Source organism: Phascolarctos cinereus, unplaced genomic scaffold (assembly GCF_003287225.1).
Source record: "Phascolarctos cinereus isolate Bilbo 61053 unplaced genomic scaffold, phaCin_HiC Scaffold_2;HRSCAF=192, whole genome shotgun sequence".
Taxonomy (NCBI): Eukaryota; Metazoa; Chordata; class Mammalia; order Diprotodontia; family Phascolarctidae; genus Phascolarctos; species Phascolarctos cinereus.
The window spans coordinates 137,659,812-137,803,990 of record NW_027555625.1 but is presented as its reverse complement, the minus strand read 5'-3'; positions in this window follow the sequence as shown (position 1 = coordinate 137,803,990).

The following is a 144,179-nucleotide window of genomic DNA, read 5'->3' as shown; positions in this document are numbered from 1 at the left end:
TTTGCTTTTTTCCTTAGCTAGACTTTCAATGGCCAGAAGTCATGCTCATTGAAATTGCTTCCTCTCTTGAATTATTGTCTCTCTGTGTCCGTGACTTACCAGAGTCTTACTTACTATGTCTCTGCCCCAGCTGGATACAGTGTCTACTTGTTGTCCAAAAGTTCCACTTTAAAGCGACACGGCTGATGTGGGTGGGAAAAGAGAGAGAAATCATTCTCCTTCCAAAGGCTCTTAAACTCTACTGGACAATCTCTCTGGGCAAGTCACCGCTAGACTCTAAATCCAATTAGGCGGGAGGAAGGAGAAGAAAGACATGCCCTGCTTTCCACAATAGGCAGCTCACTCTACCACTGCTCACAGCTTCGCCTGCTCACAATCCTTTGGGCTTAGCTACTTAAAACCCCTAGAGGTGGAGTTAATTTGTTTTCTCTGCTGATCATGGTTCTTTTCATTTTCTTTCTTGGCTCAGTCATAGATGTAGCCAAACCTCATAAAAAAAAAATCAGGGTATAATCTTGTTTACACATTAAAACTTCATCAGATATGACTACATCAACTGAGGGGGAGGGTGGGGAATAGGAATCACATTCCACTTTTCTCACATGAGCTGACAGTCAATAATCCAAAGATAATAAATCATAAAATTTGAAAACTGGCAGGATTCCTAAGATCATCCAGCTCAGCCCTCTCACTTACACTTATGGAAAATGAGGCCAAGAGAACTATAATGGTTTTCCCAAACTTACACAATGGTAGTAATGGACTTAGAACCTAGTTCTCCTGAGTCCTAGTAAAACAACAGAAGGTATTAAAATAATTAAGATGATGATAACAATGAAATTAATGTGAGGACAAAGCTAGTGAATGGAAGCTGTGGTGAGGGTTATAATCTTTTTATGGTCTTCCTTATTCAGGGCACATTAAACAAATGTAATAAATTTTCAACCTACAAGGGGCCACATTTGCATTTCCTGTACTTTGGGGGGGGGGGAGATGTACCATTTAAGGAAGGAGAGGAGAATATAATTTGAAGCTAGAAAAAAATGGGTCTGGATTCAGAAATAGCATTCTCATAGAAACTAAACAATGGGGGGAAACTTAATAATTTTACTCAAAAAAACTTCACTTTAAGTCTTGGGAAATTTTCCATAGATCTTAATGAGTTTCCATGAGACCCTTGGAAATGACATAGGAACAGCTTGAATATCCTTGCCTGTGTGCTGTGAAAATAAATCTTTCACTGCTACCTCTGATATGCAGGGCATTCCATTTTTCTGTAAAATTGAGTTCTGTCTATAACAATTTTCTCTCTGAAAAAGTAAGTAGTATAAGTAAGTGGCATCATGTCCTGCTACATTTCATAGCTCACTAACTATCAAGGCTGCTATCAAGTTCCCAGACAAACCCAGGCTTCCGAAGCCTTGCTGTGGCCATAGTGAAGACTTTATGGGTAGAGAAAGAAGCTTTTGACAAAGTGAATCACAGTGACCTATAGGAATCAGCTTTCATGGGAGTTTTGATAGTTTATGTCTCTTTCCTGTTTGACTCCTACTACAGTCGGGGTTTTGGAGCAATGTGACTCAGCCAAGAGACTGAGAGTAGTTGTAGTTGAGGTTCAATTCTCATTCCAAGCCAGCAATTCACCAGTGGTTCACCTAGCCCGACATAAGTCCCTGAAGATCCGATCCACAAAACCAACTATACATTATTAGATCCCAACAAGGAACCCTATTCTTCCAGATATGGAAAACAAGATGCACTTACCTTGGACCCTCCTCATCAGGAAACTCATCACCCTGTGAGATGGCATCAACTTTGACACTGACACCTCACCACTACCCTCAGTGCCTTTGCCCATCCCTCTGATTTGAGGGCTGGAGGATGGAAAAAAGAACCTCTCCAAAGACCTTCATTTAAAGAAGGCTTCAAGACCAGCCATCTTTTCACTTCCTACTAGCTTTTACAACTTAGATTGGACTATACTCCAGGACTAGCTTTCTTTTTCATATTTGTATCCCTAGGGCTTAGCACAATGTCTGATGCATTGTTGGCACTTAATAGATGTTTATTGACTGACTTGACCAATGACCAAAGCCCTGACCAGGAGCAGACTCAACGCCAAGAATAGAGTACCGGCCCAGTGCAGGGCCCAAGCTCCTCAACTGGCCATTTTCTATAAGAAAATAAAAATTAAAAAATCTCTATTACAAACACAGTTCAAGTTCAATGTAAAGAAACCCTCAGTCATGTTGAAGAAGTCTTATGCACAGTAACAACTAACAAATGATGGGGCTTCCTGACTCCCTTGTGTGCCATGAGCAGTATCTGCCTACATTACTTCCAGGGTAGATGGAAACTTTACCCCAGTTGCAGTATGGGTTGGAAGTGGCAAAAATGTATGGTGCTTGAGAGGTCTTGCTAAAGCACCTAGGAACTCATGTATGTCAGCACCATGGTCAGCAATACTATATACTCCTAGGCCACAGCCCTGAAAAACTAAATGATATCTCCATGTCTATATGGGGCATCATAGAACTTTAGTAAAGGATTCCATTAGTACTGTTCAATAATCATATTGTAATTTAGTCTTATCTCTCCTAACTAGACTGAAGGCCAGGACCATGAAGTATTAATTAATCTTTTTATCAATGGAACATTTCAATCAATCAATCAATAAACTTTTATTAAGCACCCACTAAGTGCCAGGTACTGTTTTAAGTGCTGGGGATACAAAAGGAGGCAAAACACAGTTTTTGTCCTCAAACAACTTACAATCTAATGGGACAGACAACATGCAAATAAATATATACAGAGCAAGCCATATACAGGGTAAACAGGAGATAATTAACAGTGGAGAGGCATTAGAATTAAGAAGCATTGGGGAAAGGCTTCCTATAGAAGATGGGATTTTAGTTAGGACTTAAAGGAAACCAGGGAGGTCAGTGGTCAGAGCAGAGTAGGGAGAGTATTTCAGGCATGGAGGACAGACAGAGAAAATGTCTGGATCTGAGAGATGGAGTGTCTTGTTTGTGAAACAACCAAGTCACTTAACGTTTCAGTGCTCTAGTTCAGTGATGTCAAACTGGAAAAGAAATGGAAGCCACTAAACTATATATATGGATTCCTGTGAGCTGCATACTGCCTTAGTTTTAAAATATAATATTGTCTATGTCTTATTGTATTTTTATTCTGTTAAATATTCCCAGTTACATTTTAATCTGATTGAGGCTGCGCTTGAGAATGTTGTGGGCTGTGTTTGACCCCTCAACACTGGCAACTAAGACTACATGTTGCAGAGAAAATCTCGATCTTCATTGGTACAGGGAGTTTCCTCACCTCAAGATTCCCTGTACCAATGAAATCACAGTTCCTGTTCTTATCACTATGTTAGCCTTGCCTCTCCCAACTGGATTGTAAGCTTTCTGAAGGCAAGGACCATATCTTATAAATATTTTTATTAACTTAAAATGCCTAGTGTAGTGGCTTGACCATAGTAGGCACTTGGTGAATAAATTATTATGATTTACTGTGGATTCAACACTGTCTTTCCCACATCTTGATCAGGGCACATAGTCAATCTCAAATACTTGGTGGAAAATACTCAATAATCTGTTTCAAGCTGTCCAAAACCACTGTGAATAAGAGAGTGCTATGCTATGAACTGGTCTCATTTTCAGTGTGAGGGTTAAGTCCAAATATCCCCATAGCTTTTGTGCAATGGGCATCTCACCCTTGCTTGTGGCAATTCTCATGCTGCCTTGAACACGTCCCCTCCCCTCCCCTCCTCTCCCCCCTCCCACAGTAGACTATAAAGATCTTTGAAAATAGTGGTTTTCTGGAAGCAACCATGTTAGACACACACAGGATCCACGAGAGAATGATATCTTTTCCATTAGCTGTGTGCTGCTTATGAACATGTTGCTTCAATTCTATACTCAGGATGTTCACAGTTGGCCTATGATTGAAATTTTAAAATTCAGCAAAAGACAGGAGTCAACAGAAGACAAGAGGCCACTTTGCTGAGAGGCTCATACATTTCCATATCTATGTCCCTCTCAAGGGAAAGACAAGAATTTTCACAAGATGAATAAAAATACATTTTGCATAGTATGAAAGCTAGTGGCAATTGTGACTCACCTCCAGCCAGAATATGTGAAGACTTGTCAATCACTAATTTCCAGAGGATACAAATCTGGAGGGGTGAGAAGCACCAGTACAAAGCCTAGAAGAATGACAGAATTGAAATATACTGGCTGCAGAAAGCAATCCCATAAAGTCTATAGCAAAGTCAGTTCCCAAGGAAAATTTTGTAGTGGGTGAAATTTATTTTAAGCCCCTATCTTACTACCCCCAGTGCCTTCATGTGCTCTCTGGATGTCCAGAGCTTTCTGCTAAAGTGTCCACCTGGGCAATACTGAATACCTTAGCTTTTGCCTCCTATTCTAGCAATCTCTTTCTCCAACTAAAACTGAACTAGGACTTGTCCTATTCCCTCATTGTTGTTGTTCATTTGTTGTCAGTTGTATCCAACTTTTTGTGACCCCATTTGGGGTTTTCTTGGCAAAGATACTGGAGTGATTTGCAATTTCCTTCAGCTCATTTTACAGATAGGGACTAAAGTAAAGAGGGTTAAGTGACTTGCCCAGGATCACTTAGCTAGTAAATTTCTGAGGCCAGATTTCAACTCAAGAAAATGAGTTTTTCTGACATCAGGCTTGGTGTTTAATCTACTGTTCCACCTATCTGCCTGCTAAAACACTTGACTGACTTATCAAGTAAACTAGTTCATTGTAAAATGTTAGTGGCTGACTATGGCTGGATTTTTTTAAATTTCCTTTAAGCAGGAACCTTCAATGCTTTTGACTTTTGGTGGGAATTTTAAGCCCCACAGTGGGACATCTCAGGTCCATAATACTAATATGATACTAACATAATAATAATAATCCAGATAATACTATACAGATTATTTTCATGTAGCTTTGTAGTCATAAAGAACTTTATGTGTATTATTTAATTTGAGATTTATAATGGTCCTGTGAAGTACAAGGATTATTATCTACATTTTACAGTAGCAAAAAGCAATTCAGAAAGGATAGATGACCTGCCCCTAATGACACAGTTATGGTTGGCCAACAGAAATTCAAATACAAAACTTCTAACCTGATAGCCAATGCTTATTCCAATATCCCCCATTAGAACATATGTTCCTTGTGAATAGGGATCATTTCATTCTCTGTACTTATACCCCCAGCACCTAATACAACATCTAGAACATAGTTGGTGCCCCATAAATGCTTGTTGATTAATTGATATTCTCAATATAAATGAAGTACATGGAAGCTCAGCTTAACAATACTTACGGACTAATCTGAATACTTTCATTATTAGAAATAGTTTTGAGTATTTTATAGGACTGTGGTGAGAGAAAAAAGACTTCAGTTGAAGAAATAATTAAATGGAAGTCTTTAAGCAGATGTAATGTAGATAGCATAAGGTCCTCCCGACTATAGGCAAGAATAGCAATGGTGGCCTGTCTCAGCTCTACCCAAGCATAAGTCACTAGAAATATCAGTACTAAAGTTAAAACCTAATGTTGGCAACTGCCCTTCCACTGTCAAACATACATATTACAGGCTATAAACTGGTTAGATTCAATAATACCTTCTGTCTGTGTAAGGATGGAGGTAGACTGAATCACTCATCACTCAAGCCCACTTAGCCCTGATCCATTTATCAGGTGAGAGCACCTCCATTGAGTAAATCAATAAAGCAGAGCCATGAACAAGACCTGGGTGCCTCTATTTAATCAATCAATCAAATGCTATATACTAGCTGTAGAAAGTCAGTTTAGAAGTCTTTGAAATCCACTGAATGAATTGGAGTGCTGCTGAACAGGTAGAATATTTAGATTGCTTGAAGGCACTTGGGCATGCCCTATGGGTTTTGCACAAAATTTCAGTCCAACTTAGAACCCAATTATTTAAGCATCTCCCAGCAAAAAATAAAAATAGAAATAGAAATAAAAAGCCATTCTACCCAGGCCCCTGAGAAGTAATTGCTTGAAGGGGAGGAGAAGACCCTCAGTCTCATCTTGGGTTTCTATCTCCTCTCACCTCTGCCTTGACCAGAGAAGAAAGCAGGGTGAACTTTGGAAAGTCAGAGGATTGTGGATTTCCCATTGGCATCTTAGTCTTAGTTGCATTCTCAGAACATCTGGCACAGTACCTGTATAAGGAAGTAGGAACAAACTAGACACACCTAGAAAAAGGCAGCTTCAGGATTCAACAGAATCCAGAGCTCTGCAGAAAAATGATACCATTCCTAAGAGGAACTTCATGTGCATCCCACGGAGGGGGGAAAAGGGACTTCCAGCAACCAGACCTTAAGAGGTAAAATATTTTACTCAATATCACAGAGAGCCAAGATTTCCATCTGGGTCTTCTGACTCTAAATTCAGAATTCCTTCCACTAAGCTGAGCTACCTTAAAAACCGTTTGTCCAACCTCCATCAGGTTGGTATAGTAGACATAGGGCTAGACATGGAATCAGAAAGCCCTGGATTCAAATCCTGCTTCTGACACCTACTAGCACTTAACCTTTCTAAGCCTCAGATACCTCATCTATTAATATGGATATAATTAATAACAATAGCCAGCACTTAAAGCATGCTTTAAGGTTCATAAAGCACTTTGTATATCTTAACGCATTTGATCTTTACAACAACCCCATGAGACGTGCTATAATCCCCATTATTAGATTATCATTATCCCTCTTAAAATTCCTATTATTATCTCCATTATAATTCTCATTTTTAGAGGTAAGGAAACAGACACAGGGTGAAGTGTGTGAGGTATCAGTTCTTCCTGATACCATGTCCTATGTTTCTATCCATTGAATAACCTTTTATTGCTCAGTCCTTTCAATCACGTCTGATTCTTCATGGCTCCATTTGGAGTTTTCTTGGCAAAGATACTGAAGCGGTTTATCATTTCTTTCTCCAGCTCATTATACAGATGAGGAAACTGAGGCAAATAGGGTTAAATGACTTACCCAGGGTCACACAGCTAGTAGGTAAGTGTCTGAGGCTGGAATTGAACTCAGGTCTTCCTTGACTCCAGGCCTAGAATCCTACCCACTGTGCCACCTAGATGCCTCTAATAACTGTAATATCAGCTTTATAGGTGTGATGCTGAAATGAGATTATGTGTGCAAAGTGCTTTGAAAAACTTTAAAGTGCTATATCAAGATCAGTTATTGTGGTGGTGATGGTGGTGGTGGTGACGATGATGATGATGATGATGGTGGTGGTGGTGGTGGTGGTGGTGGTGGTAGTGGTGGTGATGGTGGTGGTGGTGGTGGTGGAAATAGAGGCCAGAGATGGGGGAAGCAAGAAGACTAAGGTCAGGAATCTAGTTGAGTCAGGCAAACACTAACACAACAATCCAGAAAATAATTTCAAATTGGAAAAGAATGTAGTTGTTTCCCCACTGACCACCACGACCGAATTGCACCATTTTTATATGTTTGAAAATGTTTAATGCTGAAGAACGATTATGTTTTCTTGTTGCAGGGTTTGCAGAAATCCATCAGGCAAATAAAAGCCACCCCCAGCCCTCCTACAGGCACACAAAGAGTAGCAGAAGGGTGGGGGGGTCAGCTGATTGTTCCATGCCCTAGGGAGGCTCAGTCCAGAACAGCCAGGCAGCCTAAGGGAACCTTGCCATATAGCCTTAAGAAAAAAAAAAAGCCAGCCTGCTGGTGAGTGCCCCACTTGAGTTCTTAATCAAAAGCAAGAAAAACAGAAATGGAAAATCCCCAGGTCACCCTGCCTACTTACAAGAGACTGGCCAGAATTACTTCCTGTTTCATCAACAGGCTGCCAGGTTATGTTCTGGGACTTGGCTGTTTTTGCCTTTTTTTCTTCCTTAAGTAGCCACCCCCACTGTTCTTAGTCACATTTCCTCATGCAAGATTCAAAGTAATTCCTCTACTTTACTCCAATCAAACCATTCTATTCACCATCCCTAGAACATGCTGTTCCCTCGACAGCCTGTTTTCATTGTTGCCCTGCCTGGAATGTCCCGTCTGCTTCTTTCCACTTCTTAAAATTTGGTCCAGCCTTCAAAGATCAATTCAAATTTCACCACTTCCCTAAAGATTTTCCAACATTCCCAATGCCCAATCCCAACTCCCATATGTAGAAGTGAGTCCTCTCTTCCTCTCTCCTTTGGCTTCCTAATGATAAAAGAATAGCTTTTCTTACAGAGTTGTAATCTCTAAAGCATGACAATAATAGCTAGCATTTATATAGAGCTTTCAAGTTAGGAAAGCCTGTTATGAATATTATCTAATTTGAACCTCACAGCAGGTAGGTGCAGCTACTATCTACATTTTACAGAGGAAAGTAAGAAAGATAGAGGGTAAGTGACTTACCTAGGGTCATAGAACTGGCAAGTGTCTGATGTCACATTTGAACTCAGGTCTTCCTGACTTCAGGTTCAGCTCTCTGTCCATGGTACCCTCTAACTCCCTTTAGAAATACCAGTTATTACTATTGTGTAGCAAAGAGTTCCCTTTCATATTCTGGCTCTCCGAGATCTTTTGCTACTTTTTTCTAAAATCAGTATACAGAATTTGAGGTGGACAATTATGCAAATAACCTAAATCTTGGGCAGTGCAACCCTCTTTTCTCACCAAACATGCAAACCACTAGGTCAAAAGCAAAGTATTTCATTAATGCATTAAAAGCCATATAAATAACTAGAGAGAAAAATTGTGCAATAAAACCATTCTCCCCCAACTCCAAACATGCACAAATAGGTACAACCCCTTACAGGCTCCAGAGGGATTCTAATCTAATTTTTCCTTAATTCTCACTACTCCAGACCTAGTATATTGGAAGAGGGGCCTAGTCTCCTCCAAACTCAGCCTAGTGCTTAAAAAAAAAGCCTAGAGTTAGTGCACTGTCTAACAACAATCTACAAAAGTCTCTTAAGGCATAATAGAGATCTGTGAACCTTCTGGGGTTAGGCTGTAAATCTACAGAAGCCTCTAACTTCAACTCTGAGTTTGGTAGGATTCTTCTGGGTTTGGGGACTCCATAGCTAGAATGACTCCATCATTCCATTCATTCTTCTTCTCTGCTAATTACCACCTCTGCCTCACTTGCTTTTTAATCATCCCAGCTCCCAAAAGCTTCACAATCACTCTTGAATGCCAAAGACCCTCATGGTGGCAGCCTCACAACTTATATGTCCTTGGAAAAGTGGGTGTTCCTAAGGCTGGCAATCAACTCTAATTGGTTAATAAATAATGAGAAAATGAATATTATAATAAGAAGTGGGCTCATTTTAATGAGGGTCTTGGGGTAATGACTTGAAACACCCAAGTTTTGGTCAAAGACGCTTATCAATATACATATCAAAGAAGGAATCTACTTCTACCCCAGTCCTGTCTGACCAAACACAATGAACAGCAAGATTTCCCCACTGGTTGATTTCTGGATGAGGAAGTAGAAAAGGGGAAAAACTTTGGTCCTAATTCAATAATAAGTTATTAAATACAAGAGAGAAGCAATCATTTCTCTCACTAGGATGCGAAGCTAATCAATGGACAACTTTCCAGCAAGGCAAAGAGAGAATTTAGGTTCTAAGGTTGAGTCATGGTGACCTTGTTTACAATGATGTTGGGTTATTACAGGGGAGCTGTACCAACAGCAAGAAATGTTCCTTAATTACCATTTCTCTAGTTTTCCATGCTCTCTGGATCCTTTTAGACAAAAAGCTTTGCCATAATCTGCCTTGGACCCCTGGTCTCTGTGGCATGAATTGTTCTTTCTTTTTTTTTTTTTAGGCAATTGGGGTTAAGTGACTTGCCCAGGGTCACACAGCTAGTAAGTGTCAAGTATTTGGTCTGAGGCCAGATTTGAACTCAGGTACCCCTGACTTCAGGGCCTGTGCTCTATCCACTGTGCCACCTAGCTGCCCCAGTATGACTTGTTCTTGATGAAGTCTGCCTGCTCTTTGGGATCACCATTGCCTTTTTTAGATATTTGCTCACCATCTCTTTAATTATCCATTCTATACTTTTCTCAGAAATTAAATTCATGTTTGTTGGCCTACAACTTCCAGACTTTTCCTTTTTTTGAAAATCAAGAATCTTTCCTTCTCCAATCTTATGATTCCTCTCATGTTTTCTATGATCTTTGAAATATCAATGACACTTTCAGTTCTTTCAGGATCCAAGGCAAGGTAAAGCAAGAAGCATTTATTAAGCACTTACTAGTACTTCACTATACTATAGTACACTATACTGGTATACTAAAGCGTACTTTACTGGTATAATTTAGTTTATTAGCACCTACCTCCTAGAGTTACTGTGAGGATCAAATGAGATAATATCTGTAATGGGCTTGGCATAGTGCCTGGCACATAGTAGGCACTTGTTTTCTCTCTCTCTCTCTCTCTCTCTTTTTCTCTCTCTCTCTCTCTCTCTCTCTCTCTCTCTCTCTCTCTCTCACACACACACACACACACACACATACACACACACACACACACGCACACACACACATTTCACTAAGCACTGTGGATACAAATACAAGAAAAAAGAAACAGTCTCTACTACTAATTCTAATGGAGTCAGATAACACACAAAAAGGAGCCAAAAATAAAAGAGGATTCCTGGGGGAGGGGGAAGTGCCCTTGAGGGGGCAAGGTGTTGAAGAAAGTCAAGAAGTACAGCTAAAAGAACGAAGGTTGGACAACCTGGGCCTTCCCTGACCCAGAAGGAACTCAACATCTGGCATGATGGAGGGATATTCCACTGTAAGAAGGCTAGAGGAGGTGGTAGGGATGGATTTTCCAGGGTGAGGAGGCCTCAGGTGCTAAAGGAGGCTCCAGATGAACATGGAGGATGTAGTTCATCTGTCCCAGATGACTTGAATTCATCAAGGGTAGTTCAATGCTTTTCCTGCTATATCTTTACTAATCTTGGATATCAACATCCTGTTCATTTTGTTCTGTCATTTCTAATATAAATATTATTCTCTTATTCAGAGAAGACAGAAACCATATAAGAATTGAGTAGGTCTATCTTCTCTCTGTTGTTATCATTTTCCCACATACCCCAAACAAAGTCCTTATCGCTTCTTTGATTCTGTTTTTCCTTCCAAAACATCTTTTTAAAAATCTTCTTTTTTCTTAGTTTCCCTCACTAGCCTCCACTTATTCTGAGTTTTAGCATCTCTGACAACACTATTTTTACAGCAATTGGTACAGAAATGTGCCATGCTCTTAGTTAGATTCATCTTCTGGCACTTGACCTTGCTTCCATCCTCTGTTCATTTTTTTCAGGTACAGACAGACTTTATTTCACCCCACTAAAAATGCAAACAACATTAAAAAACACACAGTATGTCACTTCTTCTCACTAGTTGAATTCCATTTCACCACATCAATAGTTTTAGCCTTAGTGTCCTAGAATAATTCAGTCTTGAAGTTACTTTTATTCATTTGTAAAGGAAAAACTCATCTACATGGAATTGTTTCACCTACCACAAAGTTCCTTCCACTCATGATAGCCAATGTCAACTAAATCATCCCCAATTGCTGAGACTAAATATTTCATCTTTAAAGAGTTGGAAATGGGTTTAAAGGTTCCCAGGTCTAAAAGATATTCTTTTTTTTATCATTTATTTTATTTTGAATTTTATTTTATTATACATTTATTTTTAAAATATGCTTAAACCTAATCTTGAAATATCACTGCTGCCTAGATATCTCCTCTCTCTAAAATTAAAAAAAAAAGCCTTCAATGGATCCCTACAGTGCTAAGGCAGGTAGCTTTACCTCAACCCAATATTCAATTAATAGTCCTAACCAATCTATAGGATCTTTACATGAGCCTCCACAAATATAGCACGGAGCCTTGCTCATACTCTATCTCTGAAACCATCTACTATTTTTCTCTGATTTAGTGTGGGATTTCTTTGGTAATTAATTATGTAAATCATGTCCCAAGCCCCATCCCAAGTCATACTCACTACAGTGACAACCACAACTTCAATAATAAGGCACTTAATTAAGAAATAAAAGCAATGTTAATAGCAAACAAGAAATAATCATGTAACAAAGCTATTCCTAGCAACCTATACAGAAATGGGTGCAACCTCTTATCATCTTCAAAAGGATTATAATCTAAATCTTTCTTGATCCAGTCTAATCTCCTTACCCCCTTCCCCTTCATATTGATAAAGAGACATAGGCACCTTCAAATTCAAAACCCAGTGGTAAAAAGAAGCTTAAGATTCAGTTTCATCTGTCTCATGACAGAGATTTGAGGAAGTCTCTTGTGTATGGTCTAAGGTCATCATGGATCTTTCAGGAGTCTTTGGTTTGGGGACTTTATGATGGTATTCCTCCATGTTCTCCTCTTCCATCTCTCATTTCAGCTATGGCCCAGAGCTTGCCTCCCCTTTTCTGCCCACCACTGATTCTATCAGACAGGCTTTTTAAACTTGATCCCTCCCAAAAGACTCTCCATCATAGTCCCTACCTGCTGAGGTCACCACTATGTGGCCAGATATGAAGACTCTTAGGAAATGAAGTCTAGGAAATATGTATACCTATATATGCCTATAAACAGGGCCAACCATTATGGGATTTGAAGTCTGTGGACTTTTTTCTCCAATGTGTCCACAATGCTTATAGCATTTTCATCATTACTATGAGAAGAAATGTGGTATCTTGGAAAGAGCACTGTGCTAAAGTCAGATGACCCAAGTCTGAATCCTGGTTCTGACTCTCCTGGCTATGGCACTGTAGTCAAAACATTTCATCTCTCTGGGCCTCAGGTAATTATACATTAAACGAAAATAATAACATTATTTGCACTATATAGTACAAAGGATGTTTTGAAGAAAGGACTTAAAACGCTACAGAAATAGATGCTATTACTAATGTTGCCATTGGGTCTCAGCTGGTATATACAAGGTGGGGCCAGGAGTACACATATCCCCATTAGAACAAGGGTCAAAGCATCAGAGTGATTTAAAAGGCAAAGGCTGATACCAGACAGGAAAACACGTCAGGCTAGTCAGTGAGTCTGATCAGTGGCCAAAGCAGCTCTTTCTGCAGGATAACAACTGCTTTATGCAGATAGGGCTTAATGCTTTTTGGGATGTATTTGCTGCCTTTGAATAAGTTGTAGTGGGGGTGTGTGTGTGTGTGTGTGTGTGTGTGTGTGTGTGTGTGTGTGTGTGAGATATCCCTCATTATTTGTTTGTTATGTGAGAGAAGCCATCCTGGAGTCTCTTCTCCAGCTCCCTCCTCACCCCCAGGAACTTTGCACCCAGTGTGTCTACTCAGGAAATGTTGCTGACTGGGAGTTTAAAATAATTAAATTTTATTTAGAACTAGTATGAAAATACAGAATAACAGCTTTAAATAAAATTATAAGCATAACTAGGACAGCACTACTGGACTTTGTCCCTGGGTCTGAAATGTAGAAGGTGCTGACTGTACTTACAATCTTTTAGCAGCATAGAAGGAGCTGAGTTTAGCATCTTGTTATCAAGTATACTTAATTATAATACGAAACTACCTTTGGTCCTATCCAAGATGAGCTCCCCAGAAGTGTTTGAGAGTGTGTCACTTATTGCTTGTGCCATATACATTTCATGCCACTTGTTCCAAAACATATTTTGATATTTTTAGATAGATAGATAGATAGATAATAGATAGATAGATAGATAGATAGATAGATAGATAGATAGATAGATAGATAGATAGATGGATGAATGGATGGATAGATAGATAAGGTGAATAGACAGATGAATTATATGCAAGCAGATAGATGATAAATGGATAGAGAAATTGTTACAGTTATATAAGTAGATTATAAAGATAGATGATAGATGAAAGATATACAAGTATATAGATGTATAGATAGATAAAAGATATATAAGTAGATAGATGAAAGACATACAGGTAGATAGATAAAAGGGATAGATACATGGGTAGATAGATGATAGATTGATGGGTGGCTAGATGGATGGAAGAATGGATGGATGGATGGATGGATGGCTAGATAGAGAGGTGAAAGATATAAGTAGATAAATGAAAGAGAAAGATCATTTATTAAGTACTTACTATGTATTAAACACTGTGCTAAGCCTTGGAGATACAAATAGAAGCAAGAAAGGGAATCTCCACCCTTAAAAAGCTTACAACATATGAAAGGAAGCTGGAAAGGGGAGGAAGGAGCAAGGTACTCAACTTGGGAACCATGATGAAGAAAAGAAATATTGAGAGTGGAGAGAAAAAGAAGATTCTAATGAAATGCATAGATACTGTTTCCCTGAGGGAAAGGAGAGGAGAATTAATTTTTTGATCTCTTTAACATTCAGAATAATTTTAAGTCTCTTGAAAGGTGTAAGTAAACCTTAGGTCTCTGGCCTGTCTTCTCTCTCTCTACCCTTTCTAGGTGATTATCCCATGGTCCTAACCATCATTTCTATATAAATTACTCTCAAACCTACATATCACATTGAACTCTCATTGCTTTCCTGAGCTCCAGTTTTGCATTTCTGCCTTTATGTCCCACAGACATTTCAAAATAGAACTCTTTGTCTTTCACACATTCATCCTTTCTATTAATTTGCCTATTTTTTGTCTAGGCTACCACTATTCTTTCAGTCACCCAGGTTCAAAACTAGGAGCCATCTTTGCAATTTTACTTCTGCCCCTTTGCAATTTGACTCCCACCCTTCACTCCCATTATATCCAATCAGCTGTTTTTTGTCGTTCAGTCATTTTAAGTCGTGTTCGACTCTTCATGACTCCTTTTGGGGTTTTCTTGGCAAAAATACTGGAGTGGTTTTTCATTTCCTCCTCCAGTTCACTTTACAGATGAGAAAACTGAGGCAAACAGGGGTAAGTGATTTGTCCAGGATTACACAGCTAGTCAGTGTATGAGGCTAGACTCAGGTCTTATGGACTCTAAGTCCAGCACTTTTCCTACTATGCCACCTAGCTGCCCATGATCCTCAATTTTACCTCTTCTAAGTCTCTCGTATCTGTATCATTCTCTCTACTCACACCATAATCACCTTCATCCTGACCCTTATCATCTCTTTCTGAGGGAATTTCCATAACCTCCTGGTTGGTGTTCCTACCTCATCTTTTCCCCTCCAATCCATTCTCCCTGTAGCTAGCAGATTGATATTCCTTAAGTGCAGGTCTAACCAGGTCACTCTTCCACTCAAAAAGTTTCTGTAGCTCCCCATTACCTCTGATATCAAAGGCAAACTCCCTGTTTGACATTGAAAGACCTTCACAATCTGTCTGCACCTATATTTCCGTGTTGAATACAAAATATTCACTCTTGCGCAACCAATGCTTCAGCCAAACTGGCCTGCTTGTGTTAATCTTCGCCGTAACATCCCATCTCCTGCCACCATGGCTTCCTTTACACAGGCTATCTCCCCATTTATGAAATGCTCTCCATCTCCATTTCTCTTAACAAATGCTTTTGACTTGACTTGACAGCTGATTCCTGGGACCTATTGCTCCCTTTAAAGCTCAAGGCCACCTCATTAAAAAGGCCTTTCCTGATCTCTTCACTTGGTAGGGCCACCTCTATCCAAATCAAAGACTACCTTGTATTTATTTCACGCGTAAACATGTATGCTTGAATCACCTAAAGATATAAATGTGGCTTTCAGTGTCACGACCATATAGGATCTGAGAACTGGCCCATCTTGGCAGAGAGTCAGAGAAGGGCCCTGTCAACACTGCAGCAGCCTAGCTGGAGGTGTAGGGGGCAGACAGGATCTAAGACCGCAATCTCTCCTCCATTCTCCAATAGGGGTATTGACTTAGAGTGCTCTCTGTCTGCCACCCCTCACATATGTCTAGCCTAGGGTTATAATTGTTGTTGTTGTTTGGTCTTTGTTCTCTAAAAGGACATCGGGAAGGTGATGTCATGACTTGCAAGTGAATTAGATTTAGATGGAGCAGGACAACAGGTTTAGAATGAAACACCTCTTCCCTGATCACTCTTCAGGGGAAAGGTGTACCTTACCTTGTGCTCACCAGCTTAGCTCCTTCTCACTAACCGGTGCTTACACAAAAGACCCGTCACCATAGCTAGTAAACCTCTTTATCAAAGAAAGCAGCAAACAGAAATCAAAGAAATTATACAGTTTGAATATGCCCCCCCAAAAGACATAAGAGTAAGTGAACTCCTTAACTGGGAGTGAAATAAGATAGTATCCATCTCACCTCCCTTGATTATTCTCCTGGTCTTTCTAGATTATCTGACAAACCAGTTCCCTTACATAGGTACTGAGCAATGTGCTGAGTCACATCCTGTATTTACTTATCTATAAAGTGTGGTATTCCCCACCCAGCCCAAGTAGAATGGAAGCTTCTTGAGAGCAAGAACTGTTTCATTTTTATATAGGTATGCACAATGTCTGGCATATTTATTGTTGTTGTTATTGTTATTGTAGTCATTTCAGTAGTGCCCAACTCTTGGTGACCCCCATTTGGGATTTTCTTGGCAAAGATACTAGAGTGGTTTACCATTTCCTTCTCCAGCTCATTTTACAGATGAGAAACTGAGGCAAACAGGGTTAAATGACTTGCCCAGGGTCACACAGCTAGTAAATGTCTGAGGTTCGATTTGAATTCATGCAGATGAGTCTTCCTGATTCCAAGCCCAGTGCTTTATCCACTGTGCCACCTAGCTGCCCCTGTCTGGCACACAGAAAACACAATGAATGCTTGCTAACTGATTGATTCCTTAATTGAACTCATGATTCAGTGAGAATAAAAATGTGAAAAGACTGAGTAAAATAACATTTTCAGCTTGATGCCCACAACAGAACAGAGCTCTCACATCTGTGAGAGGCAGCTTCCAACAACGGGAAAAAAATACCAGACTTGGATTGAGGAGAAATGTGTCAAAACCTGCCTCTGGCATTTACTTGTCATGTGGCCATAAGTATGTCATTTAAGGTGTCTAAGCCTCAATTTTCTAAGCTGTAAAATGGGAATAATAATACCTAGCTTGCGTCACCCACTTGAGGTGAGGATTAAATGAGATGGCATCTGTTGCTATTTGGAGCTGCTATGGCCTCCTGGATGACAAAGCAGCATAGAGGACATCAAACACTTTTAACTGCAGCAATTCAAGATGAGCAGAGTCAGCGATTTTCCATTCGCTGAATTGGGCTCTGTTACATAAACATCTAGAGAATTAAATACAGTTGGGTTTTTTTTTTTAAATCCCAGGTCAGAGATTTAACTACGGTCTGAACAGTAGTTTAATCCTGGGATGATCCACAGTCTCTGGTGATATTTCAAGGGTTCCTCTAATTACTTTCTGTGGGTGGTGCACAATAAGCCAATTAATTGTTCCTAAGCAATCTTGCCTTAGAACTATTTGTGGTCAGACATGTCAGGCTAGAAAAAAGTAACATCCCAGCATGCAGGGCATTATGAGTCCTGGGCTTTTTATATCACCATGGCTTGATTCACCATGGAGTATTAGATGTTCAGGGGTGGAAGAGGCTTCATGAATAATCTCATTCAGCTCCTTCTTTTTATAGATACGGAAAGTGAGACCCAGAGAGAGGTTTTGCCCAAGGTCACACAGCTATTTAGTGGCAGAAGCTGGAAAGAGAATTCAACTCAGCTCCTGGTCTAATTGTTCATTTTACTACAATGCCTCTCTGAGATCCTTATTTGAACACGCAAACCTCTCCATCACAGTCTGACCCTAACCTATCTCTCTAAACTTATTTCCCTCTACTCCACTGGGGGTGTGCTAGAGCAGGGTCAGCTGATTGTTAAATTTTCAGTGTGAGCAATTATACCTTAGCTACAAATGAGGGCTGCCTTCATTGTTTTGTTAATTGTTTACACTTGAGAAAGTGATGGAGAAAATGTGAATAAAGCAAATTCAACTTAAAAGTGGGTCACGGGTATATTTTTTTTTCTAGAGAGGTAGTTGTTAAATATCAGCACAACCCTCATTCTACTATACAAATCCTGTATACCAACTAAATGCCATTACCTTTGCCTAGACACCAAAATATTTACTCATTCTTCAAAGCCCAGTTCAATTTAACAAACATTTAATAAGTATCTATTACAGCAAAGATATTGCATGAGATAATATGTTGTTGTTTAGTTGAGTCCAAGTCTTCATGACCCCATTTGGAGTTTTCTTGGCAAAGATACTGGAGTGATTTGCTATATCCTTCCCCAGCTCATTTTACAGATGAGGAAACTGAGGTAAATAGGGTTAAGTGACTTAACCAGAATCACACAAGTAGTAAGTGTCTGAGACTAGATTTGAACTCAGGTCTTCCTGACTCAAGGCCCAGAGCTTTATCCCACTGCACTACCTGGCTGCCTCAGTGAGGAGTGAAAAGAACACTGAATTTAGAGTCAGAGGACTCAGGGTTAGTGCCCATTTTACAGATGAGGACCCAGAGGTTCTGAGAAGTTAAGGTCGCCTACTTATTGGGTTAGAAGATCTGGCTCCAATTCTAGGATCCTTTCCATTGTACCACACGGCCTCCCATGGGCGATGGGGAGTCACTTGAAGGTTACAGGAGCTCTTCTCACAGCATGGCCACATACTCAATAAACTATAGAAGGGATCTGGGTTGAGAAACACAGTGGGTTTAATGAGCTCTGAAGCCTCTTCTACCTGAGATTCTGCCATTCTCTTACCAGAGCAGCAGCTAAAGCATTCAGCAATTGTATTCTCCCTTAGCACACACCACCTTGTATTGCTAATCATCTTTTCATAGGTACAGGACTTATTCATACCACTTAGCATGCCCTAAAGATGAGACTATTCAGTGTTTGAGCTCAGAACCAGCATGAAGACATGATGCCTAGAAAGAGAAAGTATGAATAGGCCATTGGAGAAAGTCAAATAGATGTATGTGTTGTCGTTGTTATTGAGTCATGTTCAACTCTTCATGACCCCATTGGGGGTTTTCCTGGCAAAGACACTGGAATGGTATGCCATTTCCTTCTCGAGCTCATTTTACAGATAAGGAAACTAAGGTAAACCGAGTTAAGTGACTTGCCCAGGGTCACATGGCTAGGAAGTGTCTGGAGCCATATTTGAACCCAGGAAGATGAGTCGCCCTGACTCCAGGCCGAGCACTATCCACTGTATCACCTAACTGCCCAAAAAACAATATATACAAAAGATAAGCAATGTCAATTGAGACTACACTAAAACAAAACCAGACACTGAAAATCTATTGACCAATATTGGCCATTCTCCCTTCCCAGGAGAAAATAAAGGGAAAAAATACATTTCTCTTTTTTCTTGAGAAGATAAGGGATTGTGGGTTTGGAATGACATAGAATACCGTCAAACATGGTCGCTGACAGTTGGTTTTGTTTCCCTATTTTTCTGTGTTCCGAGGGACAATTCATTGTATGTGTGTTAGGAGGGAAGAAGAGATATAAACGGAAATGGTGGCGATGTAAAACCATAGAGAATTAATGGAGGGGCAGCTAGGTGGCACAGTGGATAGAGCACAGGCCCTGAAGTCAGGAGGACCTAAGTTCAAATCCGGACTCAGACCAAACACTTGACACTAGCTGTGTGACTGTGGGCAAGTCACTCAACCCCAAGTGCCTAAAAATTAAAAAAAAAATGAAGAAAAAAAAGAATTAATGGAAGTTATTATTCAGAACAATCCAGCTGTACTTCTCTAACTTCAAGTCAAAGGATCTGCTTTATCCCTTGACTAATGCAAATGGATTCCTTTCTCAGATGCTACTCCTTTTCTCCAAACAGCCCACCAAGTCCCGGATCCTCCTGATTCTCTTTTCAAAATGCCTAGATCTCATTCCCATTCATCCTTGAAATCAGCCCCCAATCTCCCCTTCTCTCAGTTATGACCAAGGAAAGGCTCCTCTACTCCTCTTTATTCTCCCTAACCCCATGTCAAGGAGTAAAAAGGACCTTTGCCAGGCTCAACCTTATACCAGTAATCTGCTAGCCTTTCCTCTCTCTCACAAGGCCTGCCCCTCGAAGTGGTAGGGCAAGGGTGGGAGTTGGTGTAAAATTTGGGGATCCAAGTTCCACGGGGAGATTTTTGAACTCAAGTGCCAATACCATCCAATGATGGTAGCCTGAGTTTTAATGGAGCAATGGGAGCTCCAAACTCTAACAAACTAATTGAAGGCTCTGAGTCCTGACAGACCAATAAAGAGCAGAGAAGTAACTGACAAAAGCTACCTACTCTTTTGTACCATGCCCTCCCACCCCTAGTAGTCTGGTGAAACCCATGGACCCCTTCTCACAAGAATATTTTTAAGTAATTGAAAGAAACAACAAATTTCATTTAGAAATTAATGGAAATAACGGAGTAGCAAATAAGCAGCAAGTGTTATTTTGCAGGTTTGGCCAAAGGAGTCTGGAATCCTAACATGCAGAAGGCTGCACTTTTCCTGGTATATTTAAGCTCAGTGATGCACCTTTTCTTTTTGAATTTGCTTGTGATGCTTAGAGGCATTTAGTTCAGAAAAAGGACAGGGAAAGAAGGTACTACTGAATTTTTCAAGTATCAAGGAAGAGGAAAGGAAAAAGGCAGATGGTCTTTGATTAGCATCTCCAGCTTAACAATGGATAGGTGATCACTCTATGAGGCTTGGGATATTTTAAAGATATCTTTTTATAAGACCTTTGGAAATCTGGGTTTGAAATCCTGGCTCTGATACTTCCTAGCTGTGTGAATACAGACAAGTCATTTAACTCTCTGAGACTCAGTTTTTTCATCTGTAATATGTGTATGTCAATACACCCTCTTCCTTTATATGGCTGTTGGGAGTAAAGCAGTTTGTACATATCAAACATCCACACAGGCATATTGTTGAGCTGCATAGTTTTAACAATGTAGGGAATTCCCAATGAAGAAAATATGTCCACTAATATAGATCACAAACTTCCTTTCCTCAGAGTCCTAAAATAGCAGAGGCACTGAGTCTAGTTATTTGCTCAGAGCCATACAACTATTTGTCTCAAAAATGTGCTTGGATTAATATCTTCCTGACTCCAGGGCCAGTTCCCTACCTACTAATACCTACTGCTTCATAAATGAAATCCATCTTTATCCCCTTTTGAAACAGTCTCTCCTGCCTTCTGAAAGAATAGGCTCTACATGGAGACCCCCTCCTTAACCTGAAAAACTCTTTGTTCTCAGGAATCTTTGGAAGAAGTTGCCATTTGGGAGCAAACCTGTAGCATCAGTTTTAAAAAAGGAATGGCTGATATATAGTCAGACAAAAACAAGCATTTATTAAGTACTTACTATGTGCCAGGTACTCTGCTAAGTGATGAGTCACAAATAAAAGTAAAAAGAAAGATAGTCCTTGCCTTCAAAGAACTTACATTCTAATGATGGAAGACAACACGTAAAAGGGAACTGAAAAAGAGGATGAGGGAACAGAAAAAAGATATCCACGTAGGACATAGGAAAGAAAGTCTGGCAGGGGTTGGGAACCTGTGGCCTTGAAGCCACATCCCCTCCATTAAAGGATTTGTTCTGTAAAACTTGGACTCAGCCAAAAGGCCACACTTAAGGACCTAGAGGGCCACATGTGGCCTCCCCAGTCTAGAGAGTCAGGAGAATCGCCCAGAAAAGATGATAACATGGCTGGCCTGGGAATTTTCCATTAAAATGGAGGTTCTGGGAGGAACAAGCCAATAAGAGGAAAGGTCCTGATGGGAAGAGAGTCAGGATCTACCTATTCAGCCTTAATTTACTTTCTTTCTCAACACACATTTTATATTAGGACCAAAATGGAAACTAGCTGGACTGTACTCCTTTTCTGTCTCTAGCTATTGAAATCCTCTTCAATATTCTAGCCCTAGCCCAGATGCTACTTCCTTCATGAGACCTTCCCTGATCTCCCTAATTTAAAGGGATCTCTTCCTCTTCAAATTTTCTTAGAATGCTTTGTCCATATCTCTCATTTGTCCTTATAACATTCTAACTTGTACCATACGTATATTTGTGTGCATGTCCTTCAACTAGCTTACAAACTCCTGAAGAGAAGGAAATGACATTTTTTCCCACTTTTATCTCCTGTTTATATCACAGTGTCTTACCTGTGGTTGATATTTAATAAACTTTTTTTGTTTTGGAATTGAATTAATTGGCTACTGTTAAATCCAATTGCATTTCTATGATTTCTCCTCAACTTCTCTCTGTAACTTTCTCACTGTGGACTCCTTCCTGATGATGGAGGGGGACGGAATTGTGTAGTATATGGGAGCCCAGGGTCTATCAAGAAGCTCAACGTCTGGTAGAGGAACAGATACCCAAGAAAATGGCACAGAAATGGTAGAACAGAAGGAACAAACTTCACCAGTTTTACAGATTTGCCTTGGACAAGCCAGAGGGACAGTTTCCTAAGCTGTAAAATATGGGCTTCTACTACGTGGTCCCTTTTGGTTCTATATCTATGATCCCATGAAGATCCTCTATCTGTTCCAATGAAATCTAAAATGTGAATAAAATTCACTGGGTATATAATTATCTGCTGCACTGTCCATTCCCCTTTTGTTTTTCTTAATATGTCTTATTTTTACCTCCATTTCCGAATATATGCCTTTCACTTCCCTCCCCAGGTAGTCATCCCCATTTATCAAAGAATTTTTAAAAATAGAAAGAAAAAGGCAGTTCAACAAAACTAACACATAAAACAAGATAAACAGTATGCATATATATAAACATATGTATGTGTACATATACATATATTCATGTATAAGCATGTGTGTGTGCGCATGTGCTAGAGAAGGAAATGGGAAACCAATCCATATCTCTGTCAAGAAAACCCCAAATGAGGTCACAAAGAGTTGGACATAACTAAAACTACAGAACTCTCTAGATAGAGAGATAGATATACACATATATATGTTTGTATGTATACATATACACATACACATGTGTATATATGCCTATACATATGTGAATATATACATATACACATGTATATATACCATACCTATAATCTCCCAACTCTGCAACCAAGGAAGAGAGATACATTTCCCCTCACTTCATATAGACCAATTTCAATCATTATAATTATACAACACTGGGTTTAATTTATATTGGTTTTTCCATTTATATCATACTCATTATGTATGTTGTTTTCCTGCTTCTGCTTTCTTCATATATATCTTTCTATATTTCTCTGAAGTTCTCATAGCCATCATTTCTTACTGGTCAGTATTATTCCATTACATTCATGAACCATGATTTATTTAACCATTCCCCATTTGATGAGCATCTGCTTTGTTTCTAGTTATGTTATTCTACAATAAGTAGTACTATGATGATTTTATTACATATAGGCCTTTCTGTTAATGACCTTCATGGGGTATAGGTATGAGGTCAGTGAGTGTGGTACCCTGTTCATTTCCAACAGCTGGATCACTAGGAAGATTATAAGGGTACCAGCAAAACCCAGGACTCCCAGAAAATCAGTCACCTCTATATGAACATCTTCCTGTAAATAGCAGTCTCATCAATTGTCTTTTCCCTGCATCATTCCCTGCAAAACAGCCCACAGTGAAAAGAGAACAAAACCTTCCAAAGTCAAAATATGTGTCTTTTTCTCCCCCCCATGTCTCTGACTTTGGAGGAAGGGAGTGGGCAGCTCTGTTCCTAAAGAACAAACAAAAATGGAAAACTCAACTTCCCTTCCTTCTTGGAGCTACTAATCTTCCCAAATGGGTACAGTCAGAGCACCACCCTCTGCCACACATCCCTACTTACTACAGTCTCATGACTATGTATTCATGTGGCAATGAAATCTAACAATTACATTCTATTCTACTAGACAGAAACTCTGTACTTTGAGGTTGGATTTTAGGACATTTTTGTCAAGGAAATAAGGCACTACTTGAGCATTCATTTCATAAAATTCTGAGGTCCCCTTGGCCATGTATTCTAATAATTCGGTGTCCTCCATTGTTGCTTTTACTAGTCTACATTCTAGTAATGTAGAATTCTAGTAAATAATCCTAACCCACAATCTTTGAATTGTGTGTGCATCTCTTTTTTTTATCCATTTGCTCATTTACAATTAAAAATGACTCATATTTGTGTGATTTTTCATATTTTACATAGTCCTTTGCTTGCAATTTCATGCAATAACTCTACAATTCAGCAGCTCTCAGAAAATACTTGGAAACGAAGGCTGTCCTAATGAAGAATTTTGATGGAGGAGTTTGGAAGATGGGTGCCTAATACAGTGCTTGGAACTTAGGAGGAGCCTGTTGAACTGAGTTAAATATTCACATAACTTTTTGCTCCAATGTTCTCTGCTTTGGCTAAGCTGATCTTGTTTCTCTACTAGGCCAACAATTCTCCAGTACAGATACGTAGTCATCTAACTTTATTAATTAAGTGTGCATGGGCATAAGGTTAGGTAAAAAGACATGGGAAGGAGGGGTCTGTTAGCCAGTAGGGTTCATTTATGATGTATTAATGATTTTTATTTTGCAAAATTACAGTTATTGGGGAAACATGATATAAGGTATACTTACATGGTAAGTATATGGTATGGTATGTATACTTACATGGTAAGAGACATGGTACCTATATGTCTTGGTTATCCTGGGAAGAATTATCTGGAAGCACTGCAATCTAATTGTCCCCATAAAGCATTGGACCACAGATTCAGAGTTGGAACAGACTTAAGAGTCATTTAGTCCAACCATATCATTTTATTTATTTATTTATTTGTTTTGGGGTAATTGGGGTTAAGCGACTTGCCCAGGGTCACACAGCTAGTAAGTGTCAAGTGTTTGGTCTGAGGCCAGATTTGAACTCAGATTCTCCTAACTTCAGAGTCAGTGCTCTATCCACTGCACCACCTAGCTGCCCCTAACCATTTCATTTTAGAGAAGCAAAATGAGGTCTAGAGGGGGCAAGGTGAGCTGTCCAAGGTGACAAAGGTAGTAAGTGACAGGCAAAATTTTAACAGAGGCCCCTGACTCCAAATCCAGAGTTCCTTCAACTGTACTACACTGCCTCGAATTAGCTTAAGAAATTGCAACATTTTAGTAAATAAAATCACTGAATGAATCAGAAGAAAGAATTACAATAAAATATATATGCCTCAAAAGGGAATTACAGAAGATGGACTATCACAGGCTGAAAGTATTGTGATTGCTCACAAAATAAACATATGCTAGTCCATATTGCATATATTTGAAGCTATGTCCATAGCAGATAGGTATGTATATATGTGTATATAAAAATATATATATGTATGTATATATGTATTGCACATGGCATGATGTAGACTGCTTGGCTGTGTATGATGACTGACCTCATGTTTATATTCATAAAGCATATGGACACTAATATAAAAATCTGCACAATCGTGGTGGCTACATAGAGATGACTATGATAAGAAGAATATTATTTATGAGACAGTAGTGCATAGCAGATAGAAAACCAACTTCAGAGCCAAGAAGATGTGGATTCAATTCTCATTTTTGATGCCTATTGGCTATGAGACCCTGGACAAATCATTGAAATCACTGCTCTAGGCAACTCTTTAAGACTCTAAGAGGCAGAGAAGATGCCAACCTTCACCAGTAGGAGTTTCCTTACCAGAGAGTTCCCTACAGCAATGATATCACAGGTCTAGCCCTCACCCTTGACTTTTCTTTAGCAGGATGAGCTCTTTAAACTATTACAAATGTATAGAGGAGTCAGTCCTAGACTTGGATCCAAGTATCTTGTGATCAAATCCTGACTTTGAAACTTACTAGTTATGTGACCTTGGAGAGTCACTTCAGTTCTCTAAGACTCAGTTTCTCCATCATTAAAACAGGGGAAATAATACTTATACTACCTACCTCACAGGATTAGTGAGAGGAAAGTGCTTCGTGAACTTTGCAGAGCTATGGAAATAGGAGCTTCTATTGTTAAGAAATATGCCATGAATCATGTAATAGATATATGATTATCCAAATAGTGTCTCTTCAAAGAATTTCATTATTTTTAATAAAGGAGACATTAAAACATAATTATGATTTAATAGGCATATGTTCCAAATAAGTAAATTTATAAATTCCCCTGGACAATACGTAGAAGAGGGATTCAGAAAATATAGCTACCATAATTACAGATATGCCACACCCCAGCATAAGATCAGTTTTCTCAAAAGGTATTATAAAATTCCTCCTAAGCTGTTCAAAACACTTTTAAATGATTATCATTGAAAAAAAGGTGCCATTTGGGGCTTTTAGGAAGGGGGAGAATGGAGTTGTGAAATCCAACAAACAGAGAGTGACGAAGTCACTGCTTTAGACATTTTAGCAACTATGCCCAGCACAAACATAACCCACAAACAAACCACTCTTGGCATTTATGCTTTGTGACTTGTTTTGTGTATTGTTACTGAATGATTTTCAGAATGTCAGAATGCCCATGAGTTGAAAAGGTTATTGCATTCCTAAGTGTGATTTTATTTCATCTAGGGGTGAAATTATTTTCCTGGGAAATCAGAAGCTCAATTATACAATGAAAATCAGTAAAAAAAAAGATAGCATTTGATGGATAAAAACAAATTATTTGTGGATATGAGACTAAAATTGCTCATAAGAGAAAATATTTTCCATTGGTAACTGTTGGGTTAGGAGACTGAAATGGATTACCACAAATCAAGGCTGCTGCTTGCTTGTATAGGTAAAACTCCATAAACAGACACTTATACATGAAAAGTTAGATTTGAGAAAAATATATAAAAATTCAACAAATCCTTATTAAGTGCCTACTCTGTGTAAATGTTCTGATTGTGCTAAGGTACTGGGGTTATAAAGATGGAAAATAACATTCCCTTTACCTTCAAGGACCTTAGAATAAGTTGATTGAAATCAGAATCACAGAGTTCAAAGGGACTTCATAGGCCATCTAGTGGATCTCAATACTGACCAAGTAGCTCTTCTACAATATTTCCAATGAGTGGAAATCCACTATACAGACTTCATTTGGAGAAGAGAGGGAGGTGAGACAGAACTCACTGTCTCTAAAGGAATCTCATTTTACTTTTGTATACTTTTCATTGCTTTTCCTTACATAAAATCAACATCCGTTTCTTTAAAAAAATTGCCCATTCTTTCTCGTTCTGCCAACTGGGGCCCAACAGAAATAGTTCAAATGCCTGAAGACAACAATCATGCTCCCTTCCTACCCTCGAAAACCTTCCCGGTTCCTTCATCCAATGGTTTTAGTATGGGGGTTTTAGACCATTCAACATTTTGGTCACTTTTGTTTGGACACTCTTGAGCTTGTCAATTTCTTTCTTATAATGTGTCCTCCATAACCAAACACAGTATTTTAGATATGTTCTGATCCAGGGCAAAGTAGAGTGGGCCAATCACCTTCTTAGTCTGGAATACTATTCCTCTTGAAATACAGCCTGAGATCACATTAACTTTTTCGTCTGCTATGTAAATATCAACTCATATTGAGCTAGAAGTTTACTGAAAACAGGAGTGTGCTAGAGTCAGCTTATATCAGCGTCCAAGAGCCAATAGTTAAAATTTCAGTATGAGCATTTGAACCTGGGAAATTAGCAAACTCTACAAAACATGGCTTAAGTTATTGTTTTGCTGATTGTCTGGACTTAACTCAGATTAAACTCAATAGTGTATCATTCATTTTTGGAGACTCTTTTGTTAAACATTTGCCAGCATACCCCTAATTAAAACCCATGTATCTTTTTAAAGTGAAGTACTATCTAGCTATATCTTCCACTTCTTGAACTTCTAAAGATGATTTTTTTAAAATATTTTGTTTTTCCCTAATTACATGTAAAAATAATTTTTAATATTTGTTGCTTTTTTTAGTTTTGAGTTCTAAATTCTGTCCCTCCTTCCTTCCCTTCCCCCCTCCCTGAGACAGCAAGCAATCTGATATAGGTTCTACATGTGCAATTATGTAAAACATTTCCATATTAGTCATTTTGTGCAAGAAGACTTAGAAAGAACAAAAGGAAGGAAGGAAGGAGAAAATAGTATGCTTCAGTGAGTTCTCTCTCACTTCTGTAATCAGACATCAGTTAAAAATGAATTTTTTGAACACAAGCAAGCCCTTTTCATATATCTCTAATAGATTTCATCTATTAAGTTTAGTTCAGTGTTCTAATCTGTTGAGATCTTTTTGAATCCTGACTCTGTAACCCATTGTGTCAACCAATCCTCTGAGCTTTGTGTCATCTGCCAATTTGGTAGACACGTGATCTATGCTTTCATCTAAATCATTGCTAAAAATTTTTATAAACCATAGGGCCAAGAACAGACACTGAGGACACCTCCCTCCAAGTTGACATTAACCCATTAATAACTACTTTTGGGGTTTGAAACACAAATTCAACTAACTGGCCTCCTTTCTAGCCCAATTTCTATTTGGGTCAAAGAAAAATTATGAGTGGCTTTTCCCGGTGCGTTGCTGAAATCTAGGTAAACAATGACTTCTGCGTTCTTCTGAATGCAGTCTAGTAATACTATAAAAAATTAGGTCAGTCTGGTGTGACCTGTTCTCAATGAAGTCATACTGGTGTTTAGGGATAACCACTTCTGTTACTAGATATATACAAACCATCCCTCCAATAATATCTTCCAGAATTTTTCCAGGGATAGGAGTCAAAGTCACTGCCTTATAGTTGCCATTATTCATTTTCCTTTTTTTTTGAAAATTTGCCCTTCTGCAGCCTTACATTGCTTGTCTTAATCTCCATGATCTTTTAAAGATCACTGACAGTGATTTAGCAATCTCATTTGCTGGTTCTTTCAAGACATTGGCATGTAATTTATCTAGGTCTAGTCAAATGAATTCATCAAGGACAGCCAGATGCCCTTTCACTCTGGTTTTACTTGGGTTTCAATTGCCTATCCATCATTTTGGTTCTAACCTTTCTAAAAATCATTCTTCTTGGGGAGAGAAAACAGAAATAAAAATTGAGTTGTTCTTCCATCTCTCTGTCATTCCATCTGCCCTCAGCCAGTGGTCATATCACTTCTTTGATCTTCCTCTTTCCCCCAGTATGCCAAAACCAAAAGAAATATTTTTTGCTGTTGCCTTCAGTATTCCTCAATAGCCTCCAGTCGTTTTTGGCTTTAGTGTTCCTGAAGTTATTCCACTATGCCATATTTTTGTATTCACACAACTTTTAAAAGTCTGATGATGAGTTTATTGGATGAGTTTATCCAAGTCAGGCATCAAATTTAGCCATCATCCCTTTTGCCTTTATTGGAATTGTTTTTGCTAACATCTTCAGAATTTCCTCCCTTGTAGAATTCTAGGCATAGGTCAGCATTCTCTCAATGCTTTCTCTGAGAGAGCAGGAAGGATCTTTTCAGAAAAAGATAAACCATGTATGCAAATAGCTATCATATGACATATTAAAATAAGGGCATTAAAGAGATAAGATTGAAAGTATAGTAGAGACTCAAGGGAAAAGGGATCATTACTATCTCTGAGATCACGGAAGACTTCTTAAGAGATTTTGCACCTGAATTGTGTACTGAAGGAAAGGGGGAGACAGCAAACAGACAGAAATTTGAGGGGAATCATTCCAGATATGGGGGAAAGAATATGCAAATAAATGGCAAGAGCATGGAGTAGGACAAGATCAGAGAATAACGTATATCTGGGATGGGAGTGGTTGTAGAGTGGATGCAAGGAAGTAATATGAAATAAAGTTGAAATAACATAGAACGTAGTATTTGATCCTAGACAGTGGGGAACAGCAGGAGGTTTTTGAGGAGTTCTGTCATAAAATTGGTGCTTCAAGGTTACTTGACAGCCAGGTGTAACAAATCCAGCCTCAGACATTTACTGGATGTGTGACCCTGAACACAGTCACTTAACCTGTGTCTACCTCAATTTCCTCATCCATGAAACAGGCATGATAATAGCACCTACCTCTCAAGTTTGTTGTGAGGATCAACTGAGATAATATTTATAAAGGACTTTGAAAAACTAAAGCACTATATAAATGCTAGTTATCATTATTATAATTATCATTAATAATAATAATAACAGCAAGGAAAGACTAGAAGAAAGAAGGAGCAGTGATAAGTTATTAAAATAGTCCAGGCCAGAGATAATTAGGGCCTGAACTAGGGTGATGGCAATGAATATTTATTGCTAAATGAATTTTCATTTTACAAAAGATTTTTACCACAGGATTCTTAAAGTGAGCCCTATTAATGAATCTAGGATGGTATTTGACTGAGAAAAAAAATTACATACTGTACATCTTATTGGAATATGTTTACTATACAAAGCAGTTTACTGACATTAGCCTGGCACGCTAGTGCTTTGCTCTGGTGACCTGAATATGCATTGCTCTCTATGGATTTCCTTTCTTTTAAGAATGGAGATCCTGCAGAAAGAACAGACGCTGCTGCTTGTCATCTGCTAATTCTTTGCTGCAGGTTCCTACAATCAGAGCCATAACAGTTCTGATACTCAGGGGAAAACTTCACAAAATACACTTCCACATTAACTTCTTTTTTTTGAGAAATTCAGCAGCAAGACTTGGGGAGGGGAGAGACCCTGAGACATAGCAAGGCTTCTGCTGAAAATGATGCGCAGCTTGATGGAGGAGGGAAGAGAACAGAGCAGGGAAGAATCAGGATGGAGAGAAGATCCCAAAACACTTCACCACTAGGGGGAGAAAATGCCAGGCTATCTGGCAGCTCCTGGTTTAATTAATAATTCTTGCTAACAAGATGCCAATCATCATTTTTATATTGCTAAAGGATTATGAACAATGTCAGCACCATCTAAATTATAGTGCCCTAGTACAAAGCCCCATTCATTCCACCACAGTCATAGCTCTTCTTACACTTAATTCCCTACCACTTACTTCCTTGAGATTCTTCGCACAGAATACTACATCTCCTCACTCTGAGCATTTTCACTGGCTTTCCCCCACACCTGAGAACTCTGTCTTTCTCCTCATTTCTGCCTCTTGGCTTCTATGGCTTCCTTCAGTCTTTTCAAAGTCCTCGTTTCAAAGTCTATACCTTGCCACTGGACCCAGATGGTTCTGGAGGAGAAAGTGAGACTGGTGACTTTGTATAGCCTTCCCTCACTCAAATCCAATTCACTTGCAAGTCATGGCATCCTCTCCCTGATGCCATGGTCCTCTTCGAGAATGAAGAACAAACCATAACCTTCTACAAGAAGCCTATCCCAGTCCTCCTTAATCTTAGTGCCTTCCCTTTGAGGTTATCTAAAATGTGTCCCATGTTTGTCTTATTTGTACATAGTTGTTTAAGTATTGCCTCTTCTATTAAAACTGTGAACTCCTTGAGAGTAGGGATTGGGTTTTGTTTTCCTGTCCTTTGCATCCCCAGAGCCTAGAATAGTGCCTGACATATAGTTGTTTTTCAGTCATTTTCAGCCATGTACTACTCTTCATGACCCCATTTGGGGTTTTCTTGGCAAAGATACTGGAGATAAATATGGTGGAGTGACTTGCCCAGGGTCACAGAGCTAGTAGTAAGTGTCTGAGGCCAGATTTGTACTCAGGAGGATGAGTCCTAATTCCAAGCCCCTAGCTGCCCCTTGACATAGAGTGAACACTTTTTGTTCATCCTTCATTTTTGAAGAGGATAATCATCATGAGACTGAGGTCTTGACTTGCCCATGAATTGGATTTAAGTGAGGTAAGTCATCAGCCTCACTCCCTCCTCCAGAGTCATTGAAGTCCAATGGCAAGACAAAAGACAAGACAACTGTTGATGGCTTGGAATGCAGTAGATGTCCTCAGTCTTTCTAAATTAAGGTCTTTCCCAGGCTTCAATTTTGATTTAGGAGGGAAGGGACTAGCAGGAAGGGTTACAGTGGATACAGGTCTCTTGCAGAAGGTGAGATTTGGCTTGAATCTTGAAGGTAGCATGGGATTCCAAAAGGCAGAGGTGAGGAGGGAGAGTGTTCCAGACAAGTAGGAAAGCCAGTGAAAAGGCACAAACTCAGGAGATGATGCGCTGTATTTGAGGAATGTCTAGAAGGCCAGTGTCACTAGACCATAAAGCATATGGAAGACAATAAAGTGTAAGTAGACTAGAAAGGCAAGGAAGGACAAGGTTATGTGAGCTTTAAAAGCCAAATAAATAATTTCATTTCTACCTCAGCAGCTAGCTCCTCCTAGTTAGTAAGAATCATATTCCAGAATACTATTTGCCCTTGTTGGTTACTCTACTTTTTGAAAGATCAAGTTATCATTACTAGACCATAAAGCATATGGAAGACAATAAAGTGTAAGTAGACTAGAAAGGCAAGGAGGGACAAGGTTATGTGAGCTTTAAAAGCCAAATAAATAATTTCATTTCTACCTCAGCAGCTAGCTCCTCCTAGTTAGTAAGAATCATATTCCAGAATACTATTTGCCCTTGTTGGTTACTCTACTTTTTGAAAGATCAAGTTATCATTAAGGAAAATCAAAAAGTCAATAGCTGCTCTGCTTTTTTTAGGAGGGGAACAACAAATATCTGGATATTTGGAGTGCTCCATCATTACTCTAAGCTTGTTATCTGTCTCCCAAACTTTTCATTTCTTTCTTCTTTCTATTCAAGTGGTCTGTAGTACACTCTGATTACAATGTTGCTTTTATTTCTTCCCATCCTATTGCTTTTGAATATGGTATCCCTTGAGGCAGTTAGGGTGTATAATGGATAGAGTATTGGGCCTGGAGTTCGGAAGACCTGAGTTCAAATCAAACCACTGAGCAAATCATTTAACCTCTGTTTGCCTCAATTTCCTCAACTATAAAATAGGGGTAATAACACCACTTACCTTTCAAGGTTATTGTGAGGATCAAATGAGATATTTGGAAAGCACTTAGCGCAATGCCTGGCATGTATATAATGGCTTACTCACTTCCCTTTCCCCTTTCAGCACCACTTAAAAAATGTCTATTGACTGACTGAGTGACTACTATGGTTTGTCCAGTGGATGCCAAGCATCTGTCAAATGAATAACTGGTTGTTTCAACTATGATCGCTTGCTCATATAGCCAACAGCTGCCTGCTTTGACAACTCCAAGTAAGATGATAAGCTGAGAGCACAGGGCCCTTTGGGAACAGGATATAAAGGCATGTGTCTAGGTAGATGGTTGTTGTGGTTGTTGGTGGTGGTTGTCCTTCATTCTCGAAGAGGACCAATAACATCAGGAAGATGATGTCCTGACTTTCAAGTGAATTGGATTTAAGTGAGGTAGGACTGTGCAAAGTCATCAACCCCACTGTCTCCTCCAGAGTCATTGGAGTCCAGTGGCAAGGCACAGGTCAAGATGACTGGCAATGGCCGCGGGTACAGGTAGATGGTACTGAAATGGGGGAAGCAGAAGTGCCAAAGACAGGCTTTGACTTCTTCATAGTTTTTCTAAGAGCTAGCCCTGACTGTATTAATATGAAAACACAAATCCTGAGCCTTCCAAGAGAAGGGAGTCTCTGCAGATCCTATCTCAGCACTCAAACTTGGAATCATGGAATGTTTTTCCTGGAAAAGACCTTTGGGCTCTAGTTCAACAACCCCTTCATTTTATATATGAGGGAACTAAGTCTCAGACAAGTTACCTGACCTTTTCTGGTATGTGTTTTCTTTTGCAACATGGCTAGTATGGAAATTTGTTTTATATGACTTCACATGTGTAATCAATATTCAATTGTTTGCCTTCTCAAGGAGGGAGAAGGGGTGGAAAGGAGGAACAGAATTTGGAATTTGGGGAACAAAAATGTAAGGTTGAAGCACAACTTTAAAAAATTATGTTAAAAATTTACATGTAATTGGAAAATATTTGATGAAATAAATAAAAATGTATTGAAAATTTGCTATAAAAAAAGTTGCCTGGCTTGTCAAAGATCACTTAGCTACTGAGTGACAGAGCCAGGATTTGACCCAGGATCTTCTGATTTCAAGTCTACTGCTCTTTACATTAGACTATGCTGCCTCATGTTATACTTCATAGTTTGAGAGTTTCATCTTAGAGCTATTTTTGGATGCAGTTTTAGTCTTTCAAGTTTGGTTATGTTGCCAAGAACTAGACAGGTTCTTGACTTTCTTCAATCCCTCCACAAAATCTTTTTCCAATCATCTTTCCCTTTAAGTTCTGCACTTTGAACTCATCAGCTATAAGAAAAGGAACTAGTTTTGAAGCTTTATTTACAGCAATAGTTTGTACTCTCCCTATGTACCTCGTCCCCTATACTTCTCTATTGACATATTGTGTACACATACTTTCCCTTCAACAATCCTCTTCTGGTTCTGGTGTCACAGTTGTAAGAAAATTTGTTAAAAAGCCATCATGGAATTGCATACTTTTAGCAACTAAATGACTGTTCCGAATAACTAAAACTAAGAGAAATGCAAATTTAAAACAAACTCTGAGGTTCAACTTACACCCAACAAATTGGCAAAGCTAGCAAAAGGTAGAATAGTCAGTGTCAGAGGGGTTATAGTAAAAGACACACTGGTACATTGTTGGTGGAGCTGTGAATTAATTTAGCCATCCATTCTAGAAAGCAATTTGGAATTGTTTATTGGCATTTTTATGAAAAAAGTGACTTAAATGTCCATACTTTTTTACCCAGAGTTTGCACTGGTAGGCACATACTCCAAGGAGGTTAATGATGAAAAGGAAAAGCCCATATAAACCAAAATATTCCTAGCAACATTTTCTGTAGTGACAAAGGTCTGGAAAGAAAATAGATGTCCAATGATCAGGTAATGACTAAACATGTTGTGGTACATGAATGTAATGAAAATATTACTGTGCTCTAAGAAATGATAAACATGGTGAATACAGAGAAGCATGGAAATATTTAAATGAGGGAAATAATCAAAGCCGGGCAATAAGATATACATTCACATCAATGTAAATGGGGTATAATTATAATGACCAAGCTTAACCCTAAAGGAAGACTATGAAAAGGTATCTCTCCTCATTTTTTTTTCTTTTGGTAGCAATTCAATATTATGGATGTAGAACACAGCACATAATGTCAGGCTTTTTTGATATGGTGGTTAGTTTTGCTAAACAGGGTTTTTATTCCTATTTTTTATTCTTTGTTATAAGGGAAAGTAACCTCTGGGAGAGGGATAGGAAGATACATTGGGAAAGGTAGGTGACATAAAAATGAAAGATTTCATTAAAAATTTATTTTTTTAAAAAAAGCTATCACTCTAGATTCTATACGTAATATATCTCTACTCTTAGATATCTCAATAACTTGGAGAAAATGTTTCATGGAATCACAAAATCATTGAATCTCAGTTTTAGAAGTGACCTAAGAGGTCATTTATTCACCCTCTATCATCCCAAAGTCTTGAGCAAATAGACTTCCACCCTTCACTTGGAGATTTCCCGTGGTCAAGACCTGCAGCCCTGCTAGATTATGGGATAGCTCCAATTGGTAGAAAGTATTTCTCTACATGGAGTCAAAATCCTCCTCTCCAAGTTCTAACCATTCATTATTCCTAGTTCTGCCCTCTGGGTCCATGTAGGAAAATATCACTACAAAGGAAGGGACAAATTAGACCTTTTCTGGGTAAAGAAGAGTCAAGAGTGGGATAGTCTAGGAACAGGTGTTGGGATCAATCTTCAGAGGGAGTTGTATACAGTAACGGTAATAACATTTTCAGAAAAACTTTGAGCAAATAAGTCATTTTGACTAATACCCAAATTAACCACAAAGGACATAGGAAGGAAGATACTATCTGCATCCAGAGAAAGAACTGATAAATAGAAGTACATATAGAATGATTTTGTATATTATAGATACATATTTGTGTCTAATGATAGCCATCTCTATGGTGGGAGGAGAGAAAAAAAGAAATTTACATGATAACTTTATTATCTATTTAAAAGAAATAGCAAGTTGTACATAAGAGATTTGCTGCTTCATGTACAATCACCTTTTTATTATACTATATTATGGAAATACTTGTTTTATTCCATAAATTAAAAGTTAAATAAATAAAAACTAAAAAGAAATAAGAGATAATCACATTGTACTCTAAAAAAAGACGAGTATATAGTTATATGTCTAACTTTGCCAATATCATTGCTTTTATAAAATCTTAATAGTTCTGGACTGTTCTTTCTTCTTGACCTTAGCCCAGTTGCCTATATCTGCACTTGTTCTGGCCTCTCTCCAGTTCCCACTGAAGTCCCCATTACTTACTTCTCCTTCATCTGGAGCTCCAATTCTTCTGTGTTCTGGTCCAATGCCAATCTCACATCCATCCCCTGACTCTACTCCATTGTTCATGTTCTTTCTCACCCTCCCAAAATAAAAATAATCATGAGATAAATTAGGGAGGACTTGTGTGCAGCTGAGGAATCCCACAACAAGCTTGTGATGAAAGTCAATGACTTGGAAGTCAGTACAGCAACAGAAGCTGGTAAAAGCTGCATTAATATAGCAGAGGGCAGAATGATGGAATCATTAAAATGGAACAGCTAACCCAAAAAATAATTCAACTGGAAAAAGATTGAGAAGCAATGTGTTGAAACAGATGGATTTGTAAAGCAGATCAAGGGGAGAAGACCTCAGAATTATACAAAGATTTAAATTGAAAGGACAGACTAAAATTTAACGTGACGTAGCTAGCTTAAGGAAACCTACAGAGTAGGACTGATGCCTGGCAAAGATGAATTCAAATCAAAAACACTGAGAGGTTCTCTGGGGCTTAATGCTTCCAAAAGACTGTAACTTTATCTGGAGCATATTGGCCCCTCCTTACACATGAAGCCCCAGATAGCTCCCTCAGGCTCAAGGCATTTTTGTGGGTTAATGACCATTCAACAGCACAGTTTATAAACCCTCCCCATTATTTACTTTTACTAAGGAACCAGAAAGTATGAAGTTCAAAACAAAAAAACACTGAATAAAATAGAGGAGTAACAAGAAAAGAGCATCTCTAGAGGAGTTCACAAACACAGTAAAGAAAGATGAACGGGATCACGTGTGAAGGACAAGCATGTAGGGATCATACTTAAGGACACATGTGGCTAGGCATACATGCATGACCAGAACTTACTCCTCTGACCCTCACAGCTATTGATACCCTCTGGTGTATCATTCTTCCCTTCTCTATTGCCCTTTGCCGAGCATCTCATCTCCACTCTCCATTGACTACATTGTCTCTGCTAGGCATTGTGAGTATCTTGTCATTTCTTCTGAGCATTGCCTCTTTATGGGTTTCTGAGAGCTTTGGTATTCATTTAAGTTCTCCTTGCTGTCATCTGTGGTCATCCATTATTTAGGAATCTTTGAGTCTCCTGATTGTCTCTGCTAACATCTCCTGGGAGTGCAGCTGCTGGTCAACCTCTCCCTTTCAAGAGAAGGACAAGCTTATAGTCTGTATGGCTTCAGGGCACTCTCCAGATGCCATCACAGTGGCACTGAGTGAAATAGACAGCAAGTTAGCAGTAGCCCTCAAGAACAAATCTATTTCCCTCCCCAACTCTTCTCACTTGAAGTTTATGATCCCTGCCAATTATTTGACTTGGAGTAATCTTTGGAAAATTCCTTCTAACTCTTTTCATGTCTCTGATTGTCACTGTGCATCCTCTGAAATTATTTCAGAGATTTCAGCCAACAAAACCAGAGGATCAATGTGGGAGAATCTCTTTAGCCCCCTAGTTGCTAAGACAAGAAGTCACATAAAGTCAGCAAGTATTTGTTAAGAGCCTACTATGTGCCAGGCACTGCACTGAGTGCTGGGGATACAAAGAAAAGCAAAAAACAGTCCCCACTCTTAAAGAGTTCACAGTCCAGTGGGGGAACAACATGTAAATAACTATGTACAAACAAGCTATATACAGGATAAATTGGAGATAATCACAGAGGGAAGGTACTAAGATAAAATAGGACTTAATTTGCCATGCAAGTCTTGAGACAGGAACAAAGAGGAAGGTAAAGCCATATATAGTAAGGGCTTATTGATATTGACATTGAATGCTATGGACTAAATAAAGCAGCAGCTGCATTTATGAAAAGGATAAATATTTCAAAATAGAAAATTAATAATAATAATCATAGGAGATTTTAATACCTAACTAATGGAATATAAGTGAAATAAAAATACATACTTGGATAGGTCTGTGATCTCATCAATAGGGTTATTTCTTCCAATAATGCTAATCTTTACCTGTCCATGCCTTCTGATCTTGTACAACTTGTCCACATTATCCTATAATATTCCATAGTGTCCACCTAATAGTCTGAGAGCCTAACAGTGAGGACCTTCTAAATAGTTTTGACATTGTATGGATATCAGTGGAGCATACAAATTATTCATTATAATTCCATACCCTTGCTATATGATCATCTTAGCTCCCTTTCTGATCATGCTTCTCTCTGATTATGTCTTTTATACCATTTTTTCCTGAATAATTCTTTAATTGAAATATGTCTTCTTGTTGGCTGAAAGAACCAGAAACACTTCTATGCCTATGCATAACATAGCAAGTCAGTTTGGAATCAGACATTCTAGGACTAGGATAATCAAGTGATTGTCTAATTCAGTAGGAGTGAAGAACTCTAAGAAAGAATTGCTCTTGGGGGAGAAGGAATAAAGTTGAGTCCCCTTGAGCAAATAATGACTTTGTGAAAGGTTGGGAGACCTGGAGTTCCCATTGGTGTTGGTAGTACAATTCAAAGGAGCCGGCAGCAATGTTCCCAGGGCAGCACTGACTGATAGAAGCATCTGTACTAGGAATATTTAGACACAGTGAAGATGAACTAGACACACCAAAGTGAGGCAGCTTCAGGACTCTACAAAAGGCACCAACTCTCAGAAGCCAACAGAGAGCTACACATAAGGGAAACCATATAAGAACTCTACAAAAGGATAAAAGGACTTCTGGTAACCAGGAACTATATGTTGACCCTTTGGATTCATGTGCTTTCTGAGTTTTTGCCAACTAGACCCAAGGACCATGTATGTGCAATGGCAGAATTTTCCTCTAATTGGGAGAAAGAGGTGGTGGCGATTTTCCATAACAACTCTACTTGCTATCTATGCTTTTATGGAAAGCTGATTAACTTTGGTTGATAATGAATGTGGAGTACACTGTTTGGGGCTTGTGTATGGTAGTACTAAATACTCCTTTCCCTTAGAATTGTCCTTAGGACCCTCAAGCGTGAAGTAGCCAACTACCATCTGGAGATCCAGCCTGCCTATGCAGGCAGCAGTTAGGGGAGCGGTTCTAAAGGAGGGCATTATGTTTGGCTAGGCTGGTCGGCAGAGAGCAGACAAAATCAATTGCTAGAAGTGTATACAAGGCTTTTCCACTTCGGTATAACCTTCCAGTTTTCACTCTGCTGATATAGCCTTGGAAAAATTCAATTTATCTCTAAGCTCTGATAAGGCTCAGGAGTAGGACTTTGTGACAAAGAGGGAAAACCCAACCAAAGAAATGCAGAAATAAGATAAATGATATATACTAGAAACAAGTTTTGAAGAAAGCAAATTAGATGGATGTGTGGAAAGAATTTAAAGGTAACTTCAGGGAATACTCAATGTTTTTAGAAATATAAGTGGGACATTCATAGAAACTAATCAAATTTTAGACAGAAAGAAGGTCAATTTTGGAAAGCAAAAATTGTAAATGCTGTATTTACAGATCATTAGGTAGTAAAGCCAGAAGTAAAAAATGATCATACGGTCAAGAAGCACAGGCCTACATGCAAATAAGAGAAGTGATTTACTGAATAATACCCTAGTCAAATAAATTATTGAAACAAAATAAATTACCTCAAAGAAAATGACAAGCAATACAACAGATCAAAATTTATGGGATATAGGAAAATCAATGCTAAAAGGGAAATTTGTAGCCCTAAATGCTTATATTAACAAGAAGAAAAATAGAAATTTAAGAGTCTGTATTTTTTTAAAAAATTATAAAATTAATAATATAATTCAATAAAAGAAAGCACAAGAAAGTTAGAGTTAATCTAGAGTAATAGAGAGATTGTTGGACATTGAGCTAATAAAAGGTTTTGTTTAAATCTTGCCTCTAATACTTAGCAGCTTTGTGACCCTGTGTGAGTTATTGTTTATCTTTATTTACCTCATTTTACTTTATCTGAAAAATGGGGATCATAGAACTGTAATACATACTTCATGACATTAAATGTCAAATGACTTATAACTGTAGAGCACTGTCAGCTATTATTGTTCTTGAAGACCTAAGTTAATAAAGCATATTAAATTTGCAAAATTATTCATATTGTCAAGTAGGATTTATGTCAGATATTGAGACTGGGGGGGTGCAGAGTTCAAATTTATGAACCTAATGGGCTTGATGGGATATAAGGCTTCAGACTACAATATGGATCTGGATGACTATGCTTTGTTTGAAATAAACCAGATACAGTAGCTCACTGGCATGGTAGATAAAACATTGGACCTGGAATAAGAAAGCCCGAAATTCAAATCTGACCTCAGATATTTCCTGTATGACCCTGGGTAAATAATTTCATTTCTGTCTGTCTCCATTTCCTATTCTGTAAAATAACGATAGTAATAGCACCTACCTCCTAGAGTTGTTATGAGGATCAAATACGATAATGCTTGTAAAGTGCTTTGTAATACTTAAAGGGCTACAAAAATGTTGTTGGTTGGTTATTGTTACCTCTCAGTCATTTCAATTGTGTCTGACTCTTCTGGACCCCTTTCAGGGTTCTCTTAGTAAAGATACTGAGTTGGTTTGCCGTTTCCTTCTCCAGCTCATTTTACAGAAAAGGAAACTGAGGCAAACCGGGTTAAGTCACTTGTCCAGGGTCACATAACTACTAAGTGTCTAAAGCCAGATTTGAACTCATGAAGATGAGTCTTCCTGACTCCAGGGCAGACACTGTATCCACTGAACTATATGGCTGCCCCCAGCTAAATGTTAAGTATGATTATTAAAGGAAGAATGGAGTAGTGCCATATTAAATTGGGGAGGGAGTAATGTGGAGGGTGTTTGGATGGAAATCAATAGAGGAAAAAACAGAAGTATTTTGTCAACAGAGTTAATCTGGAAGATGTTATTAAGTTCTCAGTAGAATTTATACTCTGCAACAGATATTGATCCATAAGCTTCACTTATCTTCGTTTTTTCTCTTAAGTTAATCATGGGCACTGCAAAGCATAATGACAAAGTGTCATTACTGTCTTTGGGCACACTATGAAAACAACACTGCTAACTCTTTCATTTGCTTCTACAAGGAGAACACATGAATCATTCCTCCATTTAGCTGTGAATTCCTTAGTACTTGGGTTTTATTTATAGCGAGAACGTCAATAATGATGAGATTCAGTTTCTCTATCAATGAATCAACTCATTGATCATTGGTCAAAGTTCTCACATTTAAAGTACCAACAGTTAAATTCATATTCATCGATGGTCAAGAAACTGTGATTCTCAACTCTCTTATATCCTCTTATCTTCCATTCTACCATCATCATTGTGAAAATGGAAGGGGCTTATGGAGGACTAAATGCCATTTCTCAGTCAGCTATCCAATGCAGCCAGACCCTCAGCTAACAAAGAGTAGAGGTAACCAAGCAATCATGATCTGTGCTCACTTGGACAGAGTTAAATCTTAGTAAGATTCTCCTCAAATCATATTTTTTTGCCTCATTTTGCCCCTATCCAGAACCGTCTCTGGACAATACCAAACATGTCTTGGATAACGCTTATGTCTAGATTTCCACACATATACCTTGATCTTAAATAAACATTCAGTGTAACAAAGCACTTTAGCCATCATAGCATTTATTTCACCCCCCAGGAAACTCAGAAAACATAAGAAATTCTCAAAGTAACCCAAAGGACACATTTGGACACAACAAATGGATACAATCTTCTTTGATAAATTGCCTCCCACCCGCATCCCCACCCGGAGCCCTTTATAGTCACCACAGGCTCATAATAACACTTTGTGACTAGGATTTTTCACAGAAGAGAAACAAATATAGGGTTGCTAGGGAGGCAGTGAGCCCCTTCTCAACCCAGGAATCCATACATGCTCCTAGCCATATTGTACTAGTTTAAGGAACTGAATGCCTCCAAAAAGGAAATACTTGGTGGTTTCTACATAGGCAATTCCCCAACATTCAGATGAATTCTACCTTCATCTCATAGATACATAAAAATATATGATGGTATGTGCTTCCCAGAGGGCTTGAATTCCTTTTGGAAAGGAAATGCACTTGGGATTGTTTGACTCCAGTTAGTCCATAGCATCCCAAATCAATCATACTGTCACCAACAGATAATACAATCAGAATTCTAAAGTTTCATTGCCATGTAAGTTCTTCAAGTTGGTCAGGGAACTCCTTGGATAAGCTTCCTACACTAACACCAAATTAAAATAAACAATAAAGATGAGAACAAGATATTATACATAATTAACAATAGCTCCAATCCAAGTTATTTAAACAACTGTTGACTATGAAAGGTAAGAACTGGATAAATAGAAATGGAAAGATGGGAAATTTGGATGGCAACAATGAAATGTTGGTTTAGTCCCATACCTTACAGTACAATAATAAATTGCAATTTGATCAATTATATAAACATAAATGGAAATTGAAAATAGATTATTCTATCTCTGACAAGTTTAACCACGGTAAATCAATTGCTACAATCAGGAGGCCAAAAGATAACAGAAACTGCCTTAGACAAGTAACACTTAATTTCCTTATCAAGTAGGAAGATATGGCAGCAGAGGGTGACACCAATTTAAAGCATAAGTTTATTTGTAAAATGCTATGGAGACAAATGACAGAATATAAGTAGTATTGTCTCACCAAAAAAAAAAAAGTGAAACTGAGGGAAGGGAAAATGATTCCATAGAAAGTTTAGCATAAGTCCTAAGTAAGCCAGATGATGCCAAGATCATTTGTAAAGGAAACTGTAAGGAGGTCAAGAAATAAATGCAAAATGGAAAAGATTTGCTAGCATTTCCATAGTGATCTATTTTCATCACTGACAACTTTGGAACAGCTAAATTTAGACTCTAACACCTCCTTTGCTGATCCACAATGTAAGGAAGTAGAAATGGCAGTTGAGACAATGAAATCAGGAAGAGTGACTGTGCCTGGCAGTGAACACAGAAGAAATCAATGCTGGAGGCAGCATAATTTTTAAAATATTGATAGATCGCTGTATATAAGACATCTCCAAAAGAGAAAGATAGAGTACATAAAGAATGGGGAAAAAATCAAGGACAGTATTATTACACCCCCCCCAAAGTGACTAAATAGACAATAACAGGTACCATATTATTGTAGTACCCCCTCTGGGCTCATTCTCCCAATTTGTAATGGACTGGTAAGTTAGATTCCCAGAGGTGAGAACATTACTTCCTCCCTCAGGTTTCTAGGGGGTAACTCTGAAGGGTACTGTCACTCATGAGCCACCATCCAGTATACTCTTCAATATCCATCAACCAGTTGAAATAAATCAGATTTAACAAAAGGATACTTATTGTGAAGGTATAGTAACAACAATTATTTCAAAATAATCCTCCCAAATTGTAGACACACACAAGATCCTTAGGAACAATAGGTTCAAAATTAAAGTACAAAAATAGTTACTTGTGTAGAGGATAGGTGAGGCTGAGGGGCTGCCTCAAGACTCCAGGCCCTGTGAGTCCTTTTCTTACTTCAAGGAAGCCCTACCAAGATCACTTCAGGGAGTTGCATTGGTATGGGCAAGTCACTGTTTTGTTCAGTGAGGCTGGCTCCTTGCAGGGTACAGGGTTCAGCTCTTGGATGAATCTACTGCTGGGTCAGATCAAGCAGGTTCCTTGTTGGTCTGCTGGTTCCTTTCCAGACTTGGGGGCTGCCACTAATAGCTGTGGTAGACTCTGTTAACACATTCTCTCCACATCTACATTCTTTCCCAGGCCGTCAGCCCTGATTTGGTTACATTTTTCTTCTTTTCCTATCGTGACCTTTTGATAAAACAAATTCAATTCTACACTAAGCTCTACTCTCAAATTCCTCATCCCATTAGAAAGACAAGCCAGGTCTTTCCAAACCTCGACACTGGATTAGTTCCACCATCTGCCTCTTCTTTGTTTCTATTCATATGTTACTGAACAAAGCTGGAGAAAATCACCAAAATACTGTTTAAATCCACAATAAAGATATTTGATCTAATCTTAACTGGGCCCCCGTTGGAGTAGGTCAAGACTTTTACACAGGTGCCAGCAAACTATAGCACAAGAACCAAATTCAGCTTATTGCTGTTTTTGGATGGCCTGCAAGATAAGAATGAATTTTACATTTTTGGCCCATTGCAGGCAGCAAGCTAAAACTGACCAGTGGGCCACAATTTGTCAGTCCTTGCTTTTACACCTTCTAATTGATTTGGGAATCACACCTCTCTCACTCTCTACAGCTGTTGTTCCAACCTTCTCATCTCTCCCCCAGGCTCCTATGGCAACCCCTACCACCACTTTTTCTGTTGAAGATCTCACCACATACTTCAGTGAAAAAGAATCAGACATTTACCTAGAGCTCCTTCTCCCCATTTCACATTGCTCATATATCCTGTCCTACTCTGTTTTCCTTCATTCTGTTCTTTGATGAAGAAGTAGCCCTTCTCCATGTTAATGTAAACCTCTCTACAAGCATCCTTAATCTCATTTTATCCTGTCTTTTCTAGCATATTGTCTCTATTATCACTGTTCCTCTCTAATCTTCCATTTCTACCTATCTAGTGGCTCCATCCCTTGTTCAGTCATTTTTCAGTCATGTCCAACTCAATATGGGGCCTTCTTGGCAAAGATAATGGAGTGGTTTACCATTTCCTCCTCCAATCATTTTATAGATGAGGAAACTCAGGCAAAGAGGGTTAAGTGATTCTCCCAGGACCACACAGCTAGTAAATGTCTACGGCCACATTTGAACTCATAAAGACAAGTCCTAGGAATCCTAAAGTCCTCACTCCAAGCCCAGCACTTCCATCCACTGCACTACCTAGCTGCCCAACTCTATCCCTACTGCCTAGAAATATACTCAAACTTCTCTGTCATTAAAAAACATTCTTACTATCCCTCTGGTTTTGGTCCCATAACTCTCCTTTTCTCATCTAAACTCTCTGAGAAAGCTGTTCATACTAGACACCTTCACTTCTAAACTTTCTGCAATCTGGCTTCTTATCTCATCGTTTGACTGAAGTGCCTCTCTCCAAAGTTAACATTGATCTCTTAATTGCTGAATCTAATGTCCTATACTCAAATCTCATCTTTCTTGACTTATACTTAGATTTTGACCCTATTGATCACTCTCTCCTCCTGCATATTCTCTCCTCTCTAGATTTTCCCTCCCAAGCTATTGTCATCCTCTATAACTATCTTTTAGATATCTCCAACAGGATTTCGTACAGGCCTCTCAGATTCAACATAGCCCAAATAGAATTCATCTTTTCCCCTGAAAATCCTTCCTTCTTCTAAACTTTCCATTACTGACCATCATATTCCAGTCATCCATGCTCACATGTTCAGTGTCATCCTTGACTTCTCACTCTCACTGGCCCCACATATCTAATCCATTGCCAAATCTTATCATTGCCACTGTAAGATGGGACTTGCCACGTACCCAGAATACCTCTAATTCTATTTCCCAAGCAGAAGAGGCTGAGAAACATACTTCTGGGAGAGTAGTGACGATGTGTAATTTACTTAGGCATCCTGTAACTGGCTCGGATCTGCTGACCATATAGTGGATGGCAATTTCCTTCATCAGCTGCAGTCGCAGTACCAGAACTGGGAGTAACTTCAAAAACCCTTTACCTTTCCCCATCCCTCACTCTTAGTAACTCTTGGTTTGACTCTGCTAATCATGTGTAGTGAGAGCAATGATGTAAGGAGAGAAGCCTTGGTGCTTTTTCCCTCTGAGACTGACCTGTGGCCCTGTGAACACAGACCTCAATCCTTTGCCCCTCTGTTCTTTCATTTTATGTGAAGGGATTAATCTGGAGGTTCTAAGCTAAGGAGTACTGAAAGATTAGAAGAGGAAGTTCTAGAGTCAGTTTTGTGGTAGAGGGTGATAGTTAAAAGAAAGCAAACAGGAGAAAGGTTGGAGAGAACTGATTTCATTGACCAAGAGATCCAGGAGCATGTATTGCCCTTCAGCTCTACTTGAAGCCGAAGAAAGGTAAAGCTTTTCTTAAGGGCTCCCTGCTCCTAACTCTGACTCGAGAAGATAAAGCAAAGGTGCCTTTGTAGCACTGTGCCATCTTGGTAAGGGGAGATGGGTTGATATGTGAGCTCTGCTTGGGAACAGAAGATAAGGAAGAGAGGAGAGGAGAGGAGAGGAGAGGAGAGGAGAGGAGAGGAGAGGAGAGGAGAGGAGAGAGAGGAGAGGAGAGGAGAGGAGAGGAGAGGGAGGGAGGAGGAGAGAGGGAGGGGAGGGGGAGGGAGGGGAGGGGAGGGAGAGGGAGGGAGGGGAGGGGAGGGGAGGGGAGGGGAGGGGAGGGGAGGAGGAGGGGAGGGGGGGAGGGGAGGAGAGGGGAGGGAGGAGAGGGGAGGGGAGGGGAGGGAGGGAGGGGGGAGGGGAGGGGAGGGGAGGGAGGGGAGGGAGGGGGGGAGGGGAGGAGGGGAGAATTCCCCTAGTAGAAGAGTAGCGAGCATCAACAGTCAAGCTGTGAGCAGAGTATCGCTTTCGTATGGTACAAATGTTCTTGAATGGACCAATAGCATTGAAGCCTGTAATACAAAGTTGTATACCTGAGTTTTCCTCCCAAATGTGTTTCCATGCAAGGTGTCTATTAATCTATGCCCACTCTTCATACTGAGTCCATTGGTGAAAAAGTGTGACCGGTATTTGTATGTGTATCGTGATATATTTTACCATTTAATGTATTTGCTTTCTATCCAATATATGGATCCAACTAATATATGATATAATATCTAATATATAAGATAATAATAAAATATCCAACTAATTTATGATAAAGTCATATTACAATATACAAAATATTATTTCTTTCACCTTATCATTAAGTAAATAATTGAGGTACATGGGATGTAGGGGGAACTAGCACCTCTGGTGCGAGGACTTGAGCCCTTTCAAGGCTGCTCCTCCACCTTAGGAGTCCATCTGATTCACTCAGCTCTCACCTGTGGCTCCAAGAAGCTGTATCATGAGCAGTGGCCACACCCCAGTAAACTGTCTTGGCAGACAGACAAAACCAGGTTGAGGGTAACTGACAGGCCTCAAATTCATTAGTGAGTTAGGGGGATGTCTAACCCAACCACATGAAGACTTCCCCTGGCGGAATGGACAGATGAGAACAACTTGTTCCAATGGCCATGAAGATGGCTGAAGCAGGTGTTATGGAACACCCAGAGCTTGGTCACACGTCAAAGACACCAAGGTCATCCCCTGAATCCAGGGTCATCACCGGTTGTCCTGACTTTTGCCTTGCCACCCAACTTCAATGACTCTAGAAGAGAGAGGCTGATGACTTCATGCAACTCTGCCTCACTTAAATCCAATTCACTCATGAGGCAAGACATCATCTGGTGATGTCATTGGTTCTCTTTGAAAATGAAGGACAAACAAGTACAAGTAGATAGTTATATATAAGATTCAAAAGTGTCATTATTGCAGGTGGGTGATTGTGGAGATGGAAATCATATCAGATAGGGGTTCAAGACCTGGAGTAGGAAGTCGGTAAAGTGTATTTCCCTTCAAGAAAATTATAAGGGTCCTGAGAAAGTTTGAATGAAACCATGTGGTAATGGTTCCTCTTTGGGAATTTGGACTTGCTAGTGAGAGAGTCAGTTTGAGGACCAAGACAAATCCAGAAAGAAAGGGAGAAGGAAGAGGAAACAAGTATTCAATATCAGGCATGTGATAAGTGCTTAATACCTAGCTCTTTGGGGGAGGGAGCAGGAAGAGGAACCCCTGCATGCATGGTACACTTTGAAGTTTAATCTGCATTATTGACATTTTATCCATTACTTTTTTGAAGTCTAAACAATCAATAAACCAATAAATCAAGACCTGATTGATCTGCCTCTGCTGATTTCCAAGGTGTAAATTCGCGCATCTAAAATTTAACAATTAATTCTCAGAAACAGGTTCATTTGGCTCCAGCACCCCCCTGAAATACTCACAAAAGAGAATAAGGAGAAAAGAGAAGAAAAAGTGAAATGCATTTTTTTTAAGTCACTGGGCTTGGAGTTTGTGTTCTAATCCAGGCTTTGACACATAAAAGATTTGTGACTCATATCAAGTCATCTGGCATTTTTCTGTCTCAGTTTTCTCATCTGTAAAAAGGGAGTCAGAATACTTGTACTAAGATGTGATAGTTTTATGAATTTTATGAGAAAGATGCCCAGTAAGCCTCATAATCTTATTCAAATATGAGTTATTTTTCATTTTTCCCTAAAATTTCTTCTTACCACACATGCCTGTCTTTAATAGTTTCCCTTACTGTGACAATTGCATCATCTGCAATGTTTGTAAGCTTCCCCCCTTGCGTAATTCCCAAATCTACAAAATGACGATCAAATAAGCTTCCCCAGTGGATTTGACAGATGCCGTCAGAAGACTTAATGGTAACTATGTTTTCAGGAGATGTGTGATTTCCTTTGCACAGAAACACAAAAGAATCATATTGGTATAATATGTTACATACTTTGACATCAATAAATATTGGGTTCTGAAGTTCTCACACAAAGATTAGGAATATGTGTTTGGCTTTGCTTTACTGAGTGTGTCATTTAAGAATGTGCACAGATATTTCAAATGGACAGTGGTCAATGTTCAGAATTGAACATGGGGAGGAAGAGGGTGTGATAAATTGCCTTTGAAAAGTTGTTTTTAATGACCCCAAAGTTTTTCCTGAAACAAAGGCCCATTTTTTAAACATTATTATTCTTCTGGTGACACTGTATAGCTGAAAAACATAGAATAATGGCAATTTTGGAAGAATTTAGGCTTGGGTTACCCAAAAGGCAATGGGGAGGTTCATGATGGGTGTGAGCAGGATACAACACATAACAAATGAGGAACTGCTTGGGTGAAATGATCATTGAATCATAGGACCTTAGATCTAGAACAAGAAAGGACCAAAAAGGCTAACTCATCAATGGCCCCCATTTTACTGAGACCCAGGGAGTTTAAGTGGCTTGCCCAAAGTCATGGAGTCAGTAAACATCAGAGACAGGATTTGAACCAAGATCCTCTGACTCCAGAACGAGTTTTCCTTACACTGCATCATGGGGCATAAAAGACATCATTAGAGGGCTATATGACTACATAACAGATGGGCCAGTCACACAGCAAAAGTGAGGGATAACTAAAGGACAGGCTAAACATCCGAGACTAAGTAATGTCAAGATACATGGAGGAACGCCCCCAGCATTCTCCTCTCTGATACAGTTATAAAAGCTGATAAGAGTCGAGCAGCATACGCAGGCATGGATGAGTTATCATCCAAACCATGGAGGAAGTACCCCACTGATAAAATTGGAGATTCATTGATGATCACAGATGTTACAGGCATAACCCAACTCTCACTCTTTCCCATTGCTCAAGGATCTACTTATTTACCCCAACTCAACTCCTCCTTGAATTGCAGTTTGTTTGGACTTCTCTTTCCTTCATGCTTATCATATTCTGCCTTCCATTATAGATATGGATATATATGTCTTACCCATACTACCCCCTTTAGATGAAAGGGGAATATTTCTCGATTCCCAGAGCCTAGTACTTTATATTGTTTTTTGTTTTGTTTTGTTTTGCTTTTGTCCAGATCTGGCATTTCAGTGGTTATAGAATGAAGAAACTCCTTCTACCAAAAAAAAAAAAAGACTGGTAATCATTATGCAATTTATAGTCTTACAGGTTGGTCAGAGTCACTACAGAGGATAGAGTGCTGACTAAGCAGTCATGAGATTAAATCCTTCCCCTGATCAATATTGGTTGTATGACCACATACATAGGGGCTTAATATGATTCTACTGAATGAAGTTAACTTGATCAAGCCTCACACAAATGGAACATTTATGACTGGCAGCATTGTTTTTACTTGTAAGCGTACATGCATGAAGGATAACCCACTAATAGTAACAATGACTAATGATTTATGGGTTTAAACCAGAGGTTCTTAACCTAGGGTCTATGTACTTTTTTAAAAAAAAATTTGATAATGATCTCAATATAATTAATTTCCTTTAATAATCCTATGTATTTTATTTGATGCATTTTAAAACAGGCTGACTGCCAAAGAGGGCCATGAAACACACAAAAACCCAAATTTTTAAATTGATTTTTATACAATTTTCCTTTCTTCACTATCTTAAAGAAGGAAAAAAAACAGGAAACCATTAGAAGAACTAGTAATTGCTCATTTAAGTGATAGTAAATGACAATCAATGAAGCCATTCATCATTGCTCTTAGAAAGGAGTGGTTTTCTATGCGTCCAGTGGGATTTTTTTTTTGAGACTGGGTCTTCTTATCTTACCCAAGTTGGAAGTGAAGCTGGAAGCTCACTCATGAGCCCCAGTCCCACTGCTGATAAGAATGAGATCTTTGACCTAATCAGCTACTGACCTAGGTCAATTTGCCTTTTTGTAGGCAGCCTAGTGGTTCTTGCAGCCAGGGTCTCACCACGTTGATTCCAGACTTGGCATTGACACCCAATCAGCTTTAGCTATACTGCAGCTCAGAACTCCTGAGCTCAAGTGATCCATTAGACCCAGCCTCTCCTAGTTGCAAGGATTATAGGCCACCATGCTCAGCTACTCGGCCTTTTTAAAAGCCCTTAACAAGCTTCTTTTCTACTGTATCTCTACTCTAATTCTACCCTTTAGCATCAAGGTGAGCCTGGCTCTTCCCAGCTATGCTGGTGGAACACAAACTATGGCAGATACTATCAAACTGGAAAGATTTAGTGAATAGGTCCAAAGATGGGATATCTTCACTGAGGCTAGAAAACTTGTCACCAGAAGTCTGGACATCAGGTGATTTCTTTTTCTAGACATAGAAACTCATTAAACTGCCTACTAAGGCAAGAAGGGGATTCCTATTTGTACTTCTGAAATAAGTACCTGTACTGATGAAAACCCGTATCCTTGAACTACTGATGAGATTGCACACCATAAATGGCCCTCGTTATAGAACTGATTACACTTTCATCAGAGATGACAAACATTTGTTGAATGGCTACAACTTAAAGACAGAAACCCATAAATGCTTCTCTGCACTTCTTTGCATAAGTAGGTAAACACAACACTGGAGCTTTCCAGGAAGTGGTCCTAGGACTAATAGATTCAACAATTCTACAATTCTTTTTCCTTTTATTGAGGAATTTAGCACCTACTAGGAAGCTATGACACATACACAAATAACTATAATAGAAAACAGAACATGATACACGCACAAGAAAATGACAAAAGTGTCTGGAAAATGCAGTGCCCAGTAAAATCTTTGGTTTTACAAATGACACTAAGTTCTACCCAATAGAATGCAAGTTCCTTGAAGGCAGGGGTTATTCATTTCATTTTTGTCTATTATTGAAATTAATTAAATTAAATGCCTAAACAATGGAGGGAAACTGCAGAGAAATCTGAAAATGTAGCACATATACTTGAATGTGAATACATATGATATGCATTTAGTGAAAAATTATTCAAACAGCATTTGAGGACCATGAACTTTCAGTTATTGTTTCCGCTTGGCAAAAGGCATCTACATGTTACTGTAAATCAGAGGTTAACTTTTTTGTGTCATAGACCCTTTTGACAGTCTGGTGAAGCCTAAGGACCCCTCCTCAGAGTAATGTTTTTAAATGCATAAAATAAGATACATAGAATCACAAAAGAAACCAATTATAGTTATCAAAATACTTTTCTTAAAATTCACAGATCCCAAGGTAAGAACTTTTGTTGTGGGTGGTTTCAAAAAGAGATCAGCCCAAAATATTTCCATAATCAAAATGATAGCCATTGTTAGGAAGGGGTTGGAAATGAAATAAAAAACATCTTGGTCAAGGTCATGCTGCATCCACTTCTATGAGATTCTGCACAGGTTTGTACCTCTCGAGGTGGAAGAGGTGTTTAGAGGGGCAACGAAAATAATCATGGGGACAGAAAGGCTGCTACCTAAAGGGCAGGCATGGTTTCAGTCTCTCTGCTGGTTCTGACACAAAGAACAAGGATGTCATTAGTAATTTCCAAGGCATGATGATTTGGAGACATTGTTCAGGTCCCTGTGCTTTGGGAGTTGCCAGTGGAAAGAAGTGGAGATGACTGCCAGCGGATTTAAAGAAAGAAAAAGGACCCATGCTCACATTCACATAATTAGTCCCCAAACACTCCTTTCCCTGCCCTGCCCCTCAAAGCAAAGAGGCAGGGCTGCCCTGCCAACTTATATATCCAGCCCACAGGGTGCCCTTTCCAGAGTTATTTTCCCCTTAAAGGCATATCATGGACCTTCCCACGTTGACAACCAGGGGCACAACCATGAATGTTTATAAAAGGAGATCCAGCACAGATTGTGCTACATTGCTTTAGAGAGGCCCACAGACTGCTCTGCAACCCCCCGGTTGCCTAGTAGCATCCTTCTGACAGTCAGTCATCCAGTGAAGTATAGAATGCTGCCTTACGCGCGTGAGCGCGCGCGCGCACACACACACACACACACACACACAGAATCTGCAGGCATACACTGATAAATGCAAAAACGAATGCATTTTAACATTACTTCTTTTAATAAATCAGCCAACAAGTCATGATTCCATGCCTAATGTGAGCTAAGTGCTAGGGAGGGAAAGGGAGGAGCAGATAGATGAAGAATATGCTTCTGGCTCATGAGATTCTCATAGTTGTGGTACTAGAATGCCACTTACTGATCCTTCCTCTGCCGCTAGGAAGCTCTCCTCCTTTGAAGTTCACTCAAATCCACGAAGAGAAATTCCTATATAGTACACTGCATCATAGATTCAGAACTAGAAAGGACCTTGAAGGCCATCAAGTCCAACCACTCCCCTCATTTTACAAATACAGAAACTGAGACCCCTGAATGATAAAGGACCTGTTCAAGTTCACACAGGTAGCAAGTTGCAGAGCTGAGATTTGAACTGAATCCAAGTCCTCTGACTCCAAAACCAGTATTTTTGCACTACACTTTCTTGGGGATCATTGCAGACTTTTGAACTGGGAAGGGAAATGATGAAAAGATAATTAAGAAACATATGTCAAGTGGTGATATGTAGAAGAGATCAAGAGGGAAGCCTGGAGGCAGATGAGACAGCTAAAGTGTGATAAGCATGAAGTGAAGGGAGATGAGATAAAACATTAGCAGGAAGAATAAAGAAAAAGAGATGAATGCAGGTAAAAATTGGAAGGAAAATCAATAGGACTCAATTAAGGGACAGTGGAAGGGAATAAACATTTATATAGCTCCCATCATGTGCCAGGCACTGTGCTAAGTGTTTTTTATTAATATTATCTCATTTGATCCTTACAACAACCTTGCAAGGTAGGTACTGTTATTATCTTCATTTTACACTCAAGGAAACTGAAGCAAGCAGAAGTCAAGTGACTTGTTCAGGGTCACCCTAATGACACACTAGTCACACACTAGCTAGTAAGTATTTAGGGCTGCATTTTAATTCATCTTCCTAATTCCACATCCAGCATGCTTTTCTTTTTTTTAATTTCTTTTGATTTTTCTTTAAAAAACAAGCATTTCTATAACATAGTATAATAAAAAAGATGATTGCACATGAAATTGAAAATCCATTATGTACAACTTGCTATTTCTTTTAAATATATAATAAAATTATAATGGACATTTCTTTTTTTTTTCCTCTTCCCTCTCTCTCCTCCTCCTATCTCTGCCCCCCCCACTCCCCTCAATCTAGGGACGGCTACCATTGTTTTTACTGCACTACCTAGTTGACCTGGGTAACTGGATAGGAGATGAAGATGGAAGGGTCCAAGGTGATATTAAGGCTTCTAGTCTTAGCGGAGAAAATAGTGTTCTAATGACAGAGCAACAAGAACATTGATTTGGGAAGAAAGAAGTTGATTATGGCTTTGGACACATTGAGTTTAAGGCGATAGCAAAGCAGTCAACATTCAAGTAAACAGAAACACGGATTTGGGGAATGGATGAATGTTTATTGAATTGAAGCCAAAGGACTAAAGTTCTAAAGTTGGTAACAAACAACATCAAAGTGACAGTTGAAGTAATAAGTAAAGATGAACTCTCCAAGGAAGAAAAGCTGCGAGCCAAAGACTGTGCTTTGGAGAATGTTCCTGCAGAAGAAAAAGAGGAATGCTAGGAGGAGAATTGTACTTAAAAAATATGGCTAGAGTATCTGGGATTTTTAGAGATATTCCAAAGAGCCCAGTTCTGCGCAGCATGTGTAAATTAAAAGACAAAGAAATAGTTTGTCTTCGGGGAAAGTGTTTTCATTATCTAGAGTGACCATATAATGAGAAGACAGCTGTATTTAACAATGGCACCTATTTCCACCTGCCCTCTCTGAATCTCTACCAGAGTTCTTGGAGAGCTTTTATCAAGTTTCTGTTCCTGACTCCTTGTCCTGAGTGCTCCTGTTAAATTATATTTTTTTTTCAGAGTCATGCCACCAGTTGCCATAATGACTTTGGACAAACAACACTTCCTTGCACCAGAGGTAGCCAAAAATCTATAGCTGTGATTTGCCTGATGAAGATATATCATCAGACTTTTTTTTCATTCTTGGTTTTAACTATCCTGAATTTCCGATGTTAGTTGTTTGTTTGTTTTTGCATAGTTAAAATGCTAGCATTTTTTTTCCCTTAGTCAAATTTTTAAGATTAGAGCAGCCTAGGATGGATAAGAAATAACCTACACTACATGTAAATAAAACTCTCAAGTTCATTATTTCTCCATTCTGGTGGAAGACCTGGCCAATTATTTAAAGCTGTTATCTTCTTGTGGCTAATGATATACAAGGGTTCATTTTTTCATGGGATTACTCTTCTGATTTTTGCTAAACTGATTATCTTCAGCTTCTATTTCTCTATAATAAGAAGCAGATTGACAGCACATTGACACCATCATGATCAAACCAAGTCAAATTTTACAACGAAAAAAAAAAAACCCAAAGCAAAATTTGCTGGCATTGCAAAGAACAAGGCAGAATAACAGCTGAGAAACTGGAAATCCACACTAAAACAAGGTTTGATAGTTATGACCATTTTTACTTGTACCCATGAATATGTATTGTCTATTTGAATATGTATTCCAAGTTCTTCAACAAAAAATGTTACATGGCAACGCCAAACTGCATGAAAAATTTCTGACAATTTAGTGTAAATTCATAGCCCATGGTCCATGAAACTCTGGGTTCACATGGACCAGAGTTGATCTAGAGTGCCTGACACTAAAAAGGTAAAGTTCTCTCTTGGGCTCATCACCCTTATTTGAAATTACTCAAAGAAAATTTCTTAGTATATCCATGGTACAGCTAATGCCTAAGTAGCCCTCAAATATAGGTAAAAAGGATTCCTTTTTCAAGCATCCAAAGTACATTATGGGTCTTGAATATGAAGTAGTCCTTATTTTAGCCCCACTAAAGATGCAGAAGATTCACAGGAGCTCCTGACGAAGTACAGAAAAACAGAATGCTCAGATATCCCATCAGCTTTCCCCACCCTCCCTTGAAGGAAACTGAACTTGGATTTGCCATCAGGGTGAAATGCCTCTCTCCCATAAGGCCATATACAATCCCTTCCAGATTCATAGTATTGCAGTGTGGTTGACACTCCCAACAAGAGGTAAAACATTTGGAGGCTGCTGGACCAGCAATCTCCCTCCCATTAGACCAGCACTATCAGAGTAACTCACTAAATTTACTCTACAAGTAGAGGACTACATAGGAATTATGGAAATTGTTCTCTTTTTTTTTTCTCTAAGCAGCATGTTGCCTCAGGAAATCCCCTTCTCCCTCTAAAAAGTTTGATTCTAGTTACCTTAAAGTTGGGAAATCTTGAAATTTGGGTTACCCACAAGGCAACTTCTAAAGCTCTTGATCCAAGTGAGTATACATATGTCTTTCTTTGTCATGTGCTTCTGCAGGAAACCTCTCAGTGTCCCAGTTAATACCATCTGTTAGGTTGGAAAAGCCTACTCTCAAGATCTCTCCTTTCAGAATATGTGACTACCATTGTCATATGCTTATACCACAAGTTATCATCAATTCTTGGATTGGGGGTACCCTCTCTCCTTCCTCCATTCCAGAAGGAGGCACAAGAGGAAAGACAAAAAAGTTCTTAAAAACACAAGAGACCAACCAACTTACTGCTTTTATAGACCACAAGAAAGAACAGCTGATTTTTGGTCAGCCAATCATCAGGAGGTACCTTCTATATCTAAATCCAATCAGTAAAGTACCAGTGGATATGTTCACCTTCCTTGGAGAGCTGGCCCTTAGATGCCTTCAAATAAAGGATCATAATCCCATTAAATTGAATGGGAAACCCTTCAATCTACTTAATCAGTGATCCCTCTGATCACCATGACTCCTCCCCTCCCCCCACATTACATTAATGTTAGGGAATTCAAAGGAGAAGTAAGAGATGAAGAAAAGTCTCTATGAGAAGTCAAGGAGGTTGAGGTTTGGGAAAAAGTCATTGGATTGGGAAAAATACTACAGATCTCAGAGAGAGAAGTTTCAAAGTCATATTGCAGCAAGTATGCCCTTGGTCACTATCTCAGAGCCAGTCCAACTACATTAGTTTCTCATAATACCAAGGTTCCCACTGAGAGATTGGAGGGATCTTTTCTCCACTGTCATTGGCTCAAGCCCCAATCAGTTGTGTTCCTCCCACTGTTAGCTACCAGCAACTAGTGCCCCAGTTCCATCTAACCAGTTAACATTGATTAACCTTTACAAAGTGATATTTACTTGCATAGAGCAATGACAAAAGTGTAAATATTCCCCATGCATACACCCCAACACCTCAGAGGCATACTCCTCTCTGTGACACATGGGCCTCTGGGGAGACTGGACTCATACTTAGAACAGTTTCTACACAGCCTTGGTCCCATCAAGCTCACATCTAAATGTGGAATAGCTACTACCTGAGTCCTTATCTCAGTTACCACTGGACTGTGTCCGGAAAGGAGTTTCCTCAAGGTCAACCCTTGCTCTTCTGGGCTGGCTGCAAAATTCAGCATGGCTTCAGGTAGTTCCTGGGCTCATGGAGGCTCACTCTCCTGACCTTTCAAAACTCACAAGGTCACGGTCTCCAGATTAATCTCCTTAACCTGAAACAAAAGAAAAAAATGTCAATGTAAAAACTGAGGTTCATTTTCATAGGTGTACATGTCAATCCCAGAAAGGAGAAGACCCAAAGTATCTTCCCTTATAACATTATCTCTCACCAGACACAGTCAGCAAAGAAGTCAAACAAGAGCAAAGTTTTACTGAGAAAGCAGCCAAAGAGACTCCCTAGTTTTGGCTTTGCAACTAATCAAAGAGGTTGCCGTTTACCACATTGGTTAGCAGAGTGGAACCAGTTACAAAATGTCTCTGCACACTCCATGGTCTCTCTATGGGACATCCATTACACATCATCACAATTCTCCCAGAAGTAGGCTCCATACCCTCTTTCACATGGGGGATTTGCAACAGCTAAGAATATTAACACTCTGTGCATGTGCCAGTCCTCATTGTAGTATAGCTAGGTCCTGATTAGTGTGAATCATGAATCCTATGAAGTGGTCACATTATTTGAATTCGTACTGTATGTTTCCACTGGGATGAAACCAATGACCATGTTTTACATAACTGTAACTTTGAATAGCGTGAATTTGAATACATGCTATCATGTATAGAACTCAGTGATTCCCACTAATTGGGATCTAGACATAGCCAAGATGGAGGTCAGATTTCAAAACCACGAAAGAACCAAATGAAAACAAGAGTAAAGGCATAGACTCAAATAAGTGCAGGAATGAAAAAGAGAGAAATAAGATGATGACCCAAACAGGCAGAAAGATTTTCTAAAGATAAGAGAAACCTATGTACATCTGAAGGCAAGGATCTTTAGAGAGGGATCATTAGAGAGGGCAAAGTCAAAGTTTGCAGTCCTTCAGGACCATGGAAGACCAAGAAGGTGGAGAACTAAGGGTATACACAAGAGAAGGTTCAGTTTAACTACACTAGGGTTTTTGCTGGAGTGCTCAAATAAAAATGGGCCTTAATTAGGGTTCTGTATATTGTCCTTCACCTACCTCCAGTTCAAGGGCCTGAATTCTGCTCAGGGACTAGAGAATAGTGACATGATAAGCATGTGTATTCTGGTATGACTAACATAGCTGTCAGCTTTAACCCATAAGGCTTGAAGGCCTCATTTGGAGATAATTGGCAAAGACCATTTGCTCATTACACTAACAGCTCTAACAGCTACTATGGAGAAGATTTTCTTGCAAAGTAAACCTCTGTCACTTTTCAGTCCTATATCCAAGTGTAGTACTTAAAGTGAACAAACATATGCATCTCATTTGGGAAAAGATAAGTATTTCAAATGGAAAAGATCACCCTACACTGTGGTTTTTTCAAATGGAAATTTAAAAGTGTTTCCCCCCCCCCACCATGGACAGGGAGAAGTTGTGAAGAGGGTGTTAGAAATAATGCTGCTTTACAATCTTGAAATAATGTTACAGTCCCAAATCATCCAATGCCTGGGCAAACTGCCTCATTTGCTCAATCTGCATAGCCATGTTCTCTCTCTCTCTCTCTCTCTCTCTCTCTCTCTCTCTCTCTCTCTCTCTCTCTCTCTCTCTCTCTCTCCCTCTCTCTCTCTTTTTTTCCCTTCTGGATTTCAAAGAATTCTTTTGAAAAATTTTTTAACCCAATCTCCAGTCAAGAGAGGTGCAAGGTCCTCACTGAAGGGATTCATTGAAGAGAATTCAATTCAATAACCTTGCTCAATAATCATTTATTAAGGACTCCCTGTATTTGGGCACTATGTTAGACACTCTCAGATTAACAAAAATAAGTGCCATGATCTCTCCCTGTACTCATGGAGCTTACTGTCTAGTATAGGGCTATGGTATAATCACAAGAAACTAATGAAGACCAGAAGATGATAAGAAAATAAGAGGAGGGGCAGCTAGGTGGCGCAGTGGATAGAGCACCAGCCCTGAAATCAAGAGGACTTGAGTTCAAATCCAGCCTCAGACCAAACACTTGACACTTACTAGTTGTGTGACCCTTTACGAGTCACCTAACCCCAACTGCCTAAAAATTTAAAAAAATTTTTTAAATTAAAAAAAAAAACAAAATAAGAGAAGGAAATAGACCTAGTAGTGAACAATTTATGAATAAACCAGAGATAGAGAGCAAAGTTAGGTATAAAATGAATAATTTTGATTATATTAAATTAAAAAGTTTTTGTACAAATAAAGCAAATGGCACTAGATCAGAAGGAAAGCAGAAAATTGGGGGGGGGAATTTTATAGATAGCCTCTTAAAGGTTTCATATCTCAAATATATAAAGAACTTTGTTAAATTTATAAGAATACAAGTCATTCCCCAATTGATAAATGGTCAAAGGATATGAATAAGCATTTTTCCAATGAAGAAATTAAAATAGTTTATAGTCACATGAAAAAGTGCTCTAAGTCATTATTGATTAGAGAAATAGAAATTAAAACAATCTTGAGATATCATTTTAGACCTACCAGATTAGCTAAAATGATTGAAGGGGAAAGTAACCAATGTTGGAGGGGATGTGAAAAAAATTGGGACACTAATTCATTGTGAATGGATCCAAGAAGTACTGAAGAAAATATCACTTCCAGCTTATAGGTAGAGATGGGAGGGCAGGTCATGGAAGGTTTATCTGAGAAGGAAACATTTGAACTTAGAAAGGCTGGATAGGATTTCAGGTGTACAACTCACCAAATTACTTGATGAATTTATGTAAGACACTAAAATGAAAGAAATTAGCAAGGCTGTTAATTCCCCCAAAATCCTTATTATTCTGACAATTTCCACTAGCTTATGACTTTTTTCCAACACAGCTCTAGTTGAAGATTTCTGAATTTAAATGAAATCCTTTCATTTTAAGTGAGATGTCATTATTATAAAGTGCTTTGAGATCCTCAGATAATTTAGGGATTCTAGCTGAAAATAATTGCAGGAGAGAGCCTAAGCAGCTTCCTACCTCTGATCATTGTCTTCTCCTTCCATTCAGTGGTCTCATACTGTCTATCCTTGGCCAAGGATAACACCTTTACTTCAGGTCTGTCCTTTCTGCCCCTAAAACTTCAGTAATGTCTCCTTCAATATCATAAAACCTGAAAGTTCAAGAGGACCACACCGAGTTCATCTAGCTCCAGTAATATCTGAACTGCCTCTGCTACATAAACCTCTATACCACTGATATCAAACTCAAATAGAAATGGGTAAACCACTAATTCCTACGTAAGGATTCTTATAGCCACCTATTGACTTAGTTTTAAGATATAATATTATCTTTTATTATCTTTTTTTTATTTTGTTAAATATTTCCTAATTACATTTTTTATTTTAATTTTTAGCTTTTTGGTGAGGCAATCTGGGTTAAGTGACTCGCCCAGGGTCACACAGCTAGTAACTGCCAAGTGTCTGAGGCTGGATTTGAACTCAGGTCCTTTTGACACCAAGGGCAGAGCTCTATCCACTGTGCTACCTAGCTGCCCCTCCCAAATACATTTTAATTGGGTTCTGGCTGCAATGGGGAGTGTGCTAACAGGTGACATATTTGATACCTTTCCATTTTAGTAGTCAGACACTCAGCCTTCTTTTAATGACCTCTAGTGAGAATGACTCTGTTACCTCCTAAGGCCAGGTATTCCACTTTTGGATAGCTTTAATTGTTAATTTTATGAGCAGCTAGGTGGTGCAATGGATAGAATGCCAGGACTAGAGTCAGAAAGACTCATCTTTATGAGTTCAAATCCAGCCTTGGACACTTACTGGCTTGTGACCTTGAGCAAGTCACTTAACCCTGTTTGCCTCAATTTCCTCATCTATAAAATGAGCTGGAGAAGAAAATGGCTAAACCACTCTAGTATCTTTGCCAAGAAAAATCCAAACAGGGTCACAAAGTGACAGATACAACTGAAAAAAGACCACACAACAACAATTGTTCCTTTTGCCCTATGTCAAATCTAAATCTATTTCTCTACAACTTCCACATATGGCTCCTAATTCTGTCTTGGAAGACCAAGCACAATAACAGACCATCAGTCAATTAGCATGTATTAAGCACTTGCTGCATACCAGGAGCTGTTCCAGGGAATGGGAAAAAATCAGTTCCTGTTCTCAAGGAGCTCAAATTATAATGGGGGAAACAACATTCAAATAGTGATATAGATACAAGACACATAGCTATAGCTATAAATGTAGCTGGACAGCTAGGTGGTGCAGCGGATGTCAGGAAGACCTGAGTTCAAATCTGGCCTCACTAAGTCACTTAACCCTGTTTGCCTCTGTTTCCTCATGTGTAAAATGAGTTGGAGAAGGAAAAATAGATGCTCTAGTATCTTTGTCAAGAAAATGTCAAATGGGGTCACAAAGAATCAGATACGATTGAAACCACGGAACAACATAGACACAGCTATAGATGATAATAACCTCTATATCTACTTCTATAAAGAGATGAAGATTAAATTGAGGGAGATAGAAATAGATGGATATAGATATGACTATAGATATAGATTTACAGTGTAAATGGAAGGCATCTGAGAAGAAATAGGCTGGGGGGGGGCGGGCGGGAGTAGGAAAGGCCTCCCATGGAAGGCGAGATTTGAGCAAGCTTGAAGGAATCCAGCTGGGGAGGTAGAAGGCAAAAGGTGAATAGAGAGGCATGCCATTTCAGGGATGACTGACAGCCAGAGCAAATGGAATCAGGAGATAAGAGAGCTGTGAGTAAGGAACAGCAAAGAAGCCAAAGCAGCTGAATCCTAGCATATGTGGAGGACGGTAAATAGGGGTATTGGGAGACGCAAATGAGATAATACATGTAAAGCACTTTGCAAATCTTATAGCAGTATATAAATGTGAGTTGCTGCTGCTGCTGTTGGCCTCTGATTACCAGACCTCCAGTCTGGCCAGGAGTTCTTTTGCTGAGCCTGCATTACTGCTCAGCTGGAGCAATGTTTATAGCACCGTACAAGGATGTGCTGGTAAATGTTTAACAACTGGGCTCTCTAGGAAAATGAAGTGTATGCACACATACTCTGAAGTTTAATTTGCATTGTTAACATTTTCTCTGTCACTTTCTTAAGTCCAGATAATCAATGAAATAATAAATCAAACCCTGATTTGTAGCTATTGCCAGTTTCTAAGGTGTAAAGGCTTACAGTGAAAATTTAATAATCGGCCATCGTGAGCCAGTTAGAGTTGATTCTATCTAGCATACCCCTGGGAGTCAAGTGTAAAAGAATTATAAAGGAAGGAAAGGGCTGTGATGTAAAAGGCTGTAAATGGTGTTTGATTCTGGATATTTGATCCTAAAAGCCATAGGGAGACCTTGGAGCTGAGTAGGAGAGTGATATGGTCATACCTACGCTTTAGGAAAATCACTTTGGGGAAGAGTGGAAGATGGTTTGGAGTGAGGAGAGACTTGAGGCAGAGAGACCAACCAGAAGGCTATTGCAATAATCCAAGTGAGAGGCAATAAGGGTCTGAACTGGAGCTGTGGCTATGAAAGTGGAGACAATGGGATATATGCAAGAGATTTTGTTGTTAAAGTCATGTCCAGCTCTTTGTGACCCCATTTGGGGTTTTCTTGGAAAAGATACTAAAGTGTTTACCATTTCCTTCTCCAGCCTATTTTACAGATGAAGACATTGAGGTAAACAGGGTTAAGTGACTTGTCCAAGGTCACACAGCTACTGAGTACCTGAGACCAGATTTGAACTTAGATCTTCCTGTCTCTAGGCCTGCTTAGAATTCTAACAAAACACTGCACATATACTTAGGTCCTTCTAAGATCCATGACCTCATTTGGTCTGTGTGACCACTCCCTGCCTCCTGTAGCCCATAGCCCTACTATAAGCTACTAAATTAAAAGGGACAAATTGCTTTGGCTAAAAAAAAAAAGCATCACTTGCTAGTTGACAACCTGGTGATGGAGCTGAGAAGGGAGGCTGTCAGAAAATAAACTTCTGTTTCCTTCTTTTGAAGTCCTTGAAGCTTGATAGATACTGCCAAAGCTTGTGCTCCAGTGGAATAACCTCTGAGAACCCAGAGTCTTCTTGACACAGTAAATTTTTAACCCTAGGGGTCGTTATGTTGGGCTCATGTCTGATGAGACAGATTTTCAAAGGCCCTAAATTTGTAGTAATTTTGCCTTTGGAAGTGCAGTTATGAAACATAGAAATGGCTCTTGATTATGCTCCAGTTAGAGAGAAAAACTCTCTTAATAGTGAGCTGGGAGGTTGGAATCCCAGCCATGTGCTAGAAAACACTCTCCCTCTCTCTCCCTCTGTCTCTCTCTCTCTCTCTCTCTCTCTCTCTCTCTCTCTCTCTCTCTCTCTGTGTGTGTCTCTTTCTGTCTCTCTCTCTCCATCTCTCTGTCTCTGTCTGTCTCTCTCCATTCTCCTCTCCCCCCTTTCTCTCTCCCTCTAACCCCACCCTCCTTTCCTCTCCCCTCTCTCTTCTCTCTCTTTCCCTTGTTTGTACTTCCATTTTAGGAGACAAAGAAATGCAAAGAAAAGATTAACCATAAGTGTTTATGAGAAATAAGATTAGATTAGTCAGATGCCATCTTTACCAGAATAAAAGGACATTAGGAATGGTCACACCCATCTAAAGTAGCAGGGGAAGGAGGTTAGGACCATCAGTTCTTTCTATTTCTTCTTAGCTCTACAGCCATCTGAGTAAGTGCCCAGGATTTAAAACCAAAAAATTGTTTCTTACCTCCCACTTGTCCCATTAGCTTTCTTCTCTCATGGTCTCACTTGGAGCCATCAGTTTGAGAAAGGCAACCACAGATATGGCTGACACTGGCTGCCATGCTCATGCTGCTGGTCATACCACTGCTAAATGTGTGGTAGAACAACCACCTCCCTTCCCTCCTCTCCTCTTATCCATCCCCCTTGAGAGTTCCTCAAAAACTCTCACAGTGCAGGGAAACCCTCCACGCTCCAGTCCTGATCTCCCATTAGTTGCCTCTCTTCCCAAACTGCAAAGAAATACAACTCTCAGGGTCTTTAGTGACTCAGGTCCCTTTGCAGGCAGGCAGCCCACCAACAATTCATCCAACGACTGTTACAATCATTACAGGAAGGCTTTAGTGGAGGCCTGGCACTCAGCAGTCATTAAATAAATGTTTGAAAGGAGTTTAAATTAGTTGGATCTGCTCTAAGACTGAGAGAAACCATCTTGTCATAAAACATGTCCTAATCTTTCTGCTTCAGTCCCCTTCCCTAGAATTCCACTCCATTTGGTGCTAGGTCCACGAAGCACTGAAACAGGAGATTAATTAGGAGCCAGTTCTTATGAGAACAGCATCTTAATTAGATAAGCGTCTTTGCATCTGATTAAGCCCCCACAAAACAAACTGGTACATCTAGTGTGTCCAAAGAATTATCCTAGGAGCTATGGAACCAGTGCAGTCTCTGCTTTCTCTGTACTCTCAAATAGATTTCCCAAAAGTTGGTGATGATTCCCTAGAGAGAATTAAGAACCCCATGTTGCAGGTTACACAAAAAGCCAGTGCTAGGCATAGGCAGAGCAGGCAACGGCCTACATGGTCTGATACAAAGGGCACCAATGCCACCAAGCCATCCCCAAATCTAAGAATTCCAACACTGAGCTCTGCAGAAATAATTCTGTCACCCACCTGTCATGACCAGGCCCCTTCCTATTTTCTCATTTAAAGTCCCCACCATTTTATGGTATTTTTTAATACCAATACTAAAGCTAGAAGGGACTTTGTACAAAAATATTCATAGCAGCTCTTTCTGTGGTGGCAAAGAGCTGGCAATTGAGGGGATGCCCATCCACTGGGGAATGGCTGAGCAAGTTGTGGTATATGAATGTAACGGAATACTATTGTGCTATAAGAAATAGTGAGCAGGCTGACTTCAGAAAAACCTGGAAAGACTTGTATGAACTGATGCTGAGTGAAGTGAGCAGAACCAGGAGAACACTTTCCACAGGAACAGTAACACTGTGAGATGATCAACTTTGATAGACTTAGTTCTTCTCAGCACCAGATTTCAGGCACCTTTGAACAGGAACTTTGGGCAGATAATCTCCCTCCCTTTGTTTTTGCTCGTCAAAATGTACCTGAAATCTGGTGCTCTAGGGCTAGCCTGAAAAAGAAGAGCCTGTGATTACATTTCAGCATAAGATTTTGAAATCAGCAGATGCTACAAATCAAGGCTTGATTTATTAGCTTGTTCACTGTTGCTGCAATTGACCTGCAACACTCCTGAGTGTGGACAGACTAAAATGTAACTGGGAAATATTTAATGAAATAAATAAAAATGCAACAGAATGTAGATAATGATAATATGGGAATTTCTAGAAGGAAATGGCAAGCCACGTCAGTGTCTTTGCCAAGAAAACCCCAAAAAGGATGGAGAAGAATCAGATGAGTCGACATCAATATGCTTCCTGCAGGGATCCCTGTGTAGGCTTTAATAGCTCATCATTTTTATTTCAGTTTGACACCTCTGGTCTAGACTTACGAAAATGATGGAGAAATGTGTATAATGCCCATTAAATTTACATATGTCAAGTACGGGTTTTGTTTTGTCTTGGTTTGGTTTTTTTGAGAGCCAATTGTTAAACATTTACTAGCATATCCCTCAGAGAAAGGACAAGGGATTTATTTGGCCCTCTCCCATTAATATAGTTTGGATTAATTTTCTTCTCACCTAGAGAATTTGCATTTTTGCAGCTTAAAACAAACAAAATACATTCATCATGACAGTCCCGTGCTAGAGGTAGTACCCAGTCTGTCATTTCCATCTTAGAAATAAGAAGCTTAGGGGCAGCTAGGTGGTGCAGTGGATAGAGCACTGGCCCTGAAGCCAGGAGGACCTGAGTTCAAATCTGGCCTCAGACCTAACACTTACTAGCTGTGTAACCCTGGGCAAGTCACTTAACCCCAATTGTCTAAAAAAAAAAGTAAAAAAGTAAAAGCTTAAAATACAGAAAGACTGACTTGTCCAGGGTCACACAGGGAGTACTCAGCAAAGCCCTCCTAATAGCTAGTCCAGGGTTCTTTCCATGGTCTACCTATGTCTAATCTACTGACCCACAATGAGATGAGCGGATGAGACCAGGGTTCCATAAGCTGTGAATGGAAAGGACAAGGGTAAGGAATGCTCTGGAGCTTCAAAGGGAGGACCTAGACGGAGGCTACAGAGGGAGGCCTTCGGTAGCAAGCCGAGGGTGGCTGACTCCTAACCACTGGACCCTAAAGTGGAACTTTAGGAAGCACTATAGATAATTCCCTCTCCCTTCCCCCCTAACCATGACCAGACAGCCTTGGTCTATATCCCCAACGTAGGTACATGCAAACCAGAATGCAGCCTTTGTGTACCATAGGCAAGATTTTCAAACTTCATCTTCCCTGCATTGGAAAAACATGTTCCTTATGTATGATTGTTTGGAAGAGGTGACTGTCCACATGAATCATGACAATACCAACCTGGTATTTATGGGTCATGGAATGGAATTTTTCTGCCATGAATATGCTGTGCATTAATAAAAAGTCAAATTACACAGTGTCCCTGGTTGTACCCTACTGCATGTCATTTCTCAGGCAACTGTCTGCCTTGCCTCCCCGACCCTGTTCCATCTAGATATTCTCTTCCTGGGAGCTGAAGAAGCCAAGTAATATTTCTCTTCTTCTAGACCTAGGAGGAGACAGTGCCTCGCTGCCCACACTGATGTAATGTGATTTCAAAGACAATTCCCACCCCCACCCAGGTCGTTCAATGTTCCCCAAGGAAAATAAGAATGAGATTTCTAAAACTTCCACCTTTCCTGTCTCCAGTTCAGAGCTGGAGAAAATAAAATGCATTTGTCACATTCAGGTATCTTGTCCTACTTTAACCTTCCCTGTTTCTAACTTTCTGTCCAGAAACCTTTTTTCCCTCCTGTTAACTAGGCTAGAGAAAACAAAACCATAAAAGCACCTCATATGTTCTTTACTGGTCAGGTTACCTCTTCTCTGAGCTTCGGTCGCCTTGCTTATTAAATAGGAGTTGTGACATTTGCACAATCAGGCTCACAGGATTGTAGCAGGGGCCCTAGAAAAGTGGGATATTATCATTATTATTATTACTGATTATTGGCTCTTATGATGTTTTAGAAAACAAGCAATTTAGCTGAGCCTGTGATAGTGGTGATCAATCACTTTCTTTTGACTTCCAGCCAACACTATATTTAGTCCCACATTCATCTCATTACAATGTCATGTTGGGGGCCTTTATAGAGATTGTCCTGTTTAGATCAATAAAAAAAAAAATAACAGAAGATCTTGCTAAAAAAAAATGCATGGTCGATTGTCTCAACCCCAATCGATGTTTAAGAATAGATTTAAACTTGATCTTTGTAAGAAAACATCTGTAGAAGCTGTGCTGTTTGATGCATGCAAACATCCACCATGCCAGTGCTGGGCACAAGCTAGCACAGGCAGGCCCACTTAAAAGCAAACACCAACCAGCAGAGCTCCAGGCAAACAATTCTGAATTACTCTGGCCTTTCATGTTATCATTACTGACTTATGGTTAGGATATGGTTACCTGGGTAACCAAGCTATCAACAGAGATAGCTACCATCCCCTAGAAGTCCACATGCTTCTTTACCTTCCTTTCTAATCAATATGTCTTTGGCATACAACTCAGCTCTCCCTGCCAAGCAGGCTTGGTCATTTTACTAGTTGCTGCTGATAGAACACAATTCTTTTACTTACTTTACTTACTTTTATTTACTTTGTCAATTAGAAACTACTTTGAACACATAACAGAACAACTTTAAGACATAATTAAGCAATTCCCTCATAAGAATGCCTTCCAAAGTATAATAACAAACTTCAACTATCTGGATTTCGATAATCAAAAATGGAGCATATATCTTTCTTTTTTAAAATATATTCTACTTTAAAGAAGAGGTGAATCACAAAAAAAAAAGTGTTTGTTTCATGGATTTAGTTCAGGAAGAACATTCTAATTGCCCACCTACTGAGGCTAGGTCCCAATACTGTCTCTATCTATATCTTTTGAATAAAAAAATTATAAAAATAGCTAGCATTTATATAAGCACCTAATTTTTTCCAGGCACTATGCTAAGCACCTCACAAATACTACCTCGTTCAATCTTTATGACAAGCTTGGTAAATAGGTAGGTGCTATTATCATAACTAAAATATAGATGGACAACCAGAAGTTAAGTGACTTGTCCAAGATCACATAGCTAGTAAACATGATATTGGATTTGAACTCAGGTCTTCATGACTCCAGGCCCAGTATCACTCACTGTACCACTTAGCTACCTGGTTTTTATAATGAAGCCTTGCAAGGCTCTTAATAATTAAGGAAATAATTTATTTTGGCTTGGCCCTGAAAAACAGGTGAGAAAACACACCTCCCTCTCTTCTTTTCAGAAGTGGGAATGGGGGTAACTATGGGTGTGGAACAATACACATGCTGTCAGACTCAGTTGATGCATTGATTAATTTTGCTGACCTGCTTTTAATCTCTCTTTTTATTAAAATCTTTGGTTATAAAAGATAGCTTGTTGGGCAGGGAAGGAGAAAAGGATACATTGAAAAGAAGGATGATACAAACACAGAGATAAGTACAAATTATTTGTAAAGAGTTGTGTTCCAATCATTCTCTTTAGTAAAGCAGGAAAATAGACAAGGATCCTTGACACCAAAGATTGAAGCAAAAAGTGCTCTCCAATTAACCTTCCTTCTGATGAACTAGAAATTCAATTGACCATTCATTACCTGCACATTCTTAGAACATTGTAATTAATCAAAATTGCAAGACATCAGTGTTACATAAGCAGTTGTAAAGTCCACTAAGGCTGGGACTCAAAACAACTTTGGTTAATAATCCCTGAGATAAATAATCTCTTAGATTCTGAAAGAAGCTGTGAAGTCCAGCATAGAGACCCTCAGCAGAGTCTCCGGTGCCTTCTTCCTAGATCCTGATGCTCAATAATCCTTCAAGGATTTGTAATTTCATCAATATGGGAACTCCAGACCAAAAATGGGAAATGAGAGATGTGGTGTTTTGTTTGGTTGGTTTTTTTCCCCCTCTCCATTACAAAAGCATAGTTGAATGTAAAATTCTTTGACATTTGGTATGATTAGGTTCAAATTCAGCTAGCACCACATTTCAGATAATGGTCTGTTCGTGGCCCCATTTTTCACAGAAGCAAATTCTGATGAGTGATTCACAATCAGCGGGGACATGGGCAATATCCCAAGTGGCCTCATCCTCTTTACTCAGAAGTACCACAAACTCACTTTTTTCCCCTCCCTTTTGGAGGCAAGGATCCTCCATCGATAAAACCTTTCTCTATGGAGCAAAGAGATGCCTGTGAGGACTAATTTGTCTAGAAATTGTTTCGTCTAATCTTCTCCCAAGATCTGTAATACTGAGGTAGTGAAGGATTCAGTATGTACAGATAGGTTTCATCATCTTTGTACTCTTGAGGTAGATTTTTCCTTCTCCCCTTTAGGGCATTTCATTTTACCATTATTTTCCAGGGTAAAGAACAGAAATATTATGAGACTAAGCCATAGACAAAACTATCCAGCATATTTTGTTACATTTAATATTGGCCAAGCTTTCATTATGAAATTCTATTTTTTCTATTCTTTTCTTTATTTTTAAAGATCCTCAGGTCTCTTTTCCATCTGCTTCTAAAGAACAGGCAAGATTCATATGACTGTATTTGGCCGAGTGCAACACTAGTGGAAGAAATAAAATGCTCAAATTTTCATTTGCTTTTGCAGAAGTAAACTTTGTCCAGCCACCTGTTTCCAGCCCTGTGCTTTCCCATCTGCTCAGACTCCAGGATTCTTACATAAAAGAACCTAATTGTGAGAGGGAGATTTAGCACTTCTGAAAGCCAAAGCCTTGGAAAATTCACATCAGGCAAAGTGACTTATCTGACCCCTGGCTAATCTTTGTTGTGTACAAAAGGTCAAGCCTGTGATATATGAAATTGAATGAGTTATGATGCTTCATTATTTATTATTATCATTGTTGCTGCTTTTATTGATTCCCCTCCCCAACTGCTGGTACCCTCCCTCCTTAACTACCTTATTCTTAAATACCTTATATTTATTTCTATTTACTCCCTTCATGTTTATTTTGTATATACCTATATATGTAACTGCTCTCTTCCTTATTAGCGAGTGAACACCTTGAGAGTAGGGCTTATTTCATTCTTTGTATTCCTGTCTCCAGTGCCTAGCAAAGTGCCTGTTTAATACATACTTCTTGGAGCTATATATCTCTATCTGTCTGTCTGTATCTTTAGTGCCTAGTACATAGTACCTGCTTGATACATGCTTCTTGAGGCCATTTCTCTATTGTTAACTCTCTATCTATTTATCTATCTATTTATCTATCTACCTATCTATCTATCTACCTACCTATCTATCCATCTATTCATCTATCTATCCATCTATTTATCTATCTATTTATCTATCCATCTATTCATCTATCTATCCATCTATTTATCTATCTATCTATCTGCATCTCCAGCATCTAGCACAGTGTCTGATACATAGTACCTGCTTAATCCATGTTTCTTGAAGCTAGTTCTCTATTATTAATTACATACCTAAATCTATCTACCCATGAATAGATACAGATTTATATCTATTTTGGTATATTTATTTTAATTTTGATATTTATATCTATGTTACATTATGTATTATATATATTATTTCTCTATTATATTTATATTAATTTTGGCATTTATATCTTTCTATCTACCTATGAATAAATAGATATAGATATATAGTTAATGATACCTATTTATCTATCTATGGATAGATAGGTAGCTATAGGTATACAGTTAATCTATATTTTATACCTGAACCTGTGATTTCTTTGTGTATGGAACTCCTGGTATGGAAACTCCCTTCACTAATACAGAACAGATACATAGTTGTAACACGTATAGTCTTGGAGAGGTGCCTTGAGCACAGATAGATCACATGACTTACTCATGGTCAATAGCAAGTTCACATCAGAGACAAAAAGTGAATGCAGGTCTTCCTAATTCCAGTGATAGCCCTCTAACCACCTCATTAAGCTGTCTCTAATAAACAATGATATTGCCTTATATCTACACAGATTTTTTACAGACTTAAGGGGGTTTTTATATCCATTATCTCCTTAGGTTCCTACAATAACCTTTCATGATGAGCGGAACACAAAGTTCTAACAGGATGGTTAGGTATTTCTACTTAGGTGTCTTTTATCACCTCAATATCTTAACAAATGAAGTGGTTTTTTTTAAGGAGGAAAAGGAGAAAAAACCCTCACAGAGGAAACAAGAAGTGCCTTTAAAAATGAAAAAGCAAAAAATAAGGTCCTTCTACAATTTTTTCCATAACAAAAATAATTACTTGCCACTTTGGGGATGATAACCTTAGACATGAGAGGCACTGTGGAAGAGGGGATAGAGAGCTGGGCTCAGATGCGAGAACGTGTGGCTTCAAGTCTGGCCTCTGACAGACTATTGGCTATGTGAGTCTCAGCACAGCACATCACTTCTCAGTGATCGAAGCAACCCTTGAAGATGAGACATTGAAAAGAAGGCACCCATGTGCATCAGTAGAGGGAGTTTCCTCTTCCTGGAGTTCATTATGCCTTTGAAATCACAGTTCTAGTCCTTATCCCCTTACACTTAGATATGCCTATGATCCTCTATGTATGGGTACTGATTCAACAGGAATAGATTGTAGCTACTCCCTGTTCTTTCATCCCATCCGTGTAGATACTACATAGAGATCCCATTTCAAAGCACTGGAGGTCACCCTCTTTCTATAAATATTTGGTAGGGTATCAGCGTGTAAGGAGAAGCTAGGATACACAGTGGATAGAGTGCTGAGCTTGGAGTTTGGAAGAACCAAGTTCAAGTCTTGCCTCAGACATTTACTAGCTATGTGACTCTGGGGAAGTCATTTAACCCTGTTTGCCTCAGTTTCCTCATTTTAAAATGAGCTGGAAAAGGAAATGGCAAACTATTCCAGTGTCTTTGCCATGAAAACCCCAAATGGGTTCACAAACAGTCAGACACAACTGAAGAACAATGTGTAAGGATAAGGGTCCCCCCCAATTAATCACAGGCATCTCAAATTGAATCAATCAAAACTAAAATAGATTAAAAGGATTATAGTGGCCTTCAGTCACTGGATAAAGATGAATGATGCCTCATAGGCAATATCTTGTAATAGGTTGAATAAGATTAAATCATGCTTCTTTAGCTATACATAAAAACAGCAATCTAGTATCAGTGAGTCTTCAGGGAGGAGACCCAAAATTTTGGAGACAAAGATTCCAGGCCACTGAGATGGGATCTCCACTGCTTTCTCTATCATCCCATTCTCTCATTAATCTTCGATATATCCCTACTTGTTGCCTCCCTGTTGCTTACAAGCACACCCATATTTTTTCCCATCCTTTATAAAAAAGAGAAAATATTTCACTTGATCCTACCATCCTCATTAGCTATCATCCTATATCTTTCCTCCCTTTCATAGCTAAACACCTTGAGAAAGCCACCTACAATCCACGCCTCTACTTCATCTCCTGTCAATCTGCTTCTAAACCCTCTGCAATCTGGCTCCTCTCTTCATCGTTCAACTGAAATGGCTCTCTCCAAAGTCATCAACGATCTCTCAATTGTCAAATTATTAGTTTCTTTTTGATCTTTATCTTGATTGATCTCTCTGCAGCCTTCTCCACTGTTAATCATGCTCTTTTCTTACATACTCTTTCCACTCTAGCTTTTCTTGACATTCTCTCCTGGTTTTTCTCCTACATATCTGATTCTCGGTATCCCTTACTGGATCTTCCATCAGATCACACCCACTGACTCTGTGTGTATCCCTAGAGGCAACTAAGTGACACAGCGGATAGAGCACTGCACCTCGAATCAGGAAGACCTAAGTTCAAATCTTATCTTAGACATTTACTAGCTGTGTCAATTAACTTCTGTTTGCTTCAGTAAAATGGGGATGTTAATAGCTTCTGCTTTGTAGAGTTGTGAAGATTTAATGAGACAATATTTGTAAAGTGCTTAGCACAGTGCCTGGCACATAGAAAGTGCTATGTCAATGCTTATTTCCTTCCCTCCCCTTATCACCCACAATGGTCTATTGTGGGACCCTCTTCTCCCTTTATATTAGCTCTGTCATCCCATTAGCTCTCATGGGTACAATTATCATCTCTATGTAGTTCTTTTTCATATCTATTCATCCAGCCCTAACCTTTCTATTGCCCTCTAGTCTCCCATTACCAACTGCCTTTTGGACACCTTCCACGGATGTCCTGCACACATCTCAAACTCAGTATGTCCAAAACAGAAATCACTATACCTCCCTCCCCATAATCTCTCCTCTTTTGAATTTTCTTATTACTATGAAAGATACTACCATCCTTCCAGTCATTCAAGCTCACAACCAGGTATAACCCTTAACTCTTCATTTGAATTCACTACATATATGCCATCTGTTGCCAAATCTTGCTCCTACCTTCACAGTATGCCTCATATATGTCCCCTTCTCTTCATTCACACAGCTACCACCCTGATACAGGCACTTATTACCTAAGACTTGGACCTTCTAGATTATTACCTTGCCACAAGTCTCTCTCCACTCCAATCCATCCACCATTTAGCTGCCAAAGTGATCTTCCTAAAGCATGTCTGCCCATGTCCTCTGCATTCAAATTTTTTAAAGTATATTTAAAATTTGACACAGTCATTCTAACATTACTTTGCTTGTCTTGACTCCTGAATTTTTCTTTCCTGTGTATTTTTTCTTACTGATTTGGATAATATAGACAGGATAGATAGTTATAAATAGATATACCTGAAGCTTATCATGGGTCCAAACATCATTCAACAAGAAATTTCAGATGTTTCCAGTCAATAAGTCAATAAACATGAATTAAGCGCCTTCTATGTGCCAGACACTGTGTTAAGTGCTAGGAATAGAAAGAAAGTTAAAGGACAGTCTCAAGGACTTCACATCTGATAAGGGAAACAACATATAAAAAAACTATATACAAACAAGTGTGCTCTCTTGCTCTGTGTGTGTGTATATATATGTATACACACACACACATATATCACATGCATATACGCACATGTGTATGTATATATGCACATATGTATATACACATGTACATATGCATGCATGTATATGTTTATATGTGCACATTGTGTGTACACATGAATATACACACAGGATAAATTTGAAATAATCAACAGAGGGAAGGCACTAAAACTAAAGAGGATAAGGTGATACTCTTCTAAATTTTCTGTCATCTTCTCCTGTATTGTTTTGTGAATGAATTTGAAATTGATACCATTGTTGGTCTTGGCTGCCATGTTTCTTGGCATGAATGGGGTTTTTTAGAATGCAACATACAAAATCCATTAAGAACCAGTGTTCTTGGAGTCTTCTTTGGTGGGGAAAATTAAATACCTAGGAAACTGGTCACTAGATAAATACAGAAATTTACTGTATAGAAAACAATTAAATGGGGATAATCAAGTACTTTGCTTGTTAAAGGAACTTCTTCGCTCAATACAAAAATTCAAAGTCATGAAAATTAGTTCTATTAAGTTTATCATAAATAGTAACTTTCAAGATAAAAGGCACACAAACCTTTCTAAAAAGAGAGTGGAAACGGATTCATAGTATTATGAGATTGTTATATTTGAAAGAAGGTCTTACTGGCTTTGGGACTAGCTCTCTGTCACGTATGTGGTGGAGATTTGGTTTCATATGCTATCCCCTGTTTCTAAACTTCTTTGCATAAGTAAATATTCATATCTGTTGATGTTTGGCAAGTCCATAAACATGAAAAGGAAAATTCAAAATAATGTCTTTTGTCATTGTGTATCATTTCAATGCTAATTCAGTGGAGGAAGGAAGAAAATGTTTTGTATTCCAATATAATTGGTTTGATAACTGATTTCTTTGAGTGGAAATGAATTCTATTGGCAAAATCTATGAACTAGGGAAGCATTTTCCACACTAATTTGTCCAAGGAATATTGTTATGGGAGTTCTAAATTCACAGCTCCTTAGACGAAGCCACCATCCCTAGGGATAGGGAGTAGGAAAGGAGTGTGGCTGCTTTAGTCAGGGGCCCTCATTCCAATGTGGAACAGGGATCCATGTTTATGAAAGTAGATCACATGACAGAGGACAGGGTTGCAGAATCTCTCTCTTCTTGAATTCTTATGTTACATTTCCCCCCTAAAGGGACAGATAGTTTGAACTGAGGAAACATGGGAAGGCAGGAATCAAGAAGTGGAGTGAAGTTAGGTGTTACACCAAGATGCCAAGAGAAGGTGGACAGCTGAACTGGGTAATGTCTTCTCCCCCAAGTTTTTCCTTTCTCTCCTGCTACAAACTCCTGGGACTGAACTTTAGAACCATCAGTGGGAGAAAATGGAGGGTGGTGACCTAGCTCCACTATTGTTAGGTCAGAGAGCCCCCAATTCTATTAGGTGGGGAGGGGAGGTTTCTATATGGATCAGCAGACTATTTCTTACGAAATATTAATTCACAACTTATAAACCCCGTAATTCAACAAAACATAGCACTAAAAACTAAAGACTTATGAGGCAGACTTACTTAAAATGTTATTAAGTAGAGGGATGGAAAATAGATATTTGCTAATTTTTTTAAATAAAGAAATGGGCTGTGCTACAGATATTAAAATTTTCATGTACTTTCAAGATGAGGTCACTATATTAGTTTTACTTAACTGTTTGTTATAAGAGAACTCTCATGAAGTGGGAGTGGTTTTTGAAAGTTTGTAATGGAAAAACAAAATATATTGATAAAATTGAAAGTGACCAAAAAAACATTTTTTTTTGGTGAGGCAATTGGGGTTAAGTGACTTGCCCAGGGTCAAGAGCTATTCAGCATCAAGTGTCTGAGGCCAGATGTGGACTCAAGTTCTCTTGACTCCAGGGCTAGGGCTCTATCTACTGCACCACTTAACTGCCCCAACCAAAAAAAAAACTATTTAATGGAATATTATTGCCCTATCAGAAATGAGGAAAAAGATGGTCTCAAAAAGACATGGAAAGACTGAACTGACAAAGAGAGACGTGACATAGAGAGAAATGAGTAGAATCAGAAGGACAATTTATATTAAAATTTCAATATTATACATATGAACAATTTTGAAAGACTTAAGAAGTCTAATCAACTGAATGATCAGCCAGAATTCCAGAGGACTGACAAAGAACATTCTCTGTCTCATGATAGAGGGATGAATAAATTCATTTTTAATCATGAGCAATGTTTTGCTTGATTGTATTTATGTGATACAGTTCTGTATTTTCTTTTTTGTTTCTTTTTATTGTCTGTCTATCTATTCATATATCCATCCATCTCTTTCCTTCTTTCTTCCTTTTCTTTCTTCCTTCCTTCCTTCCTTTTTTCAGCTGTTGGGCACAGATGAGAGGGAGAAAAATAAATGCTTGATAATTTTTAAAAATAATTAAAAAAAATTTTTTTAAACTATCTCTAGTCCTAAAGCCAATAATGATCATAAGCCAGGATTGAATCTGAATGATTTCTTTGTGCCTTTTTGAGAGAGTCTGCCATCCCCAGGTTTTCTCTTCATGGAAAGGCACAACTTATTTGTACTCTGACATGGTCTGCTGCCTTTTCTCTTACCAATACTCCTTCAATAGAGTCACATTGCCAGACAGGCATTGAAGGAGTTCTTGCTGAGAAAATAGCAGTTTCCCAGAAGATGATACATATCTTTGCCCTCTCTGAATAACCTCTTAATTATTCAGACTGATTTCAGAGACAATGTTTTGTAATGGAACCAGTTAGAAGACCTAAAGCTGAACCCTAGCTCTGCCTCTTCCCTTGAGTAAATCACTTCTTGCTTGGCATCAGTTTCTTCATCTATAAAACAAGGAGATTTGACTAGATGACCTGCAATATCCTTTCCAGCTCTGAATCTATGATTCAGTGATTCTGTAATCATGAAAGAAAATGCAGTCAGAACTGGTAGAATGATAGTTATGGCATTTTGGATGCTGGGGACACAATAGTAGGCTCTCTGTGCATCATTCAGTTGTAAGCACTTCAAGCATTATCTGGGACTTCTTGAAGAAGGTAAACCAGGGACTCTCACCCCATTCTTATTTTCTCCATAGAATGTAAGACCTTTGAAAGCAGGAAGGATTTGTGGGTTTTTTTAATGTCTTAGTCTTTGTACTCCCAATACAAAGCACAGTTCCTGGTTCACAGTAGGCACCTAACGTGTGCTGAATTTAATTGATGTTGATGACGATGAAGGAAACCCGATGAAATGGTCTTGACACACTACCAGAGTTTGTTGACAAATTTAGGCACAAATTCAAGAAGTCAGAGATAATAATAATAAAAAGATGCAAGAGTGCTCAATTCTCAGATTCAAGAAATGCCACCATGAGAATGTCACAGATCACATTCAGATTAAGTAGCTGACATTTCTCATCTGTTGAGGAAAAGAGGGTAAAAAGTGCAATGAAAGGTAAAGCTTAACTAACTCTCAGAAAAGGCAAATTACTAAGTACTTTTGATACTGGTTGAAGCCTCTGGCATATTTTAGAAGATCAGGAAATGAGAATAACAAGGTGGGGTCCAAAGAGAAAAGAAGGTGCCTAAGAGGGAACCTTGGTATGATATGGTTCATTTTGTGCATAGTAACAAACAGTAGCTTTTTTTTGCCTTTACCAAAATTTAATTAAATTTAAATTTTAAAATAACTTCTTCAGAGAGAGACCATTTTAAGCCTTTTCAGTTGCGTACCCTTCAGTGTGAAAGTTTCCTGGATCCTCTCCTTAGAGCAGTTTTTGATAGGGGATAGAATCTGAGCACACAAACAATGCGAACATTTCAAGGTCATTGCATCTTGTTTCCTGGCCCCTGATGGGTGTAGAAAAAGAAAATGCTATCATGGAACTGAGAGGGGTGGAGAACACAAAAGGAAGAAGGAGTCTGGGGGTATCAGATATCAACTTTTCCCCAATTTGGGGGAAAATTTTGGCCCTGATTTCATATTATGGTTAAAGAAGACAGTCATTCTGTAGCTGTAAAGCCATCACTGTTGATCAAAGTTTAGGAGGCATGCCCACCAGAGGGCCAGAGCTAGTATGTATACGCAGTAGACTAAAGAATAAAGCAAAAATGACCAGCCACATATCTTAAGTTCTTAGAGAAAATGTACACAAGTCCATTGCTCCAAGCCCTTTCCTTCTATTGCTCTAGGGAGATTTAAATTCCAGTATTAACCCAGCATAAGGCAGCAAATCAATACTGTGCACCAGCTTGATTAATTTGCCACCACTATGGTGAGAGTTTGGGATTTATACTTTCAAAGCAGTTCATGCGCTCTCTTTCTACATTCTACTTGGGACAAATTGGCGGTTTATGTTCCTAGATCACAGAAGGTAAATTCAAGGGCGAGCGAGGTTAAGTGGATCTTCCAGGGCTTCATAGAGGCTGCGTCCATATGACAGCAAACAGATGTTAGAGAAAGAAATTGAGCATGGGCATCGAGAGATTAATACTTTAACCAGCTCCACCTAAAACAAGATGTAATCAAAACATCTATTGTAAAGCCCCCCAAATACATTCAAAGAGGACATTAGGTTGGATTATATTTGAGAAACCACATAATGCTTTTTAGTAATCTTAAACTGAACCCCGTTGTAATGTTAATACTCTTCTGATGGTGTTGTATGGATAAAAAATCATGAAACACCACAATCTCCAAAGAATCAATACAGTAAACAGATAACTCAATGGACCATGGGGTGGAAGGAGCGTGGGGAGGGGGGGGAGCTGCATGGGGGTGGAGATGCAGATTATCTTATTTTTAATTTTGAGTTCCAAATTATTTCCTATCTCTACCCCCTCCCCTACTCATCGAGAAGGCAAGAAATAGGATACCCATTACACATATGAAATCATACAAAACATTTTCACATTAGCTACATAGCAGGTGTGGGGGGAGGAGGAAGCAAGAGAAACAAATAGAGAAAATCAATCTGCACTCCGAGTCCACCACTTTTCTCTCTGAAGGTGGATAGCATTTTTCATCATGAGTTTTTGGAACTGTCATGGATCATTGCATAGATCAGAGGAGCTAAGTCTTTCACTGTTGATTATTGTTTCAGAATTGCTGTTATCTGTATATTATGTTCTCCTAGTTCTACCCACTTCACTTTGCATCAGTGCATGTAAGTCTTCCCAGGTTTCTCTAAAACCACCTTCATCATTTCTTACAACATAATAATATTCCATCACAATCATATAGCACAGCTTGTTCAGCCATTCCCCAATGGATGGGCATCCCTTCAGTTTCCAATTCTTTGCTACCACAAAAAAGAGCTGCTATGAATATTTTTTGTATATACGAGTCTTTTTTTTTCCTTTTGATCTCTTTAGGGGTATGGATCTAGTAGTGGTATTGCTGGGCCAGATGCATATTAGTTAAACCCTTTTACTGAAAGGATATAAGACATGAGGCTGGAGATAGTTTGAATGATTGATAAATATCCATAAGTACAGTCCCTGACTCTAGAAGGTAACTGGTTAGGTGGCACAATGTATAGAACACTGGACCTGGAGGCAGGAGGACCCGAGTTCAAATCCATCCTCAGATAGTAACTATCTGACCCAGGGCAAGTCACTGTATGACCCTGGATATGCAATCAGAAAATATTTGCAAAGTGCTTTGTGAACCTTAAAATGCTAGCTATTATTATTATCTCATTTGATCCTCACAACACTCCTATGAGGTAGTAAATAAGCTGAGAGGTTAAGTGGCTTAACTTGCCCAGGGTCATATAGCTAGTCAGTGTCTAAGGATGGATTTGAACTCAAAGTTTTCTTGGTTCACATGCAAAGCTCTTACTTACTCTCACTGCGACACCTATCTAGGGGTCATGGATCCAGTGATAAGTGGCAGCATCTTTTTCAAACATTTGGTTTATAACACAAGGGGGTAAGGAGATATTCCCAATAAATATGTTAGATAAAAGTTTGAATTAGAGAATTTATAGGGAATCTATCAGAACAATAGCCAGTCTCCTATACTAGAGTGATTAAGGAGCTAACATGAATAATAAATAAACCTTTGGGGAAAATGTTCAACCTCATTAACTATTAAATAAATAGAATTAAGGTAACTTTGACATACCACCTCAAAAAAAAAAGCAAAAGTAAGCAAAAATAATAAATCTTCTGTGGGCAAGTATTTCTACTCATACACTATAGAGAGAATTGAAAACTGGCAGGATATCTCAATGACTCTGGACACCTGGACTGAGGGGGAAAGGGAGAGAATAGGAAAAGGAGGAAACCTGAGAGTCATTGGAGAAGCAGATATTTTTAATAGGAAAGAATACTTGAAATATCTGGAAGAAGCCTGAGGCCTGGTAAATATTGATTGGTGAATTGGGAGACTAAGTTAGGAGCAGTGACTGGAAATGGAAAAAGTCAGCAATTGTGATTTAGATTAATGTGTACTCTAGGGGTGCCCTTGAATGACATTAGAGAGTTAATAGTGAGCATGGGAGCCCTGATTATGTGCTTTGAGCAAGCCACAAGAGCTGGAATAAGTTTGAGTAGGAAACTAGGTTACTGTGAGGATCAAATGAGATAATATTTGCCGAGAGCTTTTCAAAACTTAAAGCACTATATAAATATTAGCTGCTATTATTATCCCCATTTTGCAGATAAGGGAACTGGGGTAGTAAGAGGTTACCTGACCAGGCTCACAAAGCTGGTAAATACCTGAGGCTGTTTTTGAACTCAGTTCTTCCTGACTCCACATCTCTATTTATTGTGTCACCTAGTCATCTATGAAGTTGACTCTCTAAAGAACGGAGTCATATTTGGATATGGCCTACAGCATTTATTCTTAATATAAGAACAATAAAAGCTATGAGTAATATGCAATAAAACATTTGCTGAAAGCCTGGTATTCAAACCATAACAATATTTAAGATCATTTTTATCCCCAAAGGTTCTGGGAAATGTATCATTTGAATTTTTTCTTCTTGGTCACTTCTTCCCCTCCCCTCCACAAACTAGCATAGGAGTGAGAACAATACCAGATAGTCCCCATTATATATTGAGTCATACTGAAATCTATCTGTAGACCCCTTACATCCCAGGTTAAGGACTTAGGGGTTAATTGATAGCTGAGTTCAATCCTAGGTTCTATTTCAGAGATTTCTAGTGGGCTGGAGGAAGGGACAGGGTGGCTTAGGGCAAGAGGCCTCATGACTCAATCTCTCTGGAAAGCAATCAGACAATAAAACCGAGACACAAATTGACTGAACCTAAATGTCCATACCTTTGACCCAGAACTCTTGCTATTAGTAATATACTTTGAGTATGCTACTCGCTCTTCCACTATAGATCACAACCTCTGTTTTATCTTAGCAAATGGTTTTCAAGAGTTATTGCAGCCCCTAAATGGGGGCCAAGGGGATCAGTAAATAGAGCACCAGGCCTGGAGTTAGGAAGACCTGAATTCAAATCTGGCCTCAGACATTTATGAGCTATGTGACTCTGGGCAAGTCACTTAATTCTGTTTGCCAGTTTCCTCATCTGTAAAATGAGCCAGAGAAGGAAGGGCAAACCACTCCAGTATCTTTGCCAAGAAAACCCCAAATGGGGTCACAAAGAGTTGGACATGACTAAACAACAATGAGAAGTCCAGAGCCTCTCTGGACATAGCCAGACTCGTCCTCAGGCAATATACATTTAAGTCCCTTACCAAGCCTATGCCCAAAACCTTTTCCATTTAGAAGGCCCTGCGTTTAAGAACCTTGGACCATCTTCTTGCCATGATGAGGCATCAGAGGAAATCTCTATTCTGCTGAAGAATGGGTAATATACTCTATAGAAATAATTAAAATAGAAAAAGATGATTTTATTGAGATATTTATATCTGTCCTAGATATAATATTGAAAAGCTATGGACAACTTAATGTCCTATGTTTGGAGAATGGCTGCAGAATACCAACACACCAGAGGCTGAGTGGCCAGAATAAAGGACAAATACAATGAGTTAGCAAAAATGTGGAAGGCAAAATCCAAAGAGTGGAACCCCAAATTCCCCGTACTTAATTAACTACATAGTTTGTATACAGGGCTCTACACATTATAGGAGCTTAAGGTAATGTTTGTTGAATTTAATTAAGTATAAAAATACACATTTTGGAATATATAATCATTAGGATCAAAAGAGGTTTGTCAGTTTCTGCCAAGTTACCATTGGTGTCTATTTACACAAGACTATTTCTTACTCTAAACAAAGTCTACAGGGAATCCATTTGCTTTGTCCTTAATAGGAGGAGTTTGCTGAACCATATCTTGAGATGAACTCTTTACCTTCTCATACTCCTCAGGTCCTAAAACTAGAGTAGAGCACCTTTGCTAAAGGGCTTTCAATTTAAAAGTCTTTTGACCACTCGGACAGACTTCCTCACTTGGCCCAAGGAGAGGGGGAAGGGGTGGAACCTTTCCTTCATTCCATAGCTTCAGTACAACTTGTAGTACCCTTTATTTGGCCTCTGTCTATTGGCTTGAAGCTCTGTGGGAATAAGAACTATCTGATTTCTTATCTCTGTGTTCTCAATGCCTGTCACAGTGCCAGGCGCATGGTAGGTGCCTAATAAATGCTACATTGATACTCTTCTCTGAATATGGTATTAAGCACTTATTAGCAACTTGCACAGAGCTCTTCCCATTAGTTCTTCAAAGACGCACATCCCAGTCAGCAACTGGTATTTCTAACAAGTATTGTTTAAAAATGAGTTCATGTAATGGGCAATATAGTAGGAATTATACAACAAACTGAATGTATTAACAATGCAATAAAAATAATGGACCTGAAACAATAAAATGTGTGTAATGATGGATAAATTGCATCATTAAAACTGGAGCCAGTTCAGAGAGTTGATTGTTAAATTTTCAGTGTGAGTGATATATACATATATATCTCTTGGAAATCAGCATCAGGGCTTGATTTATTGTTTTGTTGATTACCAAGCCTTAAAATGCTGGCAGAAAGCTAATATTAGAGATTAGGCTTGAAAAGCATGTAGCGCACTTTTTTTCAAAGAGCTAGTTATTAAACATTTACCAGCACACCTCTGGCATAGCTGTATTTGTGTAGGCCAGCACTCATGGCTGGAATACAAAGGCCCTTACCTTCCATGAAAGCTCATGGTTCCACTAGGATTCTTTTCCCATGAACTTCTTCCCATTAAACCTGTTCCTGGGCCACTTATCCCCTTGGTAAAACACTATCCCAGGGGCATCATTCTCATTTTCCCTTATATTCTTTATTTAATATTCAGCCCAATGTTCTAGCCTGTTAAGATCCTATTGGATCCCTCCCAGCAAAATGTGCCACCTTTAAATTTAAAGAATACGTTATTTATGCCTTTGTCCAAATCACTGATAAAAATGTTAAATAGCATAGTACTAAATACAAACCCTAAGGATCTCTCCCTGGAGACCTCATACACAGTCGACATCAAACCACAGTAAGTATAGCCATCCAACCAGTTATGAAGCTTCCAGATTGTATTATCATCTAAGCCCTAACTATACATCATCTCCACAAGAATGGGATGAGATACTTCATCAAATACATTGCCAAAATCTAGATAAACAATATTAACCACATTCCCTTCAACAACTAGCTTAGTGATCCAATAGAAAATAGAAATTATATTAGGTAGACACAACCTGTTGTCAGAAACAAGGTTCAGACACTCCTTGGTAGAGTTAGGGAGGTACAGGCTAGCTGCCAAGTTGTCGCAGCCCACTGCTTCCCTAATCGCAAGCCATCAGAGTTCTGTTCTCCTTCAGGAAACAAAATTGAACTAAAGTGAGCGAGGGAAGCGTTTATTTATGGCTCTTGCAAGAAGCAGGTAGGGAGGGGATACACATATACCTACAGGATCGAGAGTGAACCTGGCCCATTCCTGGCCACAAGTCCCTCCTAGCTGGCTTTCATTAGTAGAAGTCAGCATAGGTCACAGACTTCTCGAAACGCCTATGACATGTTTCCCATGGGGAAGCTAGTATTCATGAGTCCATTATACACGGGCACTCTAAGTAAAGTTTAACCTTTGTGCTACTTCCAGCCTCTTTAACCAAACAACCAGTTTCAACCATTTTTAGCCAGTTCTAGAACCTCTGACCTAGAGCTACCTTTTCTCTCAATTTCCTTATATGGAAATATAATCATTTCTTACCTCTCACATTGTCCTCAGTGGAGCCAGGCCAAGCTAGCTCTATGAAGTCACTACTTCCCTATCTAGATGTTTGCCTATCATCTTTTCAATGATCTTTTCTTTTTTTTTTCCTTTTCTTTCTTTCTTTCTTTCTTTCTTTCTTTCCTTTTTTTTTTTTAAGGAGGCAATCACAGTTAAGGTCACATAGCTAGTTAAGTGTCTCAGGTTGCATTTGAATTCAGAACCTCATGATTCCAGGGTAAGTGCTCTATCCACTGCACTATTTAGCTGCCCTTTTAACGATCTTTTCTAAAACTTTCCCCAGGAAATGAAGTCAAACTTAATGCATAAATTGAAGACCATTCTCTTATTTTCTCCCACACACACAAACACACCTTTTTTTTTTAAACTGGCTATTTGTTTTTCTAAAATCTTGTGGTATTGCTGTTGTTTTCTATGACTTTTTTTTCAACATGACTGACGGTGGTTCAGAAATTACATCTTTCAGTTCTTTCAAGACCCCAGAACATGGTTCAACTGGACCAAGTGACTTGAATTCATCAAGGGCATCATGCGCTCTCTTACTCTCTCCTATCACCTCCATATTAGGCATTGACATTTGCCACATACTTTTTTTTTTTAGGCAATTGGGGTTAAGTGACTTGCCCAAGGTCACACAGCTAGTAAGTGTCAAGTGTTTGGTCTGAGGCCAGATTTGAACTCAGGTCCTCCTGACTCCAGCACCAGTGCTCAGTCCACTGTGCCATCTAGTTACCCCATAATTTAGCCATTCTGCTAGGTCCAGCTCAAGTATCACTTCTCCCAGAAAACCTCATGACCACCTCAGCTCACAGGGACCTACCCCTCTTTGAACTTCTTACAGCACTGTCACCATCATTTATTAAGACACTGTCTTTTCTTACTTGAAGTCTTAGGTAGTAACTCATGGGATCATGGAATGTCACAACTGGAAAGGTCTTTAGAGACCATTTAGTTTAACTCACTCTTTTACAGAGCCCAGAAAACAGAAGCCCAGACATGGATAAGGTGTTCAAGAGTAAAATTCTAAAGACACAAAGGGAAACACTTAACCCTGATTGCCTCACCAAAAAAAAAGGAAAGAAAGAAAAGGATGGTTAGACTTTAGATGGGGTTCTGAAATTCAAATGTCATGAAAGCTCAGTCTTTTCCTATTGACTTCTTTACCTCACTATCTCCTTTGTTGCATTTATGCGAAGATGTTGTAAGACAGAATGGTCAGCAATTCCAGAATGTAAGCTCCTTGAAGGCAAGGACTGTTGGCATTTTTGTCCTTATATCGCCACCCCCAGCACTACCAAACATTATCGTCACATAGTAAGTGCTTAATAAATGCTTATTAAGCTGAATTTAATTGATCATTCCCTCCAACCCTGTAATCCAACTCAACAAATGGGATGAAAATTACAACCCATCCACGTTCTCTTATCCAGTGTTATTTTTGTCTAAATTCTCCCATACACCCTTCATAAAAGATCTACCCAAAGATTGGAGGCCCTTCATTAGGTATTTTAACATCCCATGGCAACACACCAGACTTTTCAAACATTGAAAAAATTTTAAGAGATAATTCATTTAATATTGTGCAGGAATTGCTATCAAGCAGTAAGTGATTAACGGCAATAAATGGATGGTAGGAATGCCTTGAATTAGTGTAACATTATATATTTTTCAAAAATACAAAGTTGTTCATTTCATCAAGCATGTACATCATGCAAACATGTAATGTTTCATTATTCCACTTTTATAGATGAAATCACTAAGGTAAGTAGCATGTCAAAATGCACATGGCTAGAAAGTAATAAATATGGAACACTGAAACCCAGGTTTTCTGACACAATTGCATATTCTATTATGCATGAGACAGGCCTCATTGTGGCAGGAGGCCAGAAAAATGGACATCACTGATAAAAATTATTCAGGAAAACATTCCAGAAGGGGAAAACAGCAGAGAAAGAAAATAGAGATTGGGAACTCTGAAGGTGTTTGTGGAGTACCTCATTGGCACTTAATTAATGGGTGTTGGATTGGATTGGATCAAATTTTATTCCATTCAATTTCATTTTATTCCATTTCTTTCGAATGGAGAAGTTTGTTTGGAGTTCAAGGTTCAAAAAAGCAAGTGAAAGAGGAAGCATAGTGATGGTATTGTTAGTTACATTCCCCTGAACACTTCCCATTTTTAGTTTATTTATGTAAAACCCACCACTAGTAACATAGTGACAGAGGATCAAGAGAGGATGACTCTCAAAAACATAATCATTACAGATAGGTGTCTTCATTAATTGAAAATGGTCATTATCAGGTGAAAGAGCCTGAGCATCCAAAATGAGGTCATGAGGTGAAGTGATGAGTTGCATCACCGGTTCACTGTAGTAGAAATCAGAAGTGGTAGATTTGAGTCCCGATCTTACGTTTCTCATTAACTACACGAACATAACGCACATTTTTCTGTACGTCTTTGTCTCTGCCTCTCACCCTCTGTGGCTCTCTTTTTCATTCTCTCTCCATTCCCCTCTCAACAGGAAGCTTTGACCTAAGCCACAATCTGGTTCATCTCTCCTTAGGCAGCCTATTGGCTGCCTCAATCTCATGGCTCACCATATTGGTGTCAGATAGTATACATACCAGATCAGCTTTAGCCCTACCACAGCTCACAACACCCACACTCAAGAGACGTACTAGCCTTAGTCTCCCCTTGTAGCATGGATTACAGTCATGCATCACCAGTCCATGCAACTACTTGAATTATAAGCCATTTAACGTCTGGGACCCTCAGTTTCCTCAAGTATAAAATGAGAATAATACTGCCAATCCTGCTTACTTACAGGGCTCTTATGAAGATGAAATGAGACAGTATGTGAAAGTAATCTACTATAAAGTACTATATAAATTTGAGTTATTATTACTACTACATGCCAGGGGGAAACTGCTAATATCTAAAACCAAAATATATTATGTAGGCAACAATCCAAAAAAAATGAATTGGAAGACTGCTTTATAATTTCCCTTCCATAAACAGTAATAATATTGTCTAAATGGAAACTGTTGCTAGTGTGTTCAACAGTGTGTAGGATGAGAAGATATATTGTTTACCCTAAGTACTGGTAATTAAATTTATACAATTTTCCAGATACAAAACACATTATAAGGAAAATTGTTTTTGTAAAAGCCTATGGAGCAAGGGGGCAGGTGTCACTCTTCCCTACTAAGATGCCCCATGCTTGGGCTCCTGTGAACTAGGGACTTAACCTCAAAAGTGAAGGAAATGTGTTTTTCTTAAACTTATTGGATCTATTACACACTCACCCTGAAGCCCCAGTAAAAATAGCTTAAATGAAATTTAAATACATGTCTAGGGTTTGCCCAAAACTTCAACAGGGATTAACAGAGTCCCTTCTAGAAAAATACTCAACTCACAAAGTGGATCAGTTATAGAATAGCTTAGTTCTTCCATCACAAAAGAAATGCTTCAACATAATATACATTAAGTGCTTACTGACAAATATTTAAAACACAAAACAGTAACCCATTACTCCTAGGATATGTCTCCTAGAAGGTTGATACCTTAAACATTAACATGAAATGTTGTGTGGAAATGATGAACAAGTATTTCATGTTCACCTTAAATCTGTATTTTTCAACAACTCAATAAACAAATATTCTTAAGGATTTATTATGTGTCAGGTGCTGTGCTAAGTGCTATGGATACAAAGAAATGCAAAAACAGTCCTTACCCTCAAGGAGCTCACATTCTAATGGGGGACACAACATGAAAACAACTATGTACATACAAGATATAGACCGCATGTACATACACACATGTGTATACATACATAAATACATACATGTATATATAATATATACACATACACACACTGGCCATCCCCCATGATAGATAGATAGACAGATAGATAGATAGATGATAGATAGATAATATTCCCAGTGGTCAGCACAGTGCTTGCCACATAAAAGGCACTTAATAAATGTTTGTTGATTTGCCTTGCCTTGTCTCAAAAGTAAAAAGCATGTGTGTGTGTGTGTGTGTGTGTGTATGACACCGGGGATGGTCAGTGGAAATGCATGGAGTCTGGAGTCAGGAGAAATCAGGAAATCATGGAAATCAGTTCCTCCTGTATAACCAGCCCTGGCCCCAAGAGCTTCCAATTGATTGATCTCATCAAGCTGTGGCCAAGGCTGAGAATATCCATCTCAGGATCATTGTCTGGTCATCTATACTCAGGGAAAGGGGCAGCTAGGTGACACAGAGGATAGAGTGCTGGGCCTGAGTCAGGAAGACTCATCTTCCTGAGTTCAAATCTGGCCTCATACACTAACTAGCAACTCACCTAATCCTGTTTGCCTCAGTTCCTCATCTGTCAAATTAGTGGAGAAGAAAATGACAAACCACTCCAGTATCTTTGCCAAGAAAACCCTAAATGGGGCCATGAAGAGTTAGACGTGACTGAAAAATGACTGAACAACAGCAAACAACAAAACTTTGGGAAAGAAATACAAAGCAAAAGAGGCAGTTATCATTTTAGGAACCAATTTCAGTGCCCATCTAGGCCAGCAGATTCACTCACTGCTATGTGTAGACAGCTGCCATAGCTAATGAGTGGGAGGGGAAAGGGATGACCCAAACAATCTATATGCTTGTGATTCGGGGTTCAGCTCTGGTGATCCATTCCTAGTCCTCCAATAGTACTGACTCAGCCTTGACTCCCAGTTCACCCACAAGAGGTAGCAGATACTGATTCCATGTAGCCAGGTGAAAGAAAGGTAGTAGGTAGGGCAGATCAGAAAAGCATGTTTGTGTCCCTAGGAGAGAGAAACAAATAACCCTATGGCTAAACAAGAGAAGGATAAAGCAAAGAAAGAGAACTCGAAACAAATATCATTAATGAATATTACTGGTGTGTAGCCTTCCTCCCTGCCCTGCCCTCAAATCTAGATAGCTGTACCTTTAGGGCAGCAGACCCACAAAGTGCTTTTGAACTCAACGTAGTAGTGCCTTTTGAGGGACCCAACCCATGAGTGCAAATTAAAGTTTGGAAAGTAACCCAAGAGAAAATGCTATAATCTAAGACAAAAATTACTAACATTTGCAGTGAGGAAATACTGGAAGCTATACTAATAATACTTTTCCTACTATTATTTGATACAGTTCTAGAATTGGAAGTGATAATAATGTCATGAAGAAGAAATTAAATGCGTAAATATAGACAAAGAGGGAACAAAACAATCCCTATTTTCTGATGATATGATGGTTTGCTTTGAAAACCCAGACAATTACCAAAGACAACAGCGTCAGTGGAGTAGCAAGACACAGAAAAAACACCCCAGACCCCACAAACCCAATATTTTTATATTCCAATTGAAAAATCAAGGAAGAAATAACATAAAGGATAAGAAGATCTATTCAAAATATTACAAAATGTATGAAATAGCTGGGAGTCAGTTTACCAAGACACAATCAAGACTTGCACAGATAAAATTCCAAAACATTTTTAAAGAAATGGTATGATTAATAATTGAAGGGATGTTCATTGCTCATAGTTAAGTTGTTCCAATGTAATGACAAATGATAATACTACCTAAATTAATATACAGATTTAGTGCTATACCAACCAAACTACCAAGGAGGTTTTTTTTAAAGCTAGACAACATAACAAGATGCATTTGAAGTAACAAAAGGTCTATAATCTCAAGGGAAATAATTAAAACAAGAATGGATGGGGATTCAGTCAGGGCCACATGTGGCTTCAAGGCCACAGGTTCATCTTCCACTCCGTTTTCAAACTGATCTTCCTAAAGCTCAGGTCTGACAACTTCACTTCCTTGTCAATAAACTCTAGTGGCTCCTTATTACTTTCAGGAACAAATATAAAACCCTCTGCTTAGTTTTCAAAGGACGTCATAGCTGGGCCTCTTCCTACCTTTCCCATCTTCTTATGCCTTGCTTCTCCCGTGCACTCTACAGTCCAGTGATATTGGCCCCTTCACTGTTCCTCAAATAAGATACTCCATTTCTGAATTTCATGCATTTTCACTCGTTGTCCCCCCATCCTGGGAACTCTCTCTCCCCCCTCATCGCTCCTTACTGGCATCCTGGTTTCTTTCACATGAGAGCAAACATGCCATCTTCTACAAGAAGTTTTTGAGCAAATAGGACATTTTGGTTATTATGAATACCCAAATTGACTACAAAGGACATACGAAGGAAGATGCTATCTGCAACCAGAGACAGAACTGAAAAAGAGATGTATAGAATGATCATGTGCGTGTGCATATGTATCTAATGGTAACCACGTCTAGGGTGGGAGAGGGAAGGATGGGGAGAGGAAAGGAGAAAAAAGAAAAAAATTTACATGATAACTTTATTATATACTTAAAAGGAATAGCAAGTTGTACATAACAGATTTGTAGTTTCATGTGCAATTGTCTTTCTTTATTATACTATGTTATGGAAATGCTTGTTTTATTCCATAAATTAAAAATAAAATAAACTTTTCTAAAGAAAGAAGCCTTTCCTGATTCCCCTTAATGCTAGTGCCTTGGATGCAATTTGAGAGGTGTAGAGACCCCAAAATACTGAGGTACAGGGTGGAGTTGTCTGAGATTACCTCCAATTTATTCTATATATTTCCTTTTATGCACATAGTTGTTTTCAAGTTGTCTCTCCAATTACAGCTCATTATGAACAGGGACTGTCTTATTTTTCTACTTGAATCTCCATGGCTTAGCACAGTGCTTTGCACAAAGTAAGGGCTTAATAAATGTTTTAGTCATCCATTCATTCATTCATCCATCATTAAATTGTGAGCTCCTTGAAGGCAAAGACAGTTTTTGCCCTTTTTGTACTCCCAGGGCTTAGCACAGTGCCTGACACATAAAAGGCACTTAATAAACATTTCTTGCCTTGCCTTGCCTTGCCTTGCCTTGACTTGACTTGACTCAGAAGATCCCACTGCTAAGTATATATGCCAAGGAGGTCAAAGACAAGAAGAAAGGCCCCATATACAACAAAATCATAACAGCACGTTTTGTGGTAGCAGAGACTTGTAAACAAAGTAGGCAATGATGTATTATTAGGGAGTAACTAAAATTGTGTTACATGAAATTAATGGAATATCACTGCATCAAAAAAATGATGAACATGAAGAATTAGGAAAAGCAAAGCTACTGATGCAGAATGAACCAGGAAGGGCCATAGGCAAATGATTGTTACAACAAAAATGAAATTGGACACAGCATAATGGCCACATTTAGCCCCAGAAAATACTTGAGAAACTGTCTCATCCTCCCTTCCTTGCAGAGATTGCAGAGGTTGGTGACATGGACATAGAATGCTGCATGTCTAGCACGTTAGGTGCTGCTGGGCCCAGGGGCTGTGGCACTGCACCCACCCCCTTTCAGCTAAGGGCCAACTGTTCTGGACAACCTATGCATTCATATTGGGAGTTATTGTAGTCATTCTGGAGTCTGGCCTCTAACCATAGGATGAGGCTTCCTTCTCTCATTCTCTGACTCATTATATCCCTCACTTCAGTGCCTCGGGGAAATACTATTTTAAATTTATATTTTAGCTCATTTTTAGGGTCTTCCCAAAAGGAAGGCATAAAAAAATGCTAGTTTACAATATAAATCAATTATGGGACAGGTATTTCTCTCCTGCACATAAAAGACATGCTAAAAGACCAAAAACTCACAGCACTTGCTGACAGAACAACTTAAAACAGGCTTCGTGGAGCAGGATGCTCTCAGAAAAACCTGGAAAGGCTTGCATGTGCTGATGCAAAGTGAAATGTACTGTGTACAAAGTAACAGCAGTGTTGTAAGATGATTGGCCGTCAATGACTTAGCTCTTCTCAGCAATACAACGATCCAAGACAACGCTGAAGGACTTATGATAAAAAATGCTATCCGTCCCCAGAGAAAAAACTACCAGTGTCTGAATGCAGATTAAAGCATACTTTTGTTTTATTTTATTTTTCTTGAGTTCTCTTTCACAATATTACTATTATGAATATGTTTTGCATAACTACACATGTATAACCTATGTGGAATTGTTTGCCTCCTCAATGGGGTTGGGGTAGGGGGAGAGGAAGGAAGGGAGAAAATTTGGAACTCAAAGTTTTAAAAATGAATGTTAAAAATTATTTTTATATGTAACAGGAAAAATAAAATACCAAATAAAAGCTTTAAAAAAAGGTTTCATGAACTTAACTCCTACCTACTAACACCTCTCAGGAAATTGATACTTAAAACACATTAGAAGGGATTATTGACTAAGTATTCCACATTTCTCCTCAGCTCTGTACTGTCCAAAGAACTCCTATTCTGTATCTTCTATTGCTGGTCATTATCTTTGATAAAGAAATTCCCTTTGTCAGCTCAACTTCCATCTACTTAATTCAGAGCCTCTTCATTTTTTGAGCCCAGGAATTCTGAGCTACAATGAGCTAGGTGAATAGGGGTTCCACAGCAAATATGACACCAATATGGAAGCCCCTAGGAATAAGACATCGCCATGTTGCCTAAGGAAGGGCAAATCAGCTCAAGCTGAAAATAGAGCAGGTCAGAGTTCCTGTGCTGATAAACAGTGGAATTGTTCCATGAAGGCCAATAAACTTCTTACCTGGGTGAGATAGGAAGACCCTAGCCTAAAGTAAAATAAAATAAAATAAAAAGTACTTATTACTCTGCAACCCAATAATAAGCCTTTTCAAATTAAGCTAGGCTGATTCTTGGACAACAAATGTCCATTCCATTCTGAGGTCCACACTAAAAGAATGCCTAATTTGATAGGACTTGCCCTCCTCTGCAATAGCCTCAAGAACTCTATCCTATGATGATTGATCGTGATGAATGAAGCACTAAAGATGCATCTTTTGCCTCTTTTTTATTTGTTTACTTATCTGATTTTTTTATCTTTTTGTAGTTTCTACTATACTATAAAATAATATGACAAAAATATACAACCTTACTTCACTCTTCATCTCACTGATAAGTTTCCCAGTATTTCTCTATTGCAACAAATAAAAATAAAAATAAAAAGTTAGACCTTGGTTTTAAACATATGCTTTGATCATATTAATGAAAGATACTTTTGAATTGCTTTTGTATCATTAACATAAATTAGTGCTGTGTTTATCAAAAGCATTTCTGCATCTATTGATACAACCAAGAATTTTTGTTGCTTTTTAAGCTTTTGTCCCCCCTGAAGCTAAACCACCCTTATGTTTCTGGTGCATATATAACTTGATCATAATAAATAATTGGATATATTGCTGTATTCTTTTTGGTAGTTATTTGTTTAGAATTTTGGTGTCATTAATGATATTTGTCTGTGATTTTCTTTCTCTGCTTTTTCTTTTCCATTTACTTAATTCTGGCATTTTATATTTGTAGCTATTCATTTTGTTTATATTTTAGTTGTGTTGGCATATGATTGAGTATAGTACTTTCTAATAATTGTCTTTTTTCCTTTTCATTTATTTAGAATTTATTATAATTACTTTAGCTATACTTACATAAATTTTGGTATGTTGCCTCATTGTTATAGGATCATACATTTATAGACTTACAAGTGGAAAGGACCTTAAAAGTTATTTTACAAGTTAGGAAACTAAGGCAGAGAAATTTTAGGTGACTTGCTCACAGTCACATAGTTCATTTACTTTAAATTTTCTATTTGGTTATTTGGTAGCATCAATTTTCATCATAATGTTTTATTTTTCATTTACATTTGCATTGTTGTTCATATTTCCTTTATTGATTACAATTTCATATAAAATGACATGGCAATCAACTGCTTATAGGGAAAGCTAACTGAAATGCAAAAATATTTATATATGAAGGTAGTCATTGTAGGAAACTTTAAAATTCTTCTTTTGGGACATGAAAAAATATAACACACACACACACAAAAAAAAAGAAAATTCCAGATTTGAACAGTGTATTGGAAGAACTCGATTTGTTAGACCTACAGAAAACAATGGGAACCTTAAGTAATATGCTTACTTTTCAGGCTATATAGGATTTTTGCTAATATCAATCAAATGCAGGAATCTTAAGCAAATCCTCAATTAACCATAATTCCTCTCCGCAATCTGGTGACTTTCTGCCTTTCCAGGCTCATTCCATATTATTCTCTTCCATGTACTCTATGCGCCAGCTAAACTTGTCTATTTTATGCCCTAAAACCCTGCCCTGAGAATTTCTGCCTTCGTGCATATGTTTAAGTTTTTCCCTACTCCTGGAATGTCCTTCTTCCTCCCTCCATCCTTACTGTATTCTGTGTACTGAATCTCTACCTGTCCTTTAATTAAAGCCCAACTCCAATATCGTTTCCTCCATGAAGTCTCACCTCAACCCTTTGGTGGGTGGTGAGATGTCTGACCTCAGCTAACACCTTGTTTTACAACTTTCTGATTCACTTAGCAAGTACATGTATGGATTATGGTTGTTCATGTTGGGATCTTATCTTGCTCCTAGACCAAGAATTCCTTGTGTGCAGGGACTAGGTTTTATCTAAACTTTGTAGCTCTCCCAGGTTCTATCCAGCATAGGGTACTACACACGTTAATCACTTAATACAAATTCATTGAAAGCAATATCAAGCCAAGTCAGCACACATTTACCACATACTTACGATTCAGCAGGAACTAGGCTAAGCACTGGGGATATAAAGAAAGGCAAAGTTATCCCCTGCCCTCAAGAACCCACATTCTGATTGGAGAGACAACATACAAATAACTCTGTACATACAAAATATATGTAGGGTAAATTAGATTAATGCCAGATTTTTTGGGGGGAGGGGTTCAGTGGAAAAGGGTCTTTTGTTATATGTGAGGTCATTTTCTACATGTAAATGCCCAAGATGGGGCAATACATCGAGCTTTAAGTGGTTATTAATACCTTACTGTGAATTGATTTATCAGTCATCCCACCTTGATCATCAGTTAGGAGCAGATGGTTGATAGGGAAATTAGAAGAAGAAATAGTAATCCAGATAGTCGGGCATTTTCTGGTCAGGGTATGGGCTTGGTTGGAGGGTCTCAGAGCAACCTGAGAATACTGAGTGATAATGAATAAGAACCATAAGAAGAAAGGGGTGACCTGAAAGAGGAAAGGTCACATCCAAGATGATTGTCACCTGCTGACTTCTCAGGTCTGCCTTGGCCTGACCCTGATTATATATTCAGCAATATCTTGTCTTTTCCAGATTCAAAGATCTGACCTCATAACTGAATTAGTCCTTGAAGTCAGCAGCATACCTTCCAGTAAGAGGATCATAGGTCTGACATCAAAGTAAATTCCCAAGGTATATTTCATCTGTTGAAAATGCAAATTTGATTTAAAATGTAACCTGGACAAGTTTTACATTTGAAATCAGCCCTGACACCTAAATAATTAAGAGTAAGCCCAGACTGCAAATCTGTAACTGACAGCAATCAGTTTTCCTTCACTTTCTTGCCTACTGGCAGTCATATGTGACAGTCCAAGAGCATTCACAGCAGTGAAATTTCATATGTTTGCATGTGTGTATACGTGTGTTTTATATATATATGAGTTGTATTGTACATTATCAATATGTGTGTGTGTACATGTGTATGCGCGTGGGTGTGTGTGTGTGTGTGTGTTTTAAATCATCTACATTCTGCTGTTCCTTGTCCATAAAATGTCCTCCAGGAGGCAAATTTATGCTTCACATTCAATTTCTCCCTCTGTAGAAAGGTCAGATCTGTCATGTTCCCTCCTGTGGGATTTATGAGGGGGCAGCATATGGGAGGAGGGGTTGTTTAGGCCAGGGACAAGTTGGGAGGGAGTCACACAGCTTCAGGGGACATACAGTTTAGGAATATAGTCCTAATACAATGCTCCAATCCAGCCATGTAAGAGAATACTTACTAAGCAACACAAAATCCATGAAGGTGACAAAAGAGATAAGCAAGGGAAGATACTCAGAGTCCAGGAGCAATAGGTCCAAATCCAGGACAATCAGACACAGCATCCAAGAAAACGTCACAGAGGAGGCAACGTGGACCTTGGCAAACTGGTAATCGGTTTCAAGAAAGCATCAGCCCAAAGCATTGTCCATTTACTGCAGCATGGTGTGGTACAAAGAACACTGAACACAGAAGCAGGAAAAACCTGGGTTCAAATCCCATCTCATAAACTGACTAACTGGAGAACCTTGGGGGAAAAAATCACTTAAATGTCTCTGATCCATCAATTGGGGAATGGCTAAACAAGCTGCAGTATGATTGTAATGGAATACTATTGTGCTATAAGAAATGACAAGCAGAATGATTTCAGAAAAACCTGGAAAAACTCGACATGAACTGATACATAGCGAAGTGAACAGAACCAGGAGAATATTGTACAAAGTAACAGCAATATTGTTTGATGAAGAATTATGAATGACTTAGCTATTCTCAGCAATACAATGATCCAACATAATCCCAAAGGTCTAACGATGAAGCATACTATCTGTCTCCAGCGAAAGAACTGATATTGACTGAATACAAAGTGTAACATGCTATTTTTAACTTTCTTTCATTTCTTTCTTTTGAGTTTTCTTATACAAAATGACTAATATGGAAATGTTTTACATAATTGCACATGTGTAATCTATATCTGCTTACCATCTCAGGGAGGAGGAGGGGAGGGAGAGAAGGAGGGATAGAATTTGGAACCCAAAACTTTAAATAAAAATGTTTAAAAAAAGAAATCTTTCTGATCCTCAGGTTCTTCTTAATCTGTAAAATGGGGATGATAATACCTGTGAATAAAATGCAAAAAGCTTCAGGTAAACCTTATAAAGCCTATACAAACGTCAGCTACTTTTATGAGTATTAGGGCAACACCTGGCTCCTTGCACAGTTGAAGAGATAACAATGTTAAGCTTAGAAAGGGCCCTCATCTAGTCAATAGGACAAGGTTCACATTTTTGGTGCAACCAGCTCCCCAAAGTTTCTGAATCTAATGCATTTCAACAAACTTATTAAGATTCTAGATGCATTTATCTTCATAATTTGAAAATGATGAAACCTAACCAGAAGAAAACAGCGTTTTCATACCTGATAAATGAATGACCTTTCCTAGGACACTTTATGATGGTTGTTGTTGATACTGCTGCAGGATTTTAATTGTAACTATTTTCATGTGCCTCGGTCACATTTCACTGTGGCAGCCAAAAAGTGGTCTTTAAAGCTTAGGCAAAGCACTTTGCAGAGCCTTAGCTACACATGAGTTACTTACTTTTGTTGCCATTCAATTGTGAATGATTCTTCATGACCCTATTTGGGGTTTTCTTGGCAAAGATACTGGAGTGGTTTGTCATTTCCTTTTCCAGCTCATTTTACAGATAAGGAAATTGAGGCAAACAGGGTTAAGTGACTTGCCCAGGGTCACACAACTAGTAAGTGTCCAAGGCTGAATTTGAACTCAGGTAGATGAGTCCTCCTGGCTCTAGGCCTGGCATTCCATCCACTGCACTACCGAGCTACCCAAAAGATATTGGGACACCATCAAATGGCTATGGTACTGAAGGCATCTTTTTCTGTTTTTCATCATAAAAATTCATGTCCACCAAGCGACATGTACCTACTCAGCTAGATGTCCAGACCTCTGCAAACCACGGTTTATGCTTAATTTGAGCATACATTCAAAATGCTATCTTCATTTGTCTTTTAGACAGTAGAGTTTAGTAAACAACTTTAGGAAGCCAGAAATGAAAAATTAGGGAGAATAGTATATCTCTCTGGACAAACTTTCTCACAAAACTTCCCTTCCATCTCACCATTCACTTTAAGTAAAATGGACTTGGGATTTGAAGTAGAGGCCCTGGGTTCAAAATTTGTCTCTTATTTAATAATTCTTTGACTTTGGGGAAAATTACCTTGCCTTTCAGGGTCTCAGTTTCCTTATGTGCAAGATGAAAGGGTTAGACCAGATGACCTCCAAGGTCCCTATCAGCTCTAAATCTATAGTCCCATATTCTGTTTACTTTTGTCATCACTCGTCCAAACTGTCCAGTGCCTAGACTTCCCTGTTGTGTTCCCCCAATAGCCATAGGCAGTGCACCACTTTTGAAACCTCCTCCCTTCCCCTGTACCCACTAAAACCTACCCATTCTGTGTCCTATTCCAAGAAGTTTCATTTCTATGGGAAAAATAATGGGCTTAATTAGATGAAAAAAAAATTCCTTCTAAGTCATTATAATTAGTTATTTGCCAATATGTTACCTCTTCCATGCTACCTTCTTCAATACTCTGGATACTTTAACAGACAAGTGAGTTCTTCAATATGGATATTTCCTCCAGCAATAAAGACTGCTATCCAACCACTTGCCCATCCTATATAACTTTTGTCTGTACTCTTTCATAAATCTTCCCCAGGGGAGGCCTTTATCTCAATCTTTTTACAATGCATAGATAGAAATGGAGCTTGTGGGTTGTCCGTAATTTATCTCTCATTCTCACTATCTGACCAACCCCTCTTTATTTCTGGTAATACATCTCTCCTAGGACATCCTTTATATCCCTTCTTCTGTGTAATTTTTTTTACTGTTAACATGTTGTAACTTGTACACATCCACCATATGCTTTTCCATTGCCCTTTGGGTGACCTTCAAATTTAATTCTTTAGAGACATGATATTCCATGACTCACAGGAAAATAGCTTCATTGGAAGACTATTGTTGTTGGAAAAGAAATGGGGGGGGGAGCCTTACTTTTAAAAAGAAACAGCAGGTTATAAAATTCCTTATCCCAATCAAAGTGTACAGGATACCCTCCCCACCCAAAGGGAAGGGGCAAGACTCTAATACAGGAGTTCTTAACCTGTTACATGTCACAGATCCCTTTGACAGTCTGGAAAAACCTATGGACCCCTTCTCAGAATAATATTTTTAAATGCATAAAATAAACTATATAGGATTACAAAGGAAACTAAACATATTGAAATAAAGATGTAAAATTTTCTCATCCAAGCTCAGGGACCATCTGAAATCTATCCACGTAACCCTACCCCAGGTTAAGGACCTTTGCTCTGAGAAATCTCCATCAATAAAACCAAGAATATTTGTTCTTAATCTAAAAGGCTTCAGACATCTCCCCACATTTCTCCCCAAAGTTTTCCCCTCTTCACTCTACTTTCAATTTTTAGGTTAATCAAGAAAAATGCCTTCATTGGGTGCTAATCTATGTTTTTAATACTTAATATCTGTTAGCTCTCTTTTTAAGCTTTTGTTTTTCCCCCAAAGAAAATCTGTTCTGTAGGTAGCAATATTAGCCATTGGAGGAAGAGGGAGAAGGGAGAATAATGATGCCACTAGGAAGAAGGGGGCCATGGCTTAAGCCACGTTAGGACATACAGAGAATATTTGAAACCATAAATCCAGAGGATTTCATACACTTAAAACCCTTAAGGAATACTGTGTATTTTTGATTGGTCAAGTTTTCCTCCTTTTTTCAAACACCATTATATGTGCAGCTGCTGACTCTGCCTATGCAAATATCCACAATCCTACCCTTTTTGGGTTTATGGGTAGTTACCACCATTGGGCTATAAAAGGCTTGACTATTTCAGTGAGATGACAAGAAAGCTTCATTTCAAATGATGAGAAGCTCCAAGTCCTGGTGTCTGATGCCCCAGAGTACTCTGCCCTCACGACCAAGCTGTCGATAAAAAAACCCCCACTGTCAGCAGGGAGGGCTAATTGCTCCCCACTCAGGTCCCTTGTCACATAGCTGTCTTCTGGGCACTGGGTAAATGAAATCTCTGAAATATTAATGAGAAGAAACAGCTCTATTAATAATGGAAAAAAGATGCAGTGAGACCACACAAATGTAAGGCGGGGGAGTGCATGTGCTGCAAACTCAGACTGCCAAAGAGGTGGTCAGCCATTCCCTGATTACTGGAAGAGCAGAAGAGAGATAGGGAGTTACAAATAAAGGAAAGAGGAAGACATCCAGCCCAAGACAGACCAGTTTCAAGAAAAGTGAACAATAATAAAATGCATATATATAGCACTCTATGATTAATAAAGGACTTTACAAAGAACAGCTTGGTCAATCAGTTCATGAACATTTATTATGTGCCAGGTACTGTATTAAGCACTGGGGATGCAAAGAAAGAGAAAAACACTGTCCTTGTTCTCAAAGAGCTCACAGTATAATGGCAGAGAAAACATGCAAGCAAGGTACACCCAAGACATAGAGTAGATGGAAGGTAATCTCATAAGATGGATGAGGGGTTGGGGAGAGAGGGACAGGACTGGGAAAAAGCTTCTGGCAGAAGGTGAGATTTGAACTGAGTCTTAAAGATAGCCAGGGAAGTCAGGAAGTAGAATTCTAGGCATTAGGTTCAACTAGTGTAAAGGTAAGGAGTTGGGAGATTTAGTGTCCTATGTGAAGAGTAATAAGCAGGCTAATTAAATTGGATTATAGAATATATATTATATAATTATAAAATATATATTATATAACTATTCATATATACATATATGTGTTTATATATATATATATATAAAACATAAAGAAGGGAGTCAAGCATAAGAAGACTGGAAAGGTAGGACAGAGCCAAGTTATAAATGGCTTACAGTTCCAATCGGAAGAGTGTACGTTTGATCCTGGCGGTAATAGGAAGCTATTGGACTGTACTGAATAGAGAGGGGTGACATGGTCATATCTGTGCTTTAGCAAAATCAATTTGGATCTAAGTGGAAGACAGATTGGAGTGGGGAGACTTTTGGAAGGCAATTGCAGTAATCCAAGCAAGAAGTACCACAGGCCTGTCCTAAGGTAGAGGCGCTGTGAAAAGAGGGAGACAAATACAAAAAGGTTGGTAGAAAGAGTAAGATTTGAGAATAGATTGGATATGTGGGGTGAGTTTAAGTAAGAAGTCAAGATAACAGCAAGGTTGCAGGCCTGAGTGAGTGGAGGAAATCTTTGTGAGGAAGGTAATACAAATCTTATTTCCTCATTTTGTAAATGAGGAAATTGAAGTTGAAAGCTTTTGACTTAGCCCAGGTCATAAAGCTAGTAAATGTCAGAGCCAGGATAATTAACATTGTCCTCAGGCAAAAGAAAGGTGAGGAGATGGGGGGGGGCCTAGGTGGGGAATGATTTGCCATTGGGGAGAGGAACTATGGTATGAGGCTGATAAGCATTCTAAAAGGTAGAAAAGAGCTAGAAGAGTGGTAGGTTTTTCTGGACACAAGAGTTGGGACAACTAGCCCTAGCCTACAAATGACATTGTGCCCCCTCTTCACTGAAGGGACCCTGAGTACATGGTAACTCAACTGTCTGCCTGCTACGATAGCTTGTCATGAGTCTACTCCAGAGAAAAAGAATCCTCCCCTGGGGAGAAGTAAGAATCTGGCCCTTAGGCCTAAGAAACTAGAAAAGAAGAAAGAAAAGTGGAATATTCCTCTGGGAAAGACTCAGAAACTCAAATACTCATAAGATGTCAGACATGGAAAGGACCTTAGAGATCAATGAGTTGTTTTTTAATAAGTCTTTTATTGATGTCTTTTTTTTTTAACATCGCCATAGTTACCTTCCTTTCCCAGAGAATCATCACATAAAACAAATAATATTTTTAAGACAAAGAAAAAGAAGGTGCCCTAATCAATATTAGGGCAGCTAGGTGGCCCAGTGGATCAAGTGCTAGGCCTGAAGTCAGGAAGACATATTCCCGAGTCCAAATCTGGCCTCAGATATTTACTTTTTGTGTGGCCCTGGGTAAGTCACTTCACCCTGTTTGCCTCAGTTTCCTCATCTGTAAAATGAGCTGAAGAAGGAAATGGCAAACCGCTCCAGTATCTTTGCCAAGAAAACCCCAAATGGCTCACAAAGAGTTGAAAATGACAAAAATAACTGAATAACCACCACTACCACCATCAATATATTGAAAAAAAAAATCTGCTGAAGTGTGGAGAGTGCAATACTTGTGGATATTCCACCTCTGCAAAGGGGCAGGTCAGGAATATCTTCTATATATTCTTAGGAGCCAGGTTGTTCTTAATAATTTTGCAACATTCACTTTTGCATTGTTTTCATGGTAATTCTTTCCATTTGTGTTACTGTAGTTAATGTGCATGTTGTTTTCTTGGATCTGCTTACTTTAGTTTGTATCAGTTCATGGAGATCTTTCCATGCTTCTCTGTATGTATCACATTCATCATTCCTTATAGCACAGTAATATTCCATTACATTCATGTACCATAGGGGCAGCTAGGTGGAGCAGAGATATAGCACCAGCCCTGGAGTCCGGAGGATCTGAGTTCAAATTCAGCCTCAAACACTTGACACATACTAGCTGTGTGACCCAGGGCAAGTCACTTACCCCCATTGCCTTGCCAAAAAAAATACGTAAATAAACCATTCATGTACCATAATTTGTTTAGCCATTTCCCAATCAATGGACATCTACTCTGTTTTCAGCTCTTTGCCATCACAATAAATACTTCTATAAATATTTTGGTGTAATTAGAGACTTCTTATCAATGGCCTCCTTGGGGTAGAAGATTAATGATAGAACTGGGATTCAAATGGTATGAACATTTTACTCATTTTAGTTACATGATTCCAAATTCCTTTCCAAAGTGGTTATAGTGATTCACAGCTCCATCAACAATGCAATAACGTGCTTGTCTTCCCATAACCCTCCAACAATGACTAGTCTTATCTTTTCCCATCTTTGCTCAGTGTCAAAAGGCTAGAAGAACTAAGGACATTTTCTGGCTTTAACATGGGCTCATGAATACAGAGTGTGAAGGTTCCATGGAGGTCATCTAGTCTAACCCCTTCACTTTACAGAGAAGGAACTAAAATCTACAAAGGTTAAGTGACTTACCCAAGGTCACATAGGTAGTAAATGACAAAGAGATTTCTAAATTCTCAAAGCCACACTCTGCCATTTCCCATTCCCTACCTTTTATACCACACTGGTAAAAAGTACATAGGAGAGGGAGAAAAGGTAAAGGAATTGCCCAATCACAAACCATTTAAATGTCCTTCCATTGCCACAGTTTATACTGCATTTCTAAAACTGGGACTCATATCTCTCTTCAGATGGAATAATCCAATTAACTTAGAGTTAAGAGACCTGTGTTCAAGTCCCAGCTCTGTTATTTAGTGTGACCTTTAACTCTCATCAGCTCTGAAATGGAGATAATAAAACCTACATTACCAACTTCCCAGGATTTGTGGTGACTAAAACACTAGATGGTATGTGTAAAACATCTTGACCACAAATAGCTATAGAAAGTAAACTATTATGAATCTATTAATAGCTCTGTAATGAGATGTCATATGCTTGAAGTATTAACATAAGCATTACTGTGAATCTAGCATCAAAGAGCAGATACTGTTTCCCACAGAAACCTCTAACAAGTGTTTACCACTGTATCTAAGGCTGCATGGATCTCCTATAATCTCACAGTAAAACCCAGATCTCAGTAGATATTTCTTTGCTAATGTCCTTCCCTGTTCTGTCACCCTTTTATCCTTTCTCAGCAGCCTTCCCTTAAAGGCACATGGTCTGTACTTTCAAGTTGAAAATAATCCTCTCCACCCCCAGTCCAGACCTTTCCCTTGTGCTCCAGAATGCTCTTCTGGCATCCAACAAAATTATTAAAGATACAACCTGCTCAGCACCCTGATTATAGCTCCCTATCACAGGAAAAAAAAGGTATATACTCTTTTATCCTAAAGCCAAGGTTATTTACCTTTTTACAATCCATGGACCTGGACTGTGTCCAATGAAGCCTATTTGCCTCTTCTCAGTATAATATTTTTAAATACATAAAATTAAGTACATAGAAGTAAAAAGAAAATCAATTATACTGAAATACAGTTGTCTGTTTTTTTAATTAATTAAATTAATAATATTAATAAAGTCTTTCTCTATAGCCCAGCCTAATTGGCCTTCTCTCTGCTTCTCACATATGGCAATTAATTTCTCATCTCATTGTCTTTACATTGGCAGATTGGCATATCTGGAATGTGCTTCTTCACCTCCTCCTAAGATGCACAGGGCAAGGGCACCTTCTGCACAAAGACTTTTCCAATCCCCTAGCTGCTAGCATCCTCTCTCTCTAAATTTTTCATACTTATTTGTGCTTATTCTACATGTATTAAGACATATGTATTTGTAGCATCCTCCATTAGAATGCAAGGCCTTTGTGAGTCAGAGTTGTTTCACTTTTTGTCTTTGTAGCCTTAGTAGAGCAGCCTGGTACATAGGGATTGCTTAATAAATTCTTGTCGATTCAACTGAGTGAACCTCAATAAAGCTATTGATATGCAAGTATAATCTGTCTAATACAGTACAACAGTCTGGCCAGTTTGGAGATTTCTAGCACTTTCTATTTTCTGGTTCTACTAAAGTCCCTCTCTAATGTCCCTTCATGGCATAGAGGTAATATGATGTTAGGTACTCAAAGGCTATGCCAATGGAACACTGGCAAGACATACCTGGCAAGCTGGAAAGGCTCCAAGTACAGGAGCAGTGACAGACTGTGTATTTGTTGACCAAGGACCAGCTTAAGTTCAGAGAGGCTTATCCATACCAGACTGCCTGGAGGGTGATGAATTTTTGGCCACAGCTGCTCTCAACCATCTAAGATACAGAGGGGTTGCAATCTCTACTAGTGGAGACAGTCCTCACCCTACCAAAATTAGATATCTTTGATGTACTGAAGCATCTTTTATCATTCTGTGCAGTTTTCTCCTAACTCTCATGAAAGAGTGATTAGGGGCTTTTAATATATGGCATAAATTAGCTGCCTATGAGGAAATGAAGCCAAGATCGTGAAAAATTAGTCATTGCAAACTAGAGCCAGAAATTTGAAAACTCATTGAGGTCACTCACAAAGAGAGATGTTAAGTGTGGTTAGTTAATCAATAGGTTGATCCACAATTAACTACGCTCGCAATTAATTACCTTTCTTATTACGTGAAATTGAAATGACCTTGCTTTTCGAGTAACTGAATTGTACCTCCCTAGTCCCAGTTTACCCTATAATTAGTATGTCTTGAGAGCTGACAATTTCATTCCATTTAATAGATAGATGGATAGATAAATAAAGCATTTACTCAGTGTCAGGCACTGTATTAACTTCTGGGAACACAAATACAAGAAAAGCAATGTAGGTAGATAGGTAAGTATGTAGGTAGGAAGGAAGGGAGGGAGAAAGTAAGGAAAGAAGGAAAGAAGAGAGAGAGGGAGGGAGGGAAGGAGGGAGGAAGGAAGGAAGGAAGGAAGGAAGGCAGGAAGGAAGGAAGGAAGGAAGGAAGGAAGGAAGGAAGGAAGGAAGGAAGGAAGGAAGGAAGGAAGGAAGGAAGGAAAGGAAGGAGGCAGAGAGCAAGGGAGGAAAGAAGGCAAGGAGAAAGAAGGAAAGAAGGAGAGGGAAAGGAAGGAATGAGAGAGGAGAGAGGACAGGATGGTGGGAGAAAAGAAGGAAGGAAGGAAAGGAAGAAGGAAGGAAGAGTCCCTGCCTTCAAGGAGCTTGTATTCTAATGGGGAAGACAAGACATAAAAGGAATCTAGAAAGGAAGGGGTAAAGGAGGGGTCTCTGTGAGGAGCCAAGATAGAAAAGTCCAGAGAGACAGAAGCAGAGCTGGGAGAGAAGTGAGCAAAGATGACATGGACTCTCTATGAAATTGTGGTACTGTACAGGAATTTACCAATTAGAAGAAGAGCTACAACCATGACGCATAAAAAAAGCTCTTGGCACTTAGGAAGAAAAGTCTGGAGAATCAAGAACAAAGCTAGGAGGGAAGATATTGGTTGTGTCCACTCTATTGTGTATAGGGTACTGTCCTAGACCAGCAGTTATATATTAAACAAAGTAGTCTCTGTTTTTAAAAGGTCTATAATTTATCGGAGTAGACATTTATCAGCATTTGCATAATACAAGTTAGAATTGATAATGGCAAAGAAAGTCAAAATAAAGTATCCCAGGGTATTCATAGGATCACAGAGCTAGAGCTGGTCAGGACTTCAAAAACTATCTAATCTAGGGATCTTAACCTGGGGCCTTTGAACTTGTTTTAATTTTAATAACTATTTCAACATAACTTTTTTCCATTGTCATTCCTATATATTTTATTTTATGCATTTAAAACAAGGTGTCCACAGGCTTCATCAGACAGGCAAAGTAGTCCATGACTCAAAAAAGGTTAGGCATACCTGATTCTAGTCCCATTCCCTCACTTAACAAATCAGCAAACTGAGATCCAGAGGGGTTAAATGACTTGTCCAAAGTCATACAGGTAGTAAGTATTGATATAGGATTAGAACTCATGGCCTCTGACTCCAGAGTCAGTATTCTTTCCACTTTATAAACACATTAAGGAAGATTCCTTGGGAGTTGAAATTATTTCATTTTTCTTTGCATTTTCAGTATCCAACATAGTGCTTGACAAATACTAGGTGCTTAATAAATACTTATTCATTTATCGATTGATCTAAGCTGGCCCTTGAAGGAATGGCAAAATCATATCAAAGATGGGGCCAATGGGGTTTTTGCTCAGAGCACTTTCTCCCTTCTTGATGGTCTTACAGCCATCCATCCATATGTCTTCTGGTTGTCTGAGGCTGTTCTCTCTTCCCCCAGCACTATGCTGCCCTGCCTTGCTTCTGACTCTATAGACTATCCTCTGGGTACTGCTTTCCTCACTCCCTACACCACCCAACCACTAAATTCCCACCAGTGGCCAGAGGAAGAGAATATTTTTAATGAGCAGACATGAGGAGGGAGTACATTCCAAACATCTGAGTCAGTGTGTGCAAGTGAAGGGGGCGGGGCAGGATGAGATGCTGCAGTTGCAGTTTGATGGGAATATAGAATGTATGGATGGCAAATACGGAAATAAGGTTGGGAAGGTCCATTGTAGCCATGCCAGGGAGGCTCTTAAATTCCAGCCTGAGGCATTTGACGTTTTTCTATTTTATCCTAAATGCAATGAAGAGTGCTACAAAATTTTTGAACAGGAAGTGACCTGGTCCAATATGTACTTAAGATGAATTTGGCATTTGCATGAAAGAGAGATTGGAAAGGGAAAATACTGAAAGTAGGGAGCCCTGAAAGGTGACTCTTCTAATAGTTCAGGCCGAAGATGATAAGGCTCTAAATGAGGAGAGTGAGTGAGTAGAGAGAGGTGACAGAGATAAGAGATATTATGGAGGTAAAATGAATAACTTCTGCTCCCTGCCAGTGCTATGGAAATCATTTCTCATGTGATAGTTACACATATATATGTCATATCATTCCTATTAAACTATAAGCCCATTGAGGACAGGCTTTGTGTTGTTGCTTCATCTTTATATCACCTTTTCCAAATACAAAAATTACAAAGAAGGGAAAATGTGTTTACCATATCGCTTATCCTTACTTTCAGTGCCCTTTCCCTACTCCCACCCCATCCAATACTAGCTGTATGACATGGGCAAGTCATGGTAAGTCTTTGGCCCTCAGTTTCCTCATCCACAAAATGGGAATGAGCGTGTCTTACCCAACTCACAGAGCCGTGATACAGAATGGCTTTGTAAATTACCAAAAAAAATGAGAGCTCTACTGGCTTATTGATCAGAGCAAAAACCAGCAAGGAGCAAAATGCCATTTATGTACTGGCCGCCAGTTTTCTGGCAGCAGATATCCATGCCTTATTGTTCTTTTCCTTGATTTGCTTTCAAAGTACAGTAAACTATAGTAGCTGATGAAAAAAAAAAAAAGTGAACCAGACGTAGAACAGCTAAGGCCAGGAGAAAATGGAGACGAGACAGTGGATATTAGATTATACTAGACAGTGTGTTGTTCCGTGAACTTCCTTTCTGTGGCTGGCTCTGTCTTGTTTCTTCTGTCTGTCTGTTTCTCTCTGTCTGTCTCTGTGTCTCTCTGTCCCTCTCTCTTTCTCTGTGTTTCCCTGTCTCTCTCTTGATCTCTGTCTGTCTGTCTCTCTCTCTCCTCTCTCTCTGTCTCTCTCTATCTCTCTCCTTTGAGAATCACAACCACTTGCGCAGCTTCCATTGTCACCCTTATGCTGATGATTCTTAAATCTACCCTCAAACTCATCTCTCCCTGGGCTTGAATCTGTTTCCAACATCTTACTGCATCTCTTTTCCCTGAACATCCCTCCTCCATTCAATGCCCTAATCAAACAGGACAACTCTTGCCCTCTTTCTACCTCTGTGCCTAATGTTAGTGCCTTCCCTCTGTTGACTATCTCTGATTTATTCTGGAGTATTTTGTCTGGATCATTCCATGGTCTGTCACAGCCTTTCTCACATTATACTTATATGTTAGTCATATGTTTCCCATTAGATAGTAAGCCCTTTGAGGAGAGGCTCTGTGTTGTGTGACATTTTTCTGAGTACAGAGCAGGAAGAAAGTGTTTGATAAATGTCTATTGAATTGAGTTAGGTGAGATTTCTCAAAAGTGGTTCCAAATATTACAGAGGGTTAGCTAGAACTTCAACTAAAAGCATCATCAGCTTCTTATAAATATGTTGCTGAGGTATAGCCGCAGGGAGCTGATCCATCTATCTCACTGAGTCTTTGAGGGGCTTCCTACGTGTGTGTGTGTGTGTGTGTGTGTGTAAAATGAATTGAAGTAGCAGCACCATTGCAAGAGGGAATCTGCTGGTTGGATTGATACTCATCTCTCCAGAGTTTCTACAGTGGAAAGTATAGGGAGTGTAGAGTTATAGTACCTGGGTACACATCCCACCAATGAGCAGTCAGCCAAGCAGACCTGGAATCAAGAAGACCTAAGTTCAAATCTGGCCCCAGACTCTAGCAGCTGTGAGACTCTGGGCAAGTCACTTAACCTCCATCTCACTTAGTTTTCTCAATTTTAAAATGGAGATGATAGCACCTACCTCCCAGGGTTGTTACGAGGATCAAAAAACATAATAATGGTAAAGTCCTTAGCACAGCGCCTAACACACAGTAGGAGCTTAATAAATATTCATTTCCTTCCTTACTTTTTTCCTTATTTAACCCTGGACAGGTTCTTTAACCTCTCTGGACCTCCATCTCCTCATCTATAAAATAAAGAGGCTGGACAAGATGACCTCTGAAGTCTGCCCACCAGCTCTAGATCTTGTGTTTTCATAAATAGGAATAGCTTCATCTTCTTTACCTCTTTGGAAATCAAAAAAAAAAAAGCCCCTGCAAAGGAATCAGGAGACATGAATTCCAGATCTGGTCTTATTTTTACCATATGTAAAATGGGGATAATAGAAATCTGCCTTAATGGATCTCACAGAATTACAGTGAGAATCAAATGTGATAATAAGTATTCAGATATCTACAAAAGTGCTGAGATTCACAAATGTACCTAAGGTGGTATGGTTAATTGGGCCTGGAAGAAACACAGACATTATCTTATTTGCAAACCACACTGTAATGGCATCTAGAGGCACAATTTGATAGGACAAATGAAGAACCTTGAGTTTTAGGCTGCTCTGGAACATACAGTTAAGGCCAAAGGTATTACATGGTGAACTGAAACCTCACCATCTATTTTCTTGCTATCCTTTTTTTGATTTTTCAGCCTGAATTGCTAATCTGGGTACCTTGAAATGGTCTGATTGCTCTAAAACAGAGTGAAATACAATAATAGGAAGAAAAGGGCCCTTTTATATTTGTACCTGAGAACCTTATAATGCAGTATAATGACACTTAATGAAATATTGCAAAAATGCTAGTGTGTGAGCCTCCCCCCATCAATACTTGCTTTTTTGTAGAAAATGTGGCAAGAGGGCTCACTCCCCTACAGTAGGCAACCAGTGAGGTGCTTTCTTTGCCACTTATGAGCTTTGCCAATTTGGATAAAATCCCTTCAACCCCTTGAAGCTTCAGTTTTCTCCTCTCTAAAATGAGGGTTTGGGCCTAGAATCTGATTTCTAAAATCTCTTCCATTTCTGAGAGGCAGTCACCAAATGGAGCAGGAACCTGGGGAAAGAAGCACACACACACACATTGCTTAAAGTCATGGTGTGCAGCGTGTTTGTGTGTAAGAGAAGAATTTGCCACTTGGAGAAGATCCAGGGTCTGGGCGTGGAAGTGAGAGATGAAATGGACACATGCTGGTGAGATAAGGCTGAAAAGAAAGGAAGGGAGATTGAACAAAATCATGGAAAAGGAAGAAGATAAGAAAATGCAAAAGGATGGGGGTGGAGAGTTGGGAGGAGGGGGGATAAAAGGAACACTCAGAAGCAGGAAGAGTATTAAAAGAAGAGAAATTGAGGGAGGAATCTGGAAGTGGGTGGAAGATACTGAAAGAAGGCTTTAAAAAAAATCAACTCAACAGAAGAAATTGCTCCTGTCTGGAGTTACGTTTTTTTTTTTAGGAAGAATAAGAGAATCTGATAAAGAAAGACGTTCCAGTACAAAAATAGAAATAAATAAATGCTGAAGGACAGTGAGAAAAATAAAGGGTTTTTTTTTTCAAAAAGTAGAATATGAGAAAAGTAGTGGGGGATAGTGGAAAGAGGATTGGCCTTAGGGCAATGGACCCAAGTATAACTCCTCTACCCACTGCTTACTAGTCATATGGCCTTGGTCATTTCAGTTCCAAGACCCAGGATTGTTTTCTTCATCTGTAATTAGGAATATTAATCCTTGCACTACTGACCTCAACTGTCATAAGGGAAGTGTTTGTAAGCTGTACAGCACTACGTAAATATGAATTGTTACTATTATTATTAACAGCTGAGTTTCAAAAAGAGTGCTTTCTAAACTGCAAAGCACTATAACATATGAATAATAGGAATTATTATTAACACCTGAGTTTTCATGAGGAAAGTACATATAAATGGGTAAAACACTATGTAAATATAAACAAATATTATCAATATTATCTGAGTTTCATAAGGAAAGTGCTTTCTAAATTGTAAAGCACCATACACATATGTGTGATTATTATAATTATTATTATTCACATTTAGGTTTTATAAGGAAAGTGTTTTATTAACAAGTGAAACTATACAAATATGAACAATTATTATTAATGTCTGAGTTTTATAAGGAAAGTGCTTTGTAAACATTAAAGCACAATACAAATAATAATTATTATTGATATCTGAGTTTCTCTTAGTTCCTTTCCAAAATGCAGAAAATATTTTGCCAGCAGTTTTCTTAGAATGGGAATTTAATTTCTTCCTTTCCTTGAGGCATTAGATTATAATAATTCTACTCACAACATTTGGCATTAAATGAAAATACATCACATTTTTGTCCTGTCCCTCCCAGATATGGGAAGGAAACAGAAGAAAAATGTAAGTTGAGAGGATTCACTTGGGCTGCTGTTTGTCTGTTTCAAATACTTAATGGTGGTTTCTGTATCATGGTTATGAGGGCAGAATATTTCTTTTCTTTGCATTTGCTTGTAGGTCTTTCCTTAGGTAGTAGGTTTTAAAAATGTAGACTTACAAAATAGTTTTGCATTTGCTGTCTTCATTGATTCTCTCAACAACCCTGGGAGGATGGTGTTACTACCCCTGTTGTTCAGTCCTTTCGGTCCTGTCTGACTCTCTAGGACTCCATTTGGGGTTTTCTTGGCAAAGATACTAGAATGGTTTGTCATTTCCTTCTCCAGTTCATTTTACAGCTGAGAAAATTGAGGCAAACAGCGTCAAGTGACTTGCCCAGCATCACAGAGCTAGTAAGTATCTGAGGCCAGATTTTAACTTAGAAAGAGGAGTCTTCCTGACTTCAGACCCAGCACTCTATCCACTGCACCACCTAGCTGCCTGAGTATTATTATTATCCCTATTTTACTGGTTGGAAACCTGAAGTTGTCTAAGTTAGTAAGTGTCTGAGGCAGGATTTGAAATCTGCTGTTCCTGACTCCAGGTCTAAAGAGATTCCTAGTTTATTATTTAAATTGGTTTTTCAAACGATTTTTAGGGAATCCAGTTTCTACAGATCATGTCTATTTTTTACTGGGAGGTGAAGCATGGAAAGTCTCTCTCTTTAGGGACAGATACATATACACATAGACATACATATGTATGTACATATATGTACATACGTACACATATATACGTACACATATATACATACGCACACACGCACACATGTAAACTGGGTCTCCCTATCTCACCTAAGCTGGAAGTGCAGAGACCTCTCACTGGCCCAGTCCCACTCCTGAGAGGCCCTGGAGATCTGATCTGCTCTTCTGCCATTCTGGGCTGGCTCCTCTTTCCTTAGGTAGCCCTCTGGTAGCCCCCTACTCCCAGAGGCTCACCACAATGGTACCAGACTTAGTATAGCAACCAAACTGGCCTAGGGCTTGGTGGCCTGGAACACCCAAATTCAAAGCAATTCGCCAAGGTCAGCCCCCCTGGTAACAGTGATTACAGGCAGGTGCCACCACACCCAGCATCCTCAAATATTTGAAGGTTCTCAGACAGAAAATCAGGCTTCTTTCCTTTGGTTCCAGAGGGAGGAACTAGTCACAGCAAAGGACAAAGGCTTCAACGAGGCAAATATAGGCCTGACAAAAGGAAAAATCTTCCTAACAATTAGAGCTGCCATAAAGAGAATAAACTGCTAAAAGTAATAGTGGCTTTTCCCCCTTCATTGAGGTTTTTATGTAAAGGATGGCTGAGGGCTTCTTGAGCATATTGTAGCAGATTCTTAATCTGGTACAGGTTGGACCAGATGTTCTTTAACGTCCATTCCAACCAAGGATATGCTGGTAAACGTTTAATAGTTGCCTCAAAAAAAATGCATGCTTGGGGCAGCTAGGTGGCACAGTGGATAGAGCTCTGGCCTTGGAGCCAGGAGGACTCGAGTTCAAATCTGGCCTCAGACACTTGACACTTACTAGCTGTGTGACTCTGGGCAAGTCACTTAACCCCAATTGCCTCACCAAAAAAAAAAAGGTGCACCTAAGGTCTCTTGCAGATGCAAGTATCTAGTTTGGTACATCATATCTCAGACTTGGAAGGAGCCTTAGTGGTCTTTTATGGGGCAGCTAGGTGGTGCAGTGGATAGAGCTCCGGCCTTGGAGTCAGGAGGACCTGAGTTCAAATCCGGCCTCAGACACTTGACACTTACTAGCTGTGTGACCCTGGGCAAATCACTTAACCCCATTGCTTAGCCTAAAAAGAAAAAAAAATGCATGCTTTTATGCAAGGATCTAAGACATCTCTAAAAGTCTCATGATGGAAAATGCTATCCACATCCAAAGAAAGAACTATGAAATTTGAATGCAGATTGAAGCATACTATTTGCTTTTTTTTTCTTCTGTTTTGTTTTGTTTCCTCTTTCTTGTGGTTCCTCCTATTGGTTCTAATTCTTCCTTACAAAATGACTAATGGGAAAATATGCTTAATAGGAATGTACCTGTATAGCCCATATCAGATTGCATGCCATCTTGAGGAGAGAGATGGGGAGGGTGGGGGAGAAAAATTTAAAACTCAAAAGCTTATGGAAGTGATTGTTGATAAATCAAAATAAATTAATAAAAAAAAATTTTTAAAGAAAAAAATGTACAATTCCCCCAATTCACGAGCAAAAAAAAAATGCATCATGCTTGATACACTTTTAAGTTTAATCTACACTATTAAGATTTTCATTGTTATCACTTTCTCATGTTTAAACTACCAACAAAATAATAAGTCAAACCCTGAATTGTAGTGTTTGATGATTTCCAAGGTATAAATGCTCATGCTAAAAATTTAATAGTCGAGTTGGATCCAGCATAGCCCAGCTTCCAACTCTGAAATTCTATATTCCTGAGGCCGTTCGTATCAGAACTTCTCCTGCCCTCCCAACCCATTGCTCTTCTTAACTTCATTGTCTCTGTTGAGGAATCTTCTTGGAATCATCTTCAACTCTTTATTTTCACTCACTGCCACCACCACCCCATAGCCAGTCAAGAACCAAATCTCGTGGATGCTACCTACTCAACATCACTTACATGTTTCCCCCTTCTCCCAATTCACACAGCTACCACTCAAGCTCAGATCCTTACCACCTCTTACCTAGACTATTGCAATAGCCTCATAACTTATCTCTCTGTCTCAAATCTCTCCCTTCCTACTTCTTCCAAGGCCTTACATTCAAATAGTGGAATACAACACATATGATGCATCAACATATATTAATATATTTTAAATACCACATTAACATTCATCATATTATTATTACTCCCAGTCCTGTCACTAATTAGGTGAGAATGTCACTTCACTCCACTCAGTAAGCTTTAATTTCCTCATCTGTCAAACTGAATTATTAATAATCGCCCTACCTCCTACATAGGGTTGTTGTCCACATCTAATGAGATAATAGATGTGAAATTACTTTGAAAAGTATAAAGCACATATACTCCTAAGGAACCTAAGCTATAATTCTTGTTATATGTTGTAAAGGTCAATGAGATGCCACATCATTTCCATCAGAGTATCACTGTCCTCTGCTGTGGTCAGCCAGTGAATATCATTGAAGTGCTTACAAAGTGTCAGGCACTGTGCTAAGTTCTAGGGACACAAAGAAAGGCAAAAAAATAGTCCCTGACTTCAAGGAGTTTACAGTCTAAGGGGAGTAAACAACATTCAAGCAACTATGTATAAACAAGATATATACAGGATAAACTGGAGAAAATCAACAGAAGGAAGGCACTACCATTAAGGGAGATTGGAAAAGACTCCTTGCAGAAGGTGGTAATTTGGCTGATACTTGTGAAGGAAGCTAGGAGCGGGAGATGAAGAGTGAGAGTATTCCAGCCATGGTTGAAATGAAATGCTTGGAACTTGGAGGCATCTGCATTATTGTATTCAGTTCTGGGGTTCATATTTTAGAAAAGCTATTGGCAAAGTAAAGTACATCCAACGGACGGTGACCAGGCTGATGAGAGGATTTTAAACTGTGCCATATGTTTGTATGGTGGATTGGAGTAAGTGGTACAGTATAACCTGAAGAAGAGGATTTAGAGGGAACATTATATCTGTCATCAAGTATTTGAAGGGCTTGTATGCCAAAAATAGATTCATGTTGTTCTCCATGAAGAGCATAGGACGAAAATCACTGGATAAAAGTTGTAAAGACACAAATTTTGGTTTATTATAAGGAAAAAATGTTCCTAGCAATTAAACCTTTCCAAAAGTGAATGGACCATCTCAGGAGTAATGAGTTCCTCATCATTAGACATCTTGAAGCAGAGGCTGAATAACCAGGGATATTGTACAGAGACAAGGACCCAAGTAAAAGTTGTAGAGTAGATGGTCTCTGCTGTCTATTCTAACTCAGAGATTCTGCAATTCTAAAATTTCCAAGACCTAGCCACTGGCCCACTTATTTCAAGTAATTTTAGTGAAACCAAACTCTAGTATAATGGGAATTTGGATAGTCCCATGGAGTGCTCTATAACTGGACATAATATGGAGTCTAAAGTGCTTTGAGTTTTCAGAAGACTATTATATAAAAAATCAGCAGCATAATTATTATGTTCTGAAAATTAGGCTCAATTATAGGCACATCATGAAAACCAGTATGGCATGCTGGAGGTTTCATTAGTGTATGGGAAATTTCACATGTGGGGGAAAAACACAGATGCCCAGATTTTTTAGCTTAATCCAGTGCCCATAAAGCAGAAGGCTAGAATATATCAGCACAAAATGAATGTGGTGAAAGGGACTCATAACACATTCCATAAATATTCCATGCATACAATGTTAAATTTGTCTCTGATCCTCCTGAATGCCAGAGGTGACCTTTCATTTTATTCTCCTTTTTCTCCCTGAGTCCCATCTGCCTGGACAGGCTTTTACTCAGACACCTTGAAAATGGAGATGCAAGGCCAATTACTTATCTCTCTTCAGTAAACAGAGCTGTCACCCCTGCTGGCTCCTCTACACTGAACTTGGACTAGACTCCTTCTCAGGAAACTCTCAGGAGAGTTTCAGTACTCACCAAATTGCCAAGTAATTCTAAACTCTGCTCTCTCCAAATTAAATAGCTTTGCTTGTAAATGGCTATGTTTTATCAATGTAAAACTGAAGAAACATAAGGCAAGACCCATAACAACAGAACAAGGGGACTGCTGAAAAGCAGCACAGGGTGGAAAACGGAGACCACCCAAGGCAAAAGTTTGTGGTAGATCAAGTGTGTCATCAAACCCACCACCCCACTGCCACATTCAACATCCCTTTGCTTTAAAAATCAAGTTAAGAATTGTAATGGAAACAAAAATAATTAGAACATAAGCATGTGCATTATATTATGTATGCAAATACGTTTGTATATATATTGTGGTGTGTATGTATACGTGTGTATATGTATATATGTACATGTATTTATGTACATTGCATACACATACATATATGATATACATGGTATTATGTGTGTGTGCCACATATATACCACACATATATATATATGGTGCCTATATATATATATATATATATATATATATATATATATATATATGTTATACACACATCCCTTATATGGTATGTGTGTGTATAAGCCACATATATACCCTGTATACATATGTAATGATGTATATACAGGGCATATATATACCATACATATTTTTATGTGTTTGTGTATGTACACACACATATATACCACAACATATGTGTTATGGTAAAAAGAAAAGAATTTTATATCAGGTCTGAAAGAGAAATTGCATTCTAGTAGCTTTTGAGTCTGGCACATCCCTTTTCAATAGCTTCATCCTTCTTTTCTTTCCTTCAGTTCCCTGTGCCCTGAGATCTCCTTATATCCCCAGGATAGTTATCCAACAAAAATTAATTCACACAATTGTGTGGGTGAATTCACAGAATCTCAGAGTTGGAAGGAACCTTAGAGTTCTTCTCATCCAATGTCAAACAGGTATTCTGTTTAAAACGTACCCTTAGGGTGATCATCCCACCTTTGCTTGAAGGGTGGGAAACGATTACCTCCTAATACAGTTATCCCTTCCTCATCGTGGGGATTAGGGACTCAGTGCCCCCACAATCTGGAAAATCCATGTAAAATTTTTTGGCCCTCCCTTCATGCCAAAGAAGAAGGCTGAATTATTACTATATTAAAAGATAAAATACATTGACATTATATGATACTATGCACATATTTTCTGGATTTCTGTGCTTCTAAACTTATTGTGTGTCATCTGCTGGCCCTTGCGTATTGTCTGCAGCTTCCACAAAACTCCCCAAAAATTTCCATTTAATTTCTTATGTCGAACCACAGTATATCAAAACTGTGATGGGAAAAGTCACGAGGTAGAAGGGATAACTATATAGCTTTTGGACATCTCTAATCGTTAGGAAGTTTGTCCATACATTAAGCCTAAATCTACCTTTTTATAACTTTCAAGCAGTGATCCTGGTTCTGCTTTTAGGGGCCAAACAGTACAAGTGTAGGCTCTTTTTTTATTTCTTTTTTTTTTAAGCTAGACAATGGGGTTAAGTGACTTGCCTAGGGTCACACAGCTAGTGAGTGTTACATGTCCGAGGCCAGATTTGAACTCAGGTCCTCCTGACTCCAGGGGCAGTGCTCTATCTGCTGCATCACCTAGCTGCCCCCTGTAGGCTCTTTTCTACATGAAACTCTTTCAGATCCTTGTTGAAAGCTCTTATGCCTCCCCTAGAAACTCTTCTCTTTGCATCTGACTTGCAGCTGAAAGTTATCTGAGTTGTCTCTCTCATTAAAATGGGACAGTCTAGAGGGCAGGATCTATCTTGCTTTTCGGTTATATCTCCAGCTCTTAAAAATACAATAATCACTTAATAAACTCATTTCATTCATTCATTCAATCAGCCTAAACATCAATTTCCCCCAAATTGTCCTCAAGGCACCTTCCAGCTGATCAATATCCCGTCTAAAATATGGCATCCTGTTACCTCTCCAATCCTAGGCATTATGCCTCTCAATGCAGCCTAAGATAACATTCTTCATTGCTATGTCACACTGTTGGCTTATATTAACTGGGCTTGAAGTATATCCCGTCCAGATCTTTTGCATTGAGACCTTTTCTGAACCACAGTACTTAAATGCGTTATCAAGAGGTATTTATACTTTTTAAAAGGATAGAAGGGGGAAATGATGTTTGACCCAAAGGAATCAGGCACTAATGATGAAATGTCAAGTATTATCAATAAACCAGGAGAATATTTTGGGGCAAGGCTGCAATAAAACTTACCACATGGGATATTGCTGGTACGTAAGTCTGGTCCTGAAAAGAAATTTCAAGATGCAAAGTAGCATCAACCAAAAATGGTTCTCTACCTGTAGCTACCATAGAGAATTTAAATTGCACCAAGTTTCATAGGTTTTCCATCATGATTATCTTTCTCTTCTCTAAGATAAAGTATCTTCTTGGAAAATACCTGACATCCCTTCTCTCTCTCTACCAGCATAGTCTACATAATTAAACTCATGAAACTTTTTCCTCCCCCAATAAACCCTTTGCTTCTGACTCTTCCTTTATCAGAATACTGAGCTCTTGCCACACAAAAGGGATGCCAACCACTAGAAAGTATAATATACTAGAAAATTTGGGGTAGGGATGCACAGACAGGTGGACATACATACACAAAATACTGGCTGCTTCTTTGTTGTTTTCCATGTACTAGAAGAGAAACAATCACATCAGGGATCATAGTAATATAGATTTAGAGCCTTAAGGAACCTTAGAGATCATCTAGTCCTAAACTCCCATTTTGTAGACGAAAAAACTAAGACCTAAAGAAATGAAAGGCTTGTTCAGACCAAGTGAGCTCCTGAGCCAACTAGCTACATTCAGATTTACCAAAAACTGCTAGCCATGGAATTAAAATTTCTCTGAAACAATTTTGCTGACACAATGCAAATAAGTTCTAAAGAATGAACAAGAGAGGTAGAGCCCCAGACAAAATCTTTCTTTGCAAAATCACTGCTTCACTTCCAAAGTAGAAGCATTTATTGTTGTTATTGAGATGTGCCCAACTCTTCATGACCCTGTGGACCACAGCACACCAATCCTGTCTGTGGGGTTTTCTTGGCAAAGATGCTAAAGTGGAGTAATTCTTCAGTAGACTAAGGCAAGCAGAGGTTAAGTGACTTGCCCAGGGTCACACAGCTAGTACGTGTCTGAGGTCTTCCTGATTCAAGGCTCAGCTCTCTATCCACTGCGCCGAATTTTTTTGTTTTCTTGCCCTCAGCTACTACTCTTGGTTCCCAAGTCAACTTTAAGAGGCTTAATTGTCCAAATAGTTTTTCAGTAGCACATTCAGACTGATTACGGTGGCTGAAAAGCAAAGGAGGAGAAGAAGAACAACATCAATCACCCTCAGCAACATACTTGTTATTGAAATGTAATTTATTTATAACACAATTCAAATTTGCAAAATCCTTTACATGGGTTTCTATTAATTTTCCCATCTCGATGCCCCTGGTAGCAAGCTATTATTATCTTCTGCTCGACTGATTGAGTAGCTAGCCCAGCCAGGCAGTAAGGGACTATCCAAAATATAACATCTCTGCAGCTCTGGGCCATTCTTCGTTTGCTCAGCTAAATGACCTTATGAGAAAACAGTACAGTGCCCTGCACATGGTAGAACCAGAAGGAATAGTTTTGCATTTGCAGAAATGCAAATAATTGAATTCGTTCAATTGTGGAATATGGCATGAATAGTTCTAAAGTTGCCATGATCCCAAATATCTTCCACCTCAGAATGTCAGGGTGCTAAAAATCTTACCATTACAGCTCCATATGAGATTTTGAGGATTTCCCAGTCTATAAAAGCTTAAAATTCCAGTACCCAGGGAGGTAATATTAATTCCCTATATAAGCCAATTGATACATAGGATCATAGAATCATGGATTTACATTATATTCTAGCCAACAAGGTAGAACATTGCCCTGGGGGTGAGAATGATGGGAACGTTGAGAGAAAGGATTTTCCCTGTCTTAGAAGTTTTAATAGAAGAGAGGAAAGCTGAGAATAATCAGACATGCACAGTAGATATGAGGAGAGAATCCAAATCACAAAATATTCATAGGATCATAGACTATCATGTGGAAAAGACATTAATGTGTTCTCCTTGGCCCTAGATGGCTGGAGTAGTAGCAGTGGGCTGAAATTTCAAAGAGGCAAATTTAGATCTGCTTCAAAGAAAAATTTCCAGCAATTATAAATGAAATGGCCTGCCTCAGGTAGCAATGGGTTCTTTGTTGGAGGGAGGTCTTCAAGCAAAGAGTGGTTCACAACTTCGTGAAGATGCCATTGAAGGGATTCTTCCTCCTACACAGATTAGGCTGGATGGCTTCTGAAGTCCTTTACAATGTGAGGATTCTCTAACATGGTGCTTCAGCAGCATAAGGCACTGGGTTACATTTAGTGTGATGTGAAGGATGAGCAGCAATGGTTCTGCATAAAGAATGAGAATATGGGATGACATGTACAAACAGACAGAGCCCACCGGCCAGATACTCTTTCAACGTGAAATCTTCATTAGAGGATGGTTTTCTGATAAGGTTTTTGAAATCATGCATTGCCTATCTTGAGGCCCAAAAGTGACATCATGTTTGGAAATGAATACTGGAAGAGCTCACAATCAACACCTTCAAAGTACATGTTACCCTTTTTGCTCTGCAGAGAATGACTCAGCTGGTAGAAGATAATTCTTGGATCATCATGGTAGCGAGAAACCACTAAGCAACAACATAGTTGTTATGTTATTTTGGAGCAGTTCCAACACAAAATTCAGTAGCTGGTTAAGGTAGGAAGAAGCGTTCACTGATAAGTTCTTCTGCATTTGGGAGTGGCTATTCATGATGTCCAGGTGAAGAATCTAAAAGCCTAGGGATGGTGGGGGCAGAAATAGCTGCCCACTCAAAGCTACAGGCACATGCAGCTGCTTACAGCTTAAAGCATCAGAATATAATTCTGAGATTAGTATTAAAGGTGAGAAAGAAGAAATAAGCTCCTAGGTGTGGGTAGAGGGAAAGGACCATAGTAAAGGTGGAACGATTCATGAGTTGATTCAAAATGAGTTGTCATTTAGAAAGAGTGGCTGTGTGTGTAGGAGAGAGTATCTGGGAACTTGGAGCTCCAGCAGTGGTAAGGGAGAGGAAAGGAAGTGTTTGTGTGTGTGTGTGTGTGTGTGTGTGTGTGTGTGTGTGTATGTGTGTGTGTGTGTGTGTGTGTGTGTGTGTGTGAAAGCTGAAGTTTATAGCCCTAGAGAATAATAATAATTGATGTGCAGTAGTGTGCAACTAAATGTATGTGACAGGGGCTTTGCCTTGTTTTATATCCTGGTGCACCTTACCCTAACACAGTGATAGTAATATTGGGACACATGCTGAGAAAACCTGGTTAATTTCTGTATTGTACCTAAAAAGCAAGTTTCTGAGGTCTCTGTAATCTGTGCACGGGAAAACAAAACACCCAAGGGAGCACAAGAGGACCTAGAACTCAGTCAATGTCAAGGAGAATTAAATTAATTAAAATCAACCAACAAATGTTTATAAGTGCCTACTATGTGTCAGATATTCTTCTACATGTTGTGCATACAAAAACAAAAATGAAACAGTCCTTGCCCACAAAGATCTTATTTTCAAACTAAGAATGCTACATATACATAAAATAAAAACATATAAATAATATGAATATATATATGAAGTAAACATCAAGTCATATGGGGGGGTAATAGTGGAGGGTATCCAGAAGGGACTCATAATAATAATAACTAATACTTGTATAGTTCACATTGGCAAATACATACATACATATATATTTATATATGTGTATGTGCATATAACATTATTAGTAATAGAAAAAGACAACTAAAAGATAATTGCTAACTTGAGAATGCTGTTTCAACTTGGTGATGAGATTGGAAACCAGATTACAAAAGGTTGATAAATGAGTGAGGTAAAGTCAATGATCACAAGACAGTTTTTTCTCAGAGTTTGACCCTAAAAGGGAGGAGAACTATTACACGGAAGGATTAAGTGAAGGATTTTTAGGAAGAGTGAGACTGAAGAATATTTGTTGGTAAGATAAAGAGAAAAAATTATTAGAAGGGAGGGATGCTGGGGGACACAATCTGCTGGAGAACACAAAAGGGGATGAAGATAAGGGCCAGGTCTTCATCTGAGACTAGAATAAAATAGAAAATGGGGAATGATGGAGAGGCATTTTGAGATGTAGAGTAGGAAGAAAGAGAGAGCTCCTGAATGTCCTCTTTTTCTTATTAAGGCACATGGTGAGATTCTCTGTAGAGAGAAGGAAAATGTAGAAAGCTCAAGAAAAAAAGAGAGGGTTTGGAACAGCTGTAGGAAGGCAATAGAGAGAATTAGAGAAAAGAGTACACTGATTGCCTTGTGGCACTGAGGGCCCACTTAAGATTAACCGATTTAAGGAGGAAAACAAGAAATGTCCAGCCTGCTAGGTCAACATTTACTTCAGTATTCTAATTTCTCTGTTGCAGATTGCAGCCCCTATCTGCCTTTTCATCCTGTGTAATTCTTATCCATGTTTCTCAATAAATTCTAGAGTAACTTTACCCAATAAGTTGAATGTTTTCTTATTATTCTTTTAGTAGCTGATGGACATTAAGATACTCCTCAAGACTCTCATCTGTTGACTTTCATTCCTGATACATGAGTTAATGACTACCTTTTGTAAGCATAGATGCCTTTACATTCCTCAATCCTACGTCATTCCCTTCCAATGACATAGTGACAATAGCAGGAAAAACAATAGAAGATACTAACTAGATATTAAGAATCACAAGTTTTAGGCAATTGACAAATATTAATTTAACTAGTGGTATTTTCAATTTGTGACCTGTGCCCAATAGCCAACAAACTGACATATTCCTACCACTAGATTAACAAGGCACCCTAAATTCAATTCAGGTAAAGCATACTGCCACATGTAAAGTAGCAGACAGGCACTGTGATATAGTTAGAAGAACTAGATTTGAAGTCAGAGAATGGATGTTAACATCCTGGTTCTGCTATTTGATAAATCATGGCTTCAGCATGTCATGTCATCTTTCTAGGTTTCATTTTCTTCATCTGTCAAGTAAGAAGATTGAGCTAGATAATCTCAAGACCCTTTCTGGTACTGAATTCTATAATCATAAGCCTTGGTTCCAACACTTCCTAGCCATGCTACTCCCTATACTGTCTTGTTATGTAACTATGGGCAAGACAGTCTTCATTTTTCATTTTTTTTCATCTATAAAAAAGTAGTGATAATACTTTAGCTTAGATAAGAGAGTCTTCTCTCTCTGACATGTACTAGTTGTGGAATGAATGAATGGATAAAAAAGCATTATTAAGTGCTTACTATGTGTCTAGCACTATGCTAATTTCTAGGGAAACAAATATAAAAGTGAAGACAGTCCCTGCCCTTAAGAAGCTTACATTTTAGGGTAGTCAAGAAACATGGAGGAAGGGTGACCAGAGCACTTTGGTCCAGAAATTTAGAGATGGTGAATGGGACCATAGCGGAGTAGATTGACATACCTTAACAAGAACAGTGATGGAGATGATTGGATCATGGTTCATAGTGGGGGTAGGAGGTTTATACTCTAAAGGCAACAATGTAGTTGATAAGGCTGTAGAGAAAAGGGCTGGAGAGTAGGAAGCAAAGCGAAATATGGCTGAAGCTTTCTTGAAATTGTGGTGTAGAAGAGGGAGTCACCGATCGATATCATAAGGGCCCAAGGCAGAAGTTCCCAAGATAAAAGGGTTAAAACCTTGTGGACAAGGTCTCTGGTATTGACTGCAAGGTGGTTGGTTGGTAAAGCTATAGTGGATGTGGCCAAAGAGTAGGGAATGAAGTGAAACATGAGTAGGGTTGTCCTGAAATAGTGGTCTTAGAAAGGCAGTCACTTCTAAGTTGCAGAGCAGGTACTGGTCTTCTTTGGTAAAGAGAATTTGCTCATCAACATGTCCAGTTTTACCTGCTTGTCAAAGTTATTATGAAGAAATACTCTGTAAACCTTAAAAAGCTATAGAGATGTGAATTTCATCATCATGAACATCATCATCCACTTATAGGTGGTCAGCTTGAAAAGAGTCTGTTGACATTCTCTGATTTTCTATTTTGTTCCTTTCGGGTACAGGTACAACATGATTCCAGAACCTATCAAAAGTAGTTTACTATGGTTCAAGACTATTTTTCTACAATTTTTCTAGAAGTGAAAGTAGGTGGTTATCAGCTCTTACAAGCAGGGCACATGGCAAGGGTTGGGGGTGATGACCATATATCAATTCTTATGTAAAGTGATCTCATAAGTAGTAAGTGTGAGGGAGAGAATATGATGGTGGCAACCATCTTATATGCCATTGAAATTTGATACCTATAACCCTTTCTCCAATTTAGAGGGCACTTACAGGACTTAAATTCCAGCAGCATAAAAACAATTGCTCTTACATTGTAGAGAGCTTCTCATTTTTAATAATTATTCTTGCTCTCAGATGGGACTTTTCTTCCCTACTCTGGCCATACCCTAGGTAAAGTTGTCCCAACCTCCTACAGTGGCCTTCTTAACAGGAGTCTCACGGATTACTAAGGTATTCACTTGCAGGGCCAGGATCTCTGGCTCCTCAAAATAGGGTATTCTGCCAGGACCTCTTCTCATATGGGGCCTTTTTTCCTAGAGTTTCTCCATAGCTCCAAATTGAAATTGTCTTTAAAAGATGATTTGAGGATGTATTTTCATGATATTTGTCCCATGCTGCAAAATTGCTAGATATGTCTCTGGCTCCTGTGAAGGATATTTAAGCAGCTATCCCTGCTGGCTCTTTCACAAACCAGTGAACACACCTTTATTGTTAATTACCAGTGTCAATTGTTTCTTGGCAAATGCAATAGGAGCTGTTTTGCATTCATTAACAAGACCTTGAATTCTCTTAATCATCCAGTCTGGCAGAACAAGCCTGTGAGTCACCTAGCCCAGAATTCTTAACCATCAAAGTTCTGAATTTAAAAAAAAAAAGACAAACATGAATATGGAAATATGACTACGTTCATTTTTAGAGGAGACACATATGTACACTTCCTGACACATCACAGTTCTATCTTCTTTGTCTTTTAGATGTAGATTTCCCAACCACCTCCACATTCTACCCCATCTTTAATTATCTCAGGGGTGTCCTGAAATCTCCAAACAGTATGAATATTCATCCACTTAATTGAAAAAGATTGTTTGTAAAAAGCCAATAAATATAGTTAAAGGCATAAGGAAAGTCACACCACCCAACTACTTGAATCCTCAAAAACTTGACAAAGATATTAAAAAATTAAGGTCTAGCCAGCTACCTACAGAATGTCTAAAACCAAAATACTTTAAGTGCCTATCACACTATTAAAACAAAGTCCATCAAGATTTGAAGCTTCTGAAAGGAACTGAAAAGTGTTATCAACTGGAAAGAAAACAGAGTCGTCTTGGAACATCCCAAGTTAATCCCTATGTAATGGTAAAACCCATCTACATCTAGAATTTAAACTAATATGGAAATTTGTTTAATAAAATATACCAACTCCAACATTTACTATCTATGCGTTTCCCATGGGATAACTCCAGTGGCTTCCTACCACCTTTAAGATCATATAAAAGTTTTTGTTTAGCTATTACAGTTCTTCACAGCCCGGCCCAACTAGCTTTCCAGGCTCGTTGGATAGTGCTCCCTCCCCCCACTTTAAAATTCAGCCAAACTAGCCTTCTCTTAGTTCCTCACTCATGACATTCCATTTCTCATCTCCTTGCCTTTGCGTTTTCATTTCCTGTGCTCCAAATGGAATTCTTTCTTATCTATGCCTTATACAGATTCTCTTTCTTAATATATAGTTTAGGTACCATCTTCTTCACAAGCCCTTTCCTGACCCTTCCCCTCTCCCCCAGCTACAAGTACCTTGCATTTAACTATTGTGTGTGTATATACTACATATGTATTGATTAGCTTTATATTTATGGAGTAGATATTTTATAAGTACTTATCTCCCCCAAACTCACTGCAATTAGAGATTGTTTCTTTTTTTTTTTTTACTTGTATTCCCATTGCCTAGCACAGTACTTAACATACAGTAGGTCCTTAATAAATACTTCTTGATGTGTGGATCACGCAAGTCACTTAACTTCTCTTGTGTCATTATACCTTTCTGTAAAATGGCATCACCCTTTCTAACTCAAGTCCCACAATTCTATGTTAATTGCTGCATTTATACAGAAAATATTTCCTCTAAATTCCTCCTCTTATGCCTCATCATTGTGTGCAGGTGAGCTTGGGTTCACCAAAGGCTAGGTCAATGTGGCATAAGTTTTGGCAGTTCCTATCATGCTGAAAAGGCGGTATTATACTCATGGTAATAGAATGTGTAAGCCTGATATCCAAGAACCAGCCTAACCATGTTTAGAGATATTCAACACCAATTTGACTACTGTATAGAGAAGTGTTCAACATTAACAACTCTTAAAGACTATCTGCTAAGTCATCAATGGGTCATAAACTATGTCAGTAGAGGAAAGGTCTAAACCAGATAAAATTACAGATTCTTGATGTATTAAAGCAAATACCCAAAATAAACTAATAGGAATTGGATTGCAGAAAACTGGGGAAGGTATATATCCACGGAAAGAAACAGGAACTCTAGAGGGTTTATCTGAAAGTGATTTCCACATTAGGAGACCATTTTCTTAGAGAAAGTATTGTACTTCCCTGTTGGGAAGTACATCTTACTCCAAGAGAGGAACATGGTGCCAAAGGCAACTAGAACCCACGGTGGTAAAGGGGTACTTTGAACTAGAGGTAGCATAACCTTACTTTTAGAAGTGAGGAGTGGTGAATTAATCATGGTAAGGGAAGGTAGGACTGGGGTCTATGACTGAGGACACAGAGTGATTCTCATTATAGGACACTGATTCCATTTATAATTGTGTCTTTCATAAATTGTTATTGCCAAGAGTGAGGCATAGCAGAAGAAAGGAAGGATGGGGTAAGATCTACAAAAGCAATGACATAGAAATGGTGAGGGCATGGACTACCTTCATGAGTAGCATAGGAAGAATAAAGGAAAGATAAATAAGGGGATAGATAGCCCATGAATTGAAGAATAGAATTAAGAATAGGCTAGAAGGGAAGAGAAATAAGAAAGGTAGTATGAATTAAAACTTTTTGGAAAAGTGGACAGCAATGTATATGTATATGCATTATATATGTCTATGTGGGGGGTAAGGTAAGCAAGAAAGGAAGGTTTTGAAGTACATATTTAAGTGGGCAGCAAAAAGGCAAAGGTTAGAAGAGAGAGGGAAGTAGATATGAGAGACAGAGAACAATTTTAGTAACTTCATTGGGATAGGGAAGGTAAAAAGGATAGGAAAGAAATCCTTTGGAAATAGATAAGCATTAAAGTAATAAAGCAAAACTAATTACAGGGACAAAATGCTGATTTCAAAGGGGAATAGGGTAAAACTCAATAGAAAAGAAATAAGTGGAGGAAAACATGAGCCTAATAAGCATAACCTAAAATGCAAATGAATCAAATATATAATAAGATGAAAGTGGCCAAATTGATAGGAAAACAAAACCCAACAATTTGCTGAATATAAGAGATACATCTAAAAGATAAAGACACATGCAAAATGGATGGTGGCTGCAGAAACAATGAACTTCAATACTACATTTATTTCTAAACTATACTCTGTACAGGATGCTGTGCTAAACTTTGAGTATAAACAAACAAAACCAAAAGCATTTATTACCTCAGGAAGCCTACATTTATTCTACACTGATGATATAACATCCTAACAGCTAAATTCAAATTATATACAAAGTAAAAACTATAAAGTCATTTCACAGATGAAGAGAACACTAAAACCTGGGAGATCTAGCGTAATCTTGCATAGTGTATCTAAATGGAAGGGATTCCATGAAGAAAAGGTACAGAGGTGTACCATATGTTCATATTGCGTATGCTTTCTAAGAGTCCCTGGCATCAAATGGGATTTGTATTAAAAATCAAAATATTCCAGGAATCCTTTTAGATGCTATAGTTGCTACTAATAAGCATGTTGTTCAAAAGTCTGTGAATCACTAAGAGATGAAGGATTCTCCATTGTTTATAGGGAAAGAATAACAAGGGGGTCACTATTTGATGGAAATCCAAAAGAATTTACCTACACAGAATCTATTGCCATTTGTACTGCCCTTCAGACTAACTGGGTCTGGGAGCCAAGCACTGAACGGAATCTATAGCATAAACAAAACCTTTCCTGACCTTGAACAAGTCATAATGAAGTTCTAGCACAAATAACACCTGAGCCAACAGAGTATTAGGTGAACTGGTGATTTTCTGGAAAAATCCAGAGGGACAAGCAATGCTAGGAATGGAAATAGAGTCAAAGCCCAGAGATTCACAAGGGCAAAGAGGCAGCTGAGGAGAGGCAAAGTCTAGGCTTTCAGGCTACAAATTTTACACCAAGGAATAGATAGGAATTTGAGTCAGAGGACGTGTGTGAGTTGTAAGCCTAACCATACTCTGGCTGGCCCCTTCCCTCCTTCTTTCTAGCCCCAAACCTCCCTCAGCTGGGCAATTCAGAATATTCTCACTGCCCACGAGACTTCATGATTGAACTCTCCCACAGCCCCATCCGCTGGAATGCGCTCCATGCCACTATGCTACCTCCTCCTCATCAAAACCTGTGAAATTCAGGAGAGAGTAAAATAGAGAGATAGCATTTTCTTCAAATATTGCAACCTCTGCCTCTATACTATCAGTGATTTATTTGGTGATGTATTTCCCCAGTCTGCCAAAATAACAAGCCAGTCCTACTATTGTTTTATCTACATCCAACTGTTTTAGCTTTTTTTTTTTTTTTGGCTGGAAGAAGGAGACATTCAACTGCGTGAATAGAAACATCCTTTAAACATGGGAACCAAAGGCTCTAGGTGAAGGTTATTTACATGTTATATTTCTCATCCTCTTAGCTTCTGCACAAAGGGTTGAAAGCAGAAACAAAGGGGAAAAGCCACTTGAGTGCAGTGACAAACTTCACAACGTGCCAGCACTCTGTCTCCCCAAAGGACATCTGCCTCTTCTGCCTGTTTACTAGGCCACACGTGGTGGGAGCCAGAAAGTGTGGGAAGTGTTTGTAAGTAGGTACGGGTAAACAGAATTCCCTGCAGCCCTATGGGAAAATAACACCTTTCTTTATAAATGGGAAAAAATAACAGCTGCTTAAATAACCACGTAACAACTAGAAACAACAAGAGATGATTAGCCCGGTCTTATTCCAGAGACTTCAGAGCATGGATAGTCCCAATGGGTTGTACTTGGATGATAATAATAACAACTGTAATAACTACTTAATAGCATTGGTGTGAGCATAAAATGAGACAACATATAGAAAGGACTTTGCAAACTTAAAAAATATGAATGTCAGTTATTGTTACTGAAAGTGATGAAAAAGGTATTTCAGAGAGTGGAAGCCAGAAGAAAATGGAACCTGAGGAGCCATGGGGCTGACCTGGATGGGGATGAGAGATCAAATTTGGATATCATGGCCATTTGTTCGCATCCTTTCACCATTTGTTAAATCTTATAGGTTTATATTGATGACCTTTAGATCAATGGTTCTCAAACTTTTTGGTCTCAGAACTCCTTTAACTTCTTAACAATTAACAAGGATAGGGTCAGCTAGGTGGCACAGTGGATAGAGCACGGCCCTGGATTCAGGAGGACCTGAGTTCAAATCCGGCCTTAGACACATAACACTTGCTAGCTGTGTGACTCTGGGCAAGTCCCTTAACTCCACTGACTAGCAAAAAAAAAAAAATTATCAAGGACAGCCCTGAAGAGCTTTTGTCTATGTGGATTAAAGCTATTGATGGTTACTGTATTGTCAATTGACATGTCTTAGTATTATGAAACTAGTTTTGACCTCCTAGACCTTCTGAAAGACTATCAGGTCCCCAGATGACACTTTGAGAACTATTGCTGCAGACTATGAACTTATACCTTTATTCGATATTTCATCAACTCTTTTAGTCAGCCCATACCTTTTAATTATTTGGGCAAAAGAGTTTTTCAATTTATAACCAAGGTTGTCAGTTTTGTCTTTTATGATTTCCTCCATACCATAACTAGAGCCAAACCTTGAACGCTTACCAGTAAAGCCAGTGCTCTCTTTCCACTAAACCATGCGACTTCACATCTACAAAAAAGAATTGTGGTCCTTCTGGACTTCTCTACAGCCTCTAATACTGTCAATCACCCATTTCTCCTGGATACTCCCTCATTTCTAGGTTTTATGACACTGTTTTCTCTTGGTTGTTCTCCTGCCTGACCACTCCTTCTTAGTCACCTTTGCTAGGTCTTCATCAAGGTCATGCTCACTAATCATGGACATATGCAGGGTTCTTGTTCTTTGCCCTCTTCTATTTTCCTTTTACATCAGTTGTGTCAAAGTCAATAGAAACAGGGCCACGAAACCATACATAAGAATCTCTGTGGGCCACATATTAAAAAACCACATACTAACTTTACATAAGTCCTATTTTAATTTTGTTAAATATGTCCTAATTTCATTATAATCTGGTTCAGGCCACACTTTCCAGTGTGGCCTGGACTTCTGATCTATGTCTGTGGTGATAGCATCAGCTTTCAGGTATTCAACTATCTCCTCTATGTAGCAATTTCCCAAATCTATCATTACATGTATATTTATATATATTCATACATATATGTGCGTATAGATGTGTATATGTGCATATGTATGTATACACACACATTTATATTTATATATATATATCTCCTGTCCCAACCTCTCTTCTTAATAAATCTCCAGCTTTATAAATATAATGAAACAAATTAATCTGAAAAAATTGCGGCCTCTAAGTGGACTACAAGCTTGATAGGAGTCAGCAACATGATACAGCACCAGAGGAGGCAGAGTCAATCTTAAGAGTACACCAACAACCAGTCTAGAGTCCAGGGCTGTAGGACTGGTCATCCTCCCATCCTCTCCTCTGAGCTGGAGTAATGGGTTAAACATCACATTTTAAAGCAGACCTTGGTAAGTCAGCGGGTATCCCAAGGAGGGTAATCAGGATGGTGACAAACTCTGAATTCATATGATTTGAAGAGTAGTTGAAGGAATTAGGGATGCTTAGCCTAGAGAAGAAAAGACTTGTGGGAGGAAAGCAGAGACATGAAATCTGTCTTAAAGTATGTGAAAGACTACCATGCGGAAGAGACATTGGCATGTTCTCCTTGGCCCCAGAAGGCTGGAGTAGTAGCAGTGGGTTGAAATTTCAAAGAGGTAAATTTAGATCTGAGTCAAAGAAAAATTTCCAGTAATTAGAGCTTTAAAAGTGAAATGGTCTACCTCAGGTAGCAATGAGTTCTTTGTTGGAGGGAGGTCTTCAAGCAAAGAGTGGTTCACAACTTGTTGAACACGCCATTGAAGGGATTCTTCCTCAAATACAGACTAGGCTAGATGGCTTCTGGGGTCCCTCTAACGTTAGGATTCTCTAATATGGTGCTTCTGCAGCATAAGGCACTGGGTTTATTCAGCAGTGTGACATAAAAGATGAGTAACAATGGTTCTACATAAAGAACGAGAACATGGGATGACATGTACAAACAGACAGAGCCCACCAGCCAGATACTCTTTCAACATGAAATCTTCATTAGGGGATGGTTTTCTGATAAGGTTTTTGAAATCATACATTGCCTATCTTGAGGTCCAAAAGTGAGATCATGTTTGGAAATGAATACTGGAAGAGTTCACAGTCAATACCTTCAAAGTACATTTAATCCTGTTTGTTCAGCAGAGAATGACTCAGCTGGTAGAAGATAATACTTGGATCAGCATTGGTAGTAAGAAACCACATAAGGAATAAATTCTAAAAATAGATTCCAATTGCCTCTAAAATAATTGGAGATTAGTTGAACAAATCATGGCATATTAATATAATAGAATATTGTTGAGCCAAAAGAAATAATGAAAAGGATGATTTCAGAGAATCCTGGGTAGTATGAACTGATGCAGAGTGAAGTGAGCAGAACCAGGAGAATGCTTTACACAAGAACAAGGACATTGTAAAGGAATACAACCTTGAAAGATTTAAGAAATCTGACAAATGCAATGATCACCCTTGAATCAAGATGACCTATAATGAAGCACATTACCCACCTCCTGACAGGTGACAAACACAAGGTTCAGAAAGAAATATACATATTTGGACATGGCCACTGTGTGGACTTATTTTTCCTGGCCATGCTTATTTGCTACAAGTTTGTTTGTTTGTTTTTATCTATCAGCTTTTAATATGGGGGAGGATGTGAAAGGAAATATATAATGATGTTTATTATAAAGAGGGTCATTGAAACACTTATTTAAATGTTCAGAAAAAAAACAGGGGAACAAAAATTCACTGAAGAAAAAAGCTCCTTAAGAAGTAGAATTGGCCAGATGCAAAAGGAGGTACAAAAAAGCTCATTGAAGAAAAGAATTCCTTAAAAATTAGAATGGAGTAAATGGAAGCTAATGACTTGATGAAAAATCAAGAAACAACAAAATAAAACCAAAAGAATTAAAAAATAAAAGACAAAGAAATATCTCATTGGAAAAACAACTGACTTGAAAAATAGATCCAAGAGAGATAATTTAAAAATTCTTAGACCATCTGAAAGCCTTGATAAAAAAAAAAGAGCCTAGACATCATGTTTCAAGAAATTATAGAGGAAAACTGCCAGAAAGACACAATTCAAGTATTGTGGAGGCATAGTCAGAATAACACAAGATTTAACAGCTTTTACATTAAAGGATCGGTGGGCTTGGAGTAGAATATTCCACAGGACAAAAGAGCTAGGATTACAACCAAGAATCACCTACCCAACAAAACTGAGTATAATCCTTCAGCAGGAAAAATTACCTTCATTGAAATAGAGGACTTTCAAGCATTCTTAATGAAAAGACCAGTGATGAATAGAAAATTTTGCTTTCAAATACAAGACTCAAGAGAAGCATTAAAAAAAAAAGAAAGAAAGAAGCATAAAAAGAAACAAGAAATGGAAATCATAAGGGACTTAATGAGGTTAAACCATGTACATTCCTACATGGGAAGATGACACTTATAATTCATAAGAACTTTCATTATTAGGGCAGTTAGAAGGAGTATATATATAGAGAGAGAGAGGGCACAGGTATGAGTTGAATATGAAGCAATGATATCTAAAAAATAAATTGAGGTCTGAGAAAGAGGAATGTACTAGGAGAAAGGGAAAGGGAGAGGTAGAATGGGGTAAATTATCTCATAAAAGAGACAAGAAAAAGCTTTTACAGTGAAGGGGAAGATGGAAGAGGTGAAGAGGAGTGAGTAAACCTTACTCTCATCAGAATTGGCTCAAAGAGGGAATAACATACACACTTAATTGAGTACAGAAATCTATCTTACCCTACAGGAAAGCAGGAGGGGAAGGGGATCAGAGGGAGGGAGGTGTGATAGAAGGAAGGGAAAATTGGGAGAGGGGGTAGCAAGAAGCAAAACACTTTTGAGGAGGGAGAGGGTGAAAGGAGAGAGAGAACAGAATAAATGGAGGAGGGGTATAGGATAGAGGGAAATACAGTTAGCAATAGCAGCTGTTAAAAAAAAACTTTTGACACAGGTTTCTCTGATAAAGGCCTCATTTCTCAAACATATACAGAACTGAGTCAAATTTATAAAAATAAGAGCCATTCCCCAATTGATAAATGATTGAAAGATATGAACAGTTTTTAGATGAAGTAATCATAGCTACATGAAAAAATACTCTAACTCACTATTGATTGGAGAAATGTGAATTTAAAAAATTCTGAGACACTTTCTCATACCTATTAGATTGGCTAATAGGTCAAAAAAGGAAAATAGCAAATATTGGAGGGGATGTGGGAAAAAATGAGACATTAATGCACTGTTAGTGGAGTTGTGAACTGATTCAACCATTGTGTGGAGCAATTTGGAACTATACCCAAAGAGCTATAAAATCATGCATACCCTTTGACCTAGCAGTACCACTACTAGGTCTGTGTCCCAAAAGACATAAAAAACAAAAAGGAAAAGGATATATATGTACAAAAATATTTACAGTAATTCTTTTCTGGGGGCAAATAATTAGAAATTGAGGGGATGCCCACCAATTGGGGAATAGCTGAACAAATTGCTCTCTGTGATTATGATAGAATCCTATTGTGCTATAAGAAATGATGAGTAGGATGCTTTCAGAAAAACCTGGAAAGACTTACATGAGCTGATGCAAAGTGAAATGTACTGTGTACAAAGTAACAGCAGTATTGTAAGCTGCTCGTCTGTGAATTACTTAGCTGTTCTCAGCAATACAATGACCCAAGACAATTCTGAAGGACTTAGGATGAAAAATGCTATCCATCCCCAGAGAAAGAACTGATGGTGTCTGAATACAGATTGAAGCACTTTATTGTATCTTGGGAGTTTTTTTTATCTGTTTTCTTTCACAACCAACATGACTAATATGGAAATGTTTTGCAGGACCACATATGTATAACCTATATCAAATTACTTGCTTTCTCCACAAAGGGAGGATGGGGAGGGAGGAAAGGAGAGAATTTGGAACTCAAAGTTTTAAAAACAAATGTCAAAAATTGTTTTCACATGTAACTGGGGGAAAATAAAATACCAAATAGAATGCAAACCTCAGGCTCATTAATGTGAGCTATAATCAGAACAAAATATGAAAAGAGCAACTGGAAATAGAAACCACCCTTAATGGCATCTCATCACATGTTGTTATACAAATATATCATACTATAACATGTGATGGCACACAGCTGAAGGAAGATATGAATGTAAGATATCCTCTGATGATATTCCATCTCTCATTTTACACGTGGACCCTCCTCCCAGCCAATCCTATGCCAACTTGAAAAATAGGTAAAATTTTCCATTTAAGAAAATTCAGTCAACAATTAATAAATAATTACTATGTGTAATACACTATGCTGGCATTGAGGATTCATAAATTAAAACAAAACAATCCTGCCCTCAAGAAGCTTATACTGGGATTCCTCCAGTCCTTTTTTCCTACTACTCCACCACTTTCACATGCCTGAGATACTTCTTCCTGGCTGCCCCTCTAAGACCACCCCAAAACTCCAAACTTTCTTCTCTCTTTACCCAATGATAATAAATTATTTTGAAAAGGACTGTATAGTTCATTTGAGCCCTATCAAGTGGATGGGCATAATTTCAAAATCCTATACAGTTATCCCTTCCACATCACGGGACAGGGATAGTTAGGGATGCAGAACCCGTGCAATCTGGAAAATCCATGTAAAAATTTTTGGCCTCCTCTTCATTAGTCTGATTTTTTTTCTTTTTCTTTTATGGAGTGTTTACAGTACCTACTATAAAATTTGGATCAAGTACTTGGTCTTAGGTTCTGTCATCTGCTGGCTTTAATGTGTCATCTGTGGCTTACACAAAACCCCCAAAATTCCCACTTAATTTCTCATGCCAACCCACGATATATCGAAACTGTGATGGGGGAAGGGATAACTGTAGTTCTTGTTATTCCTATTTTTCAGATGAGAAAACTGAGACTCAGAGAAATTAAATGATGTGCCCAAGGTCATAGGTCTAGTAAATTACAAAAGTAGAACCCAAATCTTGGGCATTTTGTCCCCCAAGTCTCGTGTAAACTATGTTACTTCACCCAACTTCCATTTCTTCTTAGCACTATTTTGTAATGGCCAAAGTAGCATAGGATTATCATGTAAACCAATGCATTATTTTACTGCAATCTCTCTTTGGGAGTGGGGTAGTGTGGAATATAACTTGCAGTTTAATTGGTATAAAGGATTCTGGTAAAATGTTCTCATTAGTAAACTATTTGCAATTTCTAGTCTTAAATAGATGTCTAGGTTGCTGAGGGGTTAATAACTTGCCCAGAGGCACAAAGCCATCATGTATTAAAAAAAACCAAATCTTCCTGGTTCCAAGACCAAAACTATTCACTATACCACATAGCCTTTCAATCCCACCATAGCTGAGTTAAAATATAAGGACTTTGCAGATGACCCTTCACAAGCCTTGTGAGTACTGGGAATTTTAGACTGTGCATGACAGTCATGCATGACAACAGGCCTTTCTAAGCCCTCAAATGGCATGATGGAGGCAGCTTAACTATTCTGTTTATCTTAGAAGGTGGCCCTGTCTGTCACTGTTCAGTTATTGTGAGTCAGTAAGGCCACGATAGATTACAAATCAGAACTAGAAAGAAATACTCACATACCTGTGGCAAAAGAGCCTGGTTCAGCTTGTTGAAGTTAAAGGATACAGTTATTGTCCTGCCTTTAAAGACCTCTCCTTATGAAAGAGTAGAATGAACCTGAGCTGAGAATGAAGACCAAAAAGAGAAAACTAGGGCTGAGCCAGAGAGGACAGCTGGCAGAGGGAGTCCACAAAGACAGAAGACTTGGGTCTCTGGGAGATACCCAAAGGCTCTCCAGGGAATTCAGCTCCAGAGATGGCAGCCATGGAAAGTCAGAGGCAAAGCCTCTCAGCCACACAAAAGAGGCCACAGCTGGAGACTGTGTAAACCATCTTTGCTTCCTAGACCTCTCCTTCCAGAGAGCAAGAAAGATTCCACTCAAGTTCATAAACCTAGATTTTTGGAGAGAAAAGGGGTAATAATAACAACAACAATAGCTAGCATCTATACAGCACTTTAAGGTTTTCAAACTACTTTACAAATATTATCTTATTTTATCCTCACAACACCTCTGTAAGGTAGGTGCTATTATTATCCCTTTTACAGATGAGGAAACAGTTAAGTGACTTGTCTAGAGTTACACAGCTAGTAAGTGTCTGAGGCTGGATTTGAATTCGTCTTTCTGACTTCAGTTCCAGAGCTCCATCCACTAAACCACCCAGCACACATGTGGCCCTGGATATAGAGGGGCAGCAACGAACAGAATTGTGATGGGAAAGAACAAACCTTTAACCTTTGTCCACTACTATTATGAGTCACCCCAACTATGCAGGACTGATGAAAAGAGGGTTGATACTAACAACTCCCAATACGATTTCTTTTTTGGGGTGCTGTGAGAGACAGAAGGGGCCTCTCAAATATGGGGCCCTGGAGGGGAGATGAAACTTATTGGAAGAAAAAGAACAGGGTCTTGATCATTTACTGATTCCAGTGGGTTCTTTGTAAGTTTTTTTTCCCATACTTCCCGTGAGATAATATAAAGGCTGCCCTATTTCTGACAAGTGTTAGCTTAATCACTTGCATGAGAGCTAAGCACCCTTTTGTCGATTTTTGGAGAAGTCTAGAAATAAGCTGTATTTTCATATTCCTAGAAGAGATCATGGGCAAAGACACAACAATACAAATTCTAAAATTCCTATGGTAAACCCTGAATGGAGACATGGGCCAAAGAAGGATTGTTGAGAAGCACTCAGGATCAAACCCAATCCATATTATCCCAATACCTGAGGTTCTATGTTATGGTTTACACATCTTTCATGATCATTGAGAAAATAAGGAATGACCAGTGTCTGTGAGTTCTTCTTGGAAGGACCAAAGTGAATTCTAAACTACTTAAATGGAGGAAGGAAGAGAGCAAGGAGGTAAAATTGGATTCAGCCCTGCTATGCAGCACTTCTCAGTTACTTTGCTATGATTTAGAAGAAAGGAAATAGGAAGAAAATCTTTCCACAGAGATTCAAGTGCTAGGATGAAGGCAGATTGAAGTGAACAAGCTGCCCAAAACCTTGCTGTCTTTTTAAAGAAGTCCAGAGCAGGCTTGCCAGCAGTGCGTAGTCTATCTGAGCATTCAATTATATCAGTGGGATTTACTTCATTGCTTTAAAGGTAGAGGCTACATAAAGGGAAGGGGATTGGAGAGAATGTACTAAGACTAATCCCTTGTCCACTTAACAGACTGTCAGATACTTAAATATTTCTGTTATGTCCCTCCTAAATCTTCCCTTCTCTAAGCTAAACATCTTTGCTTATTTCAAATGATCCTTGTATCACGAGCCTTTAATTCTCATCAATCCTGGTCACTCTCCTTTGGCTATGCTCCAGTTTATCAACATCCTCCCTAAAGGTGGTATCAAGAACTGGACGTACAATCCTGTATGTGGTTTGAGCAGGGCTGACTGCCCCAGGCTTAGAACCTCCTTCATACTACATACTCTGGTCTCCATAATGGAGTCATGACACACTGTTGACTCATTTTATTTTTCAGTCCACTAAAACCACCAGGTCTTTTTCACACCCACTGTTGTTTTGCCATGTCTCTTCCATCCTGTATTTGTACAGTTCATTTACTGAAATAAAAAGTAAGAATTCACATTAAAACTGAACACTGAGCAATTTATGTACCACTGAGCACTCTTCTCTTGGAATCGGGAATCTAGCTCTGTTGTCTTTGACTTCAAATGTTTTGAAATCTTCTAAATCTAAGATATGTGACCAAAAGCTCATCTTGAATTGAATCTTATAAAGATGCTGTTTCCATGCCCGGTTGGGTTCCATGAGAGTTGTTTTCCACAGTGAAGAAGTTTTGTCGAGTTTTCTGTAACAAATATTGCTGCCATGTCCAAGGGGAACCTTGTCCTCATTTCCCCACAATTGTGTCTATGTATAGTCTCAGAAAAAAAAAATACAACTGTTTTAAGTAGATTTAAGTTTCTGCCATTGCCATTGTTGTCGTTTAGTCATTTTCCAGTTGTGTCTGACTTTTATTGACCCCATTTGGGGTTTTCTTGGCAAAGATGCTGGAGTGGTTTGCCATTTCCTTCTCCAGTGTGTCCCCACTTTACAGATGAGGAATTGAGCCAAATAGGGGTTAAGTGATTTGCCCAGGGTCACACAGTTAGCAAGAGTCTGAGGTCAGATTTCAGTTCAGATCTTCCTGACTCCAGGCCTGGTGCTCTATCCGCTTATGGTAATTTAGACAAACACACACACACACACACACACACACACACACACACACACACACACACACCTGAGATTCTAAGATTTCCACCATTGGACTACAGATGGGAACTGTAAGGTCCCATTATCTCTAACACTAAAGTACTCTAAGAAAAAAACAACAGAATAACACAAGATTACATATAACGTATAATCAATCACTGATTATATAATCAAATGCCAAATTGTGTATTGTGACCCCTCCACTGTGGCCCCAAAGCTCTGTGTGCCAGTGCTCCTCCTCAACCTGGGTGAGTAATATATTCAATGAAGCAAAGCCATCCCAAAGGCATTTAAGGATAAAAATGGAAAGCAGACAACAAAGAGAAGAAAATGGAAAAGAGGTGTGAATATTATAACACATAGCAATCCTCTAATCCCAGTTCTTCATTTTACAGATGAGGTAGCTGAAGTCCAGAGGGGAGAAGTCATTTTTCTAAGGCCACATACCCTGCATAAAGAGAAATCATGCCAAGGCCTCTGGCCTCAAATCTGTCACTATTTCTACTACACAAAGGGTTCTTAATCTGTGATCCATGAACTTAAAAAAAACCTTAAAACTATATTTCAATATCATTGATTTCCTTTGTAACCCTATTTATTTTATGCATTGAAAACATTATTCTGAGAAGGTTTCCTTAGCTTTCAGTAGACTTTGAAAGGGCTTCAGAACACATAAACACACACACACAAAAAAATGATATGCTGGGCACACCACTCCCTGTGGTGAATCTATGGGAGGAATGAACAAGAGTTGTGCAGAATGGACAGGCATGGATGGATTGCAATCTGAATTGTTGGAGGGAACTTCCAAATAAAATCATAGATCCCTTTGAATATTTGAATTCTCTTCCAAAGAAAATGTTCTCGTGACTTTGAAGGCAAAAACAAAAACAACAGGAGAGAGAAGTCCAAGTGACAAGATAATCAGACAGCATCTAAGTGCCATCAATGTATTTAAAGCACTAGGCCCAGACAAACTACATCATATAACACTGAAAGAATTGTCATTTATGACTGCTGAGCTACGGTCAATGATCTCTGAAAGATCTTGTAGAACAGCTGATATGCTGGAGAACTGGAGAATAGGAAATGTTTCAATTTTCAAATAAAAAGTGAAGTGTGGAGTCTGCAAATTATTGACTTCTTCTAGCAAAATTCTAAAATACATTATTAAAGGGATATGAGCACTGAAATGGGGAACCTGAGATCACTTAAGTAGTATGGCTTTATCAAGAATGGTTCGTGTCAGACTAACTACATTTCCTTTTTAACAGGGTTAATAAAATTACAGGAATGATATAAACATGGTATAAGATTTGAGCAAAGCATTTGACAGTCTTCCATGCTTTGCTTATGGATAAGATAGAGAGATAAGGGCTAGATGATAGTATAGTTAAGATTTAGAACTGATTAACTGATTGAATAGCTGACCCCAAAGAAAAAAGGACACTATCAGAGAACAGCTAGTAGTCAGTCTAACTCAGCTGGAATGTAAAATGCATGAAGGTGAGGCATGCAGCAACTATATATATCTATATATCTATATCTATCTATCTATCTATCTATATATATATATATACACATACATATATATGTATGTATGTATATGCATATACATACATACATATATATGTATGTATGTATATACATATACATATGTGTGTGTGTGTGTGTGTGTATACATACATATACACAGATATTTGCCCTTAGTAATATTCATGGCCTAAAGTAAACTTAGAGAAAGATCTCTAGTAGAGTGTTCCCAGAATCTCTTCTTGGACCAACATTTTTGTCAATGATTTGGCTCAAACCATAGAAACTATACTTCTCAAGTTTATAGATGACAAAATATGAAGGGATAGCTAAAAAATTCAGCGACTATCAGGATCCAGAAAGATCTTGGTGGACTAGAGTGATAGGCAAAATTGAGTAAGATTAAATAAGGAAAAATGCAAAGCGTACACTCGGGTTCCAAAAATTAACTTTACAAGTGGCCATAAGTTCTTTGTAAGAAAAAGATTTGGATGTTTTAGTGAGTTGCAAGTAAGGCAATATAAGTAGCATGGTAACCAAAAAAAGCTAATGTTCTCTTATGTTGCACTGAAGAAGGAACAGGGTCCAGAAGAGGAAGATTCTATTCCTGATATGTACCATCCTGATAAGGCTACATCTAAACTGTTGACTTTTATACTACCCATTGTAGGAAAAGACAGTCAAACTGGAGTGTCTAAAACATGGTGACCAGTATGCTTCAAGGAATGGAGAGGATTCTATAGGATATTCAGTTATAGGAACAGAGATATGCAGAAGAGAGGATTTAGAGGGCACATGATATCCCTCCTCAAATACATGAAAGGTTGTCATGAGGAAAGGAGGTGAGACATACCTTCTTAGTCCCAGAAGACAGAACAAGGAGCAATGGATGAGCATTGCATAGAGGTAGATTTGGCTTGATTTGTGGATGGAAGGAGGGGCAACACATACATAAAGACTTTATATGAAGTCTTTGAGAAGAAATACTTGTCAAGCAGGTTACAGAGAGGACTTTTGCTCACTACAAGTTGGACAAAATCATTTCCATCTTCTGTGATTCTATGATATATGTGAAGAGCTGTTCTCTATTTCTTCTGGGAAAATAAAAAGTAGACTAAAAAAATAAGATGGTATATCAGTAGAGCATACTAGATAAGCAAGATCTGCCTGCAGGAAATTACAAAGCTCCTTTAATGACTTTAAACTTACCAAGAAAGCAAAGGCCCATCTTTTTAATATCAACTTTCTACTAGTATTAGTGTATAACAGCAAATCATGAAAAATGACTGTCTCTGAAGAATTAACAATGAAAATCACACGAAGGGCAACAGAGAGACCCATGGTGGGTGCAAGTGGGTTGCAATATAGAAGAATGATAAATGCCAAAGAAGAACCAGAGTAAAACACATCATCAAGGGATTGTATAATAGGAAGAAAAGATAGGTTGTTCACATAGAGAAAGTTAGAGATGCAGGTTAACAAGCAGCATGCACCATTTGTACCATAGGAGAAAATAAGAAAGGGTTCCAGCAAGTCGGGTGAACACCCTTTGGCCAATTTATGGTAGGACATGGCCAAGAGTCCCATAGGCTGGGAAGATATGGATTGGTGGTGATCTGCATCATTGGGGACAACTTTCAAATCTATGAGATCACAAATCCTTTTGAGTATTTGAGAGTATACAAGATAAATAAAACATAAGGGGACAGAATGCTAACATATTGGTAGGGGAGGGGAAGTCAGCAAAAGCTTCCTGTAGAAAGTGGTGATTCAGCTGAGTTTTGAAGGAAATAAGGGATTCTAAGAAGCAGCTGTGAGGAGATATGCATTCCTGGTATGGGGACAACCAGAAAAGTCATTCTCTAATAATTAGTGGTCAAAGCATATAAAAAAATAATTTTCAAAAATAAAAAATGCAGACTAGCAATTACCATATGAAAAAATATCTCAAATCAGTAGTAAAATGAGAAATGCAGATTAAAAACTATGAGGAAAAGCCTCAGATTCATCAAATTGACAGATGACAGAAAACAGAAATAGTCACTGTTTTTATGGTTGTAGGAAAACGGATCCACTAATTCTGTGCAGATTAGACCTGCAATCTGCTCAAATCATTCCAGGAAACAATTTGAAGATATGCAAATATACTCTTTGACTCAGTGATCTCAATTGTCTTACACCCTAAAAAGATCTGTGGCAGAAAGAAAAGTTTTATATATTCTAAAATATTCAGAATAGCATTTTTTGTTACAGCAAAAATATGTAAACAAAATATATGCCCATCGATTGGGGAATAGCTAGACAAATTGTGGTAAATGAATGTGGTAAATGAATGTAATGAAGCTGTATTGAAACATAAGAGACAAATATGGAGAATCCAGAGAAACATGGTAAGATTTGCATGGACTGATACATGAAAAGAAATCAGACTAAAAGATCAATGACTGTAGAAATGTAAAAGAAACAAATGTAAAAACAACAACAGACTTTAGAGATAATACAAATATTTGCTCCAGGCAACTGATTCTGGAACTACTTTCTGTTTGGTAATAGGCTTAGGGTCAGAATGTTAAATATACCATCAGTCATGCTGCTTTGTTTAACTGTTTTGCTTTTGTGGAGGGAAAGGGGAAGGGTGGAGGATCATCACATTGGAGTTCTGTGAGATGACTGGTGTGTAAAAAACAAAATGCATCCAAAAAACTTTTTTTAAAACAAGAGGTGGATTTCCCTTGCCAAAGGAAGGAGTTAGATTTAACTGTCACAGGTCACCAAGGGAGGCAATGGAATTGCCATGTTTTGAAGCTGTTAAAAATAGGAGGATTTAAAAATGCAAATGATTATGTTGGGTCTTATCAGCCTAGGATGGTGTAGTGTATATTTATTTAATTAAAGAAAAGATGACCTTTTAAGGTTCCTTTCCTTCCATAGGATGCTGAAATTCCATTTTTCACTTTATCTTATTTGCATAATGTTCAAGGTATATTTTAATGTATAAAACAAAAATGCTAA